This window comes from Osmerus eperlanus, chromosome 23, assembly GCF_963692335.1.
Source record: "Osmerus eperlanus chromosome 23, fOsmEpe2.1, whole genome shotgun sequence".
NCBI classification, from domain to species: Eukaryota; Metazoa; Chordata; class Actinopteri; order Osmeriformes; family Osmeridae; genus Osmerus; species Osmerus eperlanus.
The window spans coordinates 2,745,856-2,884,717 of NC_085040.1; the positions used below are offsets into that span (position 1 = coordinate 2,745,856).

The 138,862-nt window shown below is 46.4% G+C and overlaps 13 protein-coding genes and 4 long non-coding RNA genes across 32 annotated transcripts; 5 read left to right on the forward strand and 12 right to left on the reverse strand.

Moving 5' to 3' along the window:
• Positions 1-12,372: 12,372 nt before the first annotated feature.
• si:dkey-111f13.5 (uncharacterized abhydrolase domain-containing protein DDB_G0269086) lies at positions 12,373-16,984 on the reverse strand. Of its 4 annotated transcripts, none has more exons than XM_062449616.1 (7): positions 16,871-16,984; positions 16,160-16,330; positions 15,151-15,335; positions 13,865-14,110; positions 13,495-13,622; positions 13,244-13,313; positions 12,373-12,642 (listed from the first exon to the last, which is right to left on the reverse strand). In XM_062449616.1, the coding sequence occupies exons 2-7, from the start codon at positions 16,239-16,241 to the stop codon at positions 12,463-12,465; spliced, it is 891 nt and encodes a 296-aa protein (XP_062305600.1). In that variant the 5' UTR covers positions 16,242-16,330; positions 16,871-16,984; the 3' UTR covers positions 12,373-12,462. The 4 variants fall into 4 exon arrangements, with proteins under 4 accessions (XP_062305600.1, XP_062305601.1, XP_062305599.1 ...); XM_062449617.1 differs by having other exon boundaries at positions 16,160-16,336; positions 16,871-16,950; XM_062449615.1 differs by lacking the exon at positions 16,871-16,984 and having other exon boundaries at positions 16,160-16,424.
• A 592-nt stretch (positions 16,985-17,576) lies between these two features.
• wrap53 (WD repeat containing, antisense to TP53) lies at positions 17,577-23,842 on the reverse strand. Its single transcript, XM_062449736.1, has 11 exons — positions 23,631-23,842; positions 22,844-23,338; positions 22,481-22,670; positions 22,206-22,301; positions 21,867-21,975; positions 21,597-21,685; positions 19,601-19,824; positions 19,181-19,392; positions 18,965-19,068; positions 18,711-18,854; positions 17,577-18,540 (listed from the first exon to the last, which is right to left on the reverse strand). The coding sequence occupies exons 2-11, from the start codon at positions 23,139-23,141 to the stop codon at positions 18,318-18,320; spliced, it is 1,689 nt and encodes a 562-aa protein (XP_062305720.1). The 5' UTR covers positions 23,142-23,338; positions 23,631-23,842; the 3' UTR covers positions 17,577-18,317.
• An 88-nt stretch (positions 23,843-23,930) lies between these two features.
• LOC134009689 (uncharacterized) lies at positions 23,931-29,953 on the reverse strand. Its single transcript, XR_009928265.1, has 2 exons — positions 26,389-29,953; positions 23,931-26,241 (listed from the first exon to the last, which is right to left on the reverse strand). It is a non-coding gene; the product is annotated as an uncharacterized LOC134009689 (long non-coding RNA).
• A 39-nt stretch (positions 29,954-29,992) lies between these two features.
• On the reverse strand, positions 29,993-42,914 carry gigyf1a (GRB10 interacting GYF protein 1a). Of its 2 annotated transcripts, none has more exons than XM_062449524.1 (25): positions 42,652-42,914; positions 40,398-40,954; positions 39,864-39,927; positions 38,631-38,760; positions 37,740-37,835; positions 37,323-37,437; positions 36,760-36,868; positions 36,334-36,551; positions 35,782-36,002; positions 35,323-35,476; positions 34,897-35,088; positions 34,652-34,803; positions 34,393-34,558; positions 34,015-34,226; positions 33,668-33,771; positions 33,386-33,486; positions 33,226-33,299; positions 32,723-32,860; positions 32,339-32,560; positions 32,045-32,235; positions 31,519-31,679; positions 31,220-31,383; positions 31,025-31,069; positions 30,576-30,720; positions 29,993-30,144 (listed from the first exon to the last, which is right to left on the reverse strand). In XM_062449524.1, the coding sequence occupies exons 3-25, from the start codon at positions 39,896-39,898 to the stop codon at positions 30,077-30,079; spliced, it is 3,213 nt and encodes a 1,070-aa protein (XP_062305508.1). In that variant the 5' UTR covers positions 39,899-39,927; positions 40,398-40,954; positions 42,652-42,914; the 3' UTR covers positions 29,993-30,076. The 2 variants fall into 2 exon arrangements, with proteins under 2 accessions (XP_062305508.1, XP_062305509.1); XM_062449525.1 differs by having other exon boundaries at positions 29,996-30,144; positions 35,323-35,473; positions 42,652-42,913.
• Positions 42,915-43,241: 327 nt separating this feature from the next.
• On the forward strand, positions 43,242-44,704 carry pop7 (POP7 homolog, ribonuclease P/MRP subunit). The gene is made up of 2 exons (XM_062449526.1): positions 43,242-43,546; positions 43,802-44,704. The coding sequence occupies exon 2, from the start codon at positions 43,832-43,834 to the stop codon at positions 44,294-44,296; it is 465 nt and encodes a 154-aa protein (XP_062305510.1). The 5' UTR covers positions 43,242-43,546; positions 43,802-43,831; the 3' UTR covers positions 44,297-44,704.
• A 341-nt stretch (positions 44,705-45,045) lies between these two features.
• epoa (erythropoietin a) lies at positions 45,046-52,804 on the reverse strand. 6 transcript variants are annotated; one of them, XM_062449811.1, is made up of 5 exons: positions 52,717-52,804; positions 47,632-47,762; positions 47,428-47,514; positions 47,172-47,336; positions 45,046-46,656 (listed from the first exon to the last, which is right to left on the reverse strand). In XM_062449811.1, the coding sequence occupies exons 2-5, from the start codon at positions 47,740-47,742 to the stop codon at positions 46,507-46,509; spliced, it is 513 nt and encodes a 170-aa protein (XP_062305795.1). In that variant the 5' UTR covers positions 47,743-47,762; positions 52,717-52,804; the 3' UTR covers positions 45,046-46,506. The 6 variants fall into 6 exon arrangements, with proteins under 6 accessions (XP_062305795.1, XP_062305797.1, XP_062305794.1 ...); XM_062449813.1 differs by having other exon boundaries at positions 52,729-52,794; XM_062449810.1 differs by lacking the exon at positions 52,717-52,804 and adding an exon at positions 50,805-50,988.
• Positions 52,805-55,866: 3,062 nt separating this feature from the next.
• Positions 55,867-59,559, reverse strand: LOC134009998 (zona pellucida sperm-binding protein 3-like). 4 transcript variants are annotated; one of them, XM_062449825.1, is made up of 8 exons: positions 58,694-59,559; positions 58,448-58,575; positions 58,147-58,250; positions 57,292-57,469; positions 56,816-56,930; positions 56,580-56,671; positions 56,202-56,308; positions 55,867-56,028 (listed from the first exon to the last, which is right to left on the reverse strand). In XM_062449825.1, exons 1-8 carry the CDS (start codon positions 59,096-59,098, stop codon positions 55,922-55,924), a joined length of 1,236 nt encoding a protein of 411 aa, XP_062305809.1. In that variant the 5' UTR covers positions 59,099-59,559; the 3' UTR covers positions 55,867-55,921. The 4 variants fall into 4 exon arrangements, with proteins under 4 accessions (XP_062305809.1, XP_062305811.1, XP_062305813.1 ...); XM_062449827.1 differs by having other exon boundaries at positions 56,163-56,308; XM_062449829.1 differs by having other exon boundaries at positions 58,506-58,575; positions 58,694-58,764.
• On the forward strand, positions 59,307-60,328 carry ufsp1 (UFM1-specific peptidase 1 (non-functional)). The gene has a single exon (XM_062449830.1). It carries the CDS (start codon positions 59,467-59,469, stop codon positions 60,250-60,252), a length of 786 nt encoding a protein of 261 aa, XP_062305814.1. The 5' UTR covers positions 59,307-59,466; the 3' UTR covers positions 60,253-60,328.
• A 334-nt stretch (positions 60,329-60,662) lies between these two features.
• Positions 60,663-62,584, reverse strand: LOC134009841 (endonuclease domain-containing 1 protein-like). Its single transcript, XM_062449564.1, has 2 exons — positions 62,041-62,584; positions 60,663-61,330 (listed from the first exon to the last, which is right to left on the reverse strand). Exons 1-2 carry the CDS (start codon positions 62,347-62,349, stop codon positions 60,749-60,751), a joined length of 891 nt encoding a protein of 296 aa, XP_062305548.1. The 5' UTR covers positions 62,350-62,584; the 3' UTR covers positions 60,663-60,748.
• An 817-nt stretch (positions 62,585-63,401) lies between these two features.
• On the reverse strand, positions 63,402-65,337 carry LOC134009915 (endonuclease domain-containing 1 protein-like). Its single transcript, XM_062449689.1, has 3 exons — positions 64,574-65,337; positions 64,230-64,430; positions 63,402-63,906 (listed from the first exon to the last, which is right to left on the reverse strand). Exons 1-3 carry the CDS (start codon positions 64,880-64,882, stop codon positions 63,523-63,525), a joined length of 894 nt encoding a protein of 297 aa, XP_062305673.1. The 5' UTR covers positions 64,883-65,337; the 3' UTR covers positions 63,402-63,522.
• A 989-nt stretch (positions 65,338-66,326) lies between these two features.
• Positions 66,327-67,370, reverse strand: si:dkey-85k7.11 (endonuclease domain-containing 1 protein). Its single transcript, XM_062449972.1, has 2 exons — positions 67,077-67,370; positions 66,327-66,935 (listed from the first exon to the last, which is right to left on the reverse strand). The coding sequence occupies exons 1-2, from the start codon at positions 67,368-67,370 to the stop codon at positions 66,327-66,329; spliced, it is 903 nt and encodes a 300-aa protein (XP_062305956.1).
• Positions 67,371-67,937: 567 nt separating this feature from the next.
• LOC134009800 (perforin-1-like) lies at positions 67,938-71,333 on the forward strand. The gene is made up of 3 exons (XM_062449504.1): positions 67,938-68,062; positions 69,093-69,627; positions 69,794-71,333. Exons 1-3 carry the CDS (start codon positions 68,056-68,058, stop codon positions 71,070-71,072), a joined length of 1,821 nt encoding a protein of 606 aa, XP_062305488.1. The 5' UTR covers positions 67,938-68,055; the 3' UTR covers positions 71,073-71,333.
• Positions 71,334-71,728: 395 nt separating this feature from the next.
• Positions 71,729-81,198, forward strand: si:dkey-85k7.12 (interferon-induced very large GTPase 1). 4 transcript variants are annotated; one of them, XM_062449536.1, is made up of 7 exons: positions 71,729-72,050; positions 73,442-73,545; positions 73,697-73,808; positions 74,740-75,003; positions 75,110-75,370; positions 75,521-75,668; positions 79,946-80,105. In XM_062449536.1, the coding sequence occupies exons 1-7, from the start codon at positions 71,966-71,968 to the stop codon at positions 79,962-79,964; spliced, it is 993 nt and encodes a 330-aa protein (XP_062305520.1). In that variant the 5' UTR covers positions 71,729-71,965; the 3' UTR covers positions 79,965-80,105. The 4 variants fall into 4 exon arrangements, with proteins under 4 accessions (XP_062305520.1, XP_062305521.1, XP_062305518.1 ...); XM_062449537.1 differs by having other exon boundaries at positions 75,521-75,653; XM_062449534.1 differs by having other exon boundaries at positions 75,521-81,198.
• Positions 81,199-91,585: 10,387 nt separating this feature from the next.
• On the reverse strand, positions 91,586-92,472 carry LOC134009935 (uncharacterized). Its single transcript, XR_009928287.1, has 3 exons — positions 92,296-92,472; positions 91,729-91,803; positions 91,586-91,620 (listed from the first exon to the last, which is right to left on the reverse strand). It is a non-coding gene; the product is annotated as an uncharacterized LOC134009935 (long non-coding RNA).
• A 12,934-nt stretch (positions 92,473-105,406) lies between these two features.
• LOC134009817 (uncharacterized) lies at positions 105,407-108,420 on the reverse strand. The gene is made up of 2 exons (XR_009928270.1): positions 108,296-108,420; positions 105,407-107,092 (listed from the first exon to the last, which is right to left on the reverse strand). It is a non-coding gene; the product is annotated as an uncharacterized LOC134009817 (long non-coding RNA).
• Positions 108,421-114,540: 6,120 nt separating this feature from the next.
• LOC134010106 (interferon-induced very large GTPase 1-like) lies at positions 114,541-119,833 on the forward strand. The gene is made up of 2 exons (XM_062449974.1): positions 114,541-114,561; positions 115,234-119,833. Exons 1-2 carry the CDS (start codon positions 114,541-114,543, stop codon positions 118,831-118,833), a joined length of 3,621 nt encoding a protein of 1,206 aa, XP_062305958.1. The 3' UTR covers positions 118,834-119,833.
• A 10,401-nt stretch (positions 119,834-130,234) lies between these two features.
• Positions 130,235-131,121, reverse strand: LOC134009916 (uncharacterized). The gene is made up of 3 exons (XR_009928284.1): positions 130,945-131,121; positions 130,378-130,452; positions 130,235-130,269 (listed from the first exon to the last, which is right to left on the reverse strand). It is a non-coding gene; the product is annotated as an uncharacterized LOC134009916 (long non-coding RNA).
• Positions 131,122-138,862: the final 7,741 nt, after the last annotated feature.

Sequence of the window (138,862 nt, forward strand, 5' to 3'; positions counted from 1 at the left end):
TGTTGAGTGATTGACGGGCCAACGCGCCACATTCGAGGCAGTGGAGGGGGCCCACGAGTGCTTCAGGGATTATCCCCCACCCGCCCCGCCTCCCCCCATGACAGGGTCAAGTGGTACAGGCCGGTTTCTGTTGTCTTCACACTCTCTTTCACGCTCTCCCACACACACCTTTTTTGTTGTTGCTTTGTCTTCTTCTATTGTTCGGTTTTGCTTAATAATGCTTAATATGGCAGATAAATCCCAAAACCTCGACACCCACGCACGACACCCGCAAACGTATGCAGACACACACACACACACACACACACACAGTACACACATCTATATGTGGAACCACAAACGTACACATATACACACACAAACTGAGGGTTGTGAGAGCTTCCATACCCTGTAATCCAGGTTAAAGATCTGATTTATAAAAAGGCTCTTAAACAGTAAGATAGCCATGAGTGAGAACTGTTGTTCCAGCTAAAGTGACAGCATGATGGGGTTAGCACCCAAGTCACATGCATGATGGGAAATTGAGTTCATTAGGAAACAGAAAGGTTTGGATTCAAAGAGATACGGTTGAAATTACATTGAATTACAACACATGCGGACAAAACAGGCTTTGTCTTCACCACTATGCTCATTTAGAAGAGATGAAATGAACGCCACAGCATGTGGGATTTTACCGGCACTGGCACACACACACCTCTGAATTTTCAATGAGACAGAACTCAGCTGTGTACACACACACACACACACACACACATAGACTGCAGTCACCCAAGCTTTGGGTTCCAGATGGAGTAGGACTAACTGGGCCCAGTGGCTTTACTGGGAGCTCCACACACACACACACACACACACACACTGGAACACAACACAAGCACCTTAAGCAGCTGTGAGCTCTGGACTACACAAACACACCTAGTCACACAACTACACACATGCGTACGGTTATCTGCACACACACACACACCTCTCCCCCTCAAATACACGCACACCACAGTACAGTACAACCTGACCCGGTCTCTCTGACCCACAGTCACACCACACATCCATCAACTGAAAGCATCTAAAAGGCCAGGCGCAGGAGAGAGAGGAGCGGTCGAAATGCTGGGCTTTTGTTCCCTCCCCACCTCACCCTCCCCCTCCCTCCCTCCCTCCCTCCCCCTCACGCCCTGCCTCCCTCTCTCTGACCAGCATTCTTTTGGCCCGTCTTTTCTTCGCAGAGCAGAAGAGAGCAAAGAAAGAAAGAAAGAAGAAGAAAGAAACCACTCCATCTGTTTTCTCTCCCGTGGTTCGGGAGCTGGACCCTATTGGAGGGAGGGAGGGAGGTAGAGAGGGAGGGAGGGAGGGAGGTAGAGAGGGAGGGAGGGAGGTAGAGAGGGAGGGAGGTAGAGAGGGAGGGAGGGAGGTAGAGAGGGAGGGAGGGAGGTAGAGAGGGAGGGAGGTAGAGAGGGAGGGAGGGATGGAGGTAGAGAGGGAGGGAGGGAGGTAGAGAGGTAAGAGAGGACGGGGGTTAAGAGATGAAGAATAAGACAGCGTGAGGTGGAGCGATAGAGAGAGAGAGCATGAGGATAGAGAAGAGAGCAGCAGGAGGAGGGGCGGAGGAGGAGGAGGAGAGGTAACGAGGTTCTCCCTTTGTTCCGAGGAGAGAGGGGGGGTGTGCGTGTGACGAGTGTGCGACCGCGTTTCTTCGTTTGTGCATACGAGCCGTGTGTGTGTGGTCCTACGTCTGTTCACACTTTTGTCTCTGTTTTTGCGTGTGTGTGTGTGTGTGCCCATCTATGTAGGGAGTCGCAAAGCAGGTTTAGGTCTGTTCAGTTCACAGGAACTTCCAAATTGCTTTGACACCACTTTGATAGGCAATCACCACTTGTCATCTTTTTTTTTCTTCAGATATTTGAATTATTTAGTGGAAAGTGGGGGTGCTAAAAAGAGAGAAGAAGAGAAAGAAAGAAGGAGGAAGAGAGATTGGCACAAAACAGTTAAACCACCCACAAAGGACAGACACAAAGAGAGAAATGTACATCAAATAAACTTTATCGGCTGCAAACCGACAGTAACATGATAGAGGGTGGATATGGAAAAGATAGGGGAAATAAAATAAAAATGGGGGGGGGATAGGTGAGACAAAGGTGAATAAACCAGGAGAGGTGGACAAATTTTGCAGTTGAGAGGCTAAGAATGTGTTTGTGAGAGTATAATTGTTATTATACTCTCAGGGTCGTGTTCGGGAAAGAGAGAGATGGAGTTGGTGTGTGTTTTTGTGTGTGAAAGGGAGAAAGTGTGTGTGTGTGTGTGTGTGAGGCCTTTCAGCAAGGCACTGGGAGGGGCTTTCTTTTGTTCCTGGGGAGGAGAGGGGGAGGAGGAGAGGGGGAGGAGGAGAGGGGGAGGAGGGAGGGAACTGGAGGAGGAGGGAGGGATAGCTACTGAAGGAGAGGGCTGTGCCTCTGAGGAAATCTAACCCCTCCACTTGGACTTTGTCCAGCACTGGGAGCAATAACATTTTTTCGAATGCGAGTGTGTGCACTTCTATGTGTGTGTGCTCACGTTATGTGTGTTAACGCTTACCACAGAAAAGAAAGACAAAGAGAGTGAGCGAGAGAGAGAAATACTGAGAAAGTGAATGGAAGAGAGGAGGGGAGAGAGAGAGAAATACTGAGAAAGTGAATGGAAGAGAGGAGGGGAGAGAGAGAAATACTGAGAAAGTGAACGGAAGAGAGGAGGGGAGAGAGAGAGAAATACTGAGAAAGTGAACGGAAGAGAGGAGAGGAGAGAGAAATACTGAGAAAGTGGAAGAGAGAGCGAGAGAGCGGAGGAAGCAGGAAACAGACCAGAGCTGTGCCCGTCCCTCCAGGCGTACAGTAATGCGTGCGGCGCTGTATACAGTATCAGATCATGCAGACAGCCCCACGCACAACACCTCTCTACAAGATGGTTCTGGTTAGGAGCCGTCTCCTACAACAACACTGGCTGCACTCTGCAGTCTACACTCCAGAACCTCCCTCTCCCACCATCCTATCCCGTCCTAGACCTGTTGCTCTGAGTCTCATTACCACATGTTCTCACACAGGACTGTTGTCGGTCAGTGGTAGAAACATTCGACTGGGAATCAGAAGGCAACAGGTTCCAAACCCTGTCCGTAGCTCAGGATGAAAGGCATCTGCTGAATGAATCCTCGGAGCGAAGGCCCGCACAGGAGAGGCAGCAGACTAACAGTGATGCTTGGAGACGTCTAAGCTGGAGAGTGTTGGCTACAACCACGGCATAGAGCAGAGTTCACTAGCAGGTCGAGAGCGAGTCATCTGAGCCTTTGACGCTATTAGGTTAGTAGTGTAGTGTTGTTTTCTATGCTGGTGCATTGTGCTCTGGAGAGAGCAGACATGGTGTCTTCACCACTAGGTTAGCGAAGGTCAGGCTGTCCCAACAGACTGTTCTGGTTATGGACTGATGCTAAAGCCAGATGGATAGATGAATGTATGGACAGAGTGATGGATGGATGGATGGGTGCGTGCCTCTCGTTCCTGCTGGGACGCGCACACACACACACACACACACACAGACACACACACACACATCAGAGGAGATGGGCTGGGCTAGAGGAGGAGGATCTTCTTAAACAGATATCCCGCTAAACTGTTGTTAAGAAGACCCCCTTTTTATGGCGGCTTTGTTTGTTGACGCCGACCCACACAAAGCTGGCTTGATGCTGCCCCATGAGGGGAGTTTCGATATCCTGCCCGGCTCTTCCTGAATCACAGGCGTGACGTCAGTGTCGGCATCTAGCGTGTGTCGTGCAGCCATGCCGGCTCTGCCTTTCACACAGACGTCCATTCGGCTTATTGCCGGTACAACAACGACCCCCCCCCCATTCCTTATCCGTACCTTTTATACAGGACTGTGAGGCGGCATGAAGGAGCAACATGCCCGGCTTGAAAAGGTTGTGTAAAAAGGGGGAAAATGTGTGTGTGTGTCCGCGTGTGTGTGTGTGATTGAAGGAGATAAGGGTATTAGGGTGAGTGGGTGTGGAGAGGCGTAGTGGGTTGGATGGGGGGGGTAATGGAGGAGTAATACACATCAGCGAAGGTCAGAGCAGGGAGGAGCTGAGGTCTGTGTGTGTGTGTGTGTCTGTGTGAGTGTGTGTCTGTGTGAGTGTGTGTCTGTGTGTGTGTGTGTGTGTGTGTGTGTCTGTGTGAGTGTGTGTCTGTGTGAGCGTGTGTCTGTGTGAGCGTGTGTCTGTGTGAGTGTGTGTCTGTGTGAGTGTGTGTGTGTGTGTGTGAGTGTGTGTCTGTGTGAGTGTGTGTCTGTGTGTGTGTGTGTGTGTGTGTGTGTGAGTAGGGGTGTTACATGGCGCTCTGGTTATGAGGAATGTGTGAGCTGCAGTGTTAATGTGAACAGGAAGCACTAAGGGTGATGATCCATGGGCCACCATCCTTAACTCTCTCCCCTCCCCCCCCCTCCCCCCCCTCCCTCCCTCCCTATCTGGGGCATGTCACAACAACTACAGAGTCTGTCAGAACCTCATAGCCTCCCCTCCTCTACCTCCTCTTTCTCTTCATCTCTTTGTTTCCTTCCTTCCTTACCCATCTACTCCCTCCATTTTCTCATTTCCACTTCCATCATTCAGTCATGAAACTGTTCCTCTTACATTTAAGAAAACAAATCTTGTTGACCACATGGACTGCCGACCGACCGTCGTAAAGAATTTGTTAGTGAAAAGACCTGACAACGTAATGTGGAGCTGTTTTGAATAGCTCTCGTTTCCCTGGGAAGGGGACGGGTAGGGAAGGGAGGGGGGGGACGGGGGGGGTGATAAGAGGTGACATTTGTATTTCCTTTGGTATTTTACTGCTTTTCTGCATAACCGTGAGTAGAACATGCAAATGTGGGCTGCACCTTGGAGCTCGGTGTGCCTGAGGGGGGTGATAAAGGAGCAGGGAGACACACACACACACAAATTGTTTCCAATGTAGATATTTTTCCCCATGTGTGCATTGGTATTCACGAATCACACACACACCACTACTGGAGCCAAAAGGCAATAGGGGAGGCCTAGGGCTGAGCCCCTCTGATCTGAGGAGGGTGGGGGGGCAGCCCATCCACATGGTGTTTAGATCAGCGGACCAGCAGGTCACTACTCTGATCCCCCTGATCCACTGGTTAAACAAAGCCAATCAGCTCTGAGGGTGGGAGGGCAGGAGAGGGGGAGGGGTGAGGACAGGGGAGGCCAAGATGGGGGGGGTGAGGACAGGGGAGGCCAAGATGGGGGGGGTGAGGACAGGGGAGGCCAAGATGGGGGGGTGAGGACAGGGGAGGCCAAGATGGGGGGGTGAGGACAGGGGAGGCCAAGATGGGGGGGGTGAGGGTTAACCCTCCATCTCCCTCCACCACCAGCTCCTTCCCTCGAGTCCCTTCTGATCTGGGATCAGCTCACAGCACGTGGCGGCCAGAGACCCCCCCATTCCTCTGGTCCGCTGGGCTCACCCGCGGGAGAGGGGATTGACCTGGACCGGACCAAATACGTCTGGGAGGGGGGAGATGATCCTGCTTAGGGAAGGGGGTTGTGTGAACCAAGCTAATGAGGGGCCTCCCCACAGAGTAACACTGTGTGTGTGTGTGTGGCTGGGACTGAGGGTTTAGCCAATCCTCACACAGACACTGACCCATGTGACCCAACAGACCTGTGGGTCGGATTACTGCTACCACCCTCACGAGTATGTGTGTGTGTTGGTATGAGTGTCTGTGTATTGGTATGCGATTGGTTGTGTATTTCAGCGTGTGTTTGTGTGTGTTTTATCTGTGTCATTGTGTGCTTGTCTGTGTTTGGGTCACGATGTGTGTCTTAGACACAGAGAGTTGACTTTACACTGCATTAGTCTGTCATGGGCTCAAATCCCCTTCATCCTAATCATAATCACTTCAACAGTTAACAGATCCCAGTCGAGCAGTGACGGCGGGTCGCAACCCGAGCACTCGGTGGTCTACTGGGGATGAACGCTCAGGCCCTGTCATTCAACTCCACAGGCTTTACTGTCCCAGCCAACGTGTGTGTGTGTGTTACATGCTCACTTACACGCTGCCTGAGTGATGTATTGGGACCACACACACACACACACACACTTCCGCATCGGGAGGTATATGAGGTTGAGTCCCCTGAGGCTAATCTTTATGTATAGTGTGTGTGTGTGTGGGATGGTCATCTGGGTATTGGTGGTGTGTGTGTGTGTCTGCTTGCAAAGACCAGACAGAGTGAGACACAGAGACCCCAGGCTACCGACAACGCTTGCCTGGCTGTCTCTAAGTATGTTCTGTTGGCTGGCTGTCTCTAAGTATGTTCTGTTGCCTGGCTGTCTCCAAGTATGTTCTGTTGGCTGGCTGTCTCTAAGTATGTTCTGTTGGCTGGCTGGCTGTTTTCTCTCTCAGTGAGTCCCAGCCAGATTGTTCTTTCCTGCCACATCAGCTAAAGGTCCTCCTTTTCACAGCCCCTCCTGCTTGCTCTCTGCTCGTAAACACACACACACACACACTTGGTTGTGTGACGACAGCAGTAAAGAGCGAAGGGGAAAAAAAGGAAGAAGCAGGCCTTGCCTGTCTGTTTACCAGGAACAGGCAGTGCAGTTGCAGCCCTAACTCTCTCTCTCTCTTCCTCTCTTCCTCACTCTCTCTCTTCCTCGCTCTCTCTCTCTCTCTCTTCCTCTCTTCCTCACTCTCTCTCTTCCTCGCTCTCTCTCTCTCTCTCTCTCCCCCCCCTCTCTCTCTCATCCTTTCCTGCAGCTCATGCTGTCTCCATCCCCTCTCCTCGATGTCTCTCGTCACACTTAAACACACTTCTTTTCTCTTCATCCCCCTAAAAAGGAACAGTAGATATTCTCTAATCGTTTTGCCCGCGGATCCATGTAGGCTTACCAGACTCCCACACTCATCCCTCCAGCAGATAACCCCCCCCCCCCCGCCGCCTCCGTGTTCAAATCCATTATTTATAGGTAAATAAACCTGAAGGGAGATTTTTTGGATGGGGGGGAGGAGGGGTGGGGTGTAAAACATGGTCGAACTTCACAATGCAACCCCTTATGCAAAATGTGACTTGACATTGCACTATGCTGGCTGTGACCTACTAACACTCTTTTTCGTCTCCCCTACTCCTCCATCTCATCCTTCCTCTGCCTCCCAAGAAGATTTCCAGAAATTTGGGGGGAATCTTCTCTCCCTTCATGTTTTTGTACTTTGAGACGCTTAGCCTAGTTAACCAGGCTTTTTATCTGGTGCCCAATTAGCGTCTGATTAATGAATTATTGAGAAACGGGAGAGGGATTAAACATTAATGTGCGTGTGAGAGGGAATAGTTGTAGTACAAGTCACCATGAGCGAACAGAGAGAGAGAGAGAGAAAGCGAGAGAGGAAGGAGACACCCACGCCGTTTAAAATAATCTACATCCATTTACCAGAGTAGGGGGATGGGGGGGCGGGGAAGAGAGGGAGAGTAGTGTGGATTTGGCTGTCAGAACAGAGAGATGAACCCAACCCTAACCCCACACATCATAATCTCCCATGTTCATAACACCAGTGCAGGGCTGGCATACTCACCTCACCATAAGCTGAAATCACAAACCTGCCACTAAGGCACTTGTGTGTATACACATCTCTGAGTGTGTGTACACACGTGTTTCTGTGTGTGTTGATCTGCCCTTCACCAGGGTGACCCAGCCTAATCCAGCAGGTGTGTGTGTGTGTGTGTGTATGTTTTAGGAACCCCCTCTGTGGTTTGGGTGCGGGGCTGGATCCTTCATTAGGCCGGCGTGTGAGCTCCTAGCAGACGCTGCTGAGATAAGGAGGATATATGTCTCCTCAGGGGCTTCTCCAAGGTGATCGTTCTGCTCTGATTCCCGCTTCCTTAAAGCATAACATGTATTGGCACTTGTGACTTAACTGATATCGATTCACTTACTTTCCAAGTCCTCCCAGCCCCAACCTCCGCCTCCAGTCTCGCTTCTCTCTTCAGCCCTCCCCCCTTTTTTTAATCTCTCCTACGCAGGGCAGATATTCCTCACCTACATTTTTCCTTTCTCTCTGCCTGCCTCCCTCGCCCGCTCGCCCTCACCTACCTTTCCGTCCCTCCCTTCCTCCCTCCCACTCTCTCTCCCTCCTTTCTACCTTTCCTGCTGCTGCTGTCGTTGTATAATTAGAGTCTGAACGCAACACATGTTTCTAATTTGCCACGTCTGGTCAGTGCTGAGGAAGGGGAGTCAGGGAAAGAGGGGGGGGGGGGGGTGACAGAGCGAGACAGAGACAAGGACAGATGGAGAGTGACAGGAGAAGAGGGAGGGAGAAGTGTGAGAGATGGAGAGACAGGGGTTTAAAAATAGGAAGAATTTGCAAAAGAGACAAGGAGACTGGAGTACGGAGGGATGGTGTGCGGAGGGAAAGGAGAGCAGTGGAGGGGAGGGAAAAAAAGAGAGTTAGGTGTAAGGAAGAACGAAGGAGGAATATTGCCTGAAGAAAGAGGTGAAGGAGGGAGAGGGAGAGAGGAGGAGAGCAACACCTGCAGGTGGACACCTTTCAACTTCAAAGCAGTGAAGTGAATGGAGGTCCAAAGGTTAACCACTTGCCAGTGCATGTGCTACATTGCCTAAATGTGAACCATGCATGAAGTCCTGCCTTGATTGATTTTCTCTGCTTTTGCTTACTTTTCGACTCATTTCAACAGAACAAACCAAATAGATATCGTGTGTGGCTCAGGGGATGAGATAAGAACGAGTCATGGTCACAGTGTTAACACTGAATAACTGAGTACAAAGATTGGCAGTGGATTTTAACTGGAGTAAAATTCGTTACAGCAATGAATTAACATTGTGAAACTTTGTAGCCTAATCTTTATTTTGGGCGTTCGTAGGATTGTGCACGCAAAGCGTTAGTTACCACGGTTACCTCGATTTTGTATCCCACCGAAAAACTCAATTAAATTGGGATAGCCTACACAATAACACGATCTACACGTTAGGCCACTTGCCGGCTAGTGTAGAGCCTATATACTGGTCACGCTAAAAACCAGCCTTCCGTGTCCAGAGACCCCCTCCCCTCGGATGAATACACCATGCAGCCAATGACAAAAGTACTCATTAAAGCAGCTTCTGCATAGTTTTAACTACCATGACAGACTCATGCAGAATTAGATCTCGCTGTAGCATCTGCCGTGGGGCGGCCCTGGGAGGAGGCTAGACCAATCTACCACATGGGCGCATTAAAAACCTATTCGTCTTTAACGTAGCCTTTGGCATTACTAATAGCCTCGCGTAACCTACATACCGTTCCGGCCCAGCCAGCCTGACCGGGCCCCGCCACCATCAACCATCACCACACACGCCACCGCCGCCGGGTGTCAATTCAGACGCACGGAAATTGTCAGAGGTGTGAGGAAAGTGGTCGCAGTCGTTAAGAGACTATGGCTGAGAGGTGTTTAAAATGACATTTCCTCAATTAAAGCGCGAGGAACCACTCCGAGGAGAAAAAACTGCAAATGACTGCGCTCATTTCAATTTCAAATGACTACTTTCAAAATAGTCAGCCACCTCAAAAAACCATAAAACATTGGCTATTGTCATTCATCTGAGACTTAATGCCTGGGCTATTATTACGAATCTGACTACAGTAGGCCCGATATGTGCAGGCAGGTTGAATGGATTTGCAGCTACGGCTACTGTGGTGTGTAGTCGTGTAGGCCTAACGTGTTAGGCTACTAATCACAAGGCAACAACTTGATGCATCTGAATCACATCGATCGAAAACAGCCAAATAACTACATTAAAACATCTGGTTGACTGGTACCTTTGCAAAAAAAAAAAAAATATAGAGAGAGATTTCCTGATGAGTGTTCATGTGCAAATCATATATATATATATATATCAACAACAAGCATAATAGAGCTTGGCATTTATTAGTCTGAACAACATAAAATTCTCTCAACTTCGGTGAAGTCGACCATGAGATGGATCTGAGTCCACAAACAAGACTTGCACGGTCCCCGACTCCAAACTCCCTTTTATCTCTCACCCATAAAGAAATGATTTGTCCATTATCACTCGCAAGCTGCGTGACAAACATTAATTACGGGTTAGATAATCTTACCTTTGGTTCAAGGAATTCCAGTAGATAGGCTCCATGTTAGTGGCCGAGCTTCCCAGTAAATCCACCAAGAATATCAGCAGAACTCCCAATACATTTCGACCGCTTCGACACGCCATTTCAACTCCGAAACCCCGAATATTCATTCCCATTAAAATAAATGGGATGTTTTTTTATGCGGCTATAAAGGGGGACTTTCCAAACAAAGAATACAACCTGGTTCTTGGCTATAAGTGAGCCAGTCAATGCAAGGAAATATAGCGTGCCTTGGGCAACCGCATGGATATCAGCTGAAAATAGATGACAAAATTACGCTGAACTGTTGCAGGGAAAGTTGCTGTGTCCGTGGCCAGTGATGGATGTGTCCGAATCGACAATCTTTTCAGCGTGTCTGCAAGAGAAATACTACGACAATGCCATGACTTTCTTATTATTTTGTCGTTAGTCTCTGTTTTCTCTCCTGGAGGTGACGATTACTGGCTCGTAACTCCTCGTGCACAAAAGAACTCCCCGTTGAAATCGATTTTTCTCCGGATTTAATAGTCGCCGCGGAGCTATTTCTGGTGCGTGTTGGTGTGCGCTAATTGTCTTTTCCCAAACACTGTTCCCTTGTTCTCTGTGCAGAATCTGTACGCTTTCTCTCCCATTACCCTGTCTTTTATTGATTAATCTCCAATGTGGGCAAATGAATAATCAATATATATAGTTATCAAAACGGTCAAGACCGTGTGAGCGCTACGATTTGCTGTTTAAAATGGATGAGCTCCCGTATGCTCCATCCTCACAAGGACATGTTGGTGATCGGTGGATTTGTCATTGCGCGGTCCCCTACTCCGAAATCTGCCCTTATTCGTATCTCTTTAATATTGTAAATCCGCAATCCTTTTTGGCTTGATTTAACGGAATCGACAAGAGAAAAACAGAATCAAGGAGGCGAGTTGGTAAGTCCAGAAAGTCAAGTGAAACTGAACAAAACCCAAGGATTGAGATTGAAGAGTTAAAGCATCTCCACAATAGCAGGCTCAACTACAATCTCACGAGACAAATTAAATTCAAACTAAATGTAAAATAATAAATATTGGCTTCACATATGTCCTTTGACTGATAAAACGCATGCCTGCCACGATTGGCAAATCATCCAGAATCTTGATAGCTTGCCTCTCCGGCATTCGTTATCTCCCCGTCTCACTAGTTCAAAATCCCTCTCCTTTGACTTGCCTAATGCTTGCAGCACACTGACAGACCGACTGCTTGTTTGAGAAAGGGGGAGGGAAAAGGGGAGGCGAGTAACGCGAATGAAAAAATCCCCATCTTCCGAGCGGCAGGCGCACCAACGGAGCGAAATTCTCTTTCAGGTTTTTCTGGGCGGTAGCGAGTTGTTCCAGCCCTCCCCTCGCTCTACATATCACCCCCCCCCTTCTCTTCGGCCGACAGACTACGGAGTTTCGGGACACTGGGACTATACGTGCAGGAGAAACTTGGTCTCCCGGATTCCTATCGGTGTCTTTGGCCTCTCTTTCCAATCGTCGACCAGATCCCATTCTCCCTCATGTTTGTCAATTACTCCCTTGGGCTCCTATGTGGAAGGGTTCGAGCGCCCCCAATGCTTTTACTGTGGAAATAGTCTACTTTTCCATTAAATGGAATACATAAATGTGTTTCTTTACATCTATTTGTAAGACTCCCCAGACACGTTTTGTTAAAACAATTCATTTAGAACGCAGTATCAATGTAGTCTTATTTGGTTAAGAAAGTATGATCGAGTTGCCTCCCACCCAGACTGTCCACTATTTTAACTTCAGATTGTAAGGGAAGTCTAGTTTAAACTGTGGCTTCCAGTAGTGGCAGTTCAAAGTGCTGTTCCATTTGATGCAGTCCAGAAGAATCTAGGTGACTAGCCTGTTGATGACCACACGCACTGCTGTTTACACAAAGACCCCAGTTGCCAAGAACACACACACACTGACATATACACGCACGCGCGCACACATTCCTAAGCGGGCAAGCACGCACACAGACACACACCACTAGGAAAGTGGACCGATTCTCAGAGAAGGGACAAAATGTGACCTGACTGAGAACTATGGATCAAATCTTTGCCTGTACTGCCACCCTGTGGTCAAACATAACATGAAAACCCTAAAATGTCAGTTATCCATCATAGCATTAAAACATATCAGATTCACCTTTATTGGGCAAGTAAATTCACTTACACCAGACACACTTGTCATGAGAACAGGAAGACTGCATGAACACCGCAAAAGTAAAAGGGATGGCCCTAACATGACCTTAACAACACAAACTCTCAAATCCATTGTGTACATGTTCAGATCAAGACTAATCTTAACCACCTCAGCTGTCAGGTTTCACCTCAGGTGGTAGGGTGTTGCCAGTGGTGATGACATCATCAGTCTGCGCCCCGGTCTCGGTGTATCCCGGCTCTCGGCCTAGCCGTCGCAGTCTCAGCAGGTAGTCGGAGTGGAGGGAGGAGTCGGTCAGGTCCACAAACTGTCTGTAGCTGCACTGCACCTTCTGAGGGAGCAGAGGGAGAGAGCGATGGAGAGGGAGCGGGGGGGGGGAGAGGTGGAGAGGGAGGGGGGAGAGAGGTGGAGAGGGAGGGGGGAGAGGTGGAGAGGGAGGGGGGGAGAGAGGTGGAGAGGAAGGGGGGAGAGAGGTGGAGAGGAAGGGGGGAGAGAGGTGGAGAGGGAGAGAGAGATGGAGAGGGAGGGGGAGAGAGAGATGGAGAGGTGGAGTGGGAGGGGGGAGAGGGAGAGAGAGGGGGGGAGAGATGGAGAGCGAGGGGGGGGGAGAGAGAGACGGAGAGCGAGGGAGGGAGCACACGGGGTAAGAGAGGAGATGGGGGAGATGGTGGGAAGAGAAAGAGATGGTGAACAAAAGGATGAGAGAGAGAGGTAAATGATGTGAAAAGAGAAAACAGTTGGAGGATGAGTAGATTTGTTGTAGAGGAGGACCTGGTGTGTGTATGTGAGTGGTGTGAGACAGAATGACAGAGGATGTCTGCGGTTCACATTTGTCTTTAGGTGTTTAGGTGTGTGTGCGCGTGCGTGTGTGTGTGGTGAATGGCTCAGTTTAGTCCTCATTTATTCATGATGACCTCATTAAGTGTGCTGACCTTAAACTCGCACTCATACCGCATCCTCTCCCTCGTGACTGTGGCCAGCCTCTCCTCCAGCTGCCCTATCCTGTCACACACACACACACACACACACACACACACACACACACACACACACACACACACACACACACACACACACACACACACACACACACACACACAGGAAAGGAATGTATTAAGGAACAGACCATTGTGATGGAGAGATATAGAAGAGACATGATTCCGTGTGCGTGTGTTCCTCTCGCCTGCTTTGCATGTGAGAGAGTTCCACGGCATGTTTGTCCTGCAGGCTCATGCGGTCTCTCTGTGCCTCTCTCTCACACTGCTGGCGCACACACTCCTCAGCCCCTCGAGCGCTCCTCCTCATAGCCTCCTGAGAGAGGGGGAGAGAGAGAGAGAGAGAGAGAGAGAGAGAGACGGACGTGGATTGTAATGGGGGAGTGTTGGAGAGTGGGGGGATTGGAGGGAGGGAAAATGAGAGAAAGTGGGAAAGATGGAGAGAGAGAGAGAAGTAGGACCTGTCAGCAATGTGTGCTGTGAAACAGCTTGCTGACCCTGCAGCTGTAAACCGATGACACCATCTCTTTTCCCCTCGTAAAAACAAGACGCACCTACCTTTGCTCTGGCGTCCATCGCTTCAATTTCTCTCTGTCTCTCTTGCTCCGCCTCCCTCCTCATCTCCGCCCTCAGTCGCTCGCGGGTCTTCTCCAGGGTCAGTCTCATCTCCCTCTCCAGCTCAGCCCGCGACCCGGCCCAGCGCTCTTCAAAGCGGGCCTGCCGCTCCACCCGCTCCCCCTGCCTCTGTTCGGCCTCCAGCCTCTCTCTGGCCCGCAGCGCCGCTTTGAAGCGCGCCTGCAGGCGCTGTATAGGGTGAGGAGCGAGGGGGTGCGAGGAGGGAGAAGGAGATGGAGGGAGGGAGAGGCGGCAGGAAGGGGTAAGCGTGGAGTGGTGGAGAGAGGAACAGAAGGATGGAGCGAGAGAGAGAGAGAGAGAAAGAGATGAAGGGGAAAACTGAAGGTGGCCAAAGCTGGCGCCTGTCTGTGTGACTGGGCTGTGGAGCCCCGGGGCTGCTGTGAGTGTGTAATCTTAGCTGCCTGGCTTCTGGTACCTGTCCCCCCGTGTACAATTATAGAGGCAATTACACCCGCAGTGGCGCTAAACTGCTACTCATACATCCAATCTTCGAGGCGCTACGCTAGCACTTCAATAGGCCGCGTTCATCACGGCTAGCTAGCTCCGCCAATGGGAATATGACGAGGGTGTATGGTAGAGTGGCCGTACATGCTCTATATGTATGGGGAGCTGATAAAGCGGATGCTAGCAATTGGAAGCTGTCGCTGTGAATGATTGCGGCGGCTGGTGACAGTTTTGCTGTGGAAGGCGTGGGACGCGGTGATAGGCTGCGTCTGCAGTGTGTGTGTACAGTGTGTGTGTGTTAATCACGGTCGGCGGAGCACGGAGAGGCTCCGCACATCTGGAGGCAAGCAATGAGATGAGATCAGACTGCTGATGATCTGAGTGAAACCGTTCCGTGTGTGTGTGAGAGAGACAGAGAGACAGAGAGAGAGAGAGAGAGAGAGAGAGAGAGAGAGAGAGAGAGAGAGAGAGAGAGAGAGAGAGAGAGAGAGAGGAGGCTGAGTGTGTCACACTGGGAAGGTTTGAGGTGCCAGTTCCCCACACTTCTAAAGTAAGCAAGAGAAACTGTTCCTGTCAATCAACACTGAAGCATTTAGAAGAGGAATTGGAGCAGATCTACAGGAATGTAGCCTGGGGTTGGTGAGAAGGTGAAGGATAGGCCAAGTGTGGTTGGCAAATTCCATTTGATGCTATTTGAATATTTATATTTTCTCTATTGTATGCCTTTGAAGTGTGTGTGTGTGTGTGTGTGGTTGATACCGTACCTCTTCCTGCAGTCTCAGAGCCTCCTCTCTCTCCTCCTCCGCCCTCCGCAGAAACACCTCCATCCAGACGTCCTCCTCCAGTGTGTCCCCCACCTCACCCTGCTCTGCATGGGGGGCAGGAGCAGGCAGCCTTGGGGCCTGTCTGGAACTTGTGGAGGACTGGGAACGATACTTCTCCCCCAGATCTATTAGAGCCAGCACAGACAAGGTCGACGACCACACACAAACTAATGTTTTAAGAACCGCGTCGTAGGAATAAGCCTGCACAATGACTACATCCCCCAGAAGCACCAGCGTTGGCCTGACATGCACTGCACTCTCTGGAGGAAAAAGAACTTGTGTGACATTGATGACATCCTTTTAGAAGAACCAAAATTGGTCCAATTTCTACTATGCCCTAAAAGCTTCTGCCTTTTAGAGGAATTCAAGACGAGGGTTTATCCAAAAGGGTTTACATCTTCATCCTTTCAGCCTGCAGGGGAGTGTGTGTGTGTGTTGCAAATGTGTGTGTGTCTCCAGTCTGCAGTCACTCAGAAGATCAAGCAGGGACCGAGACACAGTGCTACAGTACTGGCCCTTTTCACAGAGCACTGACACATTTGAATAATTGTTTTTAAATGTGTTCTTGGGTAACGTGAAAATGCCATTATTGGCTCGTTAGTCTATGAATGGAGAGCCTCAGGTTAGCACCACAAAGTGTGTGTGTGTGTGTGTGTGTGTGTGTGTGCGCGCGTGTACCGTTTGTGTGTGTGTATTACGTGTGAATAAAATACAGAATATGGAGGGCTTCTCAAAATCCTTGAAACATTGAAGAATGTCCCACAACTGCACTCAAACCAGACAAACATTGTCAGAAGAGGAGCCCGAAAAAAAAGCGAGAGAGCAATTTTCCCCTCTTCAATTTCAACTCGTTTACACTCTGCAGAAGGTACTAGTCTAAAAAGAGGGAGGGGGAAGAGAGGGAAGTGGGGAGAGAGAGCGTGAGAGAGAGCGCGTTGCGAGACCTCACCCAGGATGTGTGTGTGCAGGGCTCTCTGAGTGGACAGGGTGGTGTGGCTTAGCATCCTCTGCAGTGTCTCCATCTTGGACATGGCTCCTGTGAAGGACCCTGCACCCGGACACCCTCTGGAACAGCGGTGGAAACCTCCCCTGCGCTCCTCGATGTCACTCCCCAGCGGATCTGTGACTTCCAATGACACATCTGTGAGTAGTCCCCTAAGGCAGTGGTTCTCAACCCTGGTCCTCAAGTACCTCTTGTCCTGCATGTTTTAGATGTTTCCCTGCTCCAACACACCTGATTCAAATGAATGGGTCATTAACAGGCTTCTGCATAACTTGATAACGACCCCTTTATTTGAATTAGGTGTGTTGGAGCAGGGAAACATCTCAAACGTGCAGGACAGGGGGTACTTGAAGACCAGGGTTGAGAACCACTGGCCTAAGGCTGTCACCCCCCGCCCCCCTTCCCATGCCTCTGTTCCTGCAGCAACAGGAATTAAGAGTCCCTGCTACGTACAGTGCAGCGCTGACTGTTGACGCCACAACAGACTGGACAGCATACATACAGTTCAACCCACAGATCTTCATCTGCCTCCATCCCCGGAGAGACAATCTGTTTAAGCACTGCTGTCACCTCTCACACTTTTAGTTCAGCATCGACACCCCCCCCCCCCTCTCTCTCTCATCCTCTCCTCAGGCAGTACAACAGTCTCTCACTCACTCGTTTTCTCTTGCTCCGTTTCTCCTCACCCCCCCCCCCCACACTTCGGCACTCCCAGTCCTTTACACTCAGTTTATTCCCTCCTCACTCCATTTCTCTCCAGTCTCACACGCCGCGACTCTCTCCCCGCGCTCCTCTCGGTTTCTCGGAGGGTCGCTAAGCAACTTGGAAACACAACAGCACGGCTTTCGAGTCTTACGACCGGCTCTACTTGATCCCGTGGTTTCAGACAATGTAATAAGGAGGCGTGTCTGCCTGAGAGCTCAGAGAAATACCGTATGACTTGGTTCTTAACCAGGAACAAAAGACTTCAGCACCCCCAGAGCTCAACAGGGAGGCTCCCAAAGAGAAAGACATTCGTACTTTCTTTGAAACTAGAAAAAGGAACATTCTGAAATATAAAAAATAATTATATTAACGACATCATACTGTACACACTGAATGAAGAGATTTTTCTTTTTCGGTTGAATTGTTTAGATGTTTAGGCCCCCTAGTGGTCCAAAGCTGCACCTGCACACAGATTTCCACTTAGGTTTTAGTTTGAATAGTTTTAATGTGCAGCAGAAAAAGCATTACGTATGGCTCCGACACGCCCATGCTCTCCATACAAGAAGCACTTCAACACAAGCACACGCAAACTCGCACAATATCTACCGTAGAACAACTAGCTCACATTTCATACAAAAAAAAGACGACTTCTGCAGTGTTGATGGTGGAGGTCACAGCAGAAACGCTAGCTGCTTACAGTTTATAAGTACATTCAAAAACATCATGGCTTTACAAAAATATACATTTACTGGCGCGTGTACAGCGACACCTTGGCACACACGACAATTTAAAAAGACCACCAGAAGGATACCTAATGTCTGGTTACAAACCAAAGCTCACTTATGAAATCAAAGCTCACTTATGAATGGCACTTAACTACAGCAGAAGGGCCATTTCCTCCGGCCGCACTACAGACCAAACCTGCATCAAATATCATTCGAAAATACCTGTACCGTACTTGGGGCGTGCTTGATTTAATTCCCCCTGTGCATTTGCAGCAATAGAACAGACACAGGAGTGCCAAGTGAGAGAAATCAAACACACCCACAAATACAAGCGTTCGATCAAAGCATTTGAGGCAGGTCTGAGCTTCAATGTAGACAGGTAAACACTCCCCTAGGAGACGCATCACTGGAAGATACATGTACATCCACACGGTGCTGTGAGACTAGAGTCTGGCTTTGGCCCTGAGTGGTTGCCGGGGGTGATCGGTAGATAATGTTGAGCCTAGACATTAGCATGTTAGCATGGTTTGCTGACTAAACACATCAGCGTTTGGATACAATGAACACTCTGTAAAACCCAGTGACATCTTTGACAATATTGTTGTTCGAACTAAATGGCAGTTTTAAGTTTGGTTTAGTCCAAAGGAGAGAGAAGGGACAGCTGAACAGTTGGGCTAGTCCTCCACCACGATTGCGGTCTGCTCCTGCCCCCCCTCCCCTGCAGGGCACAATGGGCCGGCCCACCACAGGGTCAGGGCGTTGTCCTGGCGGACCTGCGGCGACGTCACCATGGCGACGCCCTCGGAGTCGGAGGCCGAGTCGCCCTCACTGTCGCCGGGCCAGAGGAACTGCCGCTGCCCACTGGACGACACCAGCAGCGGCATGAAGGGGTGGATACTGGAGGGAGGTAGAGAGAGAGGGAGACCAAAGAGTATCGTAAAACAGTAAGAGAGGAAGGAGGTGGAGAGGACATGTCGTCCACATCCTGTCTCTGTTGTGTTATGTAACTGCTGGAGAAGGTGCTTGATTCAGCCAGCCTGTCTGAGCAGGTGGAGTGAGGGGCGGACCTGATGCCGTTGGTGCAGTCTCTGTGAGCCTGGAACTGCAGCTGGGGCTGCAGAAGCTCCTCGCTGCCATCAGGGGGCGCTGTGAGGGTGTCCCACACTGACACCACGCCCTCCGTGTCTCCACTCAGCAGGTACCTGCCAGACCTGGACACACACACACACACACAAACACAAACGTTTATCAACGTTCGGTGTTTTCGAGGTGGAATGCAGAGGTGCAGAGGAGGACAGGGTGAGCAGGTAGCAGGCCTTACGGGTCCAGGTCAAAGTAGATGCGCTGGTTGGTGTCCACGTTCCTCTTCAGAGAAAACAGGACCTTGCCAGGGTCTCTCAGGTCCCAGCACAGGATCTCTGGATCCTGACACACAGACACACACACACCAAGCTCAGGATCCACCGCAAGCAATTCAGTGTGCGCGCATAGCTGAACCACCCTGTCACGCAACACTGATTCCTGCTCCCAAACCCACCTTGCGCCCCCCTGTGTAGAGGTGGCGTCCGTCCGGGGAGAACAGCAGGTGGGTGAGGCCGCCGCTGTGCCGCGTGGGCATCAGGGCGAGCGAGGAGCCGTCCTGGCAGTCGTAGAGGCCGGCGGTGCGGGAGTACGAGCCGCAGGCGTACACGGACTGGCACGGGCTGAACGCCATGCAGGAGATGATGCCAGTTTGGCCCTGCTTCTTCACTGAGGAGGAGGAGGGGCACTGGGTCAAACAAAACCCCCTCGAAAACAAGGCTTCACACACGTCGCAAACACACACGCACACACAGGTTGCAAACACACACCCAAACTTGCTCTCAAACTGACCTTCTCAAAACACACACACACACACACGCGCGCACGCCTCCCTCAGGACATGCTACCACCCCCCGTCCCGCTGCGCGGCGCTCACCCGTGGTGGGCCTCTCCTCGCAGCTGCGTCCGGGCCGCTCGGTGTAGAACACGCGGACCGCCTTGTCGAAGCCGCAGTACAGCTGGGCGCCGTCCGGGGAGAAGCAGAGGGAGTGGGCAGCCGTCAGCTCGTCCAGGTGGTTGTACGGGCGGAAGCTGACCCGCACCTCGCCGGAGAACGCGTCCCAGATGTGGACCGGGTTGTCGCGGCTACTGCTGGCGATGCTAGACGGGGGCGGAGGGGGCGATTAGAGACAGAGATGAAGGAGAAGAATAGATTGGAGTAGGGGTGTGGAAGTTGTGAAGGAGAAAGGGAGGGAGGATGGAAGGATCGTCTGGATAAATTGGATGCGTCGCATTTTGACAATAAAGCCCGTCCTCGCCATTAGTGCGCTAACAAGCGCGCCTTTTCAACTCTCTAATAGCCTGGCACACTGAGACACTGAGACATCACTGCAGCTCAATTAGATTACTGGAAACAGCCCTTCTCCTCATCGTCGTGTCGTGTGTGGAGTGCGTAAAGCCTGATTGATACGTGTTCTGTTTCCAAGCTGGGCTCTTTGTTCTCACAAGGGTGGAAACACCCAATCACAGCCTGACGCTTCCTGGGCCTAGCTTGGGCCTGGAGGTAGAGTTGGAAGGCTGCCCAGACACCAGACAGCACAAAGAGGCCCCACCGGTACTCATTCTTCACACTCCACGGGAGGGAGCGGGTGGAAACCACACAGGGCTTCTGGCAGACGCAGAGATGGAGAGAAGGGGGTTGGGGGGGGGGGAGAGAGGGGTGCTGCTCACTTCAGTCCCCTGCTACCCCATCAGACCCACATTAACTTCGGTCGTGCGGCGACCGAAAAACATAAAACCGCTGCCGTGATGTCACCCCTGTCTCCACGACAACCTGCTCCAGACCCGCCAAAGGAAACCGAGCAGGGACATTATATTTCGAAGCATCTAACTGCAGGGCCCCTGGTCCACAGGACTCGTCTCCAGCCAGAAGCTGAGAAACAGAGTGCCTAACGCATGCCCTGAAGACACTGCCCCCCCCCCCCCCCCCGGCCCACTCCTCACCCGGGGGGGGGGGAGCCGAGTGGTTGTGGCAGGAAGTTGTCAGCTTGGGACTGGTACTTTTTGTCGTCGTGGCCTCTCAAGAGGCTCGCTGTACTCTGGAGATAATCATCTCTGCGTGTTGCTAACCCGCTCATCCTCCAGGCCCGGACCCCCCCACCCTCCCCTGCTCCTCTCCCCAGGAGAGGGTGTCTGCTGCTGGGGTGGACCCACGCCCACGCTGGGCCCTGATCAGAGAGGAACCGTTAGGGGCAGTGGAAAAAAGGAGGAAGGGGGGGGGTGCCGATAACGAGGCCTCGTTAACTGGCCCTAACGCCGTTGCCGGTGGCGACGCCGTTGTACGCGGGAGCGGCCGGGTGGGTATTGATCTCAGGGCTGCCCAGAACGAAGACAACGTCATAATTGTGGGGCTTTTTGCACACTCGCACGCACACACACACACAGTGGGAGGCTGAAGAAAAGAAACGCCAAAGTCTGGAAATCATGAAGCACTTAGAAGAGTGTGGAGTGCTGTTGTGCTGGTGACTCACTCTGCACTTCTCCACAGGGCACACACTGCTACAGGAGGGTCTCAAGAAGGAGCACAGCCAACTGGGCCCAGCGTAATGAGACAAGTCTCTCACACACACACACACACACCTCTTGCTCCACAACAAGCTCCACTGAGTGTTCAAGGACTGACTCATCCGCTGCAGACATGCCAGTCGTAACAGTGTCTGGTCTGGTGGAGAGCAGCACACTCACTGTGGCTCAAACACACTTGAAGGTTTACAGGTCTGCAGGGGGTCATGCTGGCTCTGAGAGCCTCGAGACAAGTTGCTTTCATGCCAATCTGTGAGGCCTGGAGCACATACCCTTGGCACTGATGTGGGTGGAAAGTGTGTGTGTGTGGTGTTAGTTCCTGAGTGTGTGGTGAGTGTGTGTGCACTCACAAACAGGAGTCTGGGTCCAGAGAGCTCATCTTGGGGTACCAGCAGTAGTCATAGATGGTGTCTCCTTCTGCCATCCTCAGCACTGGGCTCTGCAAGAGAGGGAGGGAGGGATGTGCGGAATTCAACAGGGCTTAAAGAGAGAGTAGCAGTTTTCCAAAATTCTACATGCGGAAATGTTCCAAAAACAAGCGCTGTGTTATTGGAACCCAGGGAACACTACGGGGACCGGGTGGAGAAGTTTGGGGGGGGGGGGGGGGCAGGGGGGCTCACCATCTCAGTGAGCAGGTCCCAGTTGTAGCTGTAGAGCTCTGGAGGCAGGTTGTACACACGCAGCACGTTGTCTGCACTGTTGGTGAGGATGCAGGAGCCGTCTGGGGCCCTGAAGAGGGAGAGACAGGGTTAGAGAGACAGGACCAGAGGCAGGATTAGAGAGACAAGCAGAGAGACAGGACTACAGAGACAGGGTTTGAAAGACCAATAGAGAGACAGGAGTAGAAAGACCAGCAGAGTGAGACAAATCAAACTGTCCTCAGGTGCCAAGCAATGGAGGAACAGGTATCGTTGTGTCTAAACTTCTAAACGGTGACTTGTATGACAGGGCAACATTACCATTTGCAGCCTCTGAGGTAGTTCTCTGGGAGGTTGGCATACTCGGCCCAAGAACCAGTCAACATCTGGGGGTTCTGGCTGAAATCTAGTCCCAGGCTGCAGAAAGGGATAGGGGACGACAACAACAGGCCTTGGTGAGTGTGAAAGAATGTTTGAACTAAGCATCCCTACAAATACCGAATAAGGAAAGGAAGCATGAACAGGTTAAACTATATGCACACTTAATTTAGGTCAAATGTGTTTCATAAAAATAAATGTATGTTAACTCTACTCACTGCTGTCCTTCACTGGGGCTGTTGGCTGAACCAGTACTCTCCTGCTCCTCCTGCTGTTCCTCCTCCTGCTCCTTCTCCCCGGCCTTCTCCTCCTCTCCATCTCCATTCTGCTTGACCTCTTCTTCTACAGCTACCTCCTTGACCTCCCTCCCAATAACTCCAACTCCCAGCTCTCCTTGCAGGACTGGCGCTATGAGTGACAAAGTAGTCGATTAACCAACGTGTTCTACCTAAACTTTTGTGCCATTGATGAACTTATTACAGCTAAATTATGCTAAGATTAGCCACTCTAAACCAAACGACTGAGTGTACAGAAATCTAATTTGCATGGTTAAAATGGGCCAAAACAGTTAAAAGCTTTACCATCATCTTGCATTGACTGAGCCAAGCCCTCCTGTGTATCAAGCCTGCCCACTGTTACTGGGGCTGGTGGATCATAGGACCCAGGGAGGTTCAGACTTAGCTCTAGCCCCAGGCTCTCTCCACCTAGCCTAGGTTGTTTGGCTGCACGGGGGGCCTCCTCCTCCACTGGCTCTCCCAGCACCCAGCTCTCCTCCTGGGCAGGACGATGCAGCGATTGAGGGGGCTCGCCGTCTGCCTCTGCATCCTGCCCTGCACTGCCTACCCCTCCACTTTCACCACTCTCGACTGGACCAGACATATCTATTGTTCTGGAACTTTTTCCTAGTTGAAACACCTCTTGTTATTCCTTGCTGTCTGCCTTCAGGATTCGCTGCCGCAGCCGTCAGACGTGGGTGAGGTAGGTGCTACTCGGGTAGTGTTTCCTCCGGCAGTGTAGCTGTCTGAGTCTGTGAGATGGCGGGGACATCACAGCACTCACTGGACACCGAGGGATGGCTGAGAAGCAATGAGAGATGAACTTCAATTAGAATGTGAAGACGACATATCACTCCTTTGGCCAGCAAACGTTAATGTCGAAAACAAAGTTCATGAATAGGCAAGCGAGCCAGCTATGTGCACTTAATACCCAATCACGTGTTCCAAGTAACATGTAGAATCACAATCAATTACCATGCGTACATATATGTAATGTTGTTGATATTACAGAATTGATCCCGCTAGCTAGCTATCGCACCCATTTAGCTAGGTTCCTAGTAATTTTCATGGAGTTAGCTTGCTAGCTAGCTACCTTTATGGTCTGCGTCGCACACTGTAATGCCAGCTTCGGTCCTCGGTAGCTTCTCTACGTTCTTGAATTGTTTATAGGCTCCAAATTATTAAACTATTTCGTTTTGAAGATAAAGAGTTGCAGCTGGTAGTTACGAGCTCATGCTGCTGAAGTCACAGGGAGCCGCCATGATATACCCACTGTTGTTATGGTGCTATCGCGAGATTCGACGTATACTTCTGCTTTGACTACAACAGATGTTATGGCTTGTTGCATGACCTTATGTAAAACTAAAAAGAGACTCATTAACACATTCAGATGTACGGTTTAAATGCTTATTTTATTGTTTTTTTTTCTTCAATCTTCAAACAAACAAAAACCAAACTATTTACACTTTTCTTTAGGTTGTTCTTTTTCCCAAATGCATTTGTTGTGTTACATGTATGCTATTATCACAAACATTCAAATAGTTTAAAGAAAATGGAGCTGAGCGGACTGGTTGGGGCTGGATAACAGAGTAGCCTACATTTCCATTTAATCAAAATCTACTTGTCGAATATTCATTCATTTCATGAATTCATACATCAATCAAAAGCTTTTGTTGGGATTCCTTAGGGGCCTCGCTGCCATGACAACACAATCCCTACGGAACTCTGATGGGAGCTACTGGGAAACCAGAGGAACATTCTGACAGTTTGAGACTAGACAACCTGCCGAGTATACACACAAAAACGACATTCTGACAGCTAACCACCGACTTCTCCGACAACAAAGACGCCTTTTAAAAATGAAACGCACATATGACAGTTCAGAGTATGGCACTTAAAAGAGATGACTGCATTTTAAAAAATACGAGAAAAAAAAAACTGAAGCCCACTTCAAAATAGGGTGCCACCATGTGAGTCACAAAAAATGTATCTTGACAATGATGGTCAAACTCCCTTCGAAGTCACAACCGACTGCACACACGTTTCAGACCAAGTCTCCTATCTACTCTGAGAAACATGTTGGAAATAGAACACAATATCACTCGTGTCAGTGGAGAAATACTGAATTGCTGCTTGTCACAAATACCCGCTTGGACAACCATCATCAACTGCATCGATGGAATAAAAGTAACACAATATTTTGACCTATTTAAATGTCATAAGTGAGCCGCCATGAATAAATACTTAATAAAATTATTCTTGAACAAAACCGTCAACTCCTCTCAGATCCAAATATTAAAACGATTCATGGCAAATTCAGTCATTTCGAGCAGTGCTCAATAACCTCAGCCCATTTTTCCCAAACAGTTTAGTAGAATCTAGACCAGTGGTTCTTAACCCTGTCCTCAGGGAACCCCTGTCCTGCATGTTTTAGATGTTTCCCTGCTCCAACACACCTGATTCAAATAAATGGGTCGTTATCTAACTCTGTAGAAGCCCGGTAACGAACATGCATTTGAATCAGTTGTGTTGGAGCCAAGAAACATCTAAAACATGCAGGACAGGGGTTCCCTGAGGGCAGGGTTAAGAACCACTGATCTAGACAAACATGAACATGGCTCTCAAGTCTAGTACGTTTGACCCCTTCTGCCAGTTGACATGAGGGTAGAGTGTGGTCATTCAGCCCCTCCTGCTCAGCTCAGCTCCAATCAGAAGACTCCGCCCATCCTGCACCTGCAGCTACACGTAAAGGCATTTCAAACTGGGAATCAGAACATCTCGAAAAAAAAGAAAGAAAGGCAAACCATCATCATAATCAATCACCATCATCAGAGATTGCCTACTGTTCTATGTTTCGGTTAATGTTTGAACTGCAGTGAACACATTTAGAAAATGTAAATTTGAATGCTAGTATGTCACACAACACACAGCAGGTCTTGTCAGCCAATAAGAGATGCCGTTTGGTAATATGTCCTTCACTTCCCTCCAATCAAAAACCGACAGCTTTTTGAATTGGCCAACCAAGGCGGACAAGTCTGTACAGTTAAGGCAAGTCAAACTGAAAGAAATAGACCCTAATCCCCACAGGACAAAAACAACTTTTACATTATTTACAAAGCAGACAAGGCTCAAAGGATATGGTACTCAGGCCTGCTAAATGTATAGTGTGTGTGTGTGTGTGAGTTGTAAGCTCTTTACACATCTGTGTCTAGAGTGTTCAGGAAAGGGACCTGTGTGTAATGTTATCTATGTGCGTGTTTGGAATGATTTTACACATTTTAGCTACATGTAAAAACGTCTATATATATATATATATATATATGTGTGTGTGTGTGTGTGTGTGTTTGAGAAGAAGTCCTGTTCTTCACCAGGGAAGGGGCTCCACCCTGCCCCTTCACCCCAGGTTCCAGTCACCATTCCTGGGCAACAGCCTTGGATTGCGGCCCCCTACAGTCAGGAGTCATCCATGCCATCGTGGTCTTCGGGGTCTCCCTGAAAGGTCCGTCTCTCTGTGGCTGCGGAGGGAGTCTCACAAAGGGCAGCCTCTTCCTCGACCGCTGCGCACGTTGAGGGAAAAGCCCTTGCACCCAGAATGCACTGCAGACGCGTGTCTCGGGAGCGCCGGCACAGCGGATCTCAAAGTTGGAAGGTCAAAGGTCCCGGATCTTCTTCACGGCAAAAGGCTGCAGGCAACAGCAGGAACCCTGTGGAACGAGAATCAGCAATTGAAACATCTAACCAAGAAAAACATGGAGAAGTAGCAGGAGTCATTCAATCAGATTGAATTCAATCAAATCCAACCCAGCTCTGTACCACCTCAATGCCTAGAATACACTGGTGAGGTGTCTTACCCACATCATGGTTCTCCTTCGCAGTAGTAAAATTGCACTGCAGGGAATGGAGCTGCTCTCCTCCATCCATGCGCTCCCTCCCGTTCTCCTCTGACTCCTGTTTTGGTGTTTGTTTTGCCAGCCGGGGCACGAGGCAGGGGGGCATCCATGCCCGCTATCAGGGTTCAGTCTTGGGAGTCGCTGCGTGTACCCCCAGCCCCACACCTCATCCCTGCCCCCGTTTTTTGGGACAGGACGACTGGCAAAGGGAGTATAAAAGAAATCCAGTCTCAAGTAGTTAATTTAACTCCCAAGTATGTATATATATATAAAAAAAAAAAATTGTATCTTTGAGGATCATCCACTCTTGCTCCTCAGACCCATCCCATCCTGACTCTCCTTCACTGTCAGGAGGCCATCCTGGATCAGTGGGAGTCCCAAGTGACGTCACACGCAAGGGAATACAAAAATATGTTTATCGACACAAGGGGGGGGGGGGGGGTGGCGGGTAACGCTGTGTGGTCTTCAGTCTATGGTATTACGGAGCTCCCCTTATCCCCCTCCCCCCCCCAGGATACTTGCTTTTGATAGAAGTTTTTTTTTTACATCTCTTTTTTAGTGAGACACACTGACTAAAGTCCACATCCTCAAATTAACCATCTTGCTGTAATGCTCTGGTTCTCACAATGCAATGGAACATCACAGCTTGAATGAACACATGTGCATAGTGAGTGTGTGAGGGGGGGGGGTGCAGAAGGGGCCCTTGCCTCACCCCTCCGTTTCCCTGGTAACCAACCCAACCGCACCCCCAACAACCCCCCCCCCCCCCCTCGTTCAAAAAGAGACACTAAAAAAGGAAGGCAAGACTTGCCTATACACAGTCCTATCACATGTAAATGAATGGTAGGTTTGAGGTTATGTATACGAACAGTTCCGATCCTGACAGTGTCCTTTCTTTGCTCCTCCTCTCTCTCATCCACGCCACGATGATTTGTCCATCTTTGTTTTCCAGGTTAGCAAAAAGAGGAAACCGGGAAGAAAAGTATTCAACTCTGCATCCAGAACATGTTTGGTAAAGCGAGGATGTTGCAATTTCCATGTACCAGCTAAATCCACACCGTTCATTTTGTTTAATTCCACCAATAGAAAGAGTCGATCTTCCTCTTGTTCAGCTACAGGCAGTCAAAAAAAAAAACAATGGAAGAAGATAGCAGAATGGATAAGGAAAAAAAATACTGGTAAACAAAAGTAACCCACACATTCCATCTCACAAAGAAAAGTTGAGACAATCTTTGATTTGTCGCTCCTCATGCTCCTTGTTGTCCGTTACATTGCAGATTATATCATTGCTCTTCAAAAAACTAACAAAAAAAACAACATGCCACTCATTGTCCACAGTGCAGAAGAGCACTTGCAAGCACCCCCCCTCCCCCCTCGAAAACCCCACACTAACCTGCACCCACAAAAATTCATGTGGTCTGTAAACAACCTAACCTCCAGTAAGGAATAGAAGAGTTTTTTTTAATCGATTTTTTTATGTAATTTTCTTAGTCACGTTGTCCTCGCAGGAACAGGATTGTAGAGGCAGTGGGTGTAACTGTGTCAATCCAAGAGATACTTATTTTCTCTCCTTTGTGTAAAAAAAAAAGACATGTCTAAACTCTTCTCTGTAAAGTTTTTTTTTTTTTTTTTTTTTGCTTGTTTAAATTTGACATTTTAAGAAGGAAAAAAATAATCTGGTATCAGCACGGTTCTTGTGTTTTTTTGGAATACATTCAATCTTTTCTTAAGAAATAATACAAACGCACTTCACATGGCGATAATGAAAAACAAAATTAAGGAAAAATAAAAGATTAAAATGAACAGAAATAGCAGCCCCAAGTGCTCAACATAATCTTAGTTCAAATACTTTTTTTTAAACTTTGTATATAATGTATATATTCATATATATTTTCATTAATATTTATATATATAAAAAATGAAAGTCATCAACAGCAACGATGAATATAGGTAACACGACATACAAACATTTTGTGCACCTTCCTGTACACTTGCACAGTTGGATGCTAATAGTTTGAGTCTTTAACTCAAAACCTTTCATTCACGAGTTTGAGAGGTGACTAAAGGCAACGTGATCACACCCCAGAAAAAAAAAAAAAAAAAGCTGGACTAACCTTCCAATGAACCATCCCCAGGTTCAACTAGAAATAGTATCTGGTCTCTCACTCACTCAACCTCAAGATAATGTCTCAATGGCCGTTTACGCTCTTTTTCAAAGTCCTTAGGCACAATTGTGCATTCATACACAAACAACACACACACAGATGAGTACCTGTAGGGATCACTCACCTCTAAGACCAGCAACCCCCACACACAAGCTCATGGAGGTTTGCCCCACGCCCTGGCGGCCTCATGGAGGTCCGGACACGTTGCCCGCGGGGAGATGGTGAGCTGGGTAGGAGGCCACGCCCCTCCATCCAGACAACCAACCGACAGCGAGGGTGAACCCATGTCCCATGACAGGGAGCAAAGCTACTAATTACAAATGTCTGATTCTCTGTTTACATTTACCTGGGGATGAAAAGCTGGTGAGATAAAGGATGCGTTGTGCGATTGCCTGCCTGCCCTCTCTCTCTGTCACTCTCTTATGCTCATTCACACTCACATTTAGACACACACAGTCAAACATGGATACAAAAGAGGTACACATTCTACTCATGAAATTACAAAATTATCATTTGAACAAAAAGAGAAAAATGGCCTCTTATGTTTCATACATCTTGGTAAGCATTGAAAAGAAAAACATAGTGCAGACAGGCATGTTACTGATGTACACCTGCCCGCTGACACTCAAACTCTTACACAATTTCACTTATTCAACACGCACACACGTTCACAAAAATATTCATCTCAATATCTAACCCCATTCGTTGAAATTTTTTGTTGTAATTTTCTGTCTTTTTTTAACGCAAGTGCAAATCTTCAAGTTTTTATTAGAATTTTTTTTAATAGCTTTACTTTTTATATAAATGTCTTTCTTTATAAAAAGGCTAAACAAACAAACAAACAAAAAATATCAACAGTGTTTGTCTTTCAAGAAAGGATTTGTTTTCTGATAAGGTCTTTCAAAATAAAGGTCCCCCTGACTTTGCTAAAAACAAAAACACCCCGTCACTTCCACCAAGCAACCAACCACCTCAACCTTCCAGTTCTGATTCATACACGCAGTGTGCCCCCGCAGTATCTTGTGTAGATGTGATACACACATACCACCTGGGCACTGATTCTGTGTTCAACACCCAAAAAAAAAAGAAAGAAAAAAAAAAAAATGAACGAAATAACCTATTCAAATCCCATCTCAATAAAGTGCATTAGTTTGAGTTTAAGGTGCTTATTCTGTTTAAGTGCCAGAGGATGCCTCCTTCGCCCCCTAAACTCTCTTCCCACAAGTGACCGATTAGAGTAGGATAAGGGGTGGGGGCCCGTTACCATGGCAAAGGAGAGAGGAGGGATACAAATTCCACCTCTACATCCCTGCTTCCCCAGGCTCCCCCCACCCAATCTCCTCACCACCCATGCTGCTCTCCCCCTCTACACCCCCTCCCCCCCCCCTTACCCCCCCCCCCCCTCGACAGTGCACATTCGTCATCAGGTTGTCTCATTAGTAGACAGAAGGCCTCAGGTAGCTATTGCTGCTGCTGCTGTTGCTTCAGTAATCCTCCACCATCTCCATCTCATTCAGGCTCAGACGCTCCCCGGCGTTATGGAATGAGTACCCTGAAGAGAGGGAGGTGAGAGAGAGAGAGATAGCAGAGAGGGAGGTGAGAGAGAGAGGTGAGAGAGAGAGATAGCGCAGAGAGAGACAGAGAGAGACAGAGACAGAGACAGAGAGAGAGAGAGAGAGAGAGAGAGAGAGAGAGAGAGAGAGAGAGAGAGATAAAGAGCGAGGAAAGATGGAGAGAGCGTTCCGCAGCAGTGAAGCAAAAGTTTCAATAACAATTTTGTAAATTGACGCTGCACTACAATTTCAACCGACAGAAGAATCGTACTTGAAGTCATTTGCGGCCCCAAAAAAGTACGAATAAGTAAGCAGTACAACATGAAGAAACAAGCGTGTAAGTAACGAGGGTGGTTCGAGCCGTGTCGGACAGGGCTAACAGCTAAGCATCAGGTGTGCTGGGATCATGCGTGGAGGGGCTGCGAGCTACCTAGGATGCTGGGGTCAGAGTGCAGCATCACGGGCTGTTTCTTCTTCATCTTGCCCCCCTGGGAGTCGTAGACCCCGCCCTTGCCCATCTGGGCAGCCTGGAACATGGACTGCAGCGCTGCCGGGTTCACCCCCCGCATGGAGTCCTGGAGGGGGGTGACAGAGAGGGAGGCAGGGATAGTGTGTGTGCGTGAGAGAAATGGAGTGTGTGAACGAGAAACAGAGTTTGAGAGAGTGTGTGTGCGTGAGGGGGAATGAGTAAAAGAGAGAGTGATAGTGTGTGAGAGACAGAGAGAGAAACTACGCTTCTTTCTCTAACACAGCCAGAAGCCTCTCTTTCTGTGTTCAAACCCCCCATGACCCTCGTCTCGAAGACGGCCTGTGAGTGGCTGAATGAGAGCGCTCTCTGCGGTGTGGGGGGTGGAGGCAGAGGGCTGGTGAGGTGCTCACCTGCAGAGGGAAGTTCATGTTTAGCCCCGCCACTTCCTTTGACAGCTGGAAAGGACACAGGAAGGACAGGTGCTTTGTTACCAATCAATATCGCCATTCAATACACTCTCAAGGATGTTTTTACGGTCAGCGCTTTCTCCCTCTCACACGCACAGTGTACACTCATCAGGGTACTGTGGGGGGGGGGGGGTTCACCTGCTGCTGCTGTCTCTGGTGGTTGGCTTTCTGTTTGGCACGGCGCTCCAGGAACTGCTTGGCAAACGCTTTGGCTTCCATGGTGTCGCCCAGGTAGGAGCGGATGAAGTCCAGCACCTCGTACGGAGACTCCACCTCCTTCAGGTAGGCCACGATGGTGGCCACTGGACACACACACACACACACACGTTAGCACAGGTGAAAGAGAAGCCAAAAGGGGTGGTGGGCGAAGGGAGATTTGCGGAAGAGGAGAGTGTGTGTGTGTGTGTGTGTGTGTGTGTGTGTGTGGGGGGCCCTACCGTCCAGGGCGGAGGAGGAGTTGTTGGCGGAGGTGTTGAGGGCGTGCAGCATCTGCTCACACCAGGTGGTGAAGCCGTCCTGAGGCTGCTTGATGCCCTGCAGCAGCTTCAAGAGCTTGTCCTCCTCCTCCGTGCGCTTCCTCCGCAGCATGTACTGCTCGCTGGGGGGGAGGTCAGTACAGATACATGATACATGCTAGCGGAGCAAGGGGAAGGGGGGGGGGGTAGAGAGGATATGAGGGAAAGGGTGAGAGCGAAGTGAGAGAATGAGAGAGTAAAAGAAAGAGAATGAACATATGAGAGAGAGAGAGAGAGAGAGAGAGAGAGAGAGAGAGAGAGAGAGAGAGAGAGAGAGAGAGAGAGAGAGAGAGAGAGAGAGAGAGAGAGAAGGAACTAGAGCGCAAACGAGAGAGAGCAAAGAAAAGACGGAACGAGAGAGCGATATCAAGAGAAATAAGGATTTACAGGTAAAGCGAGGGAGAGAAAGAAGAGAGAGAAACGGGAGAAAGGAGAGAGCGATGGTTACCTGAGTGAGGGGCTGCTGCGGCTGTTCTTCATGCCCAGGCCTCCGCTCCTCATGCTGCTCTGGTTCTTCACCGCCTCGTCCCACAGCCCCATGCCCCCGGAGCCCCCTGCCTTGCCATCCAGCACTCCCCCGCTCCACAGGCTCCCCACGCTCCCCTCCCCCCACTGGCCCCCCATCGACAAGCCAGGGTGCTGGGAGAGAAAGAGAAAGAGGATTTGTTTAAAAAAAGAAAACTCCTCCATCCGTTCATCCTTCAATCAGATGCTTCCTTCCTTCCTTCCTTCCTTCACTCACTCGGTCTCTCTGTTGCTGCTGCACCCTCTGCTGCTGTTTGAGGAGGCGTTCAGTCTCCTGCTGCTGGAGGTCCAGCAGACTGAGGCCCTTGCCCTGCTTGGCAAGCCCAGAGGTGGGCCCCCCGCTCCAGCCGGAGCCAGAACCTGAGCCCCCTGCTCCTCCCCCGGCCTGCTGGGGGGCCTGCTGGAGCAGTTTCATGATCAGCTCCTGCTGCTGCCGACACTAAGGAGGGGGGAGAGAGAGAGGGGCACAGGTGACATTCATTGCAATGTCTGCACACCAGGCCAACATCCAACACACCCCACAGACATGGGAGAGACAGCCAGAGGTCACGAACCCTGATACACACACACACACACACACACACCTTGCTTCTCCTCCTACCTGTTTGCGTCTGAACAGCTCCTCCTCCTCCCTTATCTTCTGCTCCTCCTGCTGCCTCCTCTTCTCCTCCCGCCGCTTGCGCTGCTCCTCCTCCTCGCGCTTCGACCTGAGTTCAGCCTCTCTCCTCTCCTGCTGGAGCTGGGGGGAGGAGTCAAGGTCACATGGGGGAGGAGGAGGGTCGAAGGTTAAATCACTGGAGGTAAGTCATGCTTATCGAGTGTTTGGCTGTGTGTTTGTGTGACTGTGTGGGACTCAGTAAGGTGTGTTTGAAGGCGTCGTGTTGGAGGTGCAGTGTTGGAGGTGCAGTGTTGGAGGTGCAGTGTTGGAGGTGCAGTGTTGGAGGTGCAGTGTTGGAGGTGCAGTGTTGGAGGTGCAGTGTTGGCGGTACAGTGTTGGAGGTGCAGTGTTGGAGGTACAGTGTTGGAGGTGCAGTGTTGGAGGTGCAGTGTTGGAGGTACAGTGGAGCTGCTGGGGGCCTAGAGGGCGCTGTGGGCCCAGCTCACCTTCTGAAGCTGTTCCAGAGTTGGACCCTGAGTTGAAGAATTCATTGTTAAGTCCCACAAACTGGCTTCACCGCCTGGAGGGAGGGAGGGAGGAAGAGTGTAAAGGAATGCAAGCAAACGGACCATGAGTGAGTGTGTGTGAGTGTGTGTGTGCTCTCACCTGACTGCTGTGAAGCTGAGGTATGCATGTCCCACATGGACCCTGTATCTGGCACTGACATCGACCTGTTCATCGAAGGCATCATACCCTGGTCTCCGCACCTGACACACACACACATTAAAATAAGGCACACAGAACACATACCAAGACAAACACATGCAACTAACTTAAAATGTAAAACAATTCTAAAAAGGTTTTACTGATATTTCCTACAAGTTTTCGAAGACTTGAAAGTCGAAAACAAGTTTTGAATGTTTGAAGACTACACGTCCACACACACACCTGTTGATGAGCTGGAACAGCTGCTGCTGCTGGAGCTGCTGGTAGAGAGTGGCTGCTGCTGACAGCTCCTGCTGCTTCTTCAGACGCTCCTGATCCAGGGTGGACTGGAGAGGGGGGAGAGAGAGAGAGACAGAGACAGAGAGACAGAGAGAGAGAGACAGAGAGAGAGAGGAGGAAAGGGGTAAGGAAGGACGATAGAGGGAGATGGGGATTGAGAAGAAAAGAAGAGAGAAAAAAAAAAAGAGTGAGGAGAAGGCAGTGTGGAAGAGAGAACTTGAAACTGCAGCCCCCCACTCCACATCAGCATCACAACACGCCAGGCAGGGTCCCCTGGACCCGGGACTCACGGCGGGGCCGCGGGCGGGCAGGGGGCGTGGCGGCGGGGGCCTGACCAGCAGGGGCGGGGGAGAGGGGCCCGGGGCGAAAGGCACGCGGCCCCACATCTTGATGACGTCGCCCAGGGGCTGGAAGCCCTCGTCGCAGCCTCGCTTCACCAGCAGGGTCATGGTGAAGTAGCCCGCCTGGAACCACTCACACATCTCCAGGGTGGTGAATGGACCTGGGGGGGGGGGGGGGGGGGGGATAGGTGAGGTGAAGGAGAGGGTGGACTGTGTGTGTGTTTGTTTGTTGGGGGGTATATATGTATGTATGTATGTATGTGTGTGTGTGTGTGTGTGGGGGGGGGGGGGGTAGATATGTGTGTGTGTGTGTGTGTGAGCGCTCACCCTGGATCTCGGCCTGGGGGTCCTTGTAGAACCACTTCATGGCGGCGTCGTGGGAGAGGGGCAGGGCGGCCGCCGTGTTCCTGCCGCTGTCCTGCCGCAGCGCCTGCGTGAAGCACTCCTCCTCCAGGGACGAGTCCTGCAGGGACGCCACCATACGCTCCGCCTCCTACACACACACACACACACAGTTTGGTTAACAGTCCAATCGGCTTCTTGGACGGACACACACACACACACACGTAGCAGCTCGTGTTCCTACCTGCTGCAGGTGCTTCATGCCCTCGTCGTCCTCGGTGTCGCCCCCCAGGGGAGGGAGGGCCCTAGCAGCGGAGGAGGAGGAGGGGGGGGGGGGAGGCAGACCGCAGGAGGCACGGGGGCTGGCCTGGGTGGAGCCCCCTGCTGGCTCATCCTCTGAGGGGACACACCAAACACAGCTGGGGGGTTAGTGAGGGAGGTCCACACACACACACACACGACGCACACACACAAAGAGTATGTGCGTACCTTTACTTGGCATGGTGCAGGCCTTGGCTGAGTGGCTGTTGGCCAGCGGGGAGGGCTCCAGGCCAGCGAGGGGGGGCCCGCTCTTCAGGCCCAGGGCTGGGGGGGCCGAGAGGGCGGGGGGAGAGGCGGAGGGGGGCAACGACGGGGGCTTCCCCTCGCCGTCACTCAGGCTGGATACAATCTCTCTGATCTCTACAGGGACAACAGAGGAGAGAGAGAGAGAGAGGGAAAGAGAGACAAAGAAAAGGAAAAAAACAACAACAGAAGGGTAAGTAATGCGATCTGAACATGCATCTCATGTTCCATCCTGCCGAGTCAGAGAGATGGAAGACAGAAGCGACTGAGAACCGTGACCTTATTCGCCCAAGGATGGAGGGATCAATGTGGCAGATTGAAAAGAGTCACTGACTCAGAGAGAGGACTCACCCTGGTCCCTGTCGCCCCCTGCGCTCCCATTCCTCTCCATGTCTCCTGTGCACTCCTCCTCCTGCCCCCCTCCCTCCTCGTCCTCCTCCCTGCCTTCCTCCTCCTCTATGCCCTGGAACTCCAGATCCCCCATCATGGACTCCTTGCCTCCCTTCTGGGTGAGAAGAGAGAGAGAGCGGGGGAGAAGAGGAGAGAAGTAGGAAGGGGGGGAAGCAAATATTGATTAGAGCTCAAAATGTATAAACACAAAATCCCACGTCTCTGTCTCTGTCTCTGTCTCTGTCTCTGTCTCTGTCTCTGTCTCTGTCTCTGTCTCTGTCTCTGTCTCTGTCTCTGTCTCTGTCTCTGTCTCACTCACTCACTCACTCACTCACTCACTCACTCACTCACTCACTCACTCACTCACTCACTCTCTCTCTCTCTCTCTCTCTCTCTCTCTCTCTCTCTCTTCTCCGTTACCTTGGAGATGGGCAGGAAGGCCCCGGAGGCGTCGAAGGTGCCCATCTCCCCGTCCTCCTCGTCGGTGCACCACTCGGGCAGGCCGTCCCGCTCGTCCTCCGGGCCCTCGCTGCGCCGCCGGCCCCCCTCCCCAGGCTCCCGGAAGTCGAAGTCAAACTTCCTGCGCCGGCCCTCCCCAGGACCCACGTGTTCCCTCCACCCGGCCGAGCGGGGACCCCCGTCTGGGGGGAGGGGGGAAAAGAGCACGGGAGGGTCAGTGAGGGTATCCCGGAAACAGCAGGTCCATACGGCAGATTTGACAGTATTTGTGTGTGAACACGTGCTAAAAAAGACCTAACTGTGTGTATACAAAATGTATATGTGAATATTAGAAGTATAAGGGTAGGAGGGTGTGTGTGTGTGTGTGTGTGTGTGTGTGTGTGTGTGTGTGTGTGAGAGGGGGGGGGGGTACCATCTCTGTGTGTGTGAACACATGCTATAAAAGACGCAACTGTGTGTATAAAAATAAGTATATGTGAATATTAGGGTGTAAGAGTAGGTGTGTGTGTGTACCGTCTCTGCGGACCCCCGCCAGCCTCCAGCTGCCCCCGGGGTCGTTGGCGGCGGCGGCCTCCTCCTCCTCCTCCTGCTCCTCCCTCAGGATGCGCCAGTTATCGCTGTCGGAGCGCGTGTACTCCTTCCTGGCGGCCGCCGGCCCCGCCTCCTCGAAGCCCACGCGCACGGCCTCGCGCCCCCCGCGCACGCTCGCCTTCTCAAAGCGCCTCTCGCCCCTGGAGACAGGGGAGGGGGTTAAAGCGAGAGAGAGGGGACGTGCAGGCGGGGGGGAGAGAGAGAGCGAAAGAGACTTAAAGAAGAGACCCTACGACTGTGTACAGCCAACCAATGTACGCCCTCTCAGAAAGACAAAACTAATGAAGTAAACAGGAAGTTGGCGTTTCGAGGGAGAGAGAGGGGGAAATGGTCCGGTTGCTTGGTTACCTGTCGTCCCAGCTCTGGGAGCGGTGGATCTCTCTGGCGGCGCGGCCAAAGCCCACCTCTGCCTCCTCAATACTTCTTTGGTAGAATCCACCTTCTCCTCGGCCGCGTCCTGGAAACACACACACACCCACACACACAGGATCAGAATCCCACCCCAACTCAGTGTTCACCTCCCCAGTGTTTACACTGTGGAGAGAGAGTCAGGACAGCCTAGCAGCTCAGTGCTGCGTTTGTACTCATAAGCCCATAAACCCATATGAGTTATAGGCGGGCGCGTTACAGGCAGGCTAGTTAGAGGCAGGTGAGTTAGAGGCGGATCTGGCCCCACAGAGCCTGTGTTGGGACGGGCTTGGAGGACATGCGCTGGATCAGGATAATGAACGAGGGGAAGGAGCAGGTAAACACACACACGAACGGGAGAGAAGGAGAAACTGATGCGTGTCTTCCTAGGTGGAGGTGTCTATCCTTTGAGCTGTTCACTTTGTTTTCATTGTGGCAATAGAATTGTACATCCATTCGTCCATCCATCCATGGTTGGTGTCATGGTGGTGTCATGGTCTCACCTCGGCCCCTGGTGGGGCCTCGGCCTCTGGCCACGCCCGCGGGCGCCGCGGCCCCTCCTCCTTTTCCCATGAGCCTCAGCACGGCCACGCTGTTCACAGACATGGAGAAGTTCCTCTGCACAGAACACACACAGGAATGTCAGGAATGCTGCTTCACACTGCAAGCGTGTCACGCTGTATTAAAAGAGTGTGTGTGTGTGTGTGAGTAGGAGCGAGGCATGTTTCCGTGAGAATGGGCATATGCTCGTGTGTGGGCGTGTAAATGTGCATGAGTGTATTGGAGCTGGTGTCTGTGGGAAGGTGTCTGCATGCGTGTGAGTATGTGTGTGTGTAGGTGACAACATGCATCTGCGACTTAGTGTGTGCGTATGTGCAAATGTGTGTATAAATGTGTGTGTATAAATGTGTGTGTCTGACCTGCTCCTCCTCTGTGAGAGGCACCAGAGCCAGAGGCTGGGTTGGCTCATCTTGGAGAATAGCAGCAAACTCCTTATCCTGCATCTCCTCTGGGACCTGCTCCAACACAACAACAACAACATCAACAACAACACCTCTCTCCACCACCCTGGGATATCCACAGCACACACACACACAAGATGCACACAGCATATTACATTTCATTACAGAGCATGCGTTGTGTGACACTTGTGATCTGACGGTGAGGTGAAAAACTGGAGCCAATCAGAGACACGCAACGCACAGTCAAAGAGCCCGATGATGTCACACACACCCTACAAGCGGCCCAGATGGGCTTTTATATATTTTTTTAATACTTTCCAATTTATCTCCCACCTCGTGAGACCAGACATCACAGCAAACACACACTCATCTTCCTCCTCAATCTAGCCAAGCCCTCCCGAACCCCCTTTCATCCACAAGAACACCTGCTCTGCTCCACCTGTGCATGTTTCCAGCCCCTGGGCATGGCGGCTGTGAGGAGGCTCCTGCAGCTGCCCCAGCTAACCCCGGCTGTGGCGGCTAGCCCCAGCTAGCCCCAGCTAACCCCGGCTGTGGCGGCTAGCCCCAGCTAGCCCCAGCTAACCCCGGCTGTGGCGGCTAGCCCCAGCTAGCCCCGGCTAACCCCAGCTAGCCCCAGCTAACCCCGGCTGTGGCGGCTAGCCCCAGCTAGCCCCAGCTAACCCCGGCTGTGGCAGCTAGCCCCAGCTAGCCCCGGCTAACCCCAGCTAGCCCCAGCTAACCCCGGCTGTGGCGGCTAGCCCCAGCTAGCCCCGGCTGTGGCGGCTAGCCCCAGCTAGCCCCGGCTAACCCCGGCTGTGGCGGCTAGCCCCGGCTGTGGCGCTGACTCACCGTGTCGTCTTTGATATAAAGTGCTAACATCTCCTCTCGGCCGTAACGGTACTCGGCCAGCTTGTACTTTGGCATGGCGGGGGAGGGGGGGGGGGACGTCACACTCCCCCCACTGGACAGTGCACGGAGCCTGGAGGGGTGAGGGGGGGGGAGGAGGGGTGAGGGGGGGAGAGAACAACAGAGGTTAATCATACACACTCTCAACGGGGCTGACACCCCCACTCTGAGCTGCTTAGGAGTAACTGTATACTACGGGGTGATGAATATGACAGATGTACACATGAGGTTTGGGGGTGGATCTCCTAACCCGGGAGAAACACGCTTCACATTCAGCACATGTACCGCAGCTGCTGTTCCACCTAGATCAAATGAGCTTGTTGCCTTGTTGCTGTTTTCAAAACACCCAACTTAGAAATTCACATATGGGCAGAACGCTGATGTTTGGGCGTGTTGAAGCCATCAGTAAGCTACGCTGGTCAGCAAAAAAACAAACACTGTGTGTGTGCCGGCTTTAGTCGTATGCTTTCCCTGCATGTCAGAATGAGATACAGCACTCCACACCACATCCAGATGGCACATCTGAGAGAGAGGGGGCGAGAGAGGAAGAGAGGAAGAGAGAAGAGGAAGAGATGAAGAGAGAGGGGGACAAGAGAGGAACAGAGAGGAAACGAGAGGACGAGAGAGGAGCGACAGAGCACACCACAGATGTAAACGGAGGGGTAATCTGTGTGTTGGCCAGGGATCAGGAATGCGCACAGCAGTCACAGTCCATTAGAGATGGCCTTGGACCAGACCTGGGGCCACACCGCCCTGTAAGCCCTGCACTAACATTGACAGAAGGGGGAGGAAGGCAGGGAGAGAGAGAGAGACAGAGATAAAGACAGAGTGAGGGCGAGGGGAGGGGGGGGGGGGGGCTAGGAAGACGGAGGTAGAGGACAAGAAGAATGAGTATTGTGGAATGCGGGGAGAAATGAATGTGTATTAGGGAGAGAGAGGGGAAGAGAATGGACAGACTGCGATGAAAGGAGGAGGGTCGAAGGGAAGAAGACACAAAGGAATGTTGGAGCAGAAAATGTGAGCGGAGAGAAGACTGTCCAGGAAGTGGTCATTAAAAGGCAAGCAGAGTTGGGGAGTGGGAGGAGGTGTGTACACGGGACAGTGGAGGGACTTGGAGAGGAAGCAGGAAAAGGAGGTGTGTGTGGGGGGGGAGGGGAGAGAGTGGGGGCGGGTTACCATTCTGGGCCGAAGTTAAGAGTCTCAGCAGTCATATTCCTCAAGTCCTCACAGAACTGAGTATCTGCAAAGTGGCAGAAAAAGGGGCGTGTCGGTCAGTGTGGAGCACACAGACAACGAGGACTGGACAAAACACTGACAGCTCCGTAGGGACGCATGCATCCTCACGCACACCTGCATGCATGCATCCTCAAGCACACCTGCATGCATGCATCCTCACACACACCTACGTGCATGCATCCTCACACACACCTACGTGCATGCATCCTCACACACACCTGCGTGCATGCATCCTCACACACACCTACGTGCATGCATCCTCACACACACACACATCTACATGCAAGCATCCTGACACAACTGCACATCCACGCATGACGCCCCACACATGCATGCATTCACACACACACACACACACACACACATCAACATGCATGCATCCTCACACACACACACACACACCCACATGCATGCATCCCCACACTCGCGTGCATCTCCACACACACGCTCACGCACCTCCACACACACACCTACCCTGTCCAGGTGAGAGGACCAGGCTGGACTGGGCTGGACCAGGCTGGGGCTGGTGAAGATAGGCGTAGGTGAGTAGAAGGCTGAGTGGTGCTGTAGATGTGTGCTCACAGAGCTCCTCAAACACACTGGTAGGAAGAAGGATAGCTGCCAGTTTCAGGTGTGTGTGTGTGTGTGCGTGCGTGGTGTGAGAATAACTCCCGAGGCAGGAAAAACCTCTGCTCACAGCTGAAGAACGTCTTCATAAAATCAAAAACCTCAGTGTCTTGTAATCCGCCGCCCAAACGAAATAAAACAATCTCGTTAGCAACGGCAATGATTGCGACGTGTAAAAAAAAAAAAATCACGATCACTCGAACGCAGGAGAAAAAAAAAAAAAACGACAGGCCAAAACCAAAGCAGAAGAGGCCGCTGGAACAGCAGGCAGGAGCAGATGCACTCGCTCCTTCTCTCCCTCTCTAACTCGTTTTGTTCGTTGTTCTGTCACTCCAACTGAAACGTGACTGGACCAAGACCCTCCAGGTAACTCCTCTGGCTCCTGTCCTCCTCCCTTCAAACCACTGACACAGAGAGACAGAGAGAGAACAGGGACTTAATAGAAGTTACAGAGAGACACTCTCAAACGAGGCTGGCAAACTGCCTATCTCCTGATTGCCAAGGCGATGTAATTTGATTTCAGTGTGTTGACACAGTGTGAGCAGGGCAGTCTGCACTGTGTTGGGAAGAGCTTGATTACTTTGACTTGTTCCAACATTTTGAGCTAACAGCGTTCAATGTAAAATGCTGTCACTGTGCTTTAAAGAATACGTGTCAGTCAGATTAGTCCTCCGGTACTAACACTAGTGCATTACAAAGCTTAAAACTTAATATTGGCATTTGTGAAAAGTACTACACATTGTGGACATACACAAGACATAATTTTTTTTTAATGTAAAAATGAACAATACACACTGCTAGCTTTGGTGTTTACAATGATGATGACACACTTCCAAGAAAAACTTTACAAACACAGCCCCTTTGAGACACAGCACCTGCCAATGTCATGGGAACAAGGGTCATAACCAAGCAACAGCATACCAGCGCCAGATTCTAGAGGCAAGGGTCCCTCTTATAACTGGAAGAATCCTGAAACTAACGAGTGAACCATCAAGTATAATCTTCAATAAAATACTTGCCGGGCAAGCTTTAGGTCACACCCACATTCAATACCAAAACTGTGTCTAACAATGTCAAATCCCTATATCTGCTTCTTATCGCTGATTCTCACTGTTGTTGCAACTTTTTAATTAAGAATGGTCTTTCTCTGGCTACAAAGTTATGCGGAAATTTGCTTAGAATGCTCCCAATAGCCATGGTAATAGGTAGGCTACAGGGTTCAATGCTAGCTAAGAGTAAAACCTGTCAAAACAATAACACGCAATAGCGCAGAACGGGGTATGTGGGACATAGCTAGCATCGGCTACTAACTGCATTTCGAAATGCATTACGTTTAAATATGATCCTATTAAACACAATCCATGTTTATTTCCATTTGACTCCGAACATCTTAAGAGTTGCATGTTTATTACTCCAACTAGCTAGAAGGCTAAATGTTGCCGTTGAGCCATCAAGTTAGCTAGCTTGTCACACGTTAGTTAACAGCTAGCGTTAGCTAGCTAGCTAGCAAGTAAAGCTCGAGCGCACCATGATCGCCGCCCTCCTTCCTCACTGGGGCATTCCATTTCAACCATAAATCCATCACTACCATTGCCACTGAAAACTATACCAGAGGAATATCTTATTTCAGTTGCACAAGTATAACTCCTGCTGGTTACCTACCTAATTAGCTGTATGCTGGACGTTAGGGCCTTGCGTTTCTTGCAAGGTATAGATCACAGTGAAGGGGGCGGAGTGTCCGCGCGTGTTAAAATCAACTTGCCCCTCTCCCTTTTCAACCAATGCAGGCCAAATCTGTCAACTCTACCCCGCTGTTTACATTATGGCCTTTAATACTAGCTCAGTCAAATCACAACACATCATGAGTCACCTACAATCCCCATACGATTTAATATTCACTAAACAGACGTTTCTCACCTATTACACATACGTATTCCTCTATAGATTAGCAAACAACGTTAGCAACATAGCTAGCTAGTTAGTTAGTTACTGCATTGCATAGCAGCATAGCCTGCAACAAGCTAAGTTAGCCTTATAGCTAATGTAGCTAACTGCCAACTGAACCTTTTCAAAACGTTCAAGGAGAGGAGCCATGACTTACCTTTTTTTCTGAGGCGATGTTTATTTAACAAACACGCTGTATTTATTTAGCTACAATCTTTACTATTCATTTGTGTACATTGGTTTCTCCTGTATTCATGTAAACGTTCTCCTCCAACAGAATGGTACTGATCCTGAAGTCGTGCTCAGTATTTTATTTATTATTTCACTCCTCTCCTCCTACGGTCGCTGCGTGTTGATGTCTAGTCCGCTTCGCTACTCTCTTGTTGTTTGTGTTTCAGAAACATGGCCGGGCTGTTCGTACCACGTGACTCCACACTGACAAGCCAGTAGCCAATGCTAGAGTTTATGCTATTTCAAGCCAAACACACCCCCACTTCTGAGCGATGAAGGATTTGGCGATTATGTCAAATGTGCATTTACGTGTACGTATATCTTTACTTAAATGGGCTTATATTTGAAACAAATAAGCTTCCACGCATGGTAAATCATAAGCCAAAATGTTCGCACGTGGCCTAGGTTTCATAATTGCACGATCACATCGACAATCAACATATCAACAAGATCCCTCACAGATACATCAAACAGTGGGAATTGTGTTAACAGGGTGGCTTGCAATCAAATGTAGCTCTAGATTACACAAGCCCACGACATCATTTTCTGGAGCATCCTGACAGTGGCGCAATATTATTTTTATGGGACAATGCTAATGTTTCTAAGATTATTTCCGGTGCACAAAAAGACTGTTTCCGGGTGTTCTCAACCAGTTTTGGATGCTGCAGAACAACGAGTCAAAGGCGAAAATACATAGAATTCCGACTTTAAAAGACAGCGTAAGGTATAACTGGAGTGTTAGAATTTGACCGATGATGGAGTAATCCGTGCATAAGTTACACATATTTCCGTTCAAAGGACAACCACAGTCACATCATTGGGTACGTCTGCTAATATACTTATAGTTGTCTACTGTTAGGAATTGACCCCTCACAGACTGATATTAGTGTAAAGATGTTCGTCTTATAAGTGTTTTTCACTATGACTGGTCAAAAGTAGAAAAATAAATGATTGTGCTTCCTGTTTTTACCTTCTCAACTATTTATTTGACTGCGCTCCCTATTTTCATCATGTTTGTTGTTACCCCGATTCACAGAGATGTTCTAAAATGGAGGCTTTTCCTCCACTGTCCCCAGTTCCATCACCAGCCTCCAGCCTAGCGAGAGATGACTGAGCCACGCAGCCCAGTCTCAGCCTCCATCCCCCAGCCTCCCCCCGTGGTCGTGCCCCCTCCCTCCACGGACGGCGCGGCCGTAGAGATGGACCCCGTCGAGTACACCCTCCGCAAACGCCTCCCCAGGAAGCTTCCCAAGCGCCGCAACGACGTCTACGTCAACATGAAGACGGACTTCCGGGCTCAGCTGGCGCGCTGCCAGAAGCTTCTGGAAGGTGGAGGCCACCGGGAGATCTGTGTCCACGGCCTGGGCCTGGCCATCAACCGGGCCATCAACATCGCCCTGCAGCTCCAAGCCAGCAGCCAGGGGGCGCTACAGCTGGCAGCCAACACCTCGACTGTGGAGCTGGTGGACGACCTGGAGCCGGAGGACCCAGATGAGGCCGGGGAGCCCATGACTCGCACGCGCAACAACTCGGCCATACACATCAAAGTGTTTTACCCTGACCCACAGTGACCAGGAAGAGACACATCCATCCAAGCAGACCGTGATGGCTTCTAGGCAGAGGACTGGCTCTTTACACGGAGGGAGTTGTATCCAATGTGGATGTTGTAGATGGATTGATTATTTGTGTTGTGGAAAAATGATTTCCTTATTTTGTTTGTTTCATCGTCTGTATTTGTAAACTGTGTGTGCTGTGTTGACTGTAATTACATTTTTCATCGTAGCTGACTAAGATCACGGCTGTTGGCTAATAATGTTATGCATGCAGACTTGTGCCAGACAAGCACACATCATAGATTAAGACTGTGTTTGTGTTTCATTCTAATTTGATAAATGTCCTTTTGGGGTTTGTTCAACCTTTGTACTGTACCTGACTGTGATGTTGTTTATTCATAAGCGCCAAATTAAATGTTATTGTCAGAAATCAAATACTTAAGTACTGGAGCCCTACTTGTTCACGTAAACGTACTACCTGAGGAGGTCCACTAGGGGGCAGTGTTAAGCAGAATTTAATGTGGGGGGTCTGAGAGAGCCCGACGGTTAAAAGAAAATGCTTCACTTCGTTTTTGTATGCGGTAAAGTTGTCGCAATACGACGCTGGGTCACAATGACCCGAAGATAACACAAGGGTTAACATAAGCTTTTAGCTCCAGCCCAGACCACACAGAAGGATGCCAGAGACTATAAACCTCACGGAAAGAGATCAGTCACTTATCAAACAAACAGGGCACCAAACATCCTCCTGCCTTGTTTTTCATACATCCTTTTGTATCTAAGAATAATATTTTGTCTCTAAATACCAAATGGGAGAGGGGGGGGGGGGACTCTGGGTAAGAGCGTGTACCACGTAGGCTAAGGCCTCACCGCAGAGGCCCGGGTTCGATTCCAACCCTGGCTATTTCCTGCATATCCACACTCTTTCTCTCCCTATATTTCCTGCCTGTCCCAACAAAGCAGAAATGCCCTAAAATATATCTTAAATTAAATAATTAATAAATACCAAATGGCATGTTGGCAGATTGGGACACAAAATACACAAAAAAGACATGCAAACAGTCTTGAATAGGAAACAACAAAACAGAAGGCCTGCGTGGATCCGTAACGTTAGCAACCCCCACCGTTCCCAGGAACGTGGCTGATTGGCTGTGGTGTGAACGAAGAAGCGAGACAAGCAGGAAATTCATCACAACAACCAATCAGTGTTGTTCCTGGAAAGTCCCCCTATCTGCGTCAACCTCCATTTGACCATTGGTTTGCCAGAACCATACATGGACACGCGATCACATACACAAGCACTGAGATAATCACCAAACAGCTTCTGAGTTCTCACGTTCTCTAGTGAGACCTATCTTTCTAGTTCACCCCAGATGAGCCTTACTGTTCAGGCTGTCCAATTTCTTCTTCTGGATGACAATTGACTAAATACCTGTACACAGAGACAGACATATTACAAATACTTAAAAAGATGGACAACGGTGGAGCACCATGGGATATGATTGAGTACAAATAAAGTTTACAACATTGTTCAGTAGTGGTATACAGTCAGTATGTATAGTACAAAGAGGGTCCACATGCTCTAACACTACACTCAATAATTGGGGCTTACAGGTAGAAATATAAATCTCTATAAATAGTCATTTACAAAAGCGTTACAAAACATGTTTGAAGACGTAGAGCAATGATCGGCACAGAGTACTAGAAGAGTCCCAGTTGTGTATGGTTGACTGAGACTGAGTAGCAGATCACGGCAGGTCATGTCATAAGCCTTTATGCATGTCAATAAAAACTCTCAGGCCATTTGCGAGGCAATGAAGAGTTAGGGTAAAAAAAAAAAGTTACAACTAAATTCTTTTGCGCTCGTACTGTGACACACATTCTCGCAGACACAAAGAGAGCTCTCATTCTCTCTTATTCTGACACACACACACACACACACACACACACACAAAGTGCTAGAAAGTGCCAAAGAGCTAAGGCCAGTGCATTCTCGTGGGCCACATTGCTGGTTGTGCTTCCCTCTTGTCCATATGCCAAGATTATACATGTCCTCGTTCCTCCAGGAGCAAACCTGTCTTGTCAGCTTCAGTTTCTCTTGTGAGGACACCAGTCCCCACACCTCCACAGGCAACAAACAGGGTCTTAGGGGTCAGTGTCTAATCCGGCCCCTTTGCCATGGGAAGTTCCAATTGGCTTAGGCACAGCCTTTGGGTGGGGAAGACCAATCAGCTGACGTCTTGGTGGCAGGCAGGTGCGTTGGACAGCAGGAGGCGTACTTTGCCTCGCAGGAAGTTGACGTGGACCTGGAGCAGCTCGGAGGCGGTGGACACACGCCATGTCTCCTCGGCGCGTAGCGCGCCCAGAGCGGTGAACCCCTGGAACAAGAAAGAAAAAGCCACGTCTTAAATCCTCTGGAGGAAAATCCGGGAAGTTCCATATCACAAGTCTTGAGCTAACGCTGGAAAGGGGGGGGGTTTGCAAAAAGGCTCAATGTATATCCACTGTCACGAGCAATGTTTCACTTGGCAGCAGATACACAGCTTCATGTTTGTTTGATGAACGCTCGACCGAACGGTTCCAACGTCCGTTCCGGGTCCGACGCTGACGGACCTTGGTGTGTACCCTGTCAACTGGCGTTTACAGATTTGCTGTTTTCGGAGAACTGACTTCTCCTCATGCAACCCCCACAATGCCACACTCTCTTGCAACACTATGAGGACGTGAGACCGAGTCCAATTCAATGTCCTGAAACTATAAATGTACTGAAACTGTCCTGCTGAATACACACCGTCGACAGACCCCGAATACAAAGGAGTCCGAGTGCTGAACAACCGGGCATGTTCTCATCGAACCCCCTTTCAAACCCCCTGACCTTTGACCCACAGCTTACCTGGATGCTGAGACTGCGCAGCACCTGCCCTATGCTCAGCATGTTCCTCAGAGCGCTGGCTGTGTGGCCGCGCAGTGCGGCGTTGCTGACCGAGGACTGTAGTGAGCCCATGGCCTGGTTCAGCAGCCACAGGCCCGCCTGCACCTCCCGAGCCTGCTCCACGGTCTGCGGGGAACAGGAGGATCAAGCGGGATTCGTAATCTAACTTAAAATCGTGGCGGCTAAAATAACAGGCACTTCACAAAGCGAGACTCACATTTTTCGTTTCCCAGGCAGCAAAGTCTACCCTCGATTGGGGAACGGTGACAGGCATGGCAAGGCCACATCCTTCTCGACACGACCGCTGGAAAAAAAGAAAGAGAGAGAGACGGAGAGAGACAGAGAGAGAGAGAGAGACTGTGACAAAGAGACCCTGACACCGGAAAAAACGCATCCGGCCGTGTGTGTGTTTGCGTCTCACCATGGCCACCTCTGCGTCTTGTGCCTCCTTGATGAAGTGGTCAAGGACCCTCAGGTCACAGATGGGTCTCAGAGGAGACAGTAGAACTGGTCGGGTCCACTCCAGCACCATCAGCAGCAAGGCAAACAGTTCTGGAAAGACACATATACACACACACACACACACACATGAAGATACTCAAGCCTCTACCGGATACAAGTATCCGAACCCCTACATGTGTCCCCACATTAACAGTGTAGTGCAGGGCTCTTCAATAGGCGGCCCCTGACTTTGCCTCAGTTTCAAGAACCGGCCCCAGCTCCAAACTAATAGAAGACCCCTGGTGTAGTGTATCCACTCCCAACGCTGTCTTGTATCTGCTCTCAAACGCAACAATGACCACACGAGAGAGGGATGCAACTTTGTCAACCGAAGCATAACAAATGTTTAGGTCCTTCTTCCTGGAATGTCACCTCTGGTAGCGAGCGCAACTAAGATATTAAGCAAAGACTTTCATTCCATCTTCTGCTCTGAGCTGAGCATGGAAGTCTGCGTCTTGTCTTCTGTGACAGCCCCTCTTTCTTTCCTCACCCCTTTTCTCTCTCTTCCTTTCTCTCCTCTCTCGCTCCATCCCTTCTGACAACCGTCTCTTAATGATGAAAATAAAAGTATTTCTCAGGTCTCAGGCAACTCTTCTTGGGTCCACAAGTTTATAAGCTCACGCTCTGGAGAAGTCAGGTTCGACTTGATTTATACCCCCCGAGCTAAGTGCCATGACAGCGCACAGGACTAACAGTATTTACATGCAGATAAGACTGTGCAGACACACACGTAGAGGGGCGAGCAATCCCTAAAGCTCATGCAAGGCAACCGGGCGACACAGCATAAAGAGGCCTTGTGTGGGATTAAAGTTGTGTGATCCAGTGACTTCAGAATTTATATTTAACCATGGTCAGAGTTCCTAGATTTCCAAAGCTGCAACGGGAACGGATCATGTGGGCGCTCTGGCCCTTGTGCTCCTCTGTGCCACACATTGAATGTGTGCTTTTCACGCCTGTCACATTGCCCGGTATGACGCAGTTGTACGGCTGATGACACGGAACGCACATCCCTCCTAGGCCTCTCTGCCTCCGAGGAAGAGTCTGGGACGTCCATCCACAGCCTCACGTCGAGCCAGTAAACACAGCGAGCCATTCTAATGGGCACGGAGCCTGTATTCATAATTCGAGGAGGAACTCCGAGAGACGATCTTCAATCAGCACTCGTGTTCTGAGCCGCGGGTCGACGTCGAGGGGGAAATGCAGCATTTTGAAAGATCAGCAATCAGGTGATGCTGCCATGACACCATTTCCTCCATTGTCCTATCTTAGATGGGGAAATCCTTATTCGTTATTTTATTTATTTTGTATTATTCCTTTTTTGCTAATTCATGCTGAAGAGGAATTCACCAAGTCATGGTTAATGACTGAATCAGCATAAATGTGAGCTGCGTCAAGGGGTATTTTCCTCTCTGCACAGTCATCCCTGCATGAACAGGAAATTAATCCATATCCCTCTGCAGTTGCTGGGATTTTAATAACTCACGTGGGTACATGATAATGGAACACATGAACTCATAATTTATATATCGGTCTGCTATACGTTGTTGACTGCCACATCTATTGGTATAGATATGAAAAATGTTTCAATAAATAATTAATAACTAATAAATAGCCTAATTCAGCCCTACGCGGGGGAATCCCGTGCGTGACGCGCGCCTCTGAGCTGGAACTGGCGCACAAGTTCAGTGTTAAGGCTTCTCAGAATTCTACTGCGTCAAACCTCAAATGACTTTCAAACAGCTTTCATGAAACTCCATTAGCCAATAACCTTTTGAATTGAACATGTCTGTAGGATTTTACTACTTAAAAAATATAGCCCAAGTACTATAAATAAATAGGCCTATCTAATGTAGCCTAAATATTATTATTAAGGTTATTATTGCCATGTACATTTTCCTCCGACACAAAATTTCGGACCGAATGGAAAATACATGTTGCCTACAGAACAGGAATAAAAACCGCACTTCGCTTCAACTTATCTGACAAATTATCGCTCTTACCTGTACCTGAAAAGTGAAACATTCGCAAAGAGATGCCACATCTTCCAAATACATTGCGAAAAATAATCGTCAAAATTCACACACTCCTTTCAGGCAGAAAGCATCGGTCCGTTCAGTCCCGAATCGTGCCGTGGCGCGTCTGGACCGCTCTTTCCAGTAAATGAGTCCTTGCGCGTCGTGCTCTTGAAACGCACAATAGCCTGGCGGAGCAACGTTCTATCAGACTTTGCATCACTGCTTTGGCAAAACCTCTAAACATTTTATTTACCTTCCAGGATCAAAGTAACTTGAACATTCAAGGCACACGTGCTCTTTTTTCGCACATTCAGTGTCAGTGAATGAACTCCAAAACGCCAGTTCCACTTATCATTCATCAATCATTGAAATACTCAACATAGAACAATAGGAGAGAAAAAAGTATGAAGGTATTTAGTTTTACTCACTAGGTAACTCCATAACGGACTCAGCATAGTCCTTCACTGTGTCCTTGCCGTTTCGCCCATTGGTGCGTCTATTCTCATTAATTGCAGCCGAAGCTTTTATGGATTTGTCCCTGGCTTTGCACTTATCCGGTAGGTGTTTCTACAACTGATCCATTCGATTTTTTTTATTGATGACTGAAAATAAAGTTGCATTGTCCTGTGATGACTATCTGAAAGACTTCCTCTGCAGTGGAAGAAATGTTTTTCTTTCATTGTCATCTAAATAATATCCATGTTTTCAAACAATAGGCCCAGAATGTAAATAAAGTCTAAAAAAAACACCGGTGATTTCCCATCCACTCAACTCGATGAATGATCCTCTAGGAATGCTCTGTTTTCTGGCTTCAGTTTTTACAGCCTCATTGAAACTCTAAGAACCATTATTCAACTAAATTAGCATCACTTTTTAACACAGTTTTTTTTAAACATCTTAATAGACATCCAGAAATGCTTGGGCGCATGGAAAAAACTCAATAACGGTCAAAATAATTACAACAAAATATAAATAAACAAAGACGCTAAACACAAGACCTTACCAATAACAAGTTTGGTTTCCAATTAGGCCCAGTGAAAAATGTTTTCGCATCAATTGCTACAGAACAAAAACTCACATGGCAGTGCGTAAAGCGATCAGTGCGCAACAGTCCTAGGCGGCCCATCAACACCTTGCAGCCTTGTTGAGACGCCGACCTCCTACCAAGACACGCAGTAGTCTCCACATGTAACCAATTGTCTGGGAGCCGCGCATGACCAACGTGCACGATGCGTGCCCATCCTTGGTTCTTGTCTCGGTTAATCTTTGTGATGATTGTTTTGTATACATGTGTAGCAGACGTGGTCTTGCAAGCTCCGTCAGAGGTATCGGGCAAATCGTCCCGCACTGGGTTCGAACTTACCACCTCTGTCTTCCCAAGCGCCACCACTACCAACTACGCCAACGAAAAGCTAGCTATTCGTTGTTGCGGGTGGCCTGTTACATACCTGAGGAGTGAGTTTCACCGATACACACCGGCTACACATGGAAACAAGTTTCCTAACCGAGAACAACAAAAGTAATCTGTCCTCGTCTGCCTGGCCCTTTCAAAGCAGTGTTTTCTACAGAATGTAATAATCCTCTGACTTCATTTAACTGACTCGGCTAATATTCCACATATCCGTTACCCGTAAAATTGCATATCATATGACATAAGACACACACTTATAGATAACATCATATACATATTCAATATTTGAGTCATGGGTAATTATATAATCCTAAAAATAGTATCAGCAGACCACTTTTTTAACTATACACATTGGACCTTATCCAAATTCCCTATAGGAGCCAGAAGTCTTTATAGCATCGTCAAAATAGTTTTAGGATTCTTTCAAATTACAAATTTTTTACTCAATAAATATTCAGTGAATGAGACAGTTTTACAATATGCAGACTTCTATGGCCCGTTCGGTCAGACCCAACATTACAGTAGCCTACGTGGAGTGACCCAACAGTATCCATTCCATCCCCCAAATAGAATGCATGTGTGCAGGAAGGCTGGTGGGACTCTTTCAAGGAAACTGCAGGTTCAACTGAGGTTCAGGGTTCAGGACTGATGGTCCAGTGGCAGACAGAATTCCTGGAATAGTTTCCTTTTGATAGGGCTTCCTTGTGATACAATGAGTGAGCGATACAGGCATAGGTTACTTAGATACTGCTGGCTTGGTTTTGCTCAATAAGGGGGCCAAGTATGAGTAAATCAATGAATCTCACAGGAAATAAAAATAGATTAAATGGGAATGGATGGAATACTTTGGTTATGATGTGAGCGTTGTCACACAGAACACTCGTTCAGCCAAGGAGCCAGACAAGTTTGAATGGGTGTCCGGAAGTTCTGGGGAGAGGACCTGTCAATCAAAGGTAGACCATCTAGTGGACACACACACACACACACCACACCACTGGGAATCATCCAGCTAAATAAGCAGGCACAGGTTTCCAGAAAAAACTAAGTCGTAAGAGCTTTGCAGAATCTTTGACCCTTCAGAGCCCTCTTTACATTGCTTGTCCTCAGTTTGACCTTAGTTAAAATAGGAACGGTTTGGACATTTCCTGGAAACTCCTGGCACGAGTTCATCTTTGTGTTACATACAGCCTTACTAAAACAATTACAGGGACCTAGTTACGGTACAAAGCATATGGCTGTGATGCTGTGTGTATAGTTTACATATACAAATACAAAGAGCCAGATCCTCAGCGTGGGACAGTCAGGGGGACTTCTAACATCATCAGTGCTTCTCAGAAATTGCTCGCCAACCCATTTAGGGTAGCCATTACAGGACACAGGCTTGAAACAGGCAGTCAAATAAATTCCAGAGAATCTGTTAAAAACGCCATCTATCACATTGTCGCAGTCCAAGTTCCGAGTAAGCAATTTTTTTTTTTTAAATAAATAAATAAAGTGCTGGCAACGAGGAACAACAAACAAACACAGCACTGAATCTCTCGCCACCAAGCCCCAAAAAACAATCATTATAGGCTCAAACCATAGGCTTCACCTGCAGGTACCCGTCTGGTTCTACCCCACGCCGGTCAGTCCCAGCGTGGTTATGGGGCCACCAGACCGCTATGGGATCCCAGGAAGGGGAAGAAAGGCCAGCCTGATGGGTTATGACTGTTTGCTCAAACTCACTGAGCCAGAACGAGAGTGTGGGGAGAGAGGGAGAAGGTACGTGCTGCAAGCCATGTGTCAGGTCAGACCAAGCCAGCACAGGGGAGGGAGAGAGGGGGCGCGGGGGCTGGAGTGGAGGGCTCGTCAGTGACTCCGCGTCCACAGGGCGCTGTGACTGAGTCTAGGATTTTTTTTAAGTGGAAAGAGGGGAGGGGGGGGGGGGCATCCACTAAATGAAATGGACTGACTGAAGAACACAAGGACAACCCCCCCCCAAAAAAACACACACTGCTCTCCCTGAATGATAAACAAAGACAGCCAGGAGTCTGTGCTGCAAACAGGCCGTTGGCGGGGGGGGGGGGGGGGGGGGGAATCCACAACATAGTAAACACTAGCAGCAGTGAAAGTCTGCCCCCCGCCTCCAACCCCTCTCTCCCTAGGACGGCGGCCAGATAGACCTGCGCTCTGGCGCGCCACGAGACAGGAAGCTCCTCATGAAAGAATGACGGGGGCCGAGAGCGAGGAGCCAGGACAGGAGCCGGTCGGAAGTCATTGTTTCGGACTGCCAGGCGTCCCTCCTTCTCCTCCCAGGGGGGTCCTGGGGCCCGGTGACAGTCGCTCTGGCTACGGAGCTGGAGTTGCCTGGGTTTGTCCCCACACCAGAGGGGTTTCTGGGACAGGAACCTCATACCTCTTGTTCTCATGGCTTGACTGAGTTGGGGATTGGAAATGATGGCGTGTGTAACATCCTATACGTTGAGGACATACTCCCTATTCAACCTCTCTCTATTACCTCATTCTTCCACACCTTTCATCCAGTAAAATCACTGAGTAAGAGAAATGGGTAATACGGAATTCAAAAACCAGCTCCTAAACATGATCAGGTCGTTGACAAGCATAGTTCTCATGGACATCCTAATGCCTGGTACATGGTTCAACCCCACAGAGACTCACCCATGCCCCCCCCCCACCCCCCGCTCCCCCGGGGTCGTCATGGTCCAGAAGGTGAGATGAGGCTTGTGATCTGGGGGCTGGTGAGGACTGTTGGACTAAAGAGGAAACCTTGACCTCGTACCTTGGCAGGCTCTGGCCTGGCCGCTCTCCTCCCCCAACAGACCCTGTACTATCTCTGCTGATTGTCTAGGAACACAGGCTCACTCTCTCCCACTCTCCCCCATCCTCTCTCTCTCTCTCTCTCTCTCTCTCTCAAACATCTATAAATACCAGGTTGCTCTTTCAGTGTGTGGACACATTTTAATAGACTCTGATACCAGCCTCATTGGTTGATATAAACAACCAAGCAAAGCATGTGCAGGATGTGTAGATGTTTGGCTACAAATGAACTTCACAATGATGCATGTCAATACCTTTTCTGACCTCATTCTGGAACATAAACTTCTACTTCTAAAGGTTGCACTGCAAGCTCCTTGTGATGTTGATACAGTAATATGACAAAGGCTTAAAGTGATCTGAACGTTTTCACGCACTTTCACTGCAATACAAAGCACAACTCCACTGCTTGCTTACAACAAGTGTGTGTTTGACAACACCAAGTTCTGAAATACTACAACCTTTTAAAACCAAACATGTAGGTCTGAGTTACAGTCCTGCACGGTGCCAAGACAGAGGATAACCCTGATCAGGTTATCTCCAAGCAGCTGTTCAAACGGATGAGAGCGAGCAGAATTCAAGGCACGAACACAGTCCGTTCCCATTGCATAACATTGTGTCATCCGGAGCCGCTTGCCCTCCGAAACGCTCAGGGACGGCGCAATTCACAGGATCGTTGGCGGTTGTTCTTTAGTTCTTTTGCCACTGCTCTGTATATAACGTTTGACAACCTTACCAAAGCCAGCAGTTATAGACAGTTATCTCACTCAGACCTACCCAACACTGCTCACCCTCAAGAAACACAGGCTGACCGCTAACTCGGGTGAGGAGGTTTAACATTTACATTTACATTTAGTCATTTAGCAGACGCTCTTATCCAGAGCGACTTACAGTAAGTACAGGGACATTCTCCCCGAGGCAAGTAGGGTGAAGTGCCTTGCCCAAGGACACAACGTAATTTGGCACAGCCGGGAATCGAACTGGCAACCTTCAGATTACTAGCCCGCTTCCCTAACCGCTCAGCCACCTGACTTCATTAACAATGAACCGGGCTCAAAAGGTACGAGTGTGTGCCACACGCCCGGGGCTGGACATTCTCAAAACTCGCTACTTAATTCAGAAGTGTCTCACATTCAATCCGATTCGCCTTCAGCAGATAAACACCAAAGTAGCTGAGGTTTCTGAGTGTTGACAGGACCAGAAACTCAAGGCCAATTCATCCAAATGGAACTGTGACATATAACGTTTGTCTCTATAACAGCTTAGGCCCAAGCACGACCGATCTCGCAGTATGAAATCGGTGTTGCGTCACACATCGGTGAACAGCAGGATTGAGCAGTGTTTTAAAAACATTTTCGAATAGTCCCTCTCTCATCCCTTCTCCCTGTGTCGTCTACTAGCCGGTGATTCCCACAACTGTATGACAATGACCTTGCATGGGTGCAGTCTGCAGCGCATACGAATGACCCCGCTTCCTGTGACGGGAAAAACCTGGAGTTCTGTGTGCTCACAGACGATGCACATGCGACGCTGAACTGCCGCTGGCTTGTTTAGCCTGCCGTCTTGTTTAGTTTACACGTCGTTGTTTTCGTCTCGTTACACAATGGAGATATAGTTTTCACTAGGATATTTTGGTTTGGGTTGCAGTTCTGGGGAGGTAAAGGGAAATTGGACGTGCGTGTTGTAGCCTATGGAGATGCAGCTGTCCATGCCAAAGCACACCCTTGCATGTATGGACTCTTCCATGATAAAGCATTGTGAAGAAAATCAGATGAGCAAGACGTTTCTTGAAAAAATTAAATTTTCAGAAATGTAGGCTACTCGAGCTTTCAGGTGCTGTTCAACCAACAGTAAAACTGTGGTGTAGTCAGTTACTGTGGATTAGTCAATATGTTCCAATATGTTCAATAGAATCCCAGTTTCTCCCTTTATTATTGTAGGTTTCTATGCAAGATATATTATTTTTGAGTTCAATTCAAGTTCAAACTGTACAGGTCCTTAATGAGTGACAGGTGATCCATCCAATAGGAGCTGGGCTGAATCTGAAGAGGACCAACCATGGTGTCTGATTCCTTCACTGAACAGACATGAAGATGAAAGTCACAGACATGTCACAATGCATCATCCTCATTCCGTAATTCCGATTCCCCAGTGCTTTCGAGTTTGAATACTAAATGAATCAGTCTAGAACAAAATCACACAGGCTTTTACCTCACACTCAGCCATATGTATCTGAAAGGTGGGTGTCACCTGTGTCCAGGTGGGCTTGCGTCGTGCTCTTGGCTAGCGTCTGTCCTGAGCAGTCTCTATCGTGGCAGCACAGACAAACAGCACCGTCCCCCTCCAGGGCTCGCCATCTGAACGCCAGACACAGGCAAACCCTGTTAGAACAGCTCAGAACTGGGTGTTTATTGACTTTAAAAAACAGCAGCAGAAAATGCAACGGCATTATGAGTTAAGAACAATCGGCGTATAAACTGAGCCTGAATGACAAAACAACGTTATTATATCTAGACGTTAGTTTAGACGTTAGTTTAGACATCAATCATTGTAAAATGCATACATGTAATCAACAAAGTGATTATCCGTGTGTGTGGTGTGTGTGCGTGTGTGTGTGTGTGTACTGACCTAAAAGAGGGCCAATGGAAGGAGCAAGCCTTGTTGAAGGGGTCAGGGCGTCTGCGTGCCAGAGAGGCTCTCATGTGGCAGGTGATGAAGGTCTGTGGATATGGGAAGGTCACATGGTCACAGACAGCCTCGTGGTGTGGAAAGCTGCACGTGACGCCCTGCAAAGTCCTCCCGAAACAAAACGTCTGATCAACCAAGCCAGGTATGGTTGGTTCAACCACGGCGATCGTCGTTACCTGGTCTCCAGGCTCCGTGCTGAACTGGACGGTCTGAACGGCGAAACGAAGCGTGTTCGGCCCCCCTGCTCTGGGGTAGAACTGGGAGGGAGACACCAGGCTGTCCACAAGACACCTTCAACAATGGGGGTCAGTTGGCTGAGCGGTTAGGGACTTGGGCTATTAATCAGAAGGTTGCTGGTTCGATTCCCAGCTGTGCAAAACAATGTTGTATCCTTGGGCAAGGCACTTCACCCTACTTGCCTCAGGGGGAATGTCCCTGTACTTACTGTAAGTCGCTCTGGATAAGAGCGTCTGCTAAATTACTAAATTTTTATTTGATTCAACACAGGACGAACCATGTTTGAACTCGTCAATTCCTCTCGTTCTCTCTCTCTCTCTCTCTCTCTCTCTCTCTCTCTCTCTCTCTCTCTCTCTCGATTCTAGCCAGCGACTCCTTCTGAAACTAATCTCCACTGCTGGCCTCTTTCCCTCACCCATGTTCGGTGATGAACTTGTAGCTGGGTGAGGAGAGGGGGTCAGAGGTGAGGGTGGCCACGCAGTTGTCAATGAAGAGCCTCAGTGGGGGGTGCAGCGGTGCCTTCACACTGGCCTCCAGGAACACTGGCTCCCCCTGCTGGTAGACAGAGGAACTGCGGGGAGAGCTCCAGTCATCTTGAAAACAGAAAGCCAACTTTCTACCATGCAGCCTCGTTTAACCCTTGTGTTATCTTCGGGTCATTCTGACCCATCAGTCATTGTGACCCACCGTCGTATTGCGACAGATTTACCGCATACAAAGACAAAGTGAAGCATTTTCTTTTAACAGCTAGGCTGTCTCAGACCCCCCACATTGCAAAGGTTAAAAGAAAATTATTTTAATTTGTTTTTGTATTGGGTAAAATTGGGTAAACACAACGATGGTTCGTTATGAACCTTTGGGTCATGTGACCCGAAGGCAGCACGAGGGTTAACAAGACCTTAACCCTTGTGTTATCTTCGGGTCATTCTGACCCATCAGTCATTGTGACCCACCGTCGTATTGCGACAAATTTACCTCATACAAAAACAAAGTGAAGCATTTTCTTTTAACTGTCGGGCTGTCTCAGACCCCCCACATTGGAATGGTTAAAAGAAAATTATTTGTATTTGTTTTTGTATTGGGTAAAATTGGGTAAACACAACGATGGTTCGTTATGAACCTTTGGGTCATGTGACCCGAAGGCAGCACGAGGGTTAAAGTGAAAACGTTTATAATTTCTGTATCTAATATACTTAGTGTTTCAATTGTGTGCGTTTTGAGATTTGTTTAGTCAAAAACACGTTTCTGAACAGCTGTCAAGGTCTCTCACACGTCATTGTACGGAGGGTGAAGTGCAGTAGGCCGAAAGCAGTGATGGTGGAGGTCATAGGCAGCCATGTTGGGGATAGGGGCTCTCCGCTCACTCTCTGCTTCCTGGTTGTCACACGGGAATGACACTTGTCCCATCAACACTGGAAATCTTTCATTTTACACAGGCTAACGCTAGGTAGGGCATGAGAAACGCGGATCATGGAATGTAAAATATAACATTTGTATGAATCATTGGAAGGCTTGAAGTTTTGATAAAGTATTGACAGTATTGACCATGCAAGTCAAAAGCGAGGCCTCACCTTCTATAGTGGCACTCTATAGGTATGACGGTTCTAGCCCCTGTGAATATAAGTGTACCTCTAGGAGTTATGAACAAGCCAGGTGTCAACACCAGCACGTTGGAGTACACCAGCCAGTCACCAATCACCTGTAAAATAGGCTTTATGTTACGTTTACACAAGAAGGTATGCCTATGGTCAACTCTTTTCACGTAAATGACCCATAGCCAAATTTATATTATTTGTTGGCTCGCCTACATTCCTTACCCTTGATTTACTCCCACAGCCTAGTAATGTCGACGAAATGACAATTTCATTATCATCTTCCGAAACGGCCCTGCAGGAACCGGTTGAGGTCAAATTATCGCCCAGATTAAGTAGGTCTGGTGAAAAACAGATGCCTCTCGTCTCGAAGAATTCCCTCTTTACCGTTATTTGCATTTTTGTTTCTCCGCATTCGAGTTTAAATCCGTCTTTCACCTCTAGGTCAACGATACTCTGAAGTCTGTTAGGACTTTGTGATTGAGTAGGAACAAACTTCGGGTTAGAGGCAATTCCGAATAAATCGGCAGGAAGAATCTCGAGCCTATCGTAAGGATTTCCAGCGATGTCCGAGCGTACACGAGAAGCCATAATCAAATAAAATGAAATACTTTCTAAATGTGATATCATGTTTCCAACGGATGCGTTATATTGTTGCAGTTAAGGTCTGCTTTAATCTGTCAGAATTGAATTATGACGGTTTACATGAAAGAGTGTAGCTCATCCTCACTGTGTGCCAGATTATGTTTAGTGAAATTCAATTAATTGGCAATTTATTGCAGGTGCGCAGCAGATACGTCTAATTTGTGCCTTCCTGTCCATCCCAACTGAGAAGAGAGCGGAACAAAATACCACAATCCCTTACTTACAGGGGGACGTATTTTGTATCAGCACCGCAAGCGTTTGCGTCGCTCCTAACAGTGGACTTCAGCCTACTCTTAGGTAGAATAAACACTCACAATGTGACTTTACAATGCTAACCAAATACATTAACAGACATGGGTGACAACAAGGCAAAGATGGATTTGAAACTAGGAGTATCCGATCAAGACATTGATTGGGGAGAGAGAACGGTTGGAACGAACCGACATATAGTTAAAAGCCAAGCTAACTGGACAGAGACGCTGCTGAAGAATGCTCAATCTGGACTTCCAAGGCCAGTGTCAGACAGTGACACCATAAAATGCTCTCAGATATCAGGGGAGTGCCATTATTACCACTACGGCTGTGACGGGCAGGATGACCAGGGCTGGGGCTGCGGCTACCGCACTGTTCAGACCATCTCCTCATGGCTGTGTCTGAGCTTGTGCCCACCGAAGGACCAAAGCTGCAGAGCCCCACCCAGTCTCCCTGAGATCCAACAAGCCCTGGTGGAGATGGGAGACAAGCCTAAGTCGTTCTCCAGCTCCAGGGGATGGATAGGGACGTTCGAGGCGGCTCTGGTGCTGGACTACTTCTACGACGTGCCCTGCAGGGTGGTTCACGTCCGGGGTGGGGGGGCTGAGCTCGAGGGGAAGGCGGTGGAGGAGCTCCACCAGCACTTCCAGACACACGGGTCCCCAGTCATGATGGGGGGGGACAGGGACAACTCCTCCAAGGGGATCCTGGGGGTGTGTACGGGAGGCCAGGGGAGCTACCTGCTGGTGATGGACCCCCACTACCATGGCTCTCCTTTAGGGAGGACTGAGGTGCAAGGCGGAGGGTGGGTGTCCTGGAAGAAGGTGTCGACTCTGGATCACAGTTCCTTCTATAACCTCTGTTTGCCTCAGACTTTGAGGAAATGACATGGCGAAAGTTCTGGAATAGTATGTAGACAGGAACTGGGTTGTTTTTGGGAATGTAAATAAAGTGTTGGCGTAAGATCATTGTGTTTTGTGATGAATGCAGATTTCTATTAAAGTATTATGAGACAGTTTGTTAGGTAGGCCTACTTGAGACCAGAGTGAGCCTCGCCGCTATCATGAGTGTGACGACACTGCCATCTGGTGGAGAAATAAGATGGCAGAGGCCTGAAAACCATGACGTTACTGCAATAACAAACCAATGAATATTCCTACCCTGTTGTCCTCATCAGTTCCCTTACATTTTTATCAACACCCTTATTTTAACAGTCAAAGGAATTCTATTGGGAAGTTAAACTTTCTCACACCCCAAAAAAAACAGACAAAACTAATTTGAGTACATTTGAGTTATATTTTAATTGCATGATGTAACAGCATTTTACACAAAGAATATGTGCATTTTATGTTTAAGTATATGGGCCCCATATGGGCACACAACTTAAAGGTCAGGCACACAGTCGTTGTAGAAGATCTGGAAGTTCTTGTCCACGTCCATGCGACCTTTGAGGAACTTCTCCAGGTTCTTGAGGGGAACTTCCACCATGTGGTTATTGACACGGTCGTTTAGCCCGTACGCTCCGAACACGGGGAACTTGTACCGAAGGAAGTAGGGCGCGTTTAGGTCGTACTCCGTGCAGCAGTAGGCCGACCACATGTACTCCGGCACCGCCACCCGGTCCATGTTATCTCGGCGGATCATGTTCCCTGAGGTTGTGACCCCCGTGACCACATAGGCCCGTCCTCGACAGTAGTTGTTGAGACGTTTGCGGATGAGGTCCTGGTGCTCGGCCCAGGGCCCTATGCTGAACTCCCTGAACTGGGGCACCACGTTGGTGAGGGTGTAGGTGGAGGCCTTGTCCACGAGGTCATCCTGGTGCTCGTCTGGATTGAGGTGGCTGCGCTCGTACTGGACCACGTCCGCGTAGTCCTCCAGGACCGCCTGGCTGTCCTCGAAGTTCATGTGCATGTGTGCGGACTGGGGGAAGGGCTCCATGTTGTTGCTGCCCTTCTCTGAGGCCAGCTATGGAGGAAGGGAGACAACAATAGGGAGGGGAAGGAAGGAAAAGAGAGGGAGGAAGAGAGGGAGAGAGAGAGAGGAGGGGACACAGAGGTGGGAAGGGGAAGTAAAAGAGTGTCCGAGGGAAGGGAAAGAAAGTAAGAAAGAGGGAGGGAGGTTGAGGTGGATGGCAAAGGAGAGAGAGAAATATAGAGAAGAGAGATATTTGTTTAGTGCTGACATAGGACTATCCACTAAACATTTCTCTGAGCTGAATACAGTCGTCTTTGTTGCCCCTGATTTGTAGTGAAGGCTCATTATCCTCCCTCGTCCTTGGAATTGGGCAAGGCACATTTTGGCGCACATGTAAAAAGAATTCACTGACATCCACAGAATTAATTTGCAGGCATACACATTCATACAATTTCAATTTGCAAAGCCCAAGGCGTGAGTAGATCTGACAACAATACCTTATTGAAACGCAAACTCACAAGCCATTCACAAGCAGCTTATCTCCTTTAACTTCTCAATTTGCCTGCTGCAGCAATTGAATTATCTCTCCATGCAACACCAGGGTATTGGTGTGACAAGTCCAATTACCTTGATCCTTTAGTAAAACGTGAATACAATTTTGCAACATCTAAACATTCCACAGAAGATGTCATAACAGGGTGCTTGTCGAACCCATTTGATGACTTAAACCACCCTACACACGTGCAGACGCACTCACTAACCTGCGGCTCAAACATCCAGGGAAAGTCCACTGTCTTCTGCCCGTCGGTCTTCTTGAAGGTGTAGGCGGAGTACACGGGGATGTGTTTGTGGGGGTCGTAGAGCGTGACGAAGCAGGGCTTCTCCTCGTAGCGCTGGCAGATCTTCTTCAGCGCGCCGGCCAGGTAGCCTCTCGGCGGGGTGCCCATGTAGAGAGAGTTTTTGCAGCGCTGCACGTGGTTGAAGTCCTCCACCACGCCTGCCCCGGCCTCCCGCACGCAGGCAAGCAACGCCAGGACGGCCACGGACGAGACGGAAGCGTGACTCCTCATGACGATGTTGGCTAGCCACTCTTTCTCTTCTCTCCCCCTCTCTCTCTCTCTCTCTCTCTCTCTCTCTCTCTCTCTCTCTCTCTCCCGTTTCTCCTGTCCTTTACTGTTCAATCAGGCCTAGTCTGCTTGTCTCAATTCATGGGGTTCGTAACTTTCCCCCTTCCTTTTTACACACACACGTCTATGGCTTGAGATGTCTAACTTGCTACTTTCTCTCTGTTCAAGCGTTTGTGGCTCGTTCTACCTCACGCCCCATAGCCTCACACACACTCACATTGTCAAGTCCTAGTTTCCATGTATTCAAAGTGTAAAGGCTAGTAAACGTTATCAGCCCTCAGCTTCCGCAGCAGATAACCTATGACAGTAGCTTCAAATGTACTAAGCACAAGCTTGTCTCTCAGTAAATTAGGCATGTGAATTACTATGACTTTCAAAGTGACATGAAATGGAATGTGTCTTTTATCTGCCCTTCACACCTTGTACTACTGATGATCCATGACATAGTCTTCTGTCCTGTGGGGGATCGCTAGGTTGTCTGTGCCAGACTCCATTAGGGAGAGCATGACCAGAGCCTTCTTCAGCCTTTAGGCGTTACTACAATGCCTCTTTTCACCTGAGGTGAACAGATGCAAATCAGACTTCCTGACATATAAGGAGACAACCACTGGGTGAAATGACATCTGAAGTATTTTCAAATACTTGAACTTTGGCACAAATTTCCGATTAAGCTCGGAAATAGTTTGCTGCCAGAAGTAATTTGTCATCTCAACCAAGCCGAGATCAGCTTGAATTAACATCACTTCCTGTTCACAACCACATGGGGTGTGTACGTGTGAAACCGGTACTGGTGGTCTTTGTTGTTCACATCTTTCAATCCCATGAGTGCTTAGAAACCAAAGTAATGAACTGGCTGTTTCAAAGTGACCGCTCTTTTGGTTGGGCTACATTGCACACACTAGCTTATACTATACTCAATCAGCAGTGACAAAATCACGGTTGAAACAATCAACAAAACAACAAGTGTAGATTGAAAAAACTTTATTAGACCAGGGTTGATTGACAGCACCAACAGGATAACACGTGACACATCTTGTGAGAGTGAGATCAGGCATGGCTTTGTACTAACAATATGTCTCTCATGAGGGTACACCCAAGATAAGACACTGTGAGGCCCTAGGCCGAACCTGGGGGCACACAGTCATCCAGAAAGATCTGGAAGTTCTTGTCCACGTAGGTGGACTTCTTCAGGAACTCCTCCAGCTTCTTCACGGACATCTCCAGGACCTGGTTGTTGTCCTTGTCATTGAGGGCGTAGTGGCCAAAGGCTGGGAACTTGTAGCGCTCGTCGTAGGGGGCGTTGCGGTCGTAGCGGATGCAGCAGTAGGCCGACCACAGGTAGGCGGGGACCGCCAACCGGTCCACATTGTGCCGGCGAATCATGTTCCCCGACGTGGTGATCCCAGTGACCACGTAGGCTGTGCCGCGGCAGTAGTTGTTGAGACGTCTGCGGACCAAATGCTCCTGTTCCTTCCAGGGGCTGCTCCCGAACACATGGACCTGCACTTAGGGGGGGTTGGGATGAGCGGAGGTTAAACAATGGAAGACCAGAAGACAAATTTGCAATTTTCAGTGGTGTTTCGTTTGGTCTGGTCCGGCCTGGTTCAGTCAAGTGTGGTCTGGTCTAGGTTCTAGTCAGGACTAGTATCGTGCAGCATGTTCTGGTGAGGACTGATCTAATCAGGATTGTTCTGGTCGGGTGTGCTCTAGTCTAGTATGATCAGGTCCAGTCTGGTCGGTCCTGGTCTAGTTGATAAATGAGACCCCTGATCTGGTATGGACCCCGGTTGTATTAAGTATGGTAGTTTATCGTTGTCATTGACCTGTGGCACCACGTTGGTGAGGGTATAGGTGGCGGCCTTGTCGTCAAGGCTGGCCTGGTGCTCGTCAGGGTTCAGCTGGCCTCTCTCGTACAGGATGGCGTTGGAGTAGTCGTTCAACACTGCCTGGGCGTCCTCAAAGTTCATGTGCATGTAGCCCAGCGGGAAGGACTGCATCTCGCCTGTGTCCGACAAGGTCGACAGCTTGGAGGACGGACAGAGGAGACAGGGACATTTAACTCAAACACGGAGTCATGCAAACTAGTCCGCCATACTGAAGGCGGAATGGTTTCATGGACAGCTTGTAAAAGAAGTCACCGAACGAGAAGAATATACCAAATAAATACCTGAGGTTCGTACATCCAGGGAACGTCCATCCTCTTCTCCCCGTCGGAGCGCTTGAAGGTGTAGGCGGAGTAGACGGGCACGTGGTTTGTGGTGTCGTACAGCGTGACGTAGCGAGCGCGGTTGTGGAAGCGCTGGCAGATGGTCCGGAGGGCGTGGTGCTCCACGCCCACCGGCGGCGTGCCCATGTACAGGAACTCACGGCACTCCGGGGACAGCTCCTTCTCCACCGTGCTGCGCACCCCCGCCGTCGCCACGGCAACCAGCAGCCAGGCCGCCCCCGCCGCCCGCCGCGCCCAGACGGAGGTCATGACGATTGGGGAAGGTCGCGGAAAAAGACGTGGAGACGAGATGGAGCTCAGTCGTCGAAAATGACGGATGGATGGATAAAAGGACGGACGGATGAACGGATGGATAAACGAAAGGATGAACGTAGAAGATTCCCCTGGATGTTCTCGGTGCGCGTTGACGGCTCTCCGTGTGTCTCTGTGTCCCGCTGAGTGTCTGCGTGTGCCGGGGAGGGAATGTTCCGGAGCTGGTGGTGCCTGTGGATCCGAGTGAAACCCCGACACGACTCTGAACGTTTGCTCTCTCTAATCTAGACTGAGTATGCAAAAGCTCCGAGCACCACCCTCCGTCCCCGCCCCAGGTGTGCTCATTCCACTAAGCACACCTGGACGCCAGTGACGTGCACTGACACCCACGTCAAGGCCTCTTGGTTCATCTCACTGGAAGCACAGCTGACAGTATAACGTGTGAATGAGCACCACCAGGCTGAGGCACTGACACTGACGTTCCTGTGTCAGACGCTGTCAGCGTCTTCAGGTCACAACCCAGCTGTGCTCAGTCGTGCAAATGTCAGGCAAAGGAAGTCAATGGAAACCACGAGAGGTCTGTTTGTTCTCCAACCCGCAAGAACATTCTTTTTGTTTCAGGTTTTAGTTTGCTTATGACTCACTGGTGGGTTTCGATGGAGTTTCTGGGGGATTGGGCTGTCACATGGACTGTTACATAAAGCATCCAGACCCTTTTTAGCTAATCACATTTGATTCTTTAAGATTCGCAACTCAGTATGGAGCAGACTACATTTTCTCTCGTCAGCATATGTTGACAGATATTTGACAGATATCCCCCAGTTATGTACCTCAGTCTGGACAAGAGCAGCAATTTCCTGTCCAGCACAAACTGGAGTGGTGCTTTGTTCCAGACAATATAACACGCTACAGCGACAGTATATCTACTCTTTGATAAAGATGCAAAGAAACGCTTCTCATTCAGTCAGCTTTATCTTTGTTCGGTGGAGGGTAATGTCTTCAGTGTCTTCAGAGCACAGTTCCAGGCTATTCATGCATGGTTTTCTCTGTATTAGAGTGTCTGCTAAATGACTAAATGTGGTTCTACTTTTGGGGACTCAACACTTAAGTGTTGTTTTAAGTCTTTTTTTGTCCACTTCCACATTTCCACCTCTAAACTATTGACAATCATACAATTATAATAACTCAAGCCCTGATAAACTTTGGAATTACTGACTTGTAACTTTTCCTATCAGCTTTATTAAAATATCATTACTGTTGCTTCATGGAACACTTTTTCTAACCACGTTTATGCAAAGTTCTTTTCAACAAGTTCATAGCGTTCATTTGTAGTTAGTGTTCCTGTGAAAACAGAGCGCTGTCACAGGTTAACATAGTGCTACTTTAAGTGTTAACCAATCGCACTCACACGTACGCACACACAGCAATGCATGTCCACACCTCAAGTCGATCTTCTCTTTTTCTTCAAGGGGTTTTCTGACACACAGTCTCTATAGAAGATGGTCAGGTCACTGTCCATGTCGGCCTGGGTCTTCAGGAAGCTCTCCAGAGTCTTCAGAGGCACCTCCACCACCTTGTGCCCCTCCTTCTGGTTGAGGGCGTAGCCCCCGTAGCTAGGGAACATGAAGCGCACCTCGTACGGAGAGTTGCGGTCGAACCTCGGGCAGCAGTAGGCCAGCCACAGGTGCTTGGGGATGGCCAGCCGATCCTCGCTCCCCCGGCGGATGGTCGCCCCGGATACGGTCGCCCCGGTGACCACGAAAGCCGTGCCCCGGCAGAAGTTGTTGAGACGGCGACGTACCACGTCCATGTATGGGCTCCAGGAAGCGTCCAGGAAGTCACTGACCTGGGGTACGGTGTTGGTGAGGGTGTAGGTGGAGGACTTGTCCTCCGGGTCGGACTGGTGCTGGTCGGGGTTCAGCGGGCCCCTCTCGTACTCCACGGCATCCGTGTAGTCGGCCAGAACGGCCTGGCTCTCCTCTATCAGGGGGGCGGGGTCGTCGATGGGGGGCAGCACCCTCATCTCCCCTGCCTCGCTGTGGGACGCTAGCTGTCAGGAGAGCTACATCACATGACTGAGGGATGCATGAGGAATGGATGACAAGGTTCTTTGTCTAAACAATATCAGTTGGGAAGGTTTTACAGTTTGTTATGTGTGTGTGTGTCTGTGTGTGTGTTATGAAGAGTCTACCTGAGGTTCGTACATCCAGGGCGTGTCCATCCTCTTCTTCCCGTCCGACTTCTTGAAGGTGTAGGCGGAGTAGAGAGGGAGGCGGCGGCTGGCGTCGTACAGGGTGGCGTAGCGTGGCTCGGCTGCGTAGCGCTGGCAGATCTTCCTCAGCCCTCTTCCCCGGACGCCAGCCGGCGGGGTCCGCATATAGAAGAACTGGCTGCAGTCTCTGAAGCTGTCCGAGACACTGGCCCTGCCCTCCCTCGCCCCAGTCACCAGGAGGAGGGTCAGGAGACAGACCCCAGGCCAACACATCCAAACCTGGGTTCAACCCAGCGTGCCAGTGGCTGAAGGCCTGTGTGTGGAGACAGACAGGTGACATATAAACACGTGTTCTGACTCGACACTGTTCAGAGGGAGAAAGACTGGCCAGATGAGGAAAGGTGTGTGTATGCAAAGTGGCCTTGAGGGATTCCATTGGCTGGCTGGTTGGCATTATCAGGCAAGGATAACTTGTACGATTGGTTGGTTGGACCAACATGATAGTAGGCACACTGGGTATAGAAATGTGTAATACAATCAAAGAAAGATAAGACATACATAAGGAGGGCCTTTAAAAAACAAGGAACATATAAACGAGTCTCTTTACTGAGCTTCTCTAAATTAACTTTAACAACCCACAGTGGTTTAATACATAAATAAATAGGTTTCCTTTTGCCAGGAAACAAGCCTGAATCTTAGACGCCTGCATAAACAAAGCCTCGACCACCAGATCACACTGCGAACATGTGGTCTTTCACGCTCATGAGCATGACACACACCCAGGGTGACTGATGCAGTGATAGGATGGAAAGAGTTGTCCGCCTGCCTGTCAGTCTGCCTCTGTCAACTGACGGCCGTGCAGTAACAGAACCTTTGCCAGATTCATCCTGACGAGCATCTTCATGATCATCTTCCTAAGTCTTCATCTTCGTCATAAGCACCCCACAGCGTCTGGGATATGTTTGGTAAGCAATCTATGCTCCATTTCATTTTATGTATCGATTGGTAACAATAGAAGAACTCCGAAATTCGACATAGAACCTGTTTGTAATATGTGCGTTTCCATGCAGACAGGTAATTTAGGGTCACAAACAATTTATTCTACTTCTTCTATTGGGTGTTGTGAGGTTTTATATTTAGCACATTTTTTGTGGGACGAATGTCATAGAAAGAGAAAATTATGTAGTTAATCTTTATCGGAGGTCTTTAGTCAAATCTATACATTTCTGAAAAGGTAAAACTAAGAAATCTACAGAAATGAAGTGAAATGTGAGGTTGATGCCTTACATGGTGGGTGCTTGATCCACCCCTGAGGGGAAACTGCGGCAAGCAGACAAGATTTAAAAGAAATGAAAGTAAAACATGCGCAGGTGACAAACAATACAGACCTAATCAGGGGCGAATCTAGGTTCCCACTTCTGGGGGGGCTAAGCCCCTAGATAAAACCTATTATTTTTCCTGTGACCCAGCAAAACTAGGGGGGTCTGGGGGCATGTTCCCCCAGAAGAAATCTTTGAAAATATCCTTTTAAATAGTGTCCTCTAGTGGGTTTTAGGAAGAGAAATTAACAAATTTAGATTTAAAATATGAAAGTAAAAAAAGAAAATGATTAAACAAATTTGGGGGGGCTAATGAAACTTTTGAAAATAGGGCTAGATACGCCCATGGACCTAATAACAAGTATTGTATGTAATACCTACAGATGAGAATATTTAATGAACAAATGAACACTAGAAAGATGAGTGTAAATATAAATAAATACAAAAGCTTGAATATAAAGAGAGGTGTACCAAACAAGTACTAAACAAATAAACAATACAAACCGAGCAGTGAGATCATTCAAAGTTAAATACCCCCATCTAGTGGTGAAAAGACATCCATTTATACAGGCAGCTATTTGTGAATGTCAGATTATAAAAAGATGCTGATAAGATAGCAGCCAATTAATTGAGTTTATTTCCCTAAACCCTCTCTTCGTTCTCTCCCCTCCTCCAGGAATCCGCACAGCACTGCTTGTCCTGTGGCTGTGTGGGGGCCTCCTCCTGCCCCCTGCCCAGCCCGCGTGCACCACAGGCCGGGCAGCAGAGTGCAAGAACACCCCCTCAGCCCCGGGAACAGACCTGGCCGGAGAGGGCTTTGACGTGGTCACCATGGAGCGCAAGCGGGCCTATGTGATCGACGTGGACACCTGGAAGAAAGACGAGGACGGGGGCTGCACCCTCTGTGACAACCCCTACATGGACGGCAACAAACAGAAGCTACCCGCGGCCGTGGTGGACTGGCGGCCACTGCATCAGTGTCACATGAAAGTGTCCAGCAGTGTGTATGATTCCAGCGAGAGCTTCGTCAAGGACAGCCACAGCGAGGTGGACGCCAGCTGGAAGGTGGGTTTGGACGTCATTACCCCGCAAATCACGGCGTCTATGGTGGTGGGCGGTACTCACTCTCGGGTGGCCAAGACGGTGATGTCCCAGTCCAAGCAAGACAAGTACAGTTTCATCAAGCAGGATGTACACTGCTCCTATTACAGGTGAGTGTGTGTGTGTGTGGGTAATTTATATTTGTATTCCATCTATCACCATTTCATGTATGATAAATACCTGCTAACAGCAGGTAAAAATGTTGATATGTGATTTATATTGCTTGTGCGATTGGCTGATAACACCACTGTGATTGGCTGTGTGTTCCCTCTGCAGTTACCGTCTGATAGAAAAGCCGCCCCTCCACCCAGAGTTCTCCCGCAGCTTGAACAACCTCCCCCTGCTCTACACCGATCAAACCAAGCCTGAGTACAAGCACTTCCTGAACACCTTCGGAACCCACTTCATCCATAAGGTCCAACTGGGCGGCCGGGTGAAAAGCGTGACCTCGCTGCGCGTGTGCCAGGCGTCGCTGGAAGGCTACAAAGAGACGGAGGTCAAGGACTGCCTGGAGGCCGAAGCCTCCGTTGCCACAACTACCGGAACCGCCGACCTCAAAACGGAGACCAAGTTCTGCAAGCAGGACCTAAAGAAGCGTGACACCAAAGAGAGCTTCCACAACACCTTCAAAGAGAGGTTCACCGAGGTGGTGGGCGGCCAATCAGACGGCTCTGCTGACCTGCTCTTCGCCAAGACAGGGACCGACGCCTTCAGTAATTGGCTGGGGACCTTAAAGACCACCCCTGACATCATCACCTATTCCATGAGTCCGCTGCACCGGCTGGTGAAGAATGAGAAGAAGAGCGCGGGGCTGAAGAAGGCGGTGGAGGACTACATCCTGGAGAGTGCACTTGCGCTGCGCTGCTCTGACAAGTGTACCGGTTCCTCCAACCCCAGTGCCCGCGACACCTGCCAGTGTGTCTGCCAGGCCAACCAGCAGACAACCAGCCAGTGCTGCCCCCAGGAGAGAGGTCTAGCCCGCTTAACGGTCAAGGTGATGCGCGCTAAAGGCTTATTTGGCGACACCACGTCACAGACCGACGCCTTTGTCAAAGTAATTGTGGGTACCAAAGCAATCCAGACCACTGTGATCCAGGACAACGACAACCCTCGCTGGAACCAACAGTTTGACATGGGCATGAACTGGGGAAAGGTCTCCTTGGACAGCAAGCTGAAGGTGGAGGTGTGGGACGAGGACAAACACTGGTGGAAGTCGTGGGACGACCTCCTGGGCTCCTGCAGCAAGCCTCTCAAACAGGGCACCCACGAGGAAATGTGCCCCATGAACCACGGCACCATCTTCTTCTCCTACATGGTCGAGTGTGCAGCGGGGCTGGGGGGCCCCACCTGCAGCGAACACGTGCCGTCCCCCATGGCCTCTGACCACAGCGACCTCTACACCTCTCGCAACTCCCTCAACGTCACCAGTGAGTTCCTGGCTCAGGTCAGGGCTGGTCAGACCCAGCTTGACCCTCTGACCTTTATTAGGAAGCAGAAGGGGGCTGGGGGAGATGTCAAAGGTCACTCTCGTCTGCATGTTCTCAATGAGTTGTGAGAGTTCGGTGTGTCGGTTTGAAGGCACTGCTTGCTTGGCCTGTCATTCACATGATTTCTTTCTGATTAGATATTTTTTTACAATGGTCTTTTTCATATACTTGACATCAAGACAATAATCAATTGACAAAGCTAAAGAGGAAACGAACTAAATCAATTTTTTGAGCACATGTATGTTCCCTTTCTGATGGGCTGATGTTTATCTTCACTATTTTGTAGTCTCTTTATGTACATGTACCAACTATCTCATACTTTCCCTGCTGTCAACACAATAAAACTATTTTGCAAGTCATCTGTGATTTTGTATCAAGACTTGTGTCTACTAAATTAGGCCTATACACACCCCTATCATTTCTGCTCAAACGAAACTTAAATTGAAGAAACGATATCGAAAGTACATTTTAATGGACTGAACCAATAATATTCTATTAAAATATCCTAATTTAACACGGAATCACGGGACCAAATCAACAGAATGTGCATATCGACACCAATTAAAAACCTAAGAAGTAGCCTATATTTCTGTAGACGGCGTGTGGGAGCCTAATAACCTAATGTTTAGTAGTTATCCTGAAGATAACGATTATACACATGGTTCGCTCTGATATTGAATATAAATAGCCTAGGCTACATCCGTCATGGGTTAATTCAGCTGGAGTGAGAACAGATGACTAACATAAAGTAGAACAGTTAAAGTTTTGCCGTTCTTCAAACTAAAAAAGATTAACTTTTCTTTCACGCAATCAATAATATCTTATTTTAAAGTAGCCTATATATACCGCCATATTATAATTAGAGAATAGGACCTAATAGACTAGTCGTGGAACCGACTGTCTTAATTTTACTTAAATTAAATTCAGGCCAGGCTATTCATTTATCCTTGTGTTTTACAGCATGAAGTGTTCTCAATGTCAAACGTTGAACTGTGAGGAGGGACTGCAGCTTTGTTGTAAATGTCGAACATTCGCCGAGGAAGAAGGTGAGACGATGTTGTTTTATCTAAACGCATATACAAATATAGCTAAATGATAAAGAAATATAGCAGAGCTTTGCCCAGCTGACACTACATCGTGTCCTAACTGGACGCGAGCAACACGACGCTGAGCAGCGCGACTTTTTGGCCCAACTTTTTGTTTGTTTGGACGCCGTTTCTATTTGTTTGTCACTCGCGTTTAAAGCTCTGTAGCACACGGTGTCGTAGCAACGGGGTTTACATGACGTAAGAGACGTGAAAATGACGGATTCATTGTGGACAGAGAGTTCACAAAGCAAAGTTTTCCAAATCGACCCCATGTTTTAAACTATTCCGAATTTAAACTGACATGTACTTTGAGTCTCTTAAATTGGTAACAAATAAGAAAGGTATTTTATAAACGGATATCTACTCCAAATTATTTAATTGAGAACTCTTGCTGTCAATGTCTTTAAGGAAGTTTGCAAGTCTGTCACCTTGTTATATATCTTTATTTTATTTGTTTGTATTTTTATGTTTACGAAATGTGATAAATTAATATGTGTAAACTGAATTCTAAATAATAAAAAATTAAAATAAATAAATAAATGCGGACAGAGAGCGTCCAATGCGACGCGAAAGTCGGACGCTCGCATCCAGTTAGGACATGGTGTAGGCCTATTAATCGAAGGTAGAGACTGTAGTTTGGACATGAAACCCATGCTTTTATTTGACTGTTAATGCCCAGCAACACGTTGCATGTTGTTAAAGTAACGTACCAGGGGTTTAAAATGAACAAAGGCTATTTGGAGGAAGGTTATCTTAAATTAACCGAAGAAGAAATAGGCGTAGGCTAAATGTACAAAAAAAAGAAAAATAATAGAAAATGACCTTTATTCAAGGAAAAAAAGATTCACTGAGATTTACAATCTATTTTACAGAAGTGTCTTTGCCAAAACGGGCACCATCATGTGTAATTTGCCTACCTTTGTAATAGGTTACACACCAGCCTGAGACGAACTAGGCCTATTACTTTTTGACACCGCCTACAAACCTAGCCACACACCTTGATCAATAAACAGGCTTACATATTTACTAAATTACCAACCGCGACCTATTTGATGCGTGGAAGGAGTTATCTTTCGGAGTGTAGTGGCTAGCCATAATCTAGCGATTGATTTGCAGAGATTTCGAGTAATATAATAACAGGTTAGTACACATGTCAACGTTTATGTCTGATAAATCTTTCTTTTTAGTTTAGGTTTGCAAAAAAATAAGATCATGCTACATCTAGTCAGCGTATCTGAACCTCAACTAGAAAGAAAGCTTACCAAATGGACTTAGTCATCATTGATTTTTTTTAAATTGTGTATTTTATTTATAGTATTTTGTATATTGTATGTCATTCTTATTAATAGTATCACACGTCTCAGGAATGGGCAGTCTTAAAGATTTAGCTTTTGACCGAGGAAGAAGTGAACCATCTGTAGACTCTGCTCTTAAAGACCTCTCAGATGAAGAGGTAAGCTATATAATGTACAATGCCATCTGGCCTTGCTTATGGCCTCAAACATGTAATTCACATTTTTACTGTGTTAATGAATTCTATATGAAGGTATTTCAACTTACGGAAATGTACATTCTCTCCCCTTAAATATTTCCATTAAATGAAGGACTTTGTTGATGCCAGTGATTCAGTCCTTGATTGTTGCAGTGAGCAAGAAGATGCATCACAGTCATCACAAGCTGGTTGTCAAGGAGACACAAAAGCACAGCCGACTGACGGTATGCCAATAGTGCAGTATTTTGTTGTATGATCATTACAAAACATTTGTAATATATTATAATATCTGATTTACATTTGTGGTGGCGTTTTAGCCTAAATGTAGCCTGATGTTTTAAAAACCCATCGACACTGTATGACTATGTTTAGCCTGTGTTCTGCTCCTCTCTCCCACCAACCGTCTCTGGAGGAGGGGATCCCTCTCTGAATTGCTCCTCCCAAGGTTTCTTCCATTTTTTTTTCTTCTGTTGAGAGTTTTTTGGGAGTTTTTCCTTGTCTTCCTTGAGGGTTTAGGTTGGTTGAGGGGCAGTTCTATGGGCATATGTGAAGCCCTCTGTGACATGCTTGCGTGTAAAAAGGGCTATACAAATAAATTTGATTTGATTCTCAAGGAAACTGGGAGTCAGGCTGGTTTTCCAAGTTCAAATGCAAGTTCTTCATTTATCTCATCAAAGATACAGACATTGGGCTCTCTGCGGTAGAAAGCTTAGCTAAGCATAGGCAACAGACATCTTTATCCTATTTTCATAGATACTTATCAGTCATAGCCGGCTAAAGTCCGGGTTAGTGACCGTTCATTTTGCCTGTTCTTATGATCCTGTTATGTTCTCTTCATTTCTTAGTCAGAGGTCATCTTAGGATAACTCAAAACAGTTCATTGGTAGTTCACGTCAGGTCAACCAACTAGTTTAGTGATAGTAAGTTACATACAGTTTTTGGGCCACGACACTTTCAAACCTAATCATAATTTTTTCGTTTAACGGACGCCACAGGAGTGGGTATGAGTGCTTTTTTAACAGGAATGATGGCTTTCCCAAAAAAGCCAGTGCAGACAACATAAGAACAGAATAACCTTTACATTTGTTTGTCGAAGCTGTTGTTCAATAGTAAATCGATTTTTTGATCGTTATATTTCTTTGGTCTCTTTCGCAGATGGCCCCTCACCAGGAGAGATAAAAGTTCACCATATAAGCACTGACTGTGTTACCTTGGGATGGGACCCCCCAGAACCCTCTATGAAATGGTCATATGAGGTGACCCTCTCCAGCTGTGCACAGAAAGAGAGTCTCCGTGTCCAAGATTCCAACACTATTGACTTTGAGGGCTTGCGCCCCGGCACAGAGTACATCTTCAACGTTGTTTGTGTTTCTGAAAGTGGAGTTCGGAGTAAAGCCTTCACATCATCCTGTTACACAAGTAATTAAGTTCTGAATCAATGTCCCTTCTTATCAATAGTGATGAGTGAATATTACTATTACTTTCTGAGATAATGCTGCAGTTTCAATCCTGATTTTCTTTACAGTGCCCATGCCTCCAGAGAAATTGCGGATTGATCACGTCACCAGCGACTCAGTGTGTCTCAGTTGGCACCATCCCGATGGTGAAGTCGGGGAGTATCATGTGAACTGTTCCAGAGATGGGGAAGACACCAGAGAGAAGACGACAGTCTCAAACAGCCTGACCTTCTCCAGTCTGAGACCAGGTGTGAAGTACACCTTTAGGGCCTCAACTCTCCTGACGACCGGACCCAAGAGCCAGTTTGTGGCGGTATATGTCCACACAAGTGAGTTTATTACACATTTTGGTCAAATTTGCGATATTTTGTGGAACAGTAGTAGGTAATTAACGTCCTGGCAGTTACTTTCAAACTACTTGTGGAAAGTAGCTGATGTGAAACCAAGGAGATCTGATGCCATGATTTCTTCTTCCCCAGAAACCGTCCTGGAGAACCTACTGCTAGACTTGGGTTTGGACTTCAAAGAAAAACTTACCCTGAGCACAGTGCTGCAAATAGATGAGAAGACCATCTCCGGAGAACCAGCTCATTCTCTCACAGACCTTCCATGGTATTTCCTGAAAAGGTTAATGATGGTTAATGTTACAGCTAGGAGTGGAAAGTGTGTCTCCACTGTAGACGAATCAGGTTGTGACGCTTCATTCTGTAGTAGCGACTTTGAATTAGAGAGTTTGGTTGGCAACCAGGATGTGAACAACATGGTGAACCCTTTAGATATTGTCGCTGCTCTCTTTTTGTGCTCCAATGGTTTCCTGCAGCAAGAGATGACCTTGAAAATGTCCATGTGTCAGTTTTCAGTGCCACTGTTGCTTCCAAACTGTGACTCAGATCAGTGCACATTCATGCTCTGGGCTCTGCGGGACATTGTTAAAAAGTACAGACCTCATTCTCTAGATGATCCAAAAGGATTTGTCGAAAACAGGGTTGTGCTTTCAGACCTTCCTATGGTGTCTTTCGTCAGACTGGGTGAGTGCTCCTTGTCCAAGTCGCAGATTATAAACAAACTTCTAAGCAACCCCCAACAGTATCACGACACATTTGTTCACCACGATATGGAATGTGGCGATAGTCCGAGAAGGATATCAAATGGATTGGTTGAAATCAGTTGGTACCTCCCTTGTGGGAACAAAAACATAGACATATTTGGAGAACCTGTTGCTGTAGCCAACCTTCGAGGTGACATTGGTACCTTCGAGACACAATACTCCTTCCTGTGTCAGACCTCAGTTGCGGTTTTTGTTTTCTTTGACAACTTGGACTACTCACTACTGACCAGTCAACACACGAAGGCACAGCTCTTCTTGATAGGGAACCCTCAGAGTCCAAACTTCAACATTGATGTTTTGAAGAAAACTGCCTCCGGGCTGAACCTGAAAAAGAACAACATAATCCTCAAGACCAAACAGATGAACGATGCAGATTTTGTCAAAAACCTACGAAACACAGTTGGTGATGTGATCAAGAACTGCAAATTCAAGATGCAGCTGGAAAAGATGTCCGATGTGGCCCATGAGCTTGGAATCCTGGTGGATGAAGACTGCCAGGAATGTCAGACTGCCAAGCAAAATGCGTTTGCCATCACTTCAAACATACCTGACATATTTAGGTACAAAGAAAGTCAACTACCCTTGCAAGGACAGATATGGAAAGAGCTAGCTCGTTTGGAAAAAGAAGAATGCAGACTGAGGAAAGTTGGTGATAAAAACATTGAGATTTACAAGAGTGAGCTCCAAACCCAGAAAACACAACTCAGGAAAAAACAGGCTGAATGGGACATGTCTGGAGCAATGACCTGCTTCATCAATGCCATATCAACACCTGGATTAGAAAGGTCCTATTTCTTGAAATGGATGCGAATGAACCTTGACAATCTGTCCCGCGAAAGCCTCAGTGGTCTTCGGGAACAGTATAAAGAAAAATGTCAAAACTCCTCAGAAAACAAAGAAGACATCAAAGATCTAGACAAACAGATTTCAAACAGTTCCCTAGGAACTGAACATTTTCTCCGTGAAATGGGTCAGCTCTATGAATCTTCAGTCTTACTCCCAGAGGGTGAGGTATCACGGCAACAACTTCTCCATCTTCCCAAGCTATGTGCAGAGTTACTCCTGGATGGATATCCCCTGGAACTGGTGGACGGAGATGCATCCAACATACCACTGAGATGGGTGAGTGATGTTCTGTGTGAACTTGATGCCTTGGTGAAGCCAAAGAACAAGATCATGGTGATCACGGTTCTAGGAGTCCAGAGTACAGGGAAATCCACTCTCCTCAACGCCATGTTTGGGGTCCAGTTTGCAGTCAGTAGTGGAAGATGCACAAGAGGGGCCTTCATGCTGCTCATCAAGGTTAAAGAAGACTTCAAAAAGCAACTTGATTGTGATTTTGTAGTGATCATTGACACAGAGGGTCTCAAGTCACCAGAGCTTGCACAGCTAGATGATAGCCACGAGCATGACAATGAGCTGGCAACGCTTGTGATAGGGCTAAGTGACATCACAATTATCAATATTGCCATGGAGAACTCGACAGAGATGAAGGACATCCTGCAGATAGTGGTCCACGCTTTCCTCAGGATGAAAGAAGTAGGGAAAAAGCCCAAGTGTCAGTTTGTGCATCAGAACGTGTCAGATGTTTCTGCACATGACAAGAACATGAGAGACAGGAAAATGCTGTTGGAGCAGTTGAATGAAATGACCCAAGCAGCAGCCAAAATGGAAAACAAAGAAGAGAATAAGAACTTCACTGATGTGATCGAGTACAATCCAGACACAGGCAACTGGTACATCCCTGGACTGTGGCATGGAAACCCACCAATGGCACCAGTCAACGCAGGGTACAGTGAAGCGGTCTTTGAGCTCAAAAGAAACATGGTCCAAGTTTTGCAAAGATGTGACATATCTAAAAACAACATAATGGAGTTTCTGGAGTGGACAAAAAGCTTATGGAATGCTGTAAAATATGAGAACTTTATCTTCAGCTTCAGAAACAGCCTTGTGGCCGATGCCTACATGAAGTTGTGCACCAAATTCAATAAATGGGAATGGGAATTTAGAAAGCACATGTACACATGGGTTGCAAATGCTCAAACAAAGATATCCAACTTCAGAACAATTCTTGATGAATTTCAGACATCAGATATTGAAGAATTACTTGTCGACTTGAAAAGCAAAGCCTTGTCACAAATCTCAAAGTGGGAGAAAATCCTTCTTGACAACTTGACCAAGTACTATGAACAAACGGAAGGTCATGTTTGTCTAGTTGAGGGGTATAGAGAAACGTTCTCTAACACTGCAAAGAGCCTTCGAAGAGAAATGGAGAACTCTGTGCTCAATCAACTGGAAGCAGCTGTTGAAATCAGAAAGGGAATGTGCAGTCTTGAAACTATCAAGGAAAACCACACAATCAAACTGGAACAGAGGGTGCTTGAACTCCTTGAGGAATGTAGAAAAAGCAAAGTTCAAAAGTCCGACAAAGATCTTGACAGAGATTTTGACAAAATGTGGGATACAACTGTGAAGGAGTTGTCTTTCAAGGGACTAGACCCAAAAGATGTTGTGGAAAAGGTGTTGAAGCAGCTTCGCTTGAATCTAAAACAGAGCCCCTTAATCAAGACAGTAAATAACATTAAATTGAATCAGTGTGGGGTAGAGCCATTCGATGTGCCCATTGATGGCTTTTTCAAGAAAGTAAAACATGCCGTAATAAATATGTTTTACTTGGACGATCACATTTCGAAACTCCAAGCACTTGCAGACAGTATTATATATGCATGTTTACTGTTAATTAATGACAAAGTACAAAAGGAGACTGACTACCATGACAATGACATCCAAGAGGTCCTGCACATTATTGACGAAAGGTTGTCTGCTAGCAGAGATCCTCAGACCAACTGTGAATTTGAAGTCAAACTCAAGTTACATATTTGTGGAATTGCATCAAGGCAATTCCAGGAAATGCATGGACATTTCATTGAAGTCAATGACCCACGCCGATGCCTTGAGCAATACAGAAACAAGTACCATGATGATTTCAAAGACTTGTTTAACAAACGAGACCAATGTAAGACTAAAGCAGAAGAATTCACACAACTATGCCTCAAACCTGCAGTGGAAGCCAATGTCCTCAACTCTTTAGGTCCAGATATTGTAGATGAAATGCTGACTGGAAGAAATGCTCTTCAATTTAGCACTCGTGCATTTTTTCAGTATTCTGTCTTGAAACATTTGATCTCCGAGTTCAGGTTTGAGAACTATGTCAGCTATATTGTTTCCTATGAAGAATACGTAAAAAAATGGATATATAATCAAATCAAGGAACATCTTTCAAATGGGTTGAAAATCTGGGAATTACAGCAACGCCATCTTAAAGCAAATATTCAAAATATAACTGATGCCATCACGAAGATGCAAAAAGACAAAAACTGCAATTTGGAGAAATATGTTCAGAATATTTGCAAGGAACTTGGAAATACATTGGTTATTCCCAAAGATGCTTTAAGTGCATTCATGATCCTCAATAATGCTGACCAAGAGCAGTTTGCCCAGTGGCTCAAAAAATCCATTGAGGAAATGGAACAATCCTTAATGATCAAGCTACAAAAACAGAGTGTACAGAGTATACTGGAAGCATTGAGAATCAAACCACAAGATATCCTTTTTAACCGAGTGTTTGGATGTGGCATGCAGTGTCCATTTTGTAAAGCACCATGTGAGGCAGGTGGCAAGGCCCACACAGACCATTTTGCCTCAGTACACCGGCCACAGGGTCTTGGCACATATAGGTTTTTACATTCCAGAAAATTAGATACTGATATTTGCTCTTCACTTGTGTTCTGTGAAGGTTGTTTCTGTTGCTATGAGACAGATGAAGAAAACCACCCTTACAAAAAGTACCAAGAGATTTATCCAGACTGGCACATTCCTGCAGATCCCAGTATCCAGGCCTCAGACTACTGGAAATATGTTATGACTCATTTCAACAAAAAGTTTGCCAAAGAGTACAAGGCTTTACCTGCAGATATCCCCCCAGCTTGGAAAAACATCACAAAAGAACAGGCAGAAAATAGCCTCAAAGAGTGTTTTAGCATAAAATGAGACTCCACCTGTCTCAAAGAGGGCAGTCTCAATATATTTTCACATATAACTTTTCATAATAGTAGTGAGAGCAGAACTCATTTAACCAAGACTTAAAAATTAGGTTGATGTTTTGGTTCCAGTTACACAACACTTGGCCTGTACTGTACTTCAAATAATAAGACAACACTACTTGATAAATTGATTGTGTGAATCACATTGGATGACATTGTCACTGATAACCGTGCTGTCTTATTGAAGCTTTGCCTTCTTGTGACAAAGATTGTTGGCCTTCTTGATACTGTTTCAAGTATTTGTTTATCATGTTTGTTTTTCTTCTTTTATCTTTATGAACATTTAGTGTATTTGAAGTAACTAATCATATGTAGTCGATTATATGAATTCAAATACCGTACTAATAACTGAATATGTTTTGTAGGTTTTACTGGTGGTTTGGACCTTGCTTTAAAATGAAAAATGTTTGATAGTTGTCTTTTGTTTATGATTGTTTTTCCTCACAAGAGCATGGATTATTTTAACATGTTCTAATGTGGTTTAAGTTCTTTATACTCACTTGTATTTTATGTAATCAAGAATTTGTCTAGTAGAATAATTCAAATACCTCACTGGTAACAAACATTCTAACGGTGGTTAGCCTTCTTGGGATAAACCGACACATTTTTGTTGTGTTTCTTTAGTTATTCTTCTAAAGACAGATTATTTGATTGTGCCTTAATGTGGTGGAATTGCTTTACAGCCACTTCTTCAATTCGATGTAATCAAGCATTTGTAGTCCACTATGTAATGTGATTCAGGATACGATGAGATGCAAATACAGTGTATGTAACTCTTAATGAACACTTGCATCCCACACAAGGAAAGCATCAAATATTATTTCCATCTGTATGATTCTAATGTTTCATTCTAATGATTTGTAATATTCTGAAGAGACTTTGAACTGAAAAGCTTCCACGTTTTCACGTTGCAGAGGTTTAATAAAGAGTCAAAATCACCAACCTAGCTATGAAGACTGTCTTTAATGATCTCCGGATCAGAATCACAGCATACAGTGTGTAATAACTTCTAAAGTAAACAGAAATATCATCACCTTATTTATATAAGTTTATCTTTAACTTTTTTTTTTTCTTCATAATAATCATATTTTTTTAAACTCCATTATTAACATTGTTCTTCATCTCAAGTCTTGGGTTTCAGAATTCAGCAAAGAAAGTAAAAACAAGACAACAGGTGCAAATTTCCTATGCAGACAGAACAGACATCTAGTTTAGGGTGTGTAGCCTATCCCAGGGGTGTTGGACATAAAAATTAAACATATTATCATTATTATTATGTGCTTCAGTGTAACTGGCCTACTGCTATGTACTCTATAGCTCTGGCCAAAGATGCCAGAGGCGTGGTCAGACCATACAGGAAGTTCAGCTGCTTTGATCCTGTATTTTTGCTACCTTGTTTATGACCTGTCATCCCACCCAGAAAATGGTAGATCTGCAGATGAACTGCTGTAATGAGAAACACAGTTTGTCAGTTAAAAGTACAAATAAATTGTGGTCACTACACCACGCTGAAACTAATTTCTTCAAGGTATGATGAGGAATAGCACACTAAAATCCAATATGGATTTCATTTGGTCAGGTCACATGTTTTAAGTTGTTAAAGTAAATTAAGAATACTACTAAATCTCTGCCAAAGAAAATGGACTATATATACTGTAGGTACTGAAATCAATCCTCTATATCTTCCTGTCTTTCTACCTCACACACACACACGTGCACATTTACACATACAAAACACACATACAAACACCCCTCATACAGAGGTATACCACTACTGTTCATGGGCACACACACATTGTAACACAGTGTACCGGATGGGACATTAGAGCCGTCTGTGTGATCTCCTATGTGGATACGAGGCATCTTAGGTTGTAAAAGCCCTCATTTCTCCATCTGTGACACTGTGGCTACAGGTGAGCTTCGGAGGCAGACTTCCACCATGTGAGAGAGTAAGCTCTGTACCACAAGGGGAAGGTATCCGACATCATGGGTGAGAAATCTGACCATGTACTGTAAAAAAAGGCCCTGGCATCTTCTATGCATACCCTACTTTGTGAATTGGGTTTAAAAACCACATTTCCCAGGGGGCCACAGGGTGGAGATGAATCCCTGCTACTTGGTGCTTAATTTGACCAGATGAAAAGTCATTATGACGCTACATACATCTTACTCTTTATGTTGTTCAGAATCACAGACCATAATCGATACTCTTATCTACGCGTGTACGGCCAGAACACCACAGAACTAACAGAACCGGAAGGAACCGGAATCTAGCGTACGAGGAGACCCCTTAGAATGGGTCCACGAAAGAAAACAGTGAGCTGTCTGATGTCAGTTGAGATAATACCTGCGGAGGGCTCCCCTCATCAACTTGCACCTGTTGTCTGATAATTGTCACAAACTAAATATCGTTCATTCACTCATAAAACAAACAAGAAACTTAATATTTACAAATATTTTTGTCTGTTTGTTGTTACACTTAAAAATGTACAGTTATGCCCCTCTTTTGCCAGACGTGTCTCTCCATGATCTCTGTGCATGACCTCTGGTGGTTGGAGCTTCCACTGGTGCAAGGGGGGTAGCTCTGCTGAGTTCCCCCACTGTGGCGCCCCCTAGTGTTAGAAGCTTAGAAAACAGACAAGGAAAAGAAGACAGAAAAGGAAATAGTCTGTTGCTGTTCATCTCCAGTTGCTGAATTGGTGTCGATTTTGGTGGTACCGTCATTTCTCTTTGCCAACCACCTATTGTCCTCTTTTCAACAGAGTACGTATAAAACAGTTCACAGAGGCTGGGGGGGGGGCACCTGGACCCTGGACAGGAAATAACTGACACACTCGCTAATCCTTAACAAGATGGCAGCAAATGTTGCAGGTCCATTTTGCCTTCCGACCCTCCAGCCTTCTCTCTCTCTCTCTGTCAGACCTTTCGGTGAGTTCAAGGCTGCAACAACCTAGATGCTTTCCCAGAGTCTCTCGGTCCAAAGTCTCCCAGGACATAGCTTGTTGTCCAATAGGATTTATCTGCAGTACTATTAAAACAAAATGTCAGCCTGGTACCAGTTCAAGCTCTGGCTCCTATGCCAGGATATCAGGCAGTAGTAAACTAGAAACCAACCAAACACTGAAAGCTATAACACAAGCAGACACGAGACACATTTGCTAAAGTTTCCATCTTCAACATGAGCTGTGGATCAAGTCGCCATTTTGCCGTGGTGGTTTAGCACATGACCCGTGACCCCTGTCACATGACATTACATAAAAGAAATCAAGTCTCTCCCATATGTACCAAAATAAACCCAAAAAGGGAGAAGAGGGAGGAACGGAAAAGGACAAGTCAATCATTTTGCTCCTACAGTACCCTGGTCGAGGGATTGTCAATTCCTCTTCCTCCCTCTTCATCCCCCTCCTCTTCCTCTGACAGACGCTGACAGAGCCGGGGCCAGGTGTGCTTGGTGTTACCTGTGTGTGGTGCAGTCGTGACGTCTGGTAGGTGGTCTGGATATGAGATGCTCAGTGATGCAGACTGGAGCTAGCCTGCCTGCCCCCTGTGAATACAGAGCGTGGAGAGCTGGATGGAAAAGCTGAACGAAAGGGTGTAAGATATAAAATGGGTTAGGGGTAAACAACTGGATCGTTATTTCGTATTTTCATGTAATTCTGGGATTGTGACGGCGCCTCGGAGATGGGATGTCTGTCTGCTTCTCTCCCTCTATCATTCTCTCTCTCTCCGTCTCTCTCTCTCACACTCACTCATCATCTTGTCTGTGCTCTCTCATTAGGCCTACTTATGCCCCTGTGAAGCAATGCTGACATGCTGCAGTACACACACACACACACACTCGCTCATAAAACAGAATATGTATGTGCTGGAAATAGACATCAAGACAATAATCAATTGACAAAGCAACATTTTTGAGCATATATGTCCCCTTTCTGATGGGCTGATGTTTATCTTCACCATTTTGTAGTCTCTTTATTTACATTCATTACATTAAGTCTGTCATACTTTCCCTGCTGTCAATGCAATAAAAAATATTTTGCAAGTCATTTGTGATTTTGTATCAAGACTTGTGTCTACTAAATTAGGCCTACACACACCCCTATAACTTCTGCTCAAACGAAGTGGAAGTGGAAGCCAGTGTCAAAGAATCCCTGGGTATAGATATTGTGGATGAAATGTTGACTGGGAAAGATTCCCTTCAATTCAGCACTCGTTCCTTTTTTCAGTACTCAATCTTGAAAGATTTGCTGTCCAAATCCATATTTGAGAACTATGTCAGCCTATGAAAACTTTGTCAAGAAGTGGATAGTTGATCAAATCAAGGAACGCTTTTCAAATGGGTCTAAAATGTATGAATTGGAAGAACGGCATGTGAAATCAAATGTCATGAAAATAACAGAGGCCATCACAAAGGCTCAAACAGACAAAAACAACAATTTGGGAAAGTTTGTTCAGAATATCTACAAGGAGCTTGAAAACACATTGGTTATTCCCAAAGATGCTCTAAGTGCCTTCATGATCCTCAATAATGCTAACCAGGAGCAGTTTGCTAAATGGCTGACAACATCCGTTAATGAAATGGGGGGAAAACACTGAAACATTTAAAAAGGACAGATGGGGTCAGATGGCTGAGCGGTTAGGGAGTCGGGCTATTAATCAGAAGGTTGTTGGTTCGATTCATGACCATGCCAAATGACATTGTGTCCTTGGGCAAGGCACTTCTGCCTCGGGGAGAATGTCCCTGTACTGACAGTAAGTCGCTCTGGATAAGAGCATCTGCTAAATGAATAAATGTAATAACATAGAGAAGAAAAACTGCAGATTAAGCCACAGAACGAGTTGTTCACCAGAGTGTTTGGATGTGGTAAACAATGTCCATCTTGTAAAGCACCATGTGAGGCAGGTGGACAAGCCCATACAGACCATCATGCTTCAATACACAGGCCCCAGGGTCTTGGTCAGTGCAGGAGGGAGGACTCAACAAAACTAATGATTGATACATGCACCTTTCTTGTGTTCAGCGTTCATACCAATGGAGAATGTTACCTTTATAAAATGTACAGATATATTTTCCCCAATTGGCAAATACCTGCAGATTTAAGCATCCAGGCCTCATACTACTTGAAATATGTGATGGCTCAGTTCAACTACCAGTTTGCCAAAGAGTACAATGCCTTACCTGCAGATATCCCCCCAGCTTGGAAAAACATCACAAAGGACCAGGCAGAAAATAGCCTCAGAGTCTTTTTAATTAAGCAATAAGCCCCAAGAGGCCGTGTTTTGCGCTGATTTTAGAACAGGTAAGTGGAGTTGGTAGTCACGACGCGAAGCAGAGTGCCTAAAACCCCCTCACCTGTTCTAAAATAAATAAAGACTATTACATTTAAGAAACAAAATAGTTTAATAATAAACCGTCATTCTTCCGCCACTACAAAGTATAGTTCCTACATGAATCGTTGCCACGCAACAGCCAGATGAAGGTGAACTCATTGAAGGTCAGCGTTGCGTATTTTAGACCATTCTTGTCTACGTGAATGGCAAACGACTCTGGCTTAAGTTGACGATTTCCCTCTTTCGCTCTGCGTCCCATATGGAGCTGTAAGTCAAACCACACATGTTCACAAGTCCGACAGGTGTGTTGGGGTTCAGTGCGTTGGAGTGCTTTATTTTCGCCTGATCGCTCTCCGATAAGGCTTGGTGGTGGGTGGTTTTATCACGGCCCTCTCTGTTGCTTAATCACTCCAGAAAAAACGTTTCTAGTGGCGAATTCAGAGTCGTTTAGGAGGCACCAGGACTTGCTGATGGGTGGGTCGTTAAGGTGACGGCTCAGCGCAGCTCGCAAGCCAATATAGCTGCTCAAACCATTAAAGTTAACTAATGTCTTGACTGATCAACAAGTGGTATGCATAACATAACTGCAATTTACCTGCGTTCCCAGGTAGTCTGTCAGCAATTTTCTGTTTCAGTTGTAGCACCGTCATATTGCTCATCTGTTCTTCTGTGTTGCACAGTTCAACCGTCGATTTCTCCTCTGATTCCGGTCACCTGGACGTGGTAGACTTTCCCCATTTCTCAAATTCTGCCTGTGAACCACTGAGGTGTATTTGTTCTTGAGTTCGAAGCCACAGACTTAGATGTTAACCCTCGTGCTGCCTTCGGGTCACATGACCCAAAGGTTCATAACGAACCATCGTTGTGTTTACCCAATTTTACCCAATACAAAAACAAATAAAAATAATTTTATTTTAACCTTTGCAATGTGGGGGGTCTGAGACAGCCCAACGGTTAAAAGAAAATGCTTCACTTTGTTTTTGTATGCGGTAAAGTTGTCGCAATACGACGGTGGGTCACAATGACTGATGGGTCAGAACGACCCGAAGATAACACAAGGGTTAAATAGAAAGAGGGTGTTGCAGGGACAGAGAGCTGAGACTTTTACTTTCCTTTAATCGAAAGACAAAACACAAACACGAGAAGTTGGAAACAAACAGACAGGCTTCTCTGCCCAAATCCATGTTTTCCATGTTTAAAGGCCAAACATTTTATTATTAAAAGTGAATTAACTGTAAATCAGGGAAAACATGGGGCCTGCAGGGGCCTCATGTCAAAAAAGGAATTATATACTGTGGCAAAGGAAGAGGTCGGGCAGAGCGTGAATGATTTTTTTAAGGCCAAACAAAACAAACTCAAACTACAGGGCAGACTGGGTCCGGTATATAACCAAACAGTGGGAAAATAACCCTGGTCTTCAGCGCGACAGTTCAGCGACTGTGGGGTGCCTGCTCAGTTTAGTCGACCGAGTCTGGGAAGGACAGCGAGCGAAAATACAGCCCGTTGAATCCTTCCTTGTTCAAAACAGTGCAACCACAAAACAGGCCCCCTGGGATTGGTCTCGTTTCTCCCTTTATGGCACGGCTGACGAGTCCTAATCATGTGCAGGTGTGTCTTCTCATCATCCCTCGCCAGCTGTGCGTAACGGGATGTGTAGGCTTGGGAGGAGCTGTCCATGGTGCTGGTGGTCCCCTTTTGGACGCGGCTGGACCCACGCTTATAACTGCCTTTATGTTGCCGCGCATTCGAACAATTCCTTATTTTATATATAGGCTGTATAGGCTATATAAAACACACTAATATAGGCCTAAGTCCCTGCTGTATGTAAATCCTTTCATACATTGTATTTAAACTTTTGCTGAACAGTGTAGCTATTGTGGCTACATTTATTCCACAATATATCCCATTGGCTTGAGAAATATGTCTTATACACACGTTCCTTAATGCCTGGGTGCCAGGCCAAATAAATGCTGAACGCACTAACTTGCATTTTTTTTTAATCGCCGATAAGAGTCGCAGGGCGTTAACGCGCGATAGCGGCCCACCACTAGTTTTATTAGGTTCCTCCGGTAGGAGGGAACCTATTGTTATTGTTGGTATTCTTATTAGGTTCCTCCGGTAGGAGGGAACCTATTGTTATTGTTGGTATTCTTATTATTATTTTTCTTCTCCTTGCGCACCAATATCTCAAAAAGTCCCTGGTCATAAATTTTCTAATTTGGCACATTGATACTACATCCAAGTGGGTACCCCCACACCAAATATGGGCCACATCGGACCATAGGGGGCGCCACAGGCCACGCCCAAAAGTCCGATTTTCAAAGTGATGGCATTTCCACCCCATTGCTCCAATTCTTCTGAAACTTGATGTGCATGCCTCATTTTTCATGAGGAACAAAAAAGCCTCAAGGACCCATAAGGTCCGCCATGATGGATTTTCCTGTACTGTGATAATTTGGGAAAACCTTCAAAATTCCTCTTCTCTTGAACCAAAGGTGAAATTGACTTGAAATTTGGTACAGATATGTATCATTGACGTATTTAAAAACGTTACTTAAGGCAATTGAATCAAGTACAAAATGGCTGAAATGGGTGTATTTATGTAAATGTGCACATTGCCTTAATATGTTTGTGTCACTAAATCAAATGTATTTTTGAAGGATGGTTCCAACCTAATAAGCTTTAAGGTGACATGCCTCTGAAGTACCATGCAAAGTTTCACCTTGATATGTCAAAATATGACTGAATTACAGCTGTTTGAACTTGGACCAAATCTGACAATGCTCGCCATTGGAGAAACAGCTTTTTTTAATTATCCAGTTATTGAACTTTGTGTATTCCAGGCCTGGGAATGGCTCAATTGGCTGAGATGTTGTGCTGGTAATCAAGGTTCAATACCAGTCAGAGGCATAGTTTTTAATTTTTTATTCTGACCAAACGGTTTCTAGTCTCCCGATAAATCCTCCGGTTGTAAAACATAGCAATGCGTGTTTATTTGAGCCCATCACAACACTCCGATCATCTGTTTAGCGAGACTGTGTAAACCACTGCAAAACAAGCCAGGTTCACCACAGTAGCTAGCTACTTGTAGTCTACGCATGGTAGAGATAACTCTAATGGTTATCTCTAATGAAGTAAATTAATTGTTCAGGTGGATCCCTTGCCTGTTGCACAAATTCATTTCAGTAACCTGCGCCAGGACACATCCCCACTGATGCTAGGCATGATTTGAAATTTGACAAGTTATGGCACTCCTAACAACCTTTTAAAAAAAAACTATGAGTAAGTTATTCTTTACAGCAGCAACCCAGTCATTCCGTTGTCCCGTTTTTATAGGAAATGTACAAGCAGTTTCAACTTTGGACGAATCTTACAATGCTTACCACAGGAGAAACAGCTTATTTTTTTATACAGTAACTGAACATGACAACATTCAGCACTGAGAATATCTCAATGGGCTGGGATGGTGACCTGTAAAGTATAAGGTCGTAGGTTGGAATCCAGCCATAGTCTTTTGGCCTGTCATAATTTTGATTATCTGTTCAGTTCAACAGGATGACATCATTCTGAAGTACCACAAACAATTTCACCTTGTTATGTGAAAATGATTGAATTAGAGCAGTTTCAACGTTGGCTGAATCTAACAACGCTTACCACAGGAGAAACAGCTTACTTTTTTATACAGTAACTGAACATGATAATATTCAACACTGAGAATAGCTCAATGGGCTGGGATGGTGACCTGTAAAGTATAAGGTCGTAGGTTGGAATCCAGCCATTATCTTTTGGCCTGTCATAATTTTGATTATCTGTTTAGCTAAACAGGATGACATCATTCTGAAATACCATGCACAATGCAATTTCACCTTGAAATGTTTCTTAACCTTTGTCCCAATGTTGACCAAAGCTAATACTCTGCCCTTTCTATTCAAAGAAACAGTTCTATATCTCAACAGTTGGTGTGTAGCAGAGAGGATAGAGAGACTGCTTTGTAACCTTATGCTCATGAGTTCAAATACCCATTCAGCCTGTTGTTGGCCAAACATGAAGTAGTTTTGCTCTCTTGTTTTCCAACTCTCGATCTTCGATAGTGTACATGTTTATAATATTTTGCCATTTTGCGGAGGAACCCACATCGCTGCTTGCAGCTATATTTATTATTATTATACTTAGGACTAGGAGTCTATGGCAGCCCATAGAACCGATTGGTGCGAAGTTTTGAAATTTGGCACACTGATTTGATCTGATATTGATGAAGTTCAGGTTAGTAGTCAGATAGTTTCACCTATTGAAAGACTTTTGATTTAAGTAAGGGGAGTGCCGAACATGTTCTGTCGCCGTTTGACTTCCTAAACAGCTGTGTAGATGTTTTTGTAGTGTGTCTCGCGTAGGCTACAGCGTTGCAGTGAGCAACACTGGTTTGAAACCACAGGTAATGATAATTTCATCAACAAATCGTTTACTTGTAATGTAATGTCATAATAAATCCTACAACAAAAATGCATTTGTGAGGAATGTTTATTTTAACGATTGAAACAGATGCATCATAGACCACTGTATGTGTTGCCCGGACTGTCACACACTGAAAAAAATGATGTTTAAGATTTACTCAAAAAAAATGAGGCAACAATTTGCAAACAATTTTTGTGTTTAAATTTAACACCATGTAATGTGTTTAAATTACACTACACAAACTAAGTAAAATGTACTCAGTATTAGCAATTAATATTCACAAAGTATTAGCAATTAATATTCACCAAGTATATCAGGTAAGGCTTACTTAATTTTTTGCAGTTTACGTAGTAAATTTGACTTGGATTGTCAAATACAAAACTACTTATAAATATCTATTAAATAACAATTAACTCCCAGTTATCAGTATGTTTTAACTAAATTATATCAGTATAAATGATTGGTTATAAATTGTAAGATGCATAACATTTAACATCATCAACAATGTTTTAATCACTCACATTTAACAGTATATATCTTGTCAACTTTTTTATTAAAGTTATAGTGAAAAAGGCCTCACACAATCACAATCATAGAATGGGCTGGTACAGTTTAAGTCAGCAATGTGTTTCAGACTATGGTCCCAGTAAACCTATCACCAAAGACCTAATACATTTCAACCACAAATAAAACACTGGCATTTGCTACTAAAGACTAATTGTTAAACAATAACCTGGGAATTGTTTACAATGCCTTAAAATATGGTTAGAGCACAACGCTCAAAAGTCCACATGCCTTGATATGGTGTGGTAACTTAAAATAATAAAAGAAACTTAAGTCCTGTGAAAAACAAGGAAGGACTTTTCACTGCAAGCCAAAATTAGCATGTATGAGTCTCTTGTTCAGTATTAGTGTGAGGCCTTCAAACTGACAAAAGAAATAACGTGACTTATTAAATGAACCATAAGAGACGATTGTAGAAATTCTGGCAAAATATCTAGATTTCTTTTTAGAGAAAGTTTGGGCATATCGCTGGAAATCAAACATATATACACAATTACCTTGCATCAAAAAATCACAAGTTTCAATTTTTACAAACACATTAATTCAATGACTGTCAATTTAGAAGACTTGTACATACCACTGCACAAACAAAACATCTGGCCCTCAATGGCAATATTCCCCAAATGTAGTAAAGAAGTAAATACAAGCGTAAATATTATACAAAGTAGTGAAACCACTAATGAAAGTCTTTCAGTGGTGAGGTTACCAAAAAGCCTTCCAATATTCAAGCCAGCAATTTGGTTCTCAGTGACTGGACTTTTGAGGACAGCTTGATACCATCAAGCTCAAGAAAAAGTTTTTGGAAGACCTCAAAAGTATACTTGAGCTTTGCAGGGTATTCCAGATTCAGTGCATACAGCAGTCCCATCAACAGCGTACAAGCTTTTGCTGTGTTGTCACATTTAGTCAGCACCTCGTTACCCTCAATAATGATGGAAACGTCCAGGGGATCCTCATCAGTGGCAGCATGTAGAACAAGCACTTTCAGGATGTGATGAGTGTTTTCATGTCGGTCAGCCTCCTTTTGGAACATAACAGAAGAAACAACATTAATATAGGCTTGTGGTGAAAAACGTTAACACTTATTCAACCAATCTTGATTAAACTCATTGCTCTTAAAAGGACATACCTGGCAGTCTAAGATACTAAGGTACTCTATGAGACTGCGGATGACTGCATCCCGTCTTCTCTCGATGGAGTCTCTCTGTTAAAAAAAACAATTTGTTTGATGTGATCACACATGGATATGCTAGTAGACCTAGCAAGGGGGCTATTTATTTATATACCGGTAACCTGATAGTCTCTGTTGACAGTCACCTTGCCAATTGAAAGGTGCATGACAAGACAAAGGTGGATGACATGAATTTGTACTTGCACCCTAGCCTGGAGTAATAATGAGGAATATGGGACTAGAACCAGACTAGATAACTACCTTTGCTAAATGTCTCTTGACCTTATATGTGGGTAAACATTTTAATGTAAAATCACCTCATGCAAATGCCAGTATACACTTATTAATGAAGAATGTGGATTAACTGCCTCCATTGCTGAAACCCTGCTGCATTGAATTAAGAAGTTAAGCATGGGTGAAGTTTAACATTTCTGAAGCACTTGTCAGGTCCACTAGGCCAAATTCTTACAAGACTTGTTACGTTAAGTGAATAAACTATGAATTATGTGCCTACTCAACAATTACCTGATTGAGGGTATCCAGTATTGGCCGTATCTTTGTCCCTGGAACTCCTCCCTTCGCTCGCATGATGTTGAGCAGTCTCGGCGTGTAACTGTCAAGTTTCCTCATAAACGTTTGCAAGAGAGGAACGGCTGTGATTCTTTGGAATTCCTCCGCTATCTAAAGTTAAGTGACATGATAGGGGACCTGGTTAGAACATGAAAAACAACCTTCCAAATGTTTTCCAATTTAAAACACAGAGCCTACATGTTGGCACAATAGCTACTAGTTTAAAGTGTGGCATAGCTTAAACATTAAATAAATAAAAAATATGCATACCTTGAATGCTGTCTCTGGTATTGGCAGCAATTATGTATTCTGTCTGTGGAAATATGTGGGAGAAATCATTAATATTAGTACATTTGAATAATCCCAGTATATTTTACAAATATGTATACATCAAAAATCAAATGGTCTGCAAGTTTTGATCCAAGAAACCCAATTAAACAGTTTGAGATGCAAAGACATTGTAGAAAGGCCAGAGTGGCACATGCAGAAAACAAAAGCGAATGCAGTAACTTGGTAATTATTTTGTATATTTGCCTTGTGATTAATTGAATTCATTTGCAATGTTATTAAATATCAATTTCATTTAAGCTTACTTTGACCATTCTTGCTCTGATTTAACTCAAGTCAAATAACTCAAATTCTAGTATATTTGTTCAATATTAATACACTGTCCAGTTTACCCCTCTTCCATTAGATTAAGTATATGCCATGTAGAAATAACTCAAAATATAGCTGCAAGCAGCGATGCGGGTTCCTCCGCAAAATGGAAAAATAAAAATGTACATTGTAGAAGATCAAGAGTTGGACAACAAGAGAGCAAAATTACTTCATGTTGACCAACAACAACAGGCTGAGTGGAGATTCAAACTCAAGAGAATGAGGTTGCAAGTCAGCCTCTCTGCTACACATCAACTGTTGAGAGTTTATGAATAGCCATATTGTACTTTTCCTATAAAAATGGGACAACGGATTGACTGGGTTGCTGCTGTAAAGAATAGCTTACTCATAGTTTTTAAAAAGGTTGTTTGGGGTGCCATAACTTGTCATGGAATGGAATTTCAAATCATGCCTAGCATCAGTGGCGATGTGTCCTGGCTTAGGTTACTGAAATTAATTTGCACAACAGGAAAGGGATCCACCTGAACAATCAATATACTTCATTAGAGCTAACTCGGTTGTGAATCTGACACTACCATGCCAGACTACAAGTAGCTAGCTACTGTGGTGAACCTGGCTTGTTTTGCAGTGGTTTACACAGTCTCGCTAAACAGATGATCGGAGTGTTGTGATTGCTATGCAGATTGCTAAACACGCATTGCTATGTTTTACAACCGGAGGATTTATCGGGAGACTAGAAACCGTTTGCCTATTAGGTTTGAACCATCCTTCAAAAATACATTTGATTTAGTGACACAAACATATTTAGGCAATTTACTAGCCTGGGTGCCAGCCGAACTTAGCTCCGCCCACAAATTATTTTGGTCGGGAAGTTGGGTCTGGGGTCGCTCGGTTGGGGGAAAACTATGTCCGAACAAGAGCTGTTCGGACCAATAAAATTGTCAGGGCGGGCTTTATACGATGATGGACAGATGATCAACAGTAACGTAATCAACCACGTCACCAAAGAGCGCTTGGGTTGAATTCTTTTTCAACAAACAACATACTACGTTGCTCTGATTGGTTGTAGGTCTATCCAATTGAGCGAAGAGGCATTTTTTTTCCAGGTTCGGTAGAAACACGCCCCATACTCACAGCCCAACGGAGAGCTTTCAGACTCATATTCTGACTAGAATTATGAGTATGACAACGTCAGGCTAGACCTGGTTGCTGCTGTAAAGAATATATTACTCATAGTGTTTAGATTAGGTTGTTTGGGGTGCCATAACTCAACATAACTGGCTTGTGTTGCAGTGGTTTACACAGTCTCGCTAAACAGAGATATTTAAAAAACATTTGCTAAATCGTCAAATAAGATTGTTCATCTAGCTAGTTAGCCTCATGTTGCTAGATAACCACCCCCAATTATCTAGATAGCTAGCTACTGTAGCAAACATTACAAACAACACCAACATATATATTCTTGACATTTTATACTTTTCAAATTTGTCACACGTTTTCTAATAGGTTTGTGCAACATTGAAGTCAGAGGACAAGTACAGTAGCGTTAGGGGTCTTTGAAAAGTTGAACATTTCTGCCATTTCGAATGGCCTATAGCATTGCTATTTAAGTTAAATAAAATAATCAAACCCAAGTTATGTCAGATAATTCTACTCGAACATTATATTGACAACACAATTAAATTATAGTACAAGTCGATTATGGTAAACTCTTACTTCATGAATCCAGGGCAATCCAAGCAGAGCCTCCTCGTAGATTTGGTGCCTGTCTCTGGCAGCTTAGACGAGCACGCGCCAAAACTAAACTTCCGGCTTTCGATGCGTTTCTGCTTAGTTACAGTGCGTTTACACTGCAGCGACGCGAATCGCTTGCCATCGCTCGCCTTCCCACAGTTCACCACGCGCGGGGGCGTATCAATGTAGAATTGTAGTTCTCTAAAGTCACTGAAATACGACTCTACCTGCAGTTTCAAAAACGTGTTCCTTTTGCTTTCCTGGTGCTTGTTTGTTTGGTTGCCACGGTGATGGCGCAGCTGTGATAGCTAACGAGCTAGGCAGAGAGAAAAACGAACATTTACCTAGCATCCACACCTCAAACAAGTTGACCTAGACACAAAACTATACGTCCAATCCAAAATATAAGGATATTTTCCGAGACCCAAGACTCTGCCGAAACCAGAGATATTCTTTTTATGTCTGTGCAGTCAGAAATACGACTCTACCTGCAGTTTCAAAAACGTGTTCCTTTTGCTTTCCTGGTGCTTGTTTGTTTGGTTGCCACGGTGATGGCGCAGCTGTGATAGCTAACGAGCTAGGCAGAGAGAAAAACGAACATTTACCTAGCATCCACACCTCAAACAAGTTGACCTAGACGCAAAACTATACGTCCAATCCAAAATATAAGGATATTTTCCGAGACCCAAGACTCTGCCCAAACCAGAGATGTCCTTTATATGTCTGTGCGGTCAGAAATACGATTTCTGTTGTTCTTGCCTCCGCGTCCCACCTGCTCGGGTGCCATCTCCACCCAGATTCAAGGTTGTTTCTGAAAATGAAAAGAGAGACACAAAGAACAGCCTGCTTCCCACACTCAGTGTGAGACCCTATGTTTAAGCCTGAGCACACTTCTAAGTTTCATAAGACATAACTTTAATAAGCACAATACATAACTTTAAGACATGCATCCTTCATAAATCCTGTTGTTATATTCACTCGTGCACAGTGCCCGTGATGCATTCAATGATTAAAATGCCACACATATTAATAACTGGGATTATAGTTAGTGCCGTGCCTGATATGCAGCTGGTGATTACAGTTCTAGAATATGTGTTATAATGTATTATACATTCTTTAATCCCTCTTTTGATATCTGAAAACACCAGAGATCAATCAACATAGCCCAGACCAACCACCGCCTCCTCGTCCTGGTCAGCCAGCCCCAGCAACGGCATTTGGAACCCCTTCGTCGGGTTCTCCACAGCCGAGACAATGATCCTGTTACACAGGGACCTGATACAAGGGATACAACAACACCCACACAGAGCAAACATGCACAACATACCAAATATGGAGAGAAAGACAGAGACAATCATAGTCTTCCAACGACCAAAAGTGTTATTTAGCCAATCGTTGAGGGGATTCTGAATTCCAGAATTGTCGTGCATTTCTTTGGATAATGTACGCAAGCCTTCTAAGGCCCTAGTCACCGATCCATCCGGGGCAGTATTATTGGGGATAAATGTACAACAGGCTTCACCAAACATCGCGCAGACCCCCCCTTTCTCAGCTAATAGTCTAGCGCCAAACGGTTTTTAACAGCCATAAGTGAGGTGGCAGAGAGTTGCTCTGCCAGTCCTTCTACCGCATCCCTAGTCAGATTCGCCAGTCGCAAGACATTGTAGTTGACATAATTAATACGGTCTACGTTTTTGTTTGGGGTGATGGGAAACAGAGCACTCAACAAAGGTATGTTTTCGAAACCTGCGGCGATTTGGTCAGCCAATTTAAATTCGTCGGGAACCCCCCGGGGAATTCCAATAGAGTCTGTAGGTAAGGCCATCCTTGGTTAGATCAAAATTGGTGCTCCTGCGCTGCCTAGCGAATACTGTATTACTTTGTTTATGACCTAGGAAGAAAACCGGTGTTGCCAGGCGAACGAGTGCACATCGACCCCACCATCCTATTGGTAGTCTGGGCAACAGAGAACCTCCCCCACAGGACCAGTATAAATCTGCGCGTGCCCAGGACAGGGTGTATTTACTGATGTTCATGGTATAAGTTTTGTTACACCTGTCTCTATGGATTGTCCCCACTGCCCGAGAGGCACTAGCAGAACTGTTACGGGAGAAGCAAATCAGTAGGTGAGGCCCCGGCCTAAATGGTGGAGGACGGGTGTAATTAGATATGGGTGGGAAGATCTTACTGAGCTGACTACAATTGCGAGATTCTATCCCAGACAGCAGTTCTATCATGCATCTAAACCCTGGTTTGTCTGTGTGTGGCAAGAGGGGTGCCGGTTCACTGTATAAAATGGGTCGCCCAACTGAACAAGCCACACAGTCGGCCATGTGGTTTTCTTTTGCCGTTGCCGTCAACCACTCCAGCCACAGGTTCTGCCCCACTCCTCCGGTAGCCAACATGATAACGTCCGAGGTACTAAGTTGGGAGTAGTCGACAGAGTGCATACCAGTCATTTGATGTATTAAAATTGGTTTAGTAGTGGAGTTGTCCGGTCGAGTAACGGGATCGAGTATATTAATTTGAATCATGCCCATGGTGTCCCCCCCAGGTTGTTCTACCCCTAAGATCAAGTACACAGTGTCCTTCCCCTCACTCGTGCCCCCTAATCCGTATGGGCATTTAGGGAGATGTTTAAGAGTTAACTGCACTGGGTTGGACTCCGTCGTGCCCCCTCCCCCCAAACGACTGAATGTGACGTTTTCCCAATATTTGTCCGCATCCGGGGTCCAGTGGGGACCCGTATATTTAACCACAAAAGCCCACGCCGGGCACCACTGTTCATGGATGAGTCGCCCCTGGGCGCAACGGGTATGGAAATATGGTTGTGAGCATAGGTAAAGGTCATACCCCCTCCATAAACTGTTCTGACCGTTACACTTGATGACACTGCAGAGGTCAAAGGTGAATGTGGTGGCACTCCCCCTGGTGTAGTTCAATTCGATGCCCTGATAGGCGGTCATGCATACCTCCGGTGGATTGTTCTGTCTTTCCCGTCTCTCCAACTGTTGTGGTAAATACAAAAAATAATACACTTGCAAGCCTATGACTAAGCTAAGCAATCCCAGCCAGGCTAACCCTGTAACACACTTCATGTGGATATTGATAAAACACGCTCTTAAGCAAAATAGCGAAAACTGTCTTAGTCCAGTACAACTCTAGTGTGATCAAGCAGTATTACTCTTGACCTCGTCGTAACCCTCTTTTCCGGACTCTCACATTCGTAGCAAATAGCAAACAGTTCACTGGCCCTCCTGGCCCTTCTCCACCAACTCCTGCAACGTACGACTGGGTTCTGGAGCAGCAGAACACATGCTCCAGTGGTACCACGTACTCCCTTTCCCCAGCACCCTTAGGGCGTGCAAGGTTCTCTCGATGACCTTGAATGGTCCTGTCCACCGAGGTTCTGTCCACTTTCTCTTAATGGCTTTCACCCACACCCAGTCAGCAGTGAAGGCCTTGACTGGATCCTGTGCTGTCCCCCGTTTCTCCTGTACCTGTTTGGAGAAGGATGATACCAGAGCAGACAGCTGATCATAGTATGGTTGATGCGCCAACTCACCCTCCGCCTCCAGTAGGTCCAGCCCAGCTCCCGGTCCCGGAAACTGACGCCCCGTCAGAAGTTCATATGGGGTGAATCCTGTAGAGGTGTTCACTGAACTCCTGATGGCTGCTAGGGCAATAGGGAGAGCATCTACCCAATTCATGTTAGTTGTTGCACAGATTTTGGCCAACTTGCATTTCAGATTTCGATTCATGCGTTCAACCTTTCCCTGTGACTGGGGATGATACACTGCCCCAAACGCGTGCACCAACCCCAGACTTTGTTCTACCAATTGGAGATGTTTGTTTTTGAAGTGTGACCCATTGTCTGACCTGATTCGTTTAGGGAACCCATGGAACGGAATATAAGTGTTAGTCAAAAATTTACATACAGATTTTGCATCCTCATGTTTTGTGGGGACAGCCTCAGGCCATCCTGTGTACCCATCCACCGCTACGAGGAGGTAGCGATGACCACGTACTGAGTTTATCATGTCGGTGTAGTCAATGACTATTTCCTGACCTGGGGTTTTTGGTAGTGGAAACATTCCTTGATGTGGTTTCAGAGTTGGTCTTACATTATACTCCTGACACACCCGACATTCAGCCACATAGTTAGCCACCATAGCTGGTAGATGAGGGTGCCACCAATGTGTAAGACGCACCATCATCTCTCTATATCCTGCGTGTTCTAACCCATGACTCTGTTTAAATATGCCCTGTCGCATACCTGCCGGCAGAGCTGGGCGCCCGTCCGGGCCCCTCCATAGAAGGGTCTGACCTTCCACCGCCCCTGTCACCGGACAGGGGGCTTTTTGTGCTCCTCTTTGTCTCCACACCTCTTTTTCCTGTGGGGAGGCGGCCTCTTGAGCCTCGATTACCTGTGTCATCAAATCCGGTTTCATCTCCTGTGAAACCATTATATACATAGGGAGATAACCAGCAGCTTTCTTGGCCGCTTCGTCTGCTGCTTCATTCCCAAGGGCTACCTTAGTTTTAGACCCGTCATGTCCTTTACATTTCATTACTGCGACTTGAGCTGGTTTTAGGACGGCTTTGGCCAATTGTCTCATTTGTTTTTCATGTCTAATGGGTGTACCCGTGGTTGTTAAGAACCCCGCCCGCAGCCACTGACTCAGTTCCACATGGAGTGCGCCCACTACATATGCTGAGTCGGAGAAGATATTTACAGTTTTGCCCTCGGCTCCTTCGAGAGCCTTAATCATGGCTGTTAGTTCAGCCAGCTGTGCTGACTCCTTACCTACCACCCGTCCTGATTCGACTTCTTCAAACCCTTCTCCTGTCTGTCTGACTACTGCCCATGCAGCTTTTAACCCTTCCTCCGGATGTCTGTAACAACACCCATCTGTGAACAGTACCTCTTCTGCTTCTGCCAATGGTGTTGCACTTAGATCCGGTCGGACCTTGACCTCTTTTTGCACCCTGTGTTCACATACATGACTGTCACCTTCTCCCCCTGTCATTCCCTCTGCCATATTGATCCCTTCATGTGTGTATGTTACATTTGGTGCTCCTAATACATTGTCGATCCTGATGCGTCTGTTTGTTGTTAATGTGAACATGTTTGAATTGATGTAGGCCATAACTCCGTGCGACGTCAGTACCGTGATTGGGTGGCCCATGACTATGTGAGCCGATTTTTGAAGTAGTTTTGCTACTCCTGCCGCATGTTTTGTGCATAATGGCTATCGTTTCTCTGTGTTGTCGAACATTACGCTGAGGTATAGCAGTACTTTCCTGCCACCCTCTTTTTTCTGAAACAACACCCCATTCGCCGATAGGGTGGTTTCAGAAACATCCAAATAAAAAGGCAATGTGTAGTCCGGAAGCGCCAGTTCAGCCGCGCGGGCGAGATCCTGTTTCAATTTGATAAAAGCTTCCTCGGCCGGAATGTCCCATGTCAGGACCTTGTTTAGGTTGCGCATGCCTTGTGCATTAATGATGGTGCGTAAGGGGGCTGTGCTGTCGACGTACCCGGGGACATACTGTCGACTAAAACCTGTCAACCCCAAAAATGACAGCATGTCCTTGACCGTGCGAGGCTTGTCATGCTGAAGAATCGCCGAACGATGCGCCGCGGACAGTCCTGATCCTTCCCCCGATATAACACGTCCCAAGAAAGTGACAGACCGACGGCAACACTGGAGTTTGGACTTCGAGACTTTGAACCCGCAATTAAACAAATGACGCAGAACAGTCTGAGTGGCGTTCAGGCAGCTGAGGGGCGTGGTGGCCGCCAATAATAAATCGTCCACATACTGAAGTAAAACCACCCCGTCCGGTAGTGGCACATCCTGCAAAAGTTTGCGTAGCTCCTGATTGAACACGCCCGGCGATAAAACGAAACCCTGGGGGAGAACAGTGTACTCGTATTTACGGCCTTGAAATGTAAATGCGAAAATGTGGCGAAGATGCTCCGCCAGGGGGAGACAGAAGAATGCATTGGCCAAATCAATACATGAAAACCACTGATGTTGAGGGACAACCGCAGCCATACAGGTGTAGGGGTTTGGAACAGAGACTGTTGGGGTGGTAACAATTCGATTGATGCGTCGTAGGTCATGAGCCATCCTGTATTTGTCGGTGCCTGGTTTGGGGACGGGGAGAATGGGTGTATTCCACCGAGAGGTAGATGGAACCAAAACCCCTACTTTTAACAGACCGGATATTGTGTCAGCCACGCCTGCCTCTGCCTCTGGTTTGTGTCGGTATTGGTGATGGTCAATGTAGTATGGAAAGGGGAAGTCAAATGTGAATGTAATAGGTGTTACTGAGTGACAGTGACCAACGTCTGTTGCCCCTGTGGACCACAGGGCCGTTGGCAAGGTAGCTAACATGGCGGCGGTGTCCTCGTGATCTGTTTTTTCCCTACCGTGCGAGCGAGACAGCTGGCGGTGTTGCATGATAATATCATCTGAGGCTGCAATGGCGATTCTATACATACTACCGGTTTTAGACCACTGTACTGCCGGGATTTGGGTGTCCTGCCAATCCGGAAGAGACACGCCGTATTTAACCATTGGTCCTAATTCTTTAGCCTGATGGTTAGCTTGCAATGCCAATGAGAGATGTGGAACCGATTCGTCAGACATTTTGTACCACGCGGCCGTTTCCGGTGGTAGAGTGACGTCCGCTGCACCTCCCTCGTTGCCTACATAGATATGTTGGAATGTGACTGCTGCGGTGGTGTCTAATAAGGAGTCGAAAAATGCTTGTTTGTATGTCTCATCCCCAACCCTATCATAGAACAGAGTGACATGCCAGGGGTCATTCAATGTATGATAAGCATCAATCAAATCAATCCAAGGGCACCACTCCCAATAAGTGGATAGTAGGCCACCATGGTTAACCGTCTCCGCGGACAGAGTACCCCAATAGATGTCATCTGAGAGGCCGACATCAACCCATCAACAGAGCAATTGACTGTGTGTCCATTCGGAAATGTCACTCTGACCCCATCCGCAGAGCAGAGTATCGAAGCCCCCACCAAAGTCAGAATATCTCGACCCAGGAGATTGACTGGACATGCCGGTGACTGAACAAAAGAGTGCAACAATGATTGATTAGCCACCTTGATAGGTAGCGGCTTAGTGAGAGGCAGGCGTTGAGGAGTCCCAGAAAAACCCATAAGTTCCACTGTCGCGGTTGAGACCAAGTTCCTGGGCACTGGCTTGGACAATGTGGAGTATCGTGCGCCAGTGTCCACTAGAAATGACAGAGAGTCTCCACCCACAGTTACGGAGAGCAGGGGGTCTGCCAGCCCCTGCTCGTTAGGGCTCTTCGGGCCCCCTCATGCATCAGGATAGTTCTCACCCGGGATCCAGTAGTCATCTGGACACCTGACCGGGTACTGCCCCCGCGGTGGACCCCCTCTACCGCCTCTGAACCCTCCCTGTGGAGCGGCTCCGGCAAAAGGTGCTTGATGAAGACCTCGCTGCCCTCGCCCATATCCGGGAGGAGCCTGACCCCCCATCTGAGACTGTCCCTGACCACCGTGTGGACAGTCACGCAGCCAGTGGTCCATCTGTCCGCAGACAAAGCATCCCATGGATCTCCCCGGTCCACCCCTTCCCCTTGCTCTACCCCGACCCCTGTCCTGCCACTGTCCACCAGGGGGCCCCATGGGCCCCTGCTGGTAACTCGGGTGGGGCTGAGACATAGCACCTACCTATTAATTGATTGATTGATTAATTGATAATTGATATCCTAAGGATATCAATTATCTGCCGGGAGCATGGGAGGACCTGTCACTACCGCCGGATGCTGCTGCACCATCTGATTACCATCTGAGCGTTTGTTTTTCGACGCCTGGCCCGCAGCTTTACGTGCCTCCTCTAGTTGGAGTTTGAGGAGCTGGACCTCTATGTCCTTACCCGCTCCCTTTTCTTTGTCCGCTATAGTTTTAGATTGTTTTAGGTGATGTACCAGGTGGTTTTCCCATATGGCCGGGCGGGCTCCTGCCATGTCTGGGTTTTCAATCATACGCGCTTTAACCTTGTCTGGGCAACCTGTCAAAACCGCCGCTCGATAGACCTGTGTGTGTGAGGGGTCCCTATCTGGATGTAAGCCAGTGGCTTGGGTCCACTCTTCCTTGCACTCGGACAGGAATTTAAACGGACTGATATCTGGGTCGAATTTGAATGAGATGGTGTGCAATGCGGTGACTGGTTGGGGCCATTTGAGATCCATAGCATCTCCCACACTGGCTGACACCTGATTGAATGGGGTTTGGTCTGCAGTGTTAGTTATATCAGCGGCTCGTTCAATCTGTTCCAAATCCCACCCCGTAGTCTGTCTGCCCATGAGCTGTCTCCAATCTCCCACCGCGAGCGTCATCCCCTGAGTTAATTGGGCTAGTTTGCGCATCCACTTCCGCCCCCCTTCCTCTGTTGGAGGCATTGCCTCAGCTATGTTTGATATGTCCTGAAACGCCCATGGTTTGTAGCGCATACCTCCGCCTGGTGCTGCCATTAAGGGAAATTGCCTCCCAGTATATTGTGCCCCCGATCTCGTATGCCTCGTCATGTCGCCGGGGTTGTGTTCGGCGGGTATGGGTTTTAGGTCAGCCAAAGTAATCGAGCCTGACATTGTAAGCGCCGTAAGTAGTCGGTTTAGTGCTCACATCCCCCTCCCTCGCCTGGTTCTCTCCTTCCATCCCCGCCCTCTCGAAAAACCTGTCTCGTGCCTTTCCCTCTGAATAAGTTTTTTCCATTGCCATCAGGTCCTCCCTAATTTGTATTTCCTCCCTACGTCTACGAGCACTGGTCTCCGCTAATTCAGCTAAATTTGACAACGAGCCGCCGATGTCGTGGTTTCTGCGAGCGCGTTTACAGAAGGCATCCTCCGCAGGGCTGTGATGCGAGGGGCCGGCACGGTCCGGTGATCCTGTCCTACGGCCAGCGAGTGGTGAGCTGGAACGTACACTTGCTGCCCCCAAACTTTCGGTTCCCGCATCTGCCACTTCCTCCATATCTAACTGACCGCTGTGGACTCTATACACCGGCATTTGATGCGAGTACGGAGGTGGGGCGGTGGCTTTTTTTGGAAGTGAAGGGTACAGTTTAGGGGCGTACGGAGCCGGAGGTAATTCTATGGGGACTGTTTCAACCTCATCTTCGCGACGTTCGTTTCCCTCGTAATTATAATTTACGGAAGATATGGCTACACCCAAATTGTGACACAATCGCCTGCCATTCTCCCATTCATCACATTCTTTTTCCCATTTTCCTTTTTTGAAAATACCACTCGGGCATGTTCCGAGTGCTTTCTTTGCTTTTATGGCCGCTGACTCGCTTTCAATCATTATCCGTTTTAAGCACATACGGTCCCCTCCATCCAAGTTATTTAGTGTCAAATGTCGTTGCCAGAACTTGTCATACTCGGCACGTACTTGTTTACGTTTATCCTTCTCCGTGCCACTTATTATTTGAGCGACCGCTATGTCATATTGGAAACAAAGGGTTTGACGTTTATCTGACATTTCCTCTAATTTCTGTATACCCTTGGTCAAAGAAGAAAGCACGAGATTGATAAAAATGAGTGATTTCACAATTGGACAACTTGTTAGATTTTGCACAGAAGGCTATTATGGTCCTTGGCGGACACCTAGTGGATCTTTTTATTTTTTATTTTATTTTTTAAAGAACGACAGATCTGTTTAAAATACCGTTCAGCTCAACCCGACTCCACACAAATATTACTTTTTCACAGATATGTTAAAAATACCGTTCAACTCAACCCGACTCCACACAAATATTACTTTTTCACATCAATTCAATTCTGTAACCCTCTTGTACCGGAGAGGACAAAGAAAACACACACCACACTCCTCTCTATTTTTATTAAACTCAATCTGACTCCACACAAATAGACAGTGAAAAAGACAAAGACAACGAGTTTAGGGACTCTAACCCCTGGAGAGGACTCTAACCTCCCCTTGGACAAGGACAACGAGTTTAGGGACTCTAACCCCTGGAAAGGACTCTAACCTCCCCTTGGACAAGGACAACGAGTTTAGGGACTCTAACCCCTGGAAAGGACTCTAACCTCCCCTTGGACAAGGACAACGAGTTTAGGGACTCTAACCCCTGGAAAGGACTCTAACCTCCCCTTGGACAAGGACAACGAGTTTATGGACTCTAACCCCTGGAAAGGACTCTAACCTCCCCTTGGACAAGGACAACGTGTTTAGGGACTCTAACCCCTGGAAAGGACTCTAACCTCCCCTTGGACAAGGACAACGAGTTTAGGGACTCTAACCCCTGGAAAGGACTCTAACCTCCCCTTGGACAAGGACAAAACACAAAAACGGTTGATTTCCCACCACTGTTGGTTTGACTAGGTACGATGAAACATAGTAATCGTCTAAATTTGGTTCTCAGTTCCGAATAGCAGTACTTTGAATTAACAGGTGTCTGCTTACCTTTTTTTATGTTGAGGCCTCTGATGATTACGTCTGTCTCCTCGCACCGGTGTATGGGTCTCCCCCCGATCCGTCGGTCGGGCCGGAACCCTCTGGACTCCCTCTTTTCAGCGTCGGGGTCACCAGTTGAAGGATTCTTATTCTATGTGTCTATTCCAATATGTAATGATGGTATCCAATGACAGAAATCTGTGTTCTAGAAAGAGTGGTCTGGAGTCGCAGAGGTCCGATAATATCAGCTTTAATGCAGCAGTTGGAAATCAACAAGTACAGAGCTCTGGGGTTGTCTATGTTTCCCTACCCGCAACAGAGTTTGGGCTGGTTCACGAAGTCCAACTGGCTATCTTTCCCTGCCCCAGCATATATTATACAATGCAATAGAAAACACAAGTATCAAAAAAGGGTTGAGCTTGTTCTCTCGTGCATCAGGGAGTTGTTCTTGCCTCCGCGTCCCACCTGCTCGGGTGCCATCTCCACCCAGATTCAAGGTTGTTTCTGAAAATGAAAAGAGAGACACAAAGAACAGACTGCTTCCCACACTCAGTGTGAGACCCTATGTTTAAGCCTGAGCACACTTCTAAGTTTCATAAGACATAACTTTAATAAGCACAATACATAACTTTAAGACATGCATCCTTCATAAATCCTGTTGTTATATTCACTCGTGCACAGTGCCCGTGATGCATTCAATGATTAAAATTCCAGGTGTTTTCGCTATCTAGCTGTTTTTGCATTCCTTGCAAATCAGCGTTAATAAAAAGCAGATGAGCTACAGTCTAGCTAACATTGACTCGACGGGCATGGCAGATGTTTGTAGCTCTAGCGTAGAAGATCCCTGTGCAAGCAAACAGGATCGATTTAGGTGGGTAACGTTAGCACTAGCTACAGCTTAGCAAACAAACTATCGGCACAATGTTAAAATGCTATAGTTACACAAAATGAAGCAAGTAATAGAAAAAATTTGAACATTTAATAAAAGAGTTTAACCAATTAAACATTCAATAACATGTTTTATGCAATTAGAAGGAATGTAAAAGACTGAAGAACGGAATGTTGACAACAATGTTCTCATTAGACAACATTTAAAAAGGGACAATAACCCCAACAGTAGCCCTCCTAGTAGTCCCTCTCCCCCATCACACCTATAATACATGTCTTACCACTTTTTGATTAAATTCCTATATCTTCAAAATCACTGTGCCAACCAACCCTGCTCAAATTTAACCCAATTTTGTGATTAAATAATGTTGGCTAGCTACCATCACTCATCACAAACTTTCAAATTTGAAATGAAAATGTAGCTGATTCCTATGTCTATTAACTACATGTAACATTTTTTAAATGTCTTTAGCTGACACAGTTTTATAATAAATTTAGTCCACAGACCAGTTTTTTTACTTTTGATACTATAAAAGTGAAATGTTACCCTCACCAAAACAGTTTGTGATTTTCAGATGGTTTAACATAGTAGACGAGTGCAGGTCGAGAAAGCAAACATTTTGATGTTACAATTTTGTTTCTGTGACCTTCAAAACTACCAAAAAATGCTGTGTGCCAACCAACCCCTGTAGCCAACCAACCCCGGTCTCCCCTATTAGTGCATTATGCCATCCTCATCCATCCAAATACTTTCCCCATATTTCTGTAATCGTATGTAGCCCTCTTCCGTCACAATAATGGACCTGTCCAAGGGGATGTGGTAGCTGTCAGTGATAATCCTGTAGTTTCCGTCGCATTCCTTCATATCCATGCTGACCTCATGCCCACCTCCAGCTAAAACGGTATAGTCCCTTGACGGAATTGATATGATTTTCCCGCCTTTGACAACCCGCATCCGGATCGGCGACTTCGAGGCATTGGCCACATGGGACATAGGGTTCCCCATTATTGATTTCAGCGTGAGACAAAGATCTGTGGAGTAAGTGTGAAAAATGCAGTGATGCCTTTAATGAATTGCAATTACCAAGCACCTTTTGAGGATCTATGGCACTTTACAGTGAGGTAGGTGGTGATGCAGGTTTATCTTGACCACATGACAAATATTAATGTTGCTTAATGTAATATGAGACCTTGTGGGCATGTATTTGGCTTTTGGACTAGGGATGGGCATTCAATTAAGTTGTCTTAATCGATCGTCGGTAGAATTAACGATCGATTTTCGATTAATCATTAGGCCTAATATTTTTATATAAAAATTCACTATTTATAGGCTATATTAAAATGCAGTGAAAATAGAAAAAACAGCGTGTTTCCTCATTGAGATATGTTTTACAAGATGAACAACTCCCTACTCCTAAGCAGCAGCGGAGCCGACAGCTAGAAGCCGGTGCTCAAACACAACTGCCCTCGTTTTCTTCCGGCTAATTAACAAAGCTTCATAAAAACCTTAGCCCTCAACAATACTTAAGGGTAGCATATCCATCTCGATGGACTTGCAGATCCGTTGGGTAATTTTCTCTGCTCGTTGTGCATCGCAGCTCCTCCGTGCTAACACCGATACCAGGATGCACCGCCACTAATTTCACGCCATACACTAACCAGGGTCGGATGTACGTTCTTCAAGTGGTAGCCTACATTATTTGAGTCGTGGAGTTGTATTTATACTCAGTTTTGCAGTGTTGGCAGTGAACAAAGTAATTTTTTAAGTCAAAATGGTCCCACGCTACACTTCGCCGTGAACTCTTCATGTTTACTTTTGAAATACATGGAAACTCGTCGGTATACTGAGTGGGCATTTGGCGTTTTTTCCAAACATTGCCTTCGTGTGGTAAAATGTTTAATTGCTGCCACATAGCGAAATCCATTGCATTCCTTCAAGACTCACACTACGCAACAGACCACGCATTCGTTTTATCGATGAAAAAATAATGTCATCGACGAAATTCTTAATGATCAATGAATCGATCGTCGATTAATTATGCCCATCCCTAATGGACGGTTTAAACGAGCCAAGGATATTATGTTTTCGTTGCAGTTTGTTTATCTGTCTGTTTGCAGGATTATATGTAAAAACTACCGGACCGATGTGAAACTTCATGGAAAGGTGACTTCATGGAAAGGTGTCAATAGGCTAGCCTACTTGTAACAGATTGATAAATGAAAAAATATACTTACCAAGGACAAAAGGCAGATTTACCAAGGCTCAAAAGACGAAAAGTAGGCTAGATTGTTCTTGAAAGAAAAGTAGGGTGAATTTGGGTAATATGGGACATTGGGTAATGTGGCACAGTGTGTGTTTTTATCCCGCTATGACAACGTTTTAATATAGGTTTAGCATGGATGTCATGTGACTGAAATGACAATTTGATTGTGTGATATCACAGAAAGGGGCAGGGCACTTGTCAATCAGGAGCTTCCATGAGATTTGCTCAGTGACGTAACATTCTGACAAGATTAATGTTAAGGATATAAATCTTTCAAAAATAATTCAATGTTCCTAATTGTTTCAAATTATGTTTGTGATCTATTCAAGCAACAAAATATGCATAAAAGTTAGGAAAAAGTTGTTTAGTTTTTTTTTCTTTTTACCATTTCTTCGCTGTCCCGCTTTATCAAACATGATTGGTAATGTGGGACGGCATAGTTTGGGTAATCTGGGACAGTCATTTAAATTCTTCAAGTGAGGAAAATATGCATTTAGGGACTCTTTGTGTGTGTGTGTGTGTACAGAACATGTTTGGCATTAGAAGTATAAACCTCAAATAATAATGTATGAATACACAGTTATTCAAGATTGATAGGTTTATACATCTAATGCCAATAGACAATGCTCTGTAGGCTATACAGACACACAAACACACTCTTTCTGTCTTGCTTTCTCTCTTGCTTTCTCTCTTGCTTTCTCTCTTGCTTTCTCTCTCTCTCTCTCTCTCTCTCTCTCTCTCTCTCTCTCTCTCTCTCTCTCTCTCCCTCTCTTCATTACTGCCTAAAATGATCAATTTCCTATAATAAAAAAAACTAAATGTGTTACAGAATACAATGGCACCACAGCGTCAGGAAAAAAGAGGGCAACAAAAAGAGAAAGAGAGAGAGAGGTAAAAGAGAGAAGTAAGAAGAAACTAAATCAACGGCTATTCCAGGCTAGGGCCTGGAATGTGGGCCTGTGGAATGTTCCTAATTCAACCCTTCAGCAAAGAGTCAAAGGAACAGGGAACCACAAACATACAATTGGGAGGAAGCCCTGTAACCTTTCAGAACCATGGACCAGGACCACAGACACTGTAGGCTCTGTACCTCTGACCCCCAGGACCACAGACACTGTAGACTCTGTACCTCTGACCCCCAGGACCACAGACACTGTAGACTCTGTACCTCTGACCCCCAGGACCACAGACACTGTAGGCTCTGTACCTCTGACCCCCAGGACCACAGACACTGTAGGCTCTGTACCTCTGACCCCCAGGACCACAGACACTGTAGGCTCTGTACCTCTGACCCCCAGGACCACAGACACTGTAGACTCTGTACCTCTGACCCCCAGGACCACAGACACTGTAGACTCTGTACCTCTGACCCCCAGGACCACAGACACTGTAGACTCTGTACCTCTGACCCCCAGGACCACAGACACTGTAGGCTCTGTACCTCTGACCCCCAGGACCACAGACACTGTAGGCTCTGTACCTCTGACCCCCAGGACCACAGACACTGTAGACTCTGTACCTCTGACCCCCAGGACCACAGACACTGTAATCTCTGTACCTCTGACCCCCAGGACCACAGACACTGTAGGCTCTGTACCTCTGACCCCCAGAACCACAGACACTGGAGGCTCTGTACCTCTGACCCACAGGACCACAGACACTGTAGGCTCTGTACCTCTGACCCCCAGGACCACAGACACTGTAGGCTCTGTACCTCTGACCCCCAGGACCACAGACACTGTAGGCTCTGTACCTCTGACCCCCAGGACCACAGACACTGTAGGCTCTGTACCTCTGACCCCCAGGACCACAGACACTGTAGACTCTGTACTCTGACCCCCAGGACCACAGACACTGTAGACTCTGTACCTCTGACCCCCAGGACCACAGACACTGTAGACTCTGTACTCTGACCCCCAGGACCACAGACACTGTAGGCTCTGTACCTCTGACCCCCAGGACCACAGACACTGTAGACTCTGTACCTCTGACCCCCAGGACCACAGACACTGTAGACTCTGTACCTCTGACCCCAGGTACGGCAGAGGGATGGACAGGGGTCACACTGAGGTCAGGGGCCAAGTTTTGGTCAATTATAGAGTGACTGGGGGAAAGAAAATATTTAATTCATGTAGTGTAGGAATATCTGTCGAAAGGCGTAAGATACATGGTAACACTCGTGCATTGGGAGAAAATCCTTGTGCACTTCACTTCCTTGTGGAATTCTTTATAATGTTTTGGGTTACGAGAAGTACAACACCCTTGCCTGGGTTTCCAGTTCAACAACTTTAAGTTCCTCATCCCACAGTTCTGACTACTTTGATGACTGTATTTTATCAGTGGTAGTCCTTCATGTTGTAAATAAGTTACTGAAACCTGATTAAAGGCACAATATGAATTCAACTTCATGTGCCACATCTAAATAGAACTGTGCTTTGGTGATAAAAACTGTGGTTGTCCTTTAATAGCAACATGGGATGAACTGTTAACCTAATTCGGTCCTCATCTGAGCATTATTTGTCTCTCACATACAAGAAATTGGAAACCACTGACCCTTAATGTTCGCACTGTAACCTTTCAGAACCATAATGTGTACCATAATGTCCATCAGCAGTGTTTAGAAAGACTATGGGTTGAATGCAACTGCACTGCACTGGGGGCCTGTAGGGCAGCGTGGACTCTGACTCTGGAGGAGCGGTACTTCCTGTAGGCGGCCATGACAGCAGCCAGGAGGGAGAGTGCAGCTGTGACCCCCAGGACCACAGACACTGTAGACTCTGTACCTCTGACCCCCAGGACCACAGACACTGTAGACTCTGTACCTCTGACCCCCAGGACCACAGACACTGTAGGCTCTGTACCTCTGACCCCCAGGACCACAGACACTGTAGACTCTGTACCTCTGACCCCCAGGACCACAGACACTGTAGGCTCTGTACCTCTGACCCCCAGGACCACAGACACTGTAGACTCTGTACCTCTGACCCCCAGGACCACAGACACTGTAGACTCTGTACCTCTGACCCCCAGGACCACAGACACTGTAGGCTCTGTACCTCTGACCCCCAGGACCACAGACACTGTAGGCTCTGTACCTCTGACCCCCAGGACCACAGACACTGTAGACTCTGTACCTCTGACCCCCAGGACCACAGACACTGTAATCTCTGTACCTCTGACCCCCAGGACCACAGACACTGTAGGCTCTGTACCTCTGACCCCCAGGACCACAGACACTGTAGACTCTGTACCTCTGACCCCCAGGACCACAGACACTGTAGACTCTGTACCTCTGACCCCCAGGACCACAGACACTGTAGGCTCTGTACCTCTGACCCCCAGGACCACAGACACTGTAGACTCTGTACCTCTGACCCCCAGGACCACAGACACTGTAGACTCTGTACCTCTGACCCCCAGGACCACAGACACTGTAGGCTCTGTACCTCTGACCCCCAGGACCACAGACACTGTAGACTCTGTACATCTGACCCCCAGGACCACAGACACTGTAGACTCTGTACCTCTGACCCCCAGGACCACAGACACTGTAGGCTCTGTACCTCTGACCCCCAGGACCACAGACACTGTAGACTCTGTACTCTGACCCCCAGGACCACAGACACTGTAGACTCTGTACCTCTGACCCCCAGGACCACAGACACTGTAGGCTCTGTACCTCTGACCCCCAGGACCACAGACACTGTAGGCTCTGTACCTCTGACCCCCAGGACCACAGACACTGTAGACTCTGTACCTCTGACCCCCAGGACCACAGACACTGTAGACTCTGTACCTCTGACCCCCAGGACCACAGACACTGTAGGCTCTGTACCTCTGACCCCCAGGACCACAGACACTGTAGGCTCTGTACCTCTGACCCCCAGGACCACAGACACTGTAGACTCTGTACCTCTGACCCCCAGGACCACAGACACTGTAGGCTCTGTACCTCTGACCCCCAGGACCACAGACACTGTAGACTCTGTACCTCTGACCCCCAGGACCACAGACACTGTAGACTCTGTACCTCTGACCCCCAGGACCACAGACACTGTAGGCTCTGTACCTCTGACCCCCAGGACCACAGACACTGTAGACTCTGTACCTCTGACCCCCAGGACCACAGACACTGTAGGCTCTGTACCTCTGACCCCCAGGACCACAGACACTGTAGACTCTGTACCTCTGACCCCCAGGACCACAGACACTGTAGACTCTGTACCTCTGACCCCAGACACCACAGACACTGTAGACTCTGTACCTCTGACCCCAGACACCACAGACACTGTAGGCTCTGTACCTCTGACCCCCAGGACCACAGACACTGTAGACTCTGTACCTCTGACCCCCAGGACCACAGACACTGTAGACTCTGTACCTCTGACCCCAGGTACGGCAGAGGGATGGACAGGGGTCACACTGAGGTCAGGGGCCAAGTTTTGGTCAATTATAGAGTGACTGGGGGAAAGAAAATATTTAATTAATGTAGTGTAGGAATATCTGTCGAAAGGCGTAAGATACATGGTAACACTCGTGCATTGGGAGAAAATCCTTGTGCACTTCACTTCCTTGTGGAATTCTTTATAATGTTTTGGGTTACGAGAAGTACAACACCCTTGCCTGGGTTTCCAGTTCAACAACTTTAAGTTCCTCATCCCACAGTTCTGACTACTTTGTTGACTGTATTTTATCAGTGGTAATCCTTAATGTTGTAAATAAGTTACTGAAACCTGATTAAAGGCACAATATGAATTCAACTTCATGTGCCACATCTAAATAGAACTGTGCTTTGGTGATATAAACTGTGGTTGTCCTTTAATAGCAACATGGGATGAACTGTTAACCTAATTCGGTCCTCATCTGAGCATTATTTGTCTCTCACATACAAGAAATTGGAAACCACTGACCCTTAATGTTCGCACTGTAACCTTTCAGAACCATAATGTGTACCATAATGTCCATCAGCAGTGTTTAGAAAGACTCTGGGCTGAATGCAACTGCACTGCACTGGGGGCCTGTAGGGCAGCGTGGACTCTGACTCTGGAGGAGCGGTACTTCCTGTAGGCGGCCATGACAGCAGCCAGGAGGGAGAGTGCAGCTGTGACCCCCAGGACCACAGACACTGTAGACTCTGTACCTCTGACCCCAGACACCACAGACACTGTAGGCTCTGTACCTCTGACCCCCAGGACCACAGACACTGTAGGCTTTGTACCTCTGACCCCCAGGACCACAGACACTGTAGGCTCTGTACCTCTGACCCCCAGGACCACAGACACTGGAGGCTCTGTACCTCTGACCCCCAGGACCACAGACACTGTAGGCTCTGTACCTCTGACCCCCAGGACCACAGACACTGTAGACTCTGTACTCTGACCCCCAGGACCACAGACACTGTAGACTCTGTACCTCTGACCCCCAGGACCACAGACACTGTAGACTCTGTACCTCTGACCCCCAGGACCACAGACACTGTAATCTCTGTACCTCTGACCCCCAGGACCACAGACACTGGAGGCTCTGTACCTCTGACCCCCAGGACCACAGACACTGTAGGCTCTGTACCTCTGACCCCCAGGACCACAGACACTGTAGACTCTGTACTCTGACCCCCAGGACCACAGACACTGTAGACTCTGTACCTCTGACCCCCAGGACCACAGACACTGTAGACTCTGTACCTCTGACCCCCAGGACCACAGACACTGTAATCTCTGTACCTCTGACCCCCAGGACCACAGACACTGTAGGCTCTGTACCTCTGACCCCCAGGACCACAGACACTGTAGACTCTGTACCTCTGACCCCCAGGACCACAGACACTGTAGACTCTGTACCTCTGACCCCCAGGACCACAGACACTGTAGGCTCTGTACCTCTGACCCCCAGGACCACAGACACTGTAGACTCTGTACCTCTGACCCCCAGGACCACAGACACTGTAGACTCTGTACCTCTGACCCCCAGGACCACAGACACTGTAATCTCTGTACCTCTGACCCCCAGGACCACAGACACTGTAGGCTCTGTACCTCTGACCCCCAGGACCACAGACACTGTAGACTCTGTACCTCTGACCCCCAGGACCACAGACACTGTAGACTCTGTACCTCTGACCCCCAGGACCACAGACACTGTAGGCTCTGTACCTCTGACCCCCAGGACCACAGACACTGTAGGCTCTGTACCTCTGACCCCAGGTACGGCAGAGGGATGGACAGGGGTCACACTGAGGTCAGGGGCCAAGTTTTGGTCAATTATAGAGTGACTATAATTCTGCCGCCGCCCGTCTCGCACTGCACCAGACACCCATGACCCCTCCTGCGGATGGTGAGCCCACTGGAAGGGGGTCCCACGTTGTCTCTTCGGGCTGTGCCCGACCGGGCCCCATGGGAAAAGGCCCGGCCACCAGGCGCTCGCCATTGAGCCCCACCCCCGGGCCTGGCTCCAGGGGGGGGCCCCGGTGACCCGCTTTCGGGCAGGGGCAACTGAGAACCATTGTTAGTTTTCTTCATGGTAGTTTTTTGAGCCACGCTTTGTCTGATCCTTCGCCTGGAACCTGTTTGCCTTGGGTGACCTTACCAGGGGCATAAAGCCCCCGACAACATAGCTTCCAGGATCATTAGGACACGCAAACCCCTCCACCGCGGTAAGGTGGTGACTCAGGGAGGGGGCATTGGGAGAAAACATGCAACACATGTGCATTGGGAGAAATTCCTTGTGCACTTCACTTCCTTGTGGAATTCTTTATAATGTTTTGGGTTACAAGAAGTACAACACTTTTGCCTGGGTTTCCAGTTCAACAACTTTAAGTTCCTCATCCCACAGTTCTGACTACTTTGTTGACTGTATTTTATCAGTGGTAATCCTTCATGTTGTAAATAAGTTACTGAAACCTGATTAAAGGCACAATATAAATTCAATTTCATCCTGGTGGATGAAGATTGCCAGGAATGTCAGACTGCCAAGCAAAATGCTATCACTTCAAACATACCTGACACATTTAGGTACAAAGAAAGTCAACTACCCTTGCAAGGAAAAATGTGGAAAAAGCTAGCTCAATTAGAAAAAGAACAATGCCGACAGCGAGACATTGGTGCTAAAAGCCCTGAGATGTACAAGAGTGAGCTCAAAGTTAAGAAAACACAACTCAGGGAAAAACAGGCTGCATATGACATGTCTAAAGCAATGACCTGCTTCATCAGTGCCATATCAACACCTGGATTAGAAAGGTCCTATGTCTTGAAATGGATGCGAATGAACCTTGACAATCTGTCCCGTGAAAGCCTCAGTGGTCTTAGGGAGCAGTATAAAGAAAAATGTCAAAACTCCTCAGAAAACAAAGAAGACATCAAAGATCTTGACAAACAGATTTCAAACAGTTCCCTAGGAACTGAACATTTTCTCCGTGAAATGGGTCAGCTCTATGAATCTTCAGTCTTACTCCCAGAGGGTGAGGTATCACGGCAACAACTTCTCCATCTTCCCAAGCTATGTGCAGAGTTACTCCTGGATGGATATCCCCTGGAACTGGTGGACGGAGATGCATCCAACATACCACTGAGATGGGTGAGTGATGTTCTGTGTGAACTTGATGCCTTGGTGAAGCCAAAGAACAAGATCATGGTGATCACAGTTCTAGGAGTCCAGAGTACAGGGAAATCCACTCTCCTCAACACCATGTTTGGGGTCCAGTTTGCAGTCAGTAGTGGAAGATGCACAAGAGGGGCCTTCATGCTGCTCATCAAGGTTAAAGAAGACTTCAAAAAGCAACTTGATTGTGATTTTGTAGTGATCATTGACACAGAGGGTCTCAAGTCACCAGAGCTTGCACAGCTAGATGATAGCCACGAGCATGACAATGAGCTGGCAACGCTTGTGATAGGGCTAAGTGACATCACAATTATCAATATTGCCATGGAGAACTCGACAGAGATGAAGGACATCCTGCAGATAGTGGTCCACGCTTTCCTCAGGATGAAAGAAGTAGGGAAAAAGCCCAAGTGTCAGTTTGTGCATCAGAACGTGTCAGATGTTTCTGCACATGACAAGAACATGAGAGACAGGAAAATGCTGTTGGAGCAGTTGAATGAAATGACCCAAGCAGCAGCCAAAATGGAAAACAAAGAAGAGAATAAGAACTTCACTGATGTGATCGAGTACAATCCAGACACAGGCAACTGGTACATCCCTGGACTGTGGCATGGAAACCCACCAATGGCACCAGTCAACGCAGGGTACAGTGAAGCGGTCTTTGAGCTCAAAAGAAACATGGTCCAAGTTTTGCAAAGATGTGACATATCTAAAAACAACATAATGGAGTTTCTGGAGTGGACAAAAAGCTTATGGAATGCTGTAAAATATGAGAACTTTATCTTCAGCTTCAGAAACAGCCTTGTGGCCGATGCCTACATGAAGTTGTGCACCAAATTCAATAAATGGGAATGGGAATTTAGAAAGCACATGTACACATGGGTTGCAAATGCTCAAACAAAGATATCCAACTTCAGAACAATTCTTGATGAATTTCAGACATCAGATATTGAAGAATTACTTGTCGACTTGAAAAGCAAAGCCTTGTCACAAATCTCAAAGTGGGAGAAAATCCTTCTTGACAACTTGACCAAGTACTATGAACAAACGGAAGGTCATGTTTGTCTAGTTGAGGGGTATAGAGAAACGTTCTCTAACACTGCAAAGAGCCTTCGAAGAGAAATGGAGAACTCTGTGCTCAATCAACTGGAAGCAGCTGTTGAAATCAGAAAGGGAATGTGCAGTCTTGAAACTATCAAGGAAAACCACACAATCAAACTGGAACAGAGGGTGCTTGAACTCCTTGAGGAATGTAGAAAAAGCAAAGTTCAAAAGTCCGACAAAGATCTTGACAGAGATTTTGACAAAATGTGGGATACAACTGTGAAGGAGTTGTCTTTCAAGGGACTAGACCCAAAAGATGTTGTGGAAAAGGTGTTGAAGCAGCTTCGCTTGAATCTAAAACAGAGAGCAAGCCCCTTAATCAAGACAGTAAATAACATTAAATTGAATCAGTGTGGGGTAGAGCCATTCGATGTGCCCATTGATGGCTTTTTCAAGAAAGTAAAACATGCCGTAATAAATATGTTTTACTTGGACGATCACATTTCGAAACTCCAAGCACTTGCAGACAGTATTATATATGCATGCTTACTGTTAATTAATGACAAAGTACAAAAGGAGACTGACTACCATGACAATGACATCCAAGAGGTCCTGCACATTATTGACGAAAGGTTGTCTGCTAGCAGAGATCCTCAGACCAACTGTGAATTTGAAGTCAAACTCAAGTTACATATTTGTGGAATTGCATCAAGGCAATTACAGGAAATGCATGGACATTTCATTGAAGTCAATGACCCACGCCGATGCCTTGAGCAATACAGAAACAAGTACCATGATGATTTCAAAGACTTGTTTAACAAACGAGACCAATGTAAGACTAAAGCAGAAGAATTCACACAACTATGCCTCAAACCTGCAGTGGAAGCCAATGTCCTCAACTCTTTAGGTCCAGATATTGTAGATGAAATGCTGACTGGAAGAAATGCTCTTCAATTTAGCACTCGTGCATTTTTTCAGTATTCTGTCTTGAAACATTTGATCTCCGAGTTCAGGTTTGAGAACTACTATGTCAGCTATATTGTTTCCTATGAAGAATACGTAAAAAAATGGATATATAATCAAATCAAGGAACATCTTTCAAATGGGTTGAAAATCTGGGAATTACAGCAACGCCATCTTAAAGCAAATATTCAAAATATAACTGATGCCATCACGAAGATGCAAAAAGACAAAAACTGCAATTTGGAGAAATATGTTCAGAATATTTGCAAGGAACTTGGAAATACATTGGTTATTCCCAAAGATGCTTTAAGTGCATTCATGATCCTCAATAATGCTGACCAAGAGCAGTTTGCCCAGTGGCTCAAAAAATCCATTGAGGAAATGGAACAATCCTTAATGATCAAGCTACAAAAACAGAGTGTACAGAGTATACTGGAAGCATTGAGAATCAAACCACAAGATATCCTTTTTAACCGAGTGTTTGGATGTGGCATGCAGTGTCCATTTTGTAAAGCACCATGTGAGGCAGGTGGCAAGGCCCACACAGACCATTTTGCCTCAGTACACCGGCCACAGGGTCTTGGCACATATAGGTTTTTACATTCCAGAAAATTAGATACTGATATTTGCTCTTCACTTGTGTTCTGTGAAGGTTGTTTCTGTTGCTATGAGACAGATGAAGAAAACCACCCTTACAAAAAGTACCAAGAGATTTATCCAGACTGGCACATTCCTGCAGATCCCAGTATCCAGGCCTCAGACTACTGGAAATATGTTATGACTCATTTCAACAAAAAGTTTGCCAAAGAGTACAAGGCTTTACCTGCAGATATCCCCCCAGCTTGGAAAAACATCACAAAAGAACAGGCAGAAAATAGCCTCAAAGAGTGTTTTAGCATAAAATGAGACTCCACCTGTCTCAAAGAGGGCAGTCTCAATATATTTTCACATATAACTTTTCATAATAGTAGTGAGAGCAGAACTCATTTAACCAAGACTTAAAAATTAGGTTGATGTTTTGGTTCCAGTTACACAACACTTGGCCTGTACTGTACTTCAAATAATAAGACAACACTACTTGATAAATTGATTGTGTGAATCACATTGGATGACATTGTCACTGATAACCGTGCTGTCTTATTGAAGCTTTGCCTTCTTGTGACAAAGATTGTTGGCCTTCTTGATACTGTTTCAAGTATTTGTTTATCATGTTAGTTTTTCTTCTTTTATCTTTATGAACATTTAGTGTATTTGAAGTAACTAATCATATGTAGTCGATTATATGAATTCAAATACCGTACTAATAACTGAATATGTTTTGTAGGTTTTACTGGTGGTTTGGACCTTGCTTTAAAATGAAAAAATGTTTGATAGTTGTCTTTTGTTTATGATTGTTTTTCCTCACAAGAGCATGGATTATTTTAACATGTTCTAATGTGGTTTAAGTTCTTTATACTCACTTGTATTTTATGTAATCAAGAATTTGTCTAGTAGAATAATTCAAATACCTCACTGGTAACAAACATTCTAACGGTGGTTAGCCTTCTTGGGATAAACCGACACATTTTTGTTGTGTTTCTTTAGTTATTCTTCTAAAGAAAGATTATTTGATTGTGCCTTAATGTGGTGGAATTGCTTTACAGCCACTTCTTCAATTCGATGTAATCAAGCATTTGTAGTCCACTATGTAATGTGATTCAGGATACGATGAGATGCAAATACAGTGTATGTAACTCTTAATGAACACTTGCATCCCACACAAGGAAAGCATCAAATATTATTTCCATCTGTATGATTCTAATGTTTCATTCTAATGATTTGTAATATTCTGAAGAGACTTTGAACTGAAAAGCTTCCACGTTTTCACGTTGCAGAGGTTTAATAAAGAGTCAAAATCACCAACCTAGCTATGAAGACTGTCTTTAATGATCTCCGGATCAGAATCACAGCATACAGTGTGTAATAACTTCTAAAGTAAACAGAAATATCATCACCTTATTTATATAAGTTTATCTTTAACTTTTTTTTTTTCTTCATAATAATCATATTTTTTTAAACTCCATTATTAACATTGTTCTTCATCTCAAGTCTTGGGTTTCAGAATTCAGCAAAGAAAGTAAAAACAAGACAACAGGTGCAAATTTCCTATGCAGACAGAACAGACATCTAGTTTAGGGTGTGTAGCCTATCCCAGGGGTGTTGGACATAAAAATTAAACATATTATCATTATTATTATGTGCTTCAGTGTAACTGGCCTACTGCTATGTACTCTATAGCTCTGGCCAAAGATGCCAGAGGCGTGGTCAGACCATACAGGAAGTTCAGCTGCTTTGATCCTGTATTTTTGCTACCTTGTTTATGACCTGTCATCCCACCCAGAAAATGGTAGATCTGCAGATGAACTGCTGTAATGAGAAACACAGTTTGTCAGTTAAAAGTACAAATAAATTGTGGTCACTACACCACGCTGAAACTAATTTCTTCAAGGTATGATGAGGAATAGCACACTAAAATCCAATATGGATTTCATTTGGTCAGGTCACATGTTTTAAGTTGTTAAAGTAAATTAAGAATACTACTAAATCTCTGCCAAAGAAAATGGACTATATATACTGTAGGTACTGAAATCAATCCTCTATATCTTCCTGTCTTTCTACCTCACACTCACACACACACACGTGCACATTTACACATACAAAACACACATACAAACACCCCTCATACAGAGGTATACCACTACTGTTCATGGGCACACACACATTGTAACACAGTGTACCGGATGGGACATTAGAGCCGTCTGTGTGATCTCCTATGTGGATACGAGGCATCTTAGGTTGTAAAAGCCCTCATTTCTCCATCTGTGACACTGTGGCTACAGGTGAGCTTCGGAGGCAGACTTCCACCATGTGAGAGAGTAAGCTCTGTACCACAAGGGGAAGGTATCCGACATCATGGGTGAGAAATCTGACCATGTACTGTAAAAAAAGGCCCTGGCATCTTCTATGCATACCCTACTTTGTGAATTGGGTTTAAAAACCACATTTCCCAGGGGGCCACAGGGTGGAGATGAATCCCTGCTACTTGGTGCTTAATTTGACCAGATGAAAAGTCATTATGACGCTACATACATCTTACTCTTTATGTTGTTCAGAATCACAGACCATAATCGATACTCTTATCTACGCGTGTACGGCCAGAACACCACAGAACTAACAGAACCGGAAGGAACCGGAATCTAGTGTATGAGGAGACCCCTTAGAATGGGTCCACGAAAGAAAACAGTGAGCTGTCTGATGTCAGTTGAGATAATACCTGCGGAGGGCTCCCCTCATCAACTTGCACCTGTTGTCTGATAATTGTCACAAACTAAATATCGTTCATTCACTCATAAAACAAACAAGAAACTTAATATTTACAAATATTTTTGTCTGTTTGTTGTTACACTTAAAAATGTACAGTTATGCCCCTCTTTTGCCAGACGTGTCTCTCCATGATCTCTGTGCATGACCTCTGGTGGTTGGAGCTTCCACTGGTGCAAGGGGGGTAGCTCTGCTGAGTTCCCCCACTGTGGCGCCCCCTAGTGTTAGAAGCTTAGAAAACAGACAAGGAAAAGAAGACAGAAAAGGAAATAGTCTGTTGCTGTTCATCTCCAGTTGCTGAATTGGTGTCGATTTTGGTGGTACCGTCATTTCTCTTTGCCAACCACCTATTGTCCTCTTTTCAACAGAGTACGTATAAAACAGTTCACAGAGGCTGGGGGGGGGGGCACCTGGACCCTGGACAGGAAATAACTGACACACTCGCTAATCCTTAACAAGATGGCAGCAAATGTTGCAGGTCCATATTGCCTTCCGACCCTCCAGCCTTCTCTCTCTCTCTCTGTCAGACCTTTCGGTGAGTTCAAGGCTGCAACAACCTAGATGCTTTCCCAGAGTCTCTCGGTCCAAAGTCTCCCAGGACATAGCTTGTTGTCCAATAGGATTTATCTGCAGTACTATTAAAACAAAATGTCAGCCTGGTACCAGTTCAAGCTCTGGCTCCTATGCCAGGATATCAGGCAGTAGTAAACTAGAAACCAACCAAACACTGAAAGCTATAACACAAGCAGACACGAGACACATTTGCTAAAGTTTCCATCTTCAACATGAGCTGTGGATCAAGTCGCCATTTTGCCGTGGTGGTTTAGCACATGACCCGTGACCCCTGTCACATGACATTACATAAAAGAAATCAAGTCTCTCCCATATGTACCAAAATAAACCCAAAAAGGGAGAAGAGGGAGGAACGGAAAAGGACAAGTCAATCATTTTGCTCCTACAGTACCCTGGTCGAGGGATTGTCAATTCCTCTTCCTCCCTCTTCATCCCCCTCCTCTTCCTCTGACAGACGCTGACAGAGCCGGGGCCAGGTGTGCTTGGTGTTACCTGTGTGTGGTGCAGTCGTGACGTCTGGTAGGTGGTCTGGATATGAGATGCTCAGTGATGCAGACTGGAGCTAGCCTGCCTGCCCACTGGGTATACAGAGCGTGGAGAGCTGGACGGAGAAGCTGAACGAAAGGGTGGAAGGTATAAAATGGGTTAGGGGTAAACAACTGGATCGTTATTTCGTATTTTCATGTAATTCTGGGATTGTGACGGCGCCTCGGAGATGGGATGTCTGTCTGCTTCTCTCCCTCTATCATTCTCTCTCTCTCCGTCTCTCTCTCTCACACTCACTCATCATCTTGTCTGTGCTCTCTCATTAGGCCTACTTATGCCCCTGTGAAGCAATGCTGACATGCTGCAGTACACACACACACACACACTCGCTCATAAAACAGAATATGTATGTGCTGGAAATAGACATCAAGACAATAATCAATTGACAAAGCAACATTTTTGAGCATATATGTCCCCTTTCTGATGGGCTGATGTTTATCTTCACCATTGTGTAGTCTCTTTATTTACATTCATTACATTAAGTCTCTCATACTTTCCCTGCTGTCAATGCAATAAAAAATATTTTGCAAGTCATTTGTGATTTTGTATCAAGACTTGTGTCTACTAAATTAGGCCTACACACACCCCTATAACTTCTGCTCAAACGAAGTGGAAGTGGAAGCCAGTGTCAAAGAATCCCTGGGTATAGATATTGTGGATGAAATGTTGACTGGGAAAGATTCCCTTCAATTCAGCACTCGTTCCTTTTTTCAGTACTCAATCTTGAAAGATTTGCTGTCCAAATCCATATTTGAGAACTATGTCAGCCTATGAAAACTTTGTCAAGAAGTGGATAGTTGATCAAATCAAGGAACGCTTTTCAAATGGGTCTAAAATGTATGAATTGGAAGAACGGCATGTGAAATCAAATGTCATGAAAATAACAGAGGCCATCACAAAGGCTCAAACAGACAAAAACAACAATTTGGGAAAGTTTGTTCAGAATATCTACAAGGAGCTTGAAAACACATTGGTTATTCCCAAAGATGCTCTAAGTGCCTTCATGATCCTCAATAATGCTAACCAGGAGCAGTTTGCTAAATGGCTGACAACATCCGTTAATGAAATGGGGGGAAAACACTGAAACATTTAAAAAGGACAGATGGGGTCAGATGGCTGAGCGGTTAGGGAGTCGGGCTATTAATCAGAAGGTTGTTGGTTCGATTCATGACCATGCCAAATGACATTGTGTCCTTGGGCAAGGCACTTCTGCCTCGGGGAGAATGTCCCTGTACTGACAGTAAGTCGCTCTGGATAAGAGCATCTGCTAAATGAATAAATGTAATAACATAGAGAAGAAAAACTGCAGATTAAGCCACAGAACGAGTTGTTCACCAGAGTGTTTAGATGTGGTAAACAATGTCCATCTTGTAAAGCACCATGTGAGGCAGGTGGACAAGCCCATACAGACCATCATGCTTCAATACACAGGCCCCAGGGTCTTGGTCAGTGCAGGAGGGAGGACTCAACAAAACTAATGATTGATACATGCACCTTTCTTGTGTTCAGCGTTCATACCAATGGAGAATGTTACCTTTATAAAATGTACAGATATATTTTCCCCAATTGGCAAATACCTGCAGATTTAAGCATCCAGGCCTCATACTACTTGAAATATGTGATGGCTCAGTTCAACTACCAGTTTGCCAAAGAGTACAATGCCTTACCTGCAGATATCCCCCCAGCTTGGAAAAACATCACAAAGGACCAGGCAGAAAATAGCCTCAGAGTCTTTTTAATTAAGCAATAAGCCCCAAGAGGCCGTGTTTTGCGCTGATTTTAGAACAGGTAAGTGGAGTTGGTAGTCACGACGCGAAGCAGAGTGCCTAAAACCCCCTCACCTGTTCTAAAATAAATAAAGACTATTACATTTAAGAAACAAAATAGTTTAATAATAAACCGTCATTCTTCCGCCACTACAAAGTATAGTTCCTACATGAATCGTTGCCACGCAACAGCCAGATGAAGGTGAACTCATTGAAGGTCAGCGTTGCGTATTTTAGACCATTCTTGTCTACGTGAATGGCAAACGACTCTGGCTTAAGTTGACGATTTCCCTCTTTCGCTCTGCGTCCCATATGGAGCTGTAAGTCAAACCACACATGTTCACAAGTCCGACAGGTGTGTTGGGGTTCAGTGCGTTGGAGTGCTTTATTTTCGCCTGATCGCTCTCCGATAAGGCTTGGTGGTGGGTGGTTTTATCACGGCCCTCTCTGTTGCTTAATCACTCCAGAAAAAACGTTTCTAGTGGCGAATTCAGAGTCGTTTAGGAGGCACCAGGACTTGCTGATGGGTGGGTCGTTAAGGTGACGGCTCAGCGCAGCTCGCAAGCCAATATAGCTGCTCAAACCATTAAAGTTAACTAATGTCTTGACTGATCAACAAGTGGTATGCATAACATAACTGCAATTTACCTGCGTTCCCAGGTAGTCTGTCAGCAATTTTCTGTTTCAGTTGTAGCACCGTCATATTGCTCATCTGTTCTTCTGTGTTGCACAGTTCAACCGTCGATTTCTCCTCTGATTCCGGTCACCTGGACGTGGTAGACTTTCCCCATTTCTCAAATTCTGCCTGTGAACCACTGAGGTGTATTTGTTCTTGAGTTCGAAGCCACAGACTTAGATGTTAACCCTCGTGCTGCCTTCGGGTCACATGACCCAAAGGTTCATAACGAACCATCGTTGTGTTTACCCAATTTTACCCAATACAAAAACAAATAAAAATAATTTTCTTTTAACCTTTGCAATGTGGGGGGTCTGAGACAGCCCAACGGTTAAAAGAAAATGCTTCACTTTGTTTTTGTATGCGGTAAAGTTGTCGCAATACGACGGTGGGTCACAATGACTGATGGGTCAGAACGACCCGAAGATAACACAAGGGTTAAATAGAAAGAGGGTGTTGCAGGGACAGAGAGCTGAGACTTTTACTTTCCTTTAATCGAAAGACAAAACACAAACACGAGAAGTTGGAAACAAACAGACAGGCTTCTCTGCCCAAATCCATGTTTTCCATGTTTAAAGGCCAAACATTTTATTATTAAAAGTGAATTAACTGTAAATCAGGGAAAACATGGGGCCTGCAGGGGCCTCATGTCAAAAAAGGAATTATATACTGTGGCAAAGGAAGAGGTCGGGCAGAGCGTGAATGATTTTTTTAAGGCCAAACAAAACAAACTCAAACTACAGGGCAGACTGGGTCCGGTATATAACCAAACAGTGGGAAAATAACCCTGGTCTTCAGCGCGACAGTTCAGCGACTGTGGGGTGCCTGCTCAGTTTAGTCGACCGAGTCTGGGAAGGACAGCGAGCGAAAATACAGCCCGTTGAATCCTTCCTTGTTCAAAACAGTGCAACCACAAAACAGGCCCCCTGGGATTGGTCTCGTTTCTCCCTTTATGGCACGGCTGACGAGTCCTAATCATGTGCAGGTGTGTCTTCTCATCATCCCTCGCCAGCTGTGCGTAACGGGATGTGTAGGCTTGGGAGGAGCTGTCCATGGTGCTGGTGGTCCCCTTTTGGACGCGGCTGGACCCACGCTTATAACTGCCTTTATGTTGCCGCGCATTCGAACAATTCCTTATTTTATATATAGGCTGTATAGGCTATATAAAACACACTAATATAGGCCTAAGTCCCTGCTGTATGTAAATCCTTTCATACATTGTATTTAAACTTTTGCTGAACAGTGTAGCTATTGTGGCTACATTTATTCCACAATATATCCCATTGGCTTGAGAAATATGTCTTATACACACGTTCCTTAATGCCTGGGTGCCAGGCCAAATAAATGCTGAACGCACTAACTTGCATTTTTTTTTAATCGCCGATAAGAGTCGCAGGGCGTTAACGCGCGATAGCGGCCCACCACTAGTTTTATTAGGTTCCTCCGGTAGGAGGGAACCTATTGTTATTGTTGGTATTCTTATTAGGTTCCTCCGGTAGGAGGGAACCTATTGTTATTGTTGGTATTCTTATTATTATTTTTCTTCTCCTTGCGCACCAATATCTCAAAAAGTCCCTGGTCATAAATTTTCTAATTTGGCACATTGATACTACATCCAAGTGGGTACCCCCACACCAAATATGGGCCACATCGGACCATAGGGGGCGCCACAGGCCACGCCCAAAAGTCCGATTTTCAAAGTGATGGCATTTCCACCCCATTGCTCCAATTCTTCTGAAACTTGATGTGCATGCCTCATTTTTCATGAGGAACAAAAAAGCCTCAAGGACCCATAAGGTCCGCCATGATGGATTTTCCTGTACTGTGATAATTTGGGAAAACCTTCAAAATTCCTCTTCTCTTGAACCAAAGGTGAAATTGACTTGAAATTTGGTACAGATATGTATCATTGACGTATTTAAAAACGTTACTTAAGGCAATTGAATCAAGTACAAAATGGCTGAAATGGGTGTATTTATGTAAATGTGCACATTGCCTTAATATGTTTGTGTCACTAAATCAAATGTATTTTTGAAGGATGGTTCCAACCTAATAAGCTTTAAGGTGACATGCCTCTGAAGTACCATGCAAAGTTTCACCTTGATATGTCAAAATATGACTGAATTACAGCTGTTTGAACTTGGACCAAATCTGACAATGCTCGCCATTGGAGAAACAGCTTTTTTTAATTATCCAGTTATTGAACTTTGTGTATTCCAGGCCTGGGAATGGCTCAATTGGCTGAGATGTTGTGCTGGTAATCAAGGTTCAATACCAGTCAGAGGCATAGTTTTTAATTTTTTATTCTGACCAAACGGTTTCTAGTCTCCCGATAAATCCTCCGGTTGTAAAACATAGCAATGCGTGTTTATTTGAGCCCATCACAACACTCCGATCATCTGTTTAGCGAGACTGTGTAAACCACTGCAAAACAAGCCAGGTTCACCACAGTAGCTAGCTACTTGTAGTCTACGCATGGTAGAGATAACTCTAATGGTTATCTCTAATGAAGTAAATTAATTGTTCAGGTGGATCCCTTGCCTGTTGCACAAATTCATTTCAGTAACCTGCGCCAGGACACATCCCCACTGATGCTAGGCATGATTTGAAATTTGACAAGTTATGGCACTCCTAACAACCTTTTAAAAAAAAACTATGAGTAAGTTATTCTTTACAGCAGCAACCCAGTCATTCCGTTGTCCCGTTTTTATAGGAAATGTACAAGCAGTTTCAACTTTGGACGAATCTTACAATGCTTACCACAGGAGAAACAGCTTATTTTTTTATACAGTAACTGAACATGACAACATTCAGCACTGAGAATATCTCAATGGGCTGGGATGGTGACCTGTAAAGTATAAGGTCGTAGGTTGGAATCCAGCCATAGTCTTTTGGCCTGTCATAATTTTGATTATCTGTTCAGTTCAACAGGATGACATCATTCTGAAGTACCACAAACAATTTCACCTTGTTATGTGAAAATGATTGAATTAGAGCAGTTTCAACGTTGGCTGAATCTAACAACGCTTACCACAGGAGAAACAGCTTACTTTTTTATACAGTAACTGAACATGATAATATTCAACACTGAGAATAGCTCAATGGGCTGGGATGGTGACCTGTAAAGTATAAGGTCGTAGGTTGGAATCCAGCCATTATCTTTTGGCCTGTCATAATTTTGATTATCTGTTTAGCTAAACAGGATGACATCATTCTGAAATACCATGCACAATGCAATTTCACCTTGAAATGTCAACTGTTTCTTAACCTTTGTCCCAATGTTGACCAAAGCTAATACTCTGCCCTTTCTATTCAAAGAAACAGTTCTATATCTCAACAGTTGGTGTGTAGCAGAGAGGATAGAGAGACTGCTTTGTAACCTTATGCTCATGAGTTCAAATACCCATTCAGCCTGTTGTTGGCCAAACATGAAGTAGTTTTGCTCTCTTGTTTTCCAACTCTCGATCTTCGATAGTGTACATGTTTATAATATTTTGCCATTTTGCGGAGGAACCCACATCGCTGCTTGCAGCTATATTTATTATTATTATACTTAGGACTAGGAGTCTATGGCAGCCCATAGAACCGATTGGTGCGAAGTTTTGAAATTTGGCACACTGATTTGATCTGATATTGATGAAGTTCAGGTTAGTAGTCAGATAGTTTCACCTATTGAAAGACTTTTGATTTAAGTAAGGGGAGTGCCGAACATGTTCTGTCGCCGTTTGACTTCCTAAACAGCTGTGTAGATGTTTTTGTAGTGTGTCTCGCGTAGGCTACAGCGTTGCAGTGAGCAACACTGGTTTGAAACCACAGGTAATGATAATTTCATCAACAAATCGTTTACTTGTAATGTAATGTCATAATAAATCCTACAACAAAAATGCATTTGTGAGGAATGTTTATTTTAACGATTGAAACAGATGCATCATAGACCACTGTATGTGTTGCCCGGACTGTCACACACTGAAAAAAATGATGTTTAAGATTTACTCAAAAAAAATGAGGCAACAATTTGCAAACAATTTTTGTGTTTAAATTTAACACCATGTAATGTGTTTAAATTACACTACACAAACTAAGTAAAATGTACTCAGTATTAGCAATTAATATTCACAAAGTATTAGCAATTAATATTCACCAAGTATATCAGGTAAGGCTTACTTAATTTTTTGCAGTTTACGTAGTAAATTTGACTTGGATTGTCAAATACAAAACTACTTATAAATATCTATTAAATAACAATTAACTCCCAGTTATCAGTATGTTTTAACTAAATTATATCAGTATAAATGATTGGTTATAAATTGTAAGATGCATAACATTTAACATCATCAACAATGTTTTAATCACTCACATTTAACAGTATATATCTTGTCAACTTTTTTATTAAAGTTATAGTGAAAAAGGCCTCACACAATCACAATCATAGAATGGGCTGGTACAGTTTAAGTCAGCAATGTGTTTCAGACTATGGTCCCAGTAAACCTATCACCAAAGACCTAAAACATTTCAACCACAAATAAAACACTGGCATTTGCTACTAAAGACTAATTGTTAAACAATAACCTGGGAATTGTTTACAATGCCTTAAAATATGGTTAGAGCACAACGCTCAAAAGTCCACATGCCTTGATATGGTGTGGTAACTTAAAATAATAAAAGAAACTTAAGTCCTGTGAAAAACAAGGAAGGACTTTTCACTGCAAGCCAAAATTAGCATGTATGAGTCTCTTGTTCAGTATTAGTGTGAGGCCTTCAAACTGACAAAAGAAATAACGTGACTTATTAAATGAACCATAAGAGACGATTGTAGAAATTCTGGCAAAATATCTAGATTTCTTTTTAGAGAAAGTTTGGGCATATCGCTGGAAATCAAACATATATACACAATTACCTTGCATCAAAAAATCACAAGTTTCAATTTTTACAAACACATTAATTCAATGACTGTCAATTTAGAAGACTTGTACATACCACTGCACAAACAAAACATCTGGCCCTCAATGGCAATATTCCCCAAATGTAGTAAAGAAGTAAATACAAGCGTAAATATTATACAAAGTAGTGAAACCACTAATGAAAGTCTTTCAGTGGTGAGGTTACCAAAAAGCCTTCCAATATTCAAGCCAGCAATTTGGTTCTCAGTGACTGGACTTTTGAGGACAGCTTGATACCATCAAGCTCAAGAAAAAGTTTTTGGAAGACCTCAAAAGTATACTTGAGCTTTGCAGGGTATTCCAGATTCAGTGCATACAGCAGTCCCATCAACAGCGTACAAGCTTTTGCTGTGTTGTCACATTTAGTCAGCACCTCGTTACCCTCAATAATGATGGAAACGTCCAGGGGATCCTCATCAGTGGCAGCATGTAGAACAAGCACTTTCAGGATGTGATGAGTGTTTTCATGTCGGTCAGCCTCCTTTTGGAACATAACAGAAGAAACAACATTAATATAGGCTTGTGGTGAAAAACGTTAACACTTATTCAACCAATCTTGATTAAACTCATTGCTCTTAAAAGGACATACCTGGCAGTCTAAGATACTAAGGTACTCTATGAGACTGCGGATGACTGCATCCCGTCTTCTCTCGATGGAGTCTCTCTGTTAAAAAAAACAATTTGTTTGATGTGATCACACATGGATATGCTAGTAGACCTAGCAAGGGGGCTATTTATTTATATACCGGTAACCTGATAGTCTCTGTTGACAGTCACCTTGCCAATTGAAAGGTGCATGACAAGACAAAGGTGGATGACATGAATTTGTACTTGCACCCTAGCCTGGAGTAATAATGAGGAATATGGGACTAGAACCAGACTAGATAACTACCTTTGCTAAATGTCTCTTGACCTTATATGTGGGTAAACATTTTAATGTAAAATCACCTCATGCAAATGCCAGTATACACTTATTAATGAAGAATGTGGATTAACTGCCTCCATTGCTGAAACCCTGCTGCATTGAATTAAGAAGTTAAGCATGGGTGAAGTTTAACATTTCTGAAGCACTTGTCAGGTCCACTAGGCCAAATTCTTACAAGACTTGTTACGTTAAGTGAATAAACTATGAATTATGTGCCTACTCAACAATTACCTGATTGAGGGTATCCAGTATTGGCCGTATCTTTGTCCCTGGAACTCCTCCCTTCGCTCGCATGATGTTGAGCAGTCTCGGCGTGTAACTGTCAAGTTTCCTCATAAACGTTTGCAAGAGAGGAACGGCTGTGATTCTTTGGAATTCCTCCGCTATCTAAAGTTAAGTGACATGATAGGGGACCTGGTTAGAACATGAAAAACAACCTTCCAAATGTTTTCCAATTTAAAACACAGAGCCTACATGTTGGCACAATAGCTACTAGTTTAAAGTGTGGCATAGCTTAAACATTAAATAAATAAAAAATATGCATACCTTGAATGCTGTCTCTGGTATTGGCAGCAATTATGTATTCTGTCTGTGGAAATATGTGGGAGAAATCATTAATATTAGTACATTTGAATAATCCCAGTATATTTTACAAATATGTATACATCAAAAATCAAATGGTCTGCAAGTTTTGATCCAAGAAACCCAATTAAACAGTTTGAGATGCAAAGACATTGTAGAAAGGCCAGAGTGGCACATGCAGAAAACAAAAGCGAATGCAGTAACTTGGTAATTATTTTGTATATTTGCCTTGTGATTAATTGAATTCATTTGCAATGTTATTAAATATCAATTTCATTTAAGCTTACTTTGACCATTCTTGCTCTGATTTAACTCAAGTCAAATAACTCAAATTCTAGTATATTTGTTCAATATTAATACACTGTCCAGTTTACCCCTCTTCCATTAGATTAAGTATATGCCATGTAGAAATAACTCAAAATATAGCTGCAAGCAGCGATGCGGGTTCCTCCGCAAAATGGAAAAATAAAAATGTACATTGTAGAAGATCAAGAGTTGGACAACAAGAGAGCAAAATTACTTCATGTTGACCAACAACAACAGGCTGAGTGGAGATTCAAACTCAAGAGAATGAGGTTGCAAGTCAGCCTCTCTGCTACACATCAACTGTTGAGAGTTTATGAATAGCCATATTGTACTTTTCCTATAAAAATGGGACAACGGATTGACTGGGTTGCTGCTGTAAAGAATAGCTTACTCATAGTTTTTAAAAAGGTTGTTTGGGGTGCCATAACTTGTCATGGAATGGAATTTCAAATCATGCCTAGCATCAGTGGCGATGTGTCCTGGCTTAGGTTACTGAAATTAATTTGCACAACAGGAAAGGGATCCACCTGAACAATCAATATACTTCATTAGAGCTAACTCGGTTGTGAATCTGACACTACCATGCCAGACTACAAGTAGCTAGCTACTGTGGTGAACCTGGCTTGTTTTGCAGTGGTTTACACAGTCTCGCTAAACAGATGATCGGAGTGTTGTGATTGCTATGCAGATTGCTAAACACGCATTGCTATGTTTTACAACCGGAGGATTTATCGGGAGACTAGAAACCGTTTGCCTATTAGGTTTGAACCATCCTTCAAAAATACATTTGATTTAGTGACACAAACATATTTAGGCAATTTACTAGCCTGGGTGCCAGCCGAACTTAGCTCCGCCCACAAATTATTTTGGTCGGGAAGTTGGGTCTGGGGTCGCTCGGTTGGGGGAAAACTATGTCCGAACAAGAGCTGTTCGGACCAATAAAATTGTCAGGGCGGGCTTTATACGATGATGGACAGATGATCAACAGTAACGTAATCAACCACGTCACCAAAGAGCGCTTGGGTTGAATTCTTTTTCAACAAACAACATACTACGTTGCTCTGATTGGTTGTAGGTCTATCCAATTGAGCGAAGAGGCATTTTTTTTCCAGGTTCGGTAGAAACACGCCCCATACTCACAGCCCAACGGAGAGCTTTCAGACTCATATTCTGACTAGAATTATGAGTATGACAACGTCAGGCTAGACCTGGTTGCTGCTGTAAAGAATATATTACTCATAGTGTTTAGATTAGGTTGTTTGGGGTGCCATAACTCAACATAACTGGCTTGTGTTGCAGTGGTTTACACAGTCTCGCTAAACAGAGATATTTAAAAAACATTTGCTAAATCGTCAAATAAGATTGTTCATCTAGCTAGTTAGCCTCATGTTGCTAGATAACCACCCCCAATTATCTAGATAGCTAGCTACTGTAGCAAACATTACAAACAACACCAACATATATATTCTTGACATTTTATACTTTTCAAATTTGTCACACGTTTTCTAATAGGTTTGTGCAACATTGAAGTCAGAGGACAAGTACAGTAGCGTTAGGGGTCTTTGAAAAGTTGAACATTTCTGCCATTTCGAATGGCCTATAGCATTGCTATTTAAGTTAAATAAAATAATCAAACCCAAGTTATGTCAGATAATTCTACTCGAACATTATATTGACAACACAATTAAATTATAGTACAAGTCGATTATGGTAAACTCTTACTTCATGAATCCAGGGCAATCCAAGCAGAGCCTCCTCGTAGATTTGGTGCCTGTCTCTGGCAGCTTAGACGAGCACGCGCCAAAACTAAACTTCCGGCTTTCGATGCGTTTCTGCTTAGTTACAGTGCGTTTACACTGCAGCGACGCGAATCGCTTGCCATCGCTCGCCTTCCCACAGTTCACCACGCGCGGGGGCGTATCAATGTAGAATTGTAGTTCTCTAAAGTCACTGAAATACGACTCTACCTGCAGTTTCAAAAACGTGTTCCTTTTGCTTTCCTGGTGCTTGTTTGTTTGGTTGCCACGGTGATGGCGCAGCTGTGATAGCTAACGAGCTAGGCAGAGAGAAAAACGAACATTTACCTAGCATCCACACCTCAAACAAGTTGACCTAGACACAAAACTATACGTCCAATCCAAAATATAAGGATATTTTCCGAGACCCAAGACTCTGCCGAAACCAGAGATATTCTTTTTATGTCTGTGCAGTCAGAAATACGACTCTACCTGCAGTTTCAAAAACGTGTTCCTTTTGCTTTCCTGGTGCTTGTTTGTTTGGTTGCCACGGTGATGGCGCAGCTGTGATAGCTAACGAGCTAGGCAGAGAGAAAAACGAACATTTACCTAGCATCCACACCTCAAACAAGTTGACCTAGACGCAAAACTATACGTCCAATCCAAAATATAAGGATATTTTCCGAGACCCAAGACTCTGCCCAAACCAGAGATGTCCTTTATATGTCTGTGCGGTCAGAAATACGACTCTATCGGCAGTTTCAAAATCTTGTTCCTTCTTGCTTTCTCTGACTGATTTTACTCACCTCTCCATTGAAGTTAGTGAGAGAATTTGAAAGGCTGCTCTCGCTTCAAGGCTCATAGCTGAAAATCTGTAAATGTGAGCTCTTTAGTAGTTACATTGGCTGAAAGAGGACAGTTTTTCCCACATTTTAAGGTTGAAGGATTCTTATTCTATGTGTCTATTCCAATATGTAATGATGGTATCCAATGACACAAATCTGTGTTCTAGAAAGAGTGGTCTGGAGTCGCAGAGGTCCGATAATATCAGCTTTAATGCAGCAGTTGGAAATCAACAAGTACAGAGCTCTGGGGTTGTCTACGTTTCCCTACCCGCAACAGAGTTTGGGCTGGTTCACGAAGTCCAACTGGCTATCTTTCCCTGCCCCAGCATATATTATACAATGCAATAGAAAACACAAGTATCAAAAAAGGGTTGAGCTTGTTCTCTCGTGCATCAGGGAGTTGTTCTTGCCTCCGCGTCCCACCTGCTCGGGTGCCATCTCCACCCAGATTCAAGGTTGTTTCTGAAAATGAAAAGAGAGACACAAAGAACAGCCTGCTTCCCACACTCAGTGTGAGACCCTATGTTTAAGCCTGAGCACACTTCTAAGTTTCATAAGACATAACTTTAATAAGCACAATACATAACTTTAAGACATGCATCCTTCATAAATCCTGTTGTTATATTCACTCGTGCACAGTGCCCGTGATGCATTCAATGATTAAAATGCCACACATATTAATAACTGGGATTATAGTTAGTGCCGTGCCTGATATGCAGCTGGTGATTACAGTTCTAGAATATGTGTTATAATGTATTATACATTCTTTAATCCCTCTTTTGATATCTGAAAACACCAGAGATCAATCAACATAGCCCAGACCAACCACCGCCTCCTCGTCCTGGTCAGCCAGCCCCAGCAACGGCATTTGGAACCCCTTCGTCGGGTTCTCCACAGCCGAGACAATGATCCTGTTACACAGGGACCTGATACAAGGGATACAACAACACCCACACAGAGCAAACATGCACAACATACCAAATATGGAGAGAAAGACAGAGACAATCATAGTCTTCCAACGACCAAAAGTGTTATTTAGCCAATCGTTGAGGGGATTCTGAATTCCAGAATTGTCGTGCATTTCTTTGGATAATGTACGCAAGCCTTCTAAGGCCCTAGTCACCGATCCATCCGGGGCAGTATTATTGGGGATAAATGTACAACAGGCTTCACCAAACATCGCGCAGATCCCCCCTTTCTCAGCTAATAGTCTAGCGCCAAACGGTTTTTAACAGCCATAAGTGAGGTGGCAGAGAGTTGCTCTGCCAGTCCTTCTACCGCATCCCTAGTCAGATTCGCCAGTCGCAAGACATTGTAGTTGACATAATTAATACGGTCTACGTTTTTGTTTGGGGTGATGGGAAACAGAGCACTCAACAAAGGTATGTTTTCGAAACCTGCGGCGATTTGGTCAGCCAATTTAAATTCGTCGGGAACCCCCCGGGGAATTCCAATAGAGTCTGTAGGTAAGGCCATCCTTGGTTAGATCAAAATTGGTGCTCCTGCGCTGCCTAGCGAATACTGTATTACTTTGTTTATGACCTAGGAAGAAAACCGGTGTTGCCAGGCGAACGAGTGCACATCGACCCCACCATCCTATTGGTAGTCTGGGCAACAGAGAACCTCCCCCACAGGACCAATATAAATCTGCGCGTGCCCAGGACAGGGTGTATTTACTGATGTTCATGGTATAAGTTTTGTTACACCTGTCTCTATGGATTGTCCCCACTGCCCGAGAGGCACTAGCAGAACTGTTACGGGAGAAGCAAATCAGTAGGTGAGGCCCCGGCCTAAATGGTGGAGGACGGGTGTAATTAGATATGGGTGGGAAGATCTTACTGAGCTGACTACAATTGCGAGATTCTATCCCAGACAGCAGTTCTATCATGCATCTAAACCCTGGTTTGTCTGTGTGTGGCAAGAGGGGTGCCGGTTCACTGTATAAAATGGGTCGCCCAACTGAACAAGCCACACAGTCGGCCATGTGGTTTTCTTTTGCCGTTGCCGTCAACCACTCCAGCCACAGGTTCTGCCCCACTCCTCCGGTAGCCAACATGATAACGTCCGAGGTACTAAGTTGGGAGTAGTCGACAGAGTGCATACCAGTCATTTGATGTATTAAAATTGGTTTAGTAGTGGAGTTGTCCGGTCGAGTAACGGGATCGAGTATATTAATTTGAATCATGCCCATGGTGTCCCCCCCAGGTTGTTCTACCCCTAAGATCAAGTACACAGTGTCCTTCCCCTCACTCGTGCCCCCTAATCCGTATGGGCATTTAGGGAGATGTTTAAGAGTTAACTGCACTGGGTTGGACTCCGTCGTGCCCCCTCCCCCCAAACGACTGAATGTGACGTTTTCCCAATATTTGTCCGCATCCGGGGTCCAGTGGGGACCCGTATATTTAACCACAAAAGCCCACGCCGGGCACCACTGTTCATGGATGAGTCGCCCCTGGGCGCAACGGGTATGGAAATATGGTTGTGAGCATAGGTAAAGGTCATACCCCCTCCATAAACTGTTCTGACCGTTACACTTGATGACACTGCAGAGGTCAAAGGTGAATGTGGTGGCACTCCCCCTGGTGTAGTTCAATTCGATGCCCTGATAGGCGGTCATGCATACCTCCGGTGGATTGTTCTGTCTTTCCCGTCTCTCCAACTGTTGTGGTAAATACAAAAAATAATACACTTGCAAGCCTATGACTAAGCTAAGCAATCCCAGCCAGGCTAACCCTGTAACACACTTCATGTGGATATTGATAAAACACACTCTTAAGCAAAATAGCGAAAACTGTCTTAGTCCAGTACAACTCTAGTGTGATCAAGCAGTATTACTCTTGACCTCGTCGTAACCCTCTTTTCCGGACTCTCACATTCGTAGCAAATAGCAAACAGTTCACTGGCCCTCCTGGCCCTTCTCCACCAACTCCTGCAACGTACGACTGGGTTCTGGAGCAGCAGAACACATGCTCCAGTGGTACCACGTACTCCCTTTCCCCAGCACCCTTAGGGCGTGCAAGGTTCTCTCGATGACCTTGAATGGTCCTGTCCACCGAGGTTCTGTCCACTTTCTCTTAATGGCTTTCACCCACACCCAGTCAGCAGTGAAGGCCTTGACTGGATCCTGTGCTGTCCCCCGTTTCTCCTGTACCTGTTTGGAGAAGGATGATACCAGAGCAGACAGCTGATCATAGTATGGTTGATGCGCCAACTCACCCTCCGCCTCCAGTAGGTCCAGCCCAGCTCCCGGTCCCGGAAACTGACGCCCCGTCAGAAGTTCATATGGGGTGAATCCTGTAGAGGTGTTCACTGAACTCCTGATGGCTGCTAGGGCAATAGGGAGAGCATCTACCCAATTCATGTTAGTTGTTGCACAGATTTTGGCCAACTTGCATTTCAGATTTCGATTCATGCGTTCAACCTTTCCCTGTGACTGGGGATGATACACTGCCCCAAACGCGTGCACCAACCCCAGACTTTGTTCTACCAATTGGAGATGTTTGTTTTTGAAGTGTGACCCATTGTCTGACCTGATTCGTTTAGGGAACCCATGGAACGGAATATAAGTGTTAGTCAAAAATTTACATACAGATTTTGCATCCTCATGTTTTGTGGGGACAGCCTCAGGCCATCCTGTGTACCCATCCACCGCTACGAGGAGGTAGCGATGACCACGTACTGAGTTTATCATGTCGGTGTAGTCAATGACTATTTCCTGACCTGGGGTTTTTGGTAGTGGAAACATTCCTTGATGTGGTTTCAGAGTTGGTCTTACATTATACTCCTGACACACCCGACATTCAGCCACATAGTTAGCCACCATAGCTGGTAGATGAGGGTGCCACCAATGTGTAAGACGCACCATCATCTCTCTATATCCTGCGTGTTCTAACCCATGACTCTGTTTAAATATGCCCTGTCGCATACCTGCCGGCAGAGCTGGGCGCCCGTCCGGGCCCCTCCATAGAAGGGTCTGACCTTCCACCGCCCCTGTCACCGGACAGGGGGCTTTTTGTGCTCCTCTTTGTCTCCACACCTCTTTTTCCTGTGGGGAGGCGGCCTCTTGAGCCTCGATTACCTGTGTCATCAAATCCGGTTTCATCTCCTGTGAAACCATTATATACATAGGGAGATAACCAGCAGCTTTCTTGGCCGCTTCGTCTGCTGCTTCATTCCCAAGGGCTACCTTAGTTTTAGACCCGTCATGTCCTTTACATTTCATTACTGCGACTTGAGCTGGTTTTAGGACGGCTTTGGCCAATTGTCTCATTTGTTTTTCATGTCTAATGGGTGTACCCGTGGTTGTCAAGAACCCCGCCCGCAGCCACTGACTCAGTTCCACATGGAGTGCGCCCACTACATATGCTGAGTCGGAGAAGATATTTACAGTTTTGCCCTCGGCTCCTTCGAGAGCCTTAATCATGGCTGTTAGTTCAGCCAGCTGTGCTGACTCCTTACCTACCACCCGTCCTGATTCGACTTCTTCAAACCCTTCTCCTGTCTGTCTGACTACTGCCCATGCAGCTTTTAACCCTTCCTCCGGATGTCTGTAACAACACCCATCTGTGAACAGTACCTCTTCTGCTTCTGCCAATGGTGTTGCACTTAGATCCGGTCGGACCTTGACCTCTTTTTGCACCCTGTGTTCACATACATGACTGTCACCTTCTCCCCCTGTCA

Excerpts from the sequence above, each read along its gene's own strand:
- si:dkey-111f13.5 (XM_062449615.1), bottom strand. The coding sequence starts at position 16,415 with ATGCAGGACAAGAGGTACTTGAGGACCAGGGTTGAGAACCACTGCCTT. Across the intron at positions 14,111-15,150 it reads CTCTGAGACTGCAGGAAGAG|CGCCTGCAGGCGCGCTTCAA; the intron begins GTACGGTATCAA and ends CACCCTATACAG. Across the intron at positions 12,643-13,243 it reads GGTATGAGTGCGAGTTTAAG|AAGGTGCAGTGCAGCTACAG; the intron begins GTCAGCACACTT and ends CTGCTCCCTCAG.
- wrap53 (XM_062449736.1), bottom strand. The coding sequence starts at position 23,141 with ATGTCTGGTCCAGTCGAGAGTGGTGAAAGTGGAGGGGTAGGCAGTGCA. Across the intron at positions 22,302-22,480 it reads AGCCCCAGTGAAGGACAGCA|CCTGGGACTAGATTTCAGCC; the intron begins GTGAGTAGAGTT and ends CCCTTTCTGCAG. Across the intron at positions 19,069-19,180 it reads TCTACACAGGGGGGCGCAAG|GATCCAGAGATCCTGTGCTG; the intron begins GTGGGTTTGGGA and ends TCTGTGTGTCAG.
- gigyf1a (XM_062449524.1), bottom strand. The coding sequence starts at position 39,898 with ATGACTGCTGAGACTCTTAACTTCGGCCCAGAATG. Across the intron at positions 34,559-34,651 it reads GCATGAAGCACCTGCAGCAG|GAGGCGGAGCGTATGGTGGC; the intron begins GTAGGAACACGA and ends GTGTGTGTGTAG. Across the intron at positions 31,070-31,219 it reads ACCAGAGACAGCAGCAGCAG|CTGTCAAAGGAAGTGGCGGG; the intron begins GTGAACCCCCCC and ends TGTCCTTTCCAG.
- pop7 (XM_062449526.1), top strand. The coding sequence starts at position 43,832 with ATGACTGAGCCACGCAGCCCAGTCTCAGCCTCCATCCCCCAGCCTCCC.
- epoa (XM_062449807.1), bottom strand. The coding sequence starts at position 49,733 with ATGTTTCACTTTTCAGGTACAG. Across the intron at positions 47,337-47,427 it reads CTGCCTGGGAAACGAAAAAT|ACCGTGGAGCAGGCTCGGGA; the intron begins GTGAGTCTCGCT and ends TGTTCCCCGCAG. Across the intron at positions 46,657-47,171 it reads TGCGCAGTCTCAGCATCCAG|GGGTTCACCGCTCTGGGCGC; the intron begins GTAAGCTGTGGG and ends TTCTTGTTCCAG.
- LOC134009998 (XM_062449825.1), bottom strand. The coding sequence starts at position 59,098 with ATGATATCACATTTAGAAAGTATTTCATTTTATTTGATTATGGCTTCT. Across the intron at positions 58,251-58,447 it reads ATAGAGTGCCACTATAGAAG|GAAGCAGAGAGTGAGCGGAG; the intron begins GTGAGGCCTCGC and ends TGTGACAACCAG. Across the intron at positions 56,309-56,579 it reads TTCCATTGGCCCTCTTTTAG|ATGGCGAGCCCTGGAGGGGG; the intron begins GTCAGTACACAC and ends TCTGGCGTTCAG.
- ufsp1 (XM_062449830.1), top strand. The coding sequence starts at position 59,467 with ATGGGTGACAACAAGGCAAAGATGGATTTGAAACTAGGAGTATCCGAT.
- LOC134009841 (XM_062449564.1), bottom strand. The coding sequence starts at position 62,349 with ATGAGGAGTCACGCTTCCGTCTCGTCCGTGGCCGTCCTGGCGTTGCTT. Across the intron at positions 61,331-62,040 it reads CCTGGATGTTTGAGCCGCAG|CTGGCCTCAGAGAAGGGCAG; the intron begins GTTAGTGAGTGC and ends CTTCCTCCATAG.
- LOC134009915 (XM_062449689.1), bottom strand. The coding sequence starts at position 64,882 with ATGACCTCCGTCTGGGCGCGGCGGGCGGCGGGGGCGGCCTGGCTGCTG. Across the intron at positions 64,431-64,573 it reads CCTGGATGTACGAACCTCAG|CTGTCGACCTTGTCGGACAC; the intron begins GTATTTATTTGG and ends CCGTCCTCCAAG. Across the intron at positions 63,907-64,229 it reads TCACCAACGTGGTGCCACAG|GTCCATGTGTTCGGGAGCAG; the intron begins GTCAATGACAAC and ends CCCTAAGTGCAG.
- si:dkey-85k7.11 (XM_062449972.1), bottom strand. The coding sequence starts at position 67,370 with ATGTGTTGGCCTGGGGTCTGTCTCCTGACCCTCCTCCTGGTGACTGGG. Across the intron at positions 66,936-67,076 it reads CCTGGATGTACGAACCTCAG|CTAGCGTCCCACAGCGAGGC; the intron begins GTAGACTCTTCA and ends CTCTCCTGACAG.
- LOC134009800 (XM_062449504.1), top strand. Across the intron at positions 69,628-69,793 it reads GTACACTGCTCCTATTACAG|TTACCGTCTGATAGAAAAGC; the intron begins GTGAGTGTGTGT and ends TTCCCTCTGCAG.
- si:dkey-85k7.12 (XM_062449534.1), top strand. The coding sequence starts at position 71,966 with ATGAAGTGTTCTCAATGTCAAACGTTGAACTGTGAGGAGGGACTGCAG. Across the intron at positions 73,809-74,739 it reads AAAAGCACAGCCGACTGACG|ATGGCCCCTCACCAGGAGAG; the intron begins GTATGCCAATAG and ends TCTCTTTCGCAG. Across the intron at positions 75,371-75,520 it reads GGCGGTATATGTCCACACAA|AAACCGTCCTGGAGAACCTA; the intron begins GTGAGTTTATTA and ends CTTCTTCCCCAG.
- LOC134010106 (XM_062449974.1), top strand. The coding sequence starts at position 114,541 with ATGGACAGGGGTCACACTGAG. Across the intron at positions 114,562-115,233 it reads TGGACAGGGGTCACACTGAG|GCACAATATAAATTCAATTT; the intron begins GTCAGGGGCCAA and ends ACCTGATTAAAG.